This window comes from Azolla caroliniana, unplaced genomic scaffold (assembly GCF_043228905.1).
Source record: "Azolla caroliniana isolate FFs.n. ecotype wild unplaced genomic scaffold, voAzoCaro1.0.p SCAF_8, whole genome shotgun sequence".
In the NCBI taxonomy this organism is placed as follows: Eukaryota; Viridiplantae; Streptophyta; class Polypodiopsida; order Salviniales; family Salviniaceae; genus Azolla; species Azolla caroliniana.
Genome location: NW_028230443.1, coordinates 21,818,768 through 21,944,380, shown reverse-complemented (window position 1 = coordinate 21,944,380; position 125,613 = coordinate 21,818,768). Strand labels below are relative to the sequence as shown.

The following is a 125,613-nucleotide window of genomic DNA, read 5'->3' as shown; positions in this document are numbered from 1 at the left end:
ACTGGCTATGAATGAAGAGTTTCATGGTAGAAATAAAACATATGGAGGTTGGCTAAGCCTAGGGGGTGGAAGAGAATTAGATCTAAACGAAGTTTGCCATGCTAGCACCTCCTCCGCTATCATACATACACGTAATAACACGACAATGAACACAACCATTTTCTAGCATGATTAGTTAGGAATCCTCGAAGAATGTTAGGCAACAAAGAAATAGAAATAAAATTGCACAGTTGAATTCTTCGAGGGAACTAGGTAGGACGCCATGACCCAAGAAAAAGGGGCACTAGTACAAAAATGCAAATTAGCACGAGACATGCTTCTCGAGCGGCTTGGCCCCATTGAACGTGAATTTTTTTAAAAGATACTAAAGAGGAAAACTCTACCTCGACTCATTTAGAATGTGAGGAAGTTCTTGATAAGCACCACTCTAAGCAAAGTCTAGGTGATAACATTGATCCAACCCTACAACATAATTCAAATCTATCTATAGCTTTGAAAACAACAAAAATGCTTGTATCCTTGATGTAGAGGGAGATGTAAATAGTGACCCACATCGAGAGCACTACTAATGGTAATACTGCTCAACTTAGAAAATTAGTCCTGCGATTTATGGGTTATGAAGATGCATACAACCATGCAGAGTGTTTCAATTATGGGCTCCCTTCGACTTTGGGGATCTTTGAAGTCCAAGGATTGTTAAGCTTTGGAGAACCTTCGACTCCAACGAGTAGGTGCATTCGAGTCAACTTACATCTGCACCTTCCAAGTTCTTGCATCCTCTTTGGTTCAAGTTCCCGTGGTCCCTTTCGAATAGCACATGCATACGTATCAAAGTATGATCCTCATACTTTCGAACTTGTTTTGAGCAACTTGTGCATAGTCAACTACTCCAATCACTTTTGTCCCAACACCTTGCCTCGCATCGCTATGCATTTGAGCTAATTCATACGGAAGCAATGGTTTGAACAACAAATAATGGGATGGGCTCTAACATGTATCCCCGTTCAGCAAAGAATATGGTGTTATAGTTAGGGGGGGCAACATATGTTGTATAATGTGTGAAGCATGAACCTCCACATTTTTCCCATGTTATGATACATTGATATTGCAAAAAGGCTTTATTCAAAGAGGAATCTAGTGATGCATCATCAACCAAGTGTGCTATGTCCCATCTTGGAGACCATTTTCCATATCTTGCATCCAACCGGAACACAACTTTTTTCTTTTATGTGTTTTTTGAATCTCTTTACTTGCTTTGCATTTGATTCTGAGAAGTCAATGCGAGTGACTTTTTTGAACCTTAAGCATGTACCCGACAACCCATGCCATGACAATGTTCTCAATGGGAAGTGATCCAATCACAAGTACTAGGAGGGTGTATGACATTTAAATTCTTGACTTGGAGAAACATTCTAAGAAAATGCTTTCGGACATTTTTCAAAACTCTTTCACAATAGAAATAGGGATGCTCCCATATTCCACCCCATAAAGAAGCACCGGTGTTACGAAAGTGTTGAAAAGGTACTTCTCTAGAACCCAACACTTATTTCCTCCACGATTGCATATTAAGGTCTCGAATGAATGATATACTCTCTTTCTTGCCTCTACACGACAAGTAGCACATTCAATCCATCTATGATTTGAAGGAACTTGAAGGCCAAGGTTTTTGAAGCTTTACACACTTTCAAGTGGCTCATTATTGTACAAAATGCATGGTTTATTTAAGTTTTGGCTCTTCACATGCAAAATTCTTCCAATGCCCTCATAAACATTTGCAAATCTCCTAAAGTATTTCCAAAAGACACAACATCATTTTCATACAATAAAAATATGATGGTTATATTTCCAATGACAATTTCTGTCAAGATTCGAACTCTTGACACGACCATGTTATAATCTAGTATTATGAGTTAACCAAGATATCTAGTACATAGTTATGTATATAATTGGTCCTTATTATTTTGCTAGCATCATGTGCATAGTTGCTCCCTTGTAGTATTTACACTTGGCACATGCATGCATACCTACATGCTCTATTGTAGATTCACATGCGTGCAACAAGTATGCATGCCATGTAGTATAAATAGAGGAGTTCACCTTGAAGGAATTCAAGGTGAACAACACCAGTTATGGAGTCTTTCCTTTAATACTATCTTCTTTCTTGTCCATTTGGTTATCTTCTTGCTTGTCTCTTGAGCTTATGATCCGTGACAATTTCTTCAACACCTTCATTCTTTACAAACTTGTCAACCATTTGTTCTAATTCATCATTCTAATTCAGTGACGATGAGAGTGGTCATCATTGCTTAACTCCAATAGTGCTATTGAAAAAGTCTGAACTTCTATCGCCCATACACACACAACATATAACCTTCTCATAAATTCGAGAAATCGAATGCATATATTCATATGGCATCTTGAGTTCTTCCATTCGCCACCAAAGATGCTCATGAGGTAGCATATCAAAACTTTCTTGAAGTCTACAAAGCAACAATAATATAAACTCTTACCTCTCAAGTAATGTTTCTCCATTAATACTTGAAGGGTAACAAGGTGATCGATGATGCTATGGTGTTTTTGAAAGCCATATTGTCCATAAGTTCTATTACCATTTTTTTCAGCCCATGTGCTTACCTTTGATTCTATTATACTATCTCTCTATCCCTCTATTAATACTGAAAGGGTGACGAGGTGATTAATGGTGCTATGGTGTTTTCGAAAGCCAGCTTGTCCATAAGCTCTCTTCAAGTGTTCTCTTTGAATCCCGATATACAATAGAGGTCTTGGTAATTGTGGAAAGACAAAGGGGAAATTTGATTGAGAGGTGTTTTAATGAGGCGTAGGTCTAGGGGTATTTTGTAAATTTCTAAAACCTAAGAACTTAAAACCCAGAAGCTTCTTCTGTCTATAGGGTGCTTCCGAAAGCCAGCTTGTCCATAAGCTCTCTTCAAGTGTTCTATCCGAATCCCGATATACAAGAGAGAGAGAGAGAGAGAGAGAGGTCTTGGTAATTGTGGAAAGACAAAGGGGTAAATTGATCGAGAGGTGTTTTTGTGGGACTTGGGCCTAGGGGTATTTTGGTAATTTCCAAAACTTAGGAACTTAAAAACAGAAGCTTCTTCTTCTTCTTCTTCTTCTTCAAAGGTCAACATTTTCTTCAGACCTTACCAGAGAGATATATGGCTATGGCGTTCCTCGAGCTTTTCAGGGTTCAGTTCAGAAATTGGATGTCGCAGTCTCGCTTCAATTGATCTCACCAGGTATGCATCACTTCCTTTCCCTGTTTCTCTCTCTCTCTCTCTCTCTCTCTCCCGCCTGTCTCATCTGCCTTTTCTTCTTCTAGGAATTTGACAAAGGATTTCTAGGTTTTGTTTTCCCTCCTCGGACGTCATGAATCGAAAATTTCCAGGCCTTCTTTTTCTTTTCTTTTGGTTTCTTTTAGAAATCATAAAGAAACCATATCTTGGTTTCGTTTCTCGTCTCTCTCTCTGTTCGGTATGAATAGACTAGATTTAGGGTTTCTGTTTTTGACTGTCAGAAATAAAGAGGACTTGGTTTATTAGACAAGAAAACAAACCCTATCTCCTGTTATTTCTGTTATTTCCCCAGACGTAACCAAACCATATCTAGTTTTATTTTGTTTCGTTTTCTGCAGACATAAACATCCAGGTTTAGGTTAATAATTTCCAGCATTTCATTTTTTCTAGAGACGTAAACAGATTATTGAGTAATTTACGTTTTTGTTACAGAAATAAGGAAGCCATTTCTAATGTTTTTTTCTGCATATTTAAGCATTTGTTTTCTCGCCTTTATTCTTCTTCAAACATAACTGTTTCAAGTTTTTTCCCTTTTGCAGAGACATAGACGAGAACTATAGGTAGAGTTTTCTGCCAATTAGACGGATATTTTTTCATCCTCAGACAAACAAATATTTTTTAGTTTTTTTACTCAAGACGAACACACTATTTTTCTGCACATATAAGAACACTATTTCATGTCTTGAGAGACACGAACAAATGATATCTAGTGTTTTTTCTGTAGACATAAACATACCATTTCTAAGTTTTTCTTGTGCAGAAAAACACCAAACTACCACGGAGTTTTTCTTTATTTAACAAATGTTCCAAAGTTTTTGTCCCTGAATGCCCTTGAGCAATTATGGGATCAAATTATCCATATTCTCTCTTTCAAGGGTTGACCAGGGTTATTTGGAAAATTAAGAAAGATTCAATGGGTGTTTTTTCTTCATGCATAACAAAACATATCAAGGGTTTTTGTACTAACAGAAGACACCATATCAAGGAGTTTTTTGTCATCCTAGTTCATACATTAAGAAATCATATCTAAGGCTTTCTGCAAACACAAAACGACAATTTCATTGCAAAATACCATATATAGGGCATTTCTCATTTTAAGATATAAAGAAGTGATATATTATGTTTTCTTCTTCAAGTGTAAGGACATCATGTCTAGGGTCTGTTGTTTTAAGAATAAGCAAATCATATGTAGGGGTTTTTCATCTGTTCAATGTTTTGTCAAATACACACAAACCAACCACATCTGTCTTGTTCCATTTTGCTCAGATTTTGTATCTTGGTAATGATGCATTTGGATGATTTCAATGTCTCTCTTTTTCATCATTTACTTTCTAGCTTTTTCTGCCAGAATATTATTGCGCATATAGCAGTGTAAATAACAAATACAAATGCATATTTCTCATGAGTGAAGTTTGGTATTTTAAACTACTTGTAATAATGACATTAAGCTGCTAGTATTAACATGTAGTTTTTCTTAACTTAATGCTGTGTTTCCATTTGATTTGGACTACCTTTACGATGGCATGTATATTTTTGCAAAGGAGAATCAGTTTGGTGTATTTTTTCACTGTTAACTTCCTCCCTGCTATGCTGCAGTGTTTGGGTAGGATTCATACACATCCCAGAAAGACATGCTATCAGCATCAATAAGGTAATAATAGACTGGATAACAATGTCTTGGAGCCAAGGATACAGGTTACTTTATCGGCCATGGACTGTACACCCGCAAAGATCAATTAATAGCTAACAAGTTGCTGTTTCGGCTGAACTATCTATCTACACTTATTTGGCAAATTCTTGGAACTTGCTTTGCGTTATGTCCTTTCTGGTGAGCTAACCGCATAATTTTGCTAACTATGGAAACATGATGTATAATTTTCCACATGTATCCTATCTGCGATGGAATTTTCTAGATTTCTTTTAATGATTGGTGATATTTTCTTTTCTCAGTTTGTCTCCCTTGTCATCTGTCAAGCTATGTTGCTAAAATGTTGATTGTGTCAATTGGCTGAATCAAATAATTAAACCCATGATTTATTACCATGTAGAGGCTGCTATAAATAAATAGATCTATCATTATGATTGATGATGAATATAAGTTTTAAGAGAGAATTCCTATGATCATGGGATTGGTAAAGGCATAGGAGTAATTTTTTGCTGGTTACTTGAGCCAATTATTTAGGCATGTGCAAGAAGAACCTCCTGAATTTGAAGTCTTTGCTGGATAGTAACCTTTTGTTGGAATTTGCTCGAGGGACAACCAAGAGGGCAGTAAAACAGCTATTGAGCCACCTATATAGCGATAAATTCATTGCTAAATAAACGTTACATAAATGAGATTCATACAGAGTTCATTTCACATCCAGAAAGCTAGTCTGCTCATTAACAATGGAGTTGATGTTGTGTTGGCCCCAAAGGTTGGTGCTACTTTCAGCATTTCTGTACTGATAATGCTAGATAAGGATATAATAAGATAGAGGCCAAACCATAAAATCACAGACAACATTTTAAATCTATTTCAACACAAAAAAGACAGCTTAATTTGCTCATCATTGGGCATAGTAGAAAAGACAGCAAATCAACCATTGAACTTTCAGATTGCAGCACGCTAAAGTGATTCTTAATTAGCGCTAAAGCTGAATGTCCAGTTCTTGATTAAAAAAGGTTTGTCTAAGGAAGACATGTTGTTCGCATGCCTGCTTAAAAGAAGAAATCTTAGCGCACTCACTTATCCACTCACATAACTTTTGAGTGGCTTTATTTAGGGCCTAATCTGAAGTGTTTTTAAAATCTGGTTGAGCAAGTAAGAAACAATATTTGATAATATCATGAGAAAATAACAATAATAACACCTTCTAGTGATAGTTAAGGTTGCAGGTTATTACCTACAAAGCTGGGGGATAAAACATATGCATATCTTAAATAAACTGAAATACAAGCTTGCTCTATCTTTCGTTCATCACTGCCATAATAGCCTTTTCAAGGATAGGTTTTGATGCAATTTTATTATGGCTCCCATGCCAAAGGTTCGAATTTTGAACTAGATGATAGTTTTAAGTATGATGTCATACCCTTCCTTACTATATCAGGTTCTGCAAATTTAGTTGTTCTATATCTGACTATTGTTATGTTGCAGCAATATTGTATTGTTTTGAGACCAGAATGGATTTATGGGTTTTGACAACAAACAATGCTTTTGCTTTCATAACCTTCTTTTCTACATTTTCATGTATCATAGTTCTTCAAGACACCAGGAACCTTTCTAAGAAAGGAGGCAGTGAGTACTCCTGACAAGGTAATCTGCAAGGAGCAAAGCATAATAGGAGCACCCAAGGAGGATTTGGATACATCATCAGAGGTGAAAAATAAGGTCGAATTGTGTATGGTGAGTGAGCATGACATTGTCCCATTGCACTATGAGGGTCTCGTTTAATTGTACTAGATCTAATTTAAATCCAACTAATTTTACACTACTCTTTGTAATATGAGCAGCAACTTGCTTGGGAAGAATTTCATAAACCAAGTGAATGTGGTCAGAGGGGTGGCATTGATGTTATTGGTTCGGGTTACTCAACTGTATGGAAGGAACCTCCCATTGATGAGCTAGTTTCCAAGCTAGTCGCACGGATTTCTCTTCTTCCTGAAGTTGATGGAGATACTGATTCAAACCAATGTGTTGAAGTTTATGATGCAGAAAGTGAGGATTTTGTGAGCATTAAACCTGGCCTCAGTAATAAATTGGTTGAACAAAGTCTTTCTAGTCAGGAAACTTGGCCATCAGATGCCAATGAAAATGCGAAGGTGTTTGAGCCTCCTGCACATTTAGAAACACATTGCACGGATGGTGATGTCAAGGTATCTTTCCAAGATCTTGACTTCACAGTTTTACTTTTCAGAAAATGTATTGTATTGTTACATCATTTTATGATCACTATCAAAACATGAGAGACACCGCATTGACAACTCTTACATTATATGATAGCTCCTCTTTGATTGTGGAATTACATGTTGCCCACACAATCAAATGGAGGAGAGCTGTGATAACTTTAAAGTGCAACATACATATGGGTTATCATAATGTGTGGAATATGTTAAATGTTTATCTTCCTTTCTTCTTTTTGTAGTTAAAGTCTGTATTTCGTGGTGGCTATGAGAAATTCGGAAAGGGGCCACGCCCCAAGTTGCATGTGACTTGGGCCCCGGATGTTTATGATCCACCTTGTACAAGTTCTTCACATACAGTGTCCCAAAGTAGCCGAAAACACCATTATCCAAAGCATGATAAGAAGAGTCATAAATCAAAAAGTAGCAACAGTAATCATAACAAATTAAAAGGTGGCATCCGTGGGGATTCTCACAAGAAGTTGGAGAAAAAGCTCAGTAGGAAACTGAGACAAGCAGATGAAGCTTCTGTGTTAAGGTATGAAAGTGAAGAGTTTCAATCTACCAGTAAAATTAAAGTACTGCAGATTATATTTGTTGGTAGAAAAGGAACTCTATTACTTAATAAATGACCAAAAGAAATGTACTACTTCATAGATGATCCTATTTGTTGGTAAAAAAGAAGATTTTTCAATCTTGTTATAAAAAGTAAATACTTAGCAGACTGTATTTGTTTGGTGTTCACTTTCCTTTGTGTGCAACAGTCAGACTATTGCTGCTCAAAGAATAAGACATAGTACGCATCATGTATTGGCTTGGGCCCTTGATAATGTTTTGTTGGAGGAGTCATGGGCAAGAGGTACAACATTCAAAGATTTTGTGTCACCAGATAAACGTCCGGTGCCTTTCTTTACTGAAGGAGATTTCAAAAGTATAGATTCGAGGAATTCTGATTTCAATGTGGCTTCAGAAACATAATCTTTGTCAGGCTGCCATTTAAGATGTGTCACGAGTAGGTAGAAAACCATGTGCATAGAACATGAATGTGAGTCTCATTTATGTAAATGCTTGTAGTTGGCTTTCCATGAAATGGTATGATGCTTAGGTGACTTGAATTTTCAGTTTTATTGAAGTTTTTCATATAGGTCCTTGGGCTTCAACAACAGTATGATTTAAATAATGTTTTTGTTTGAATTTTGTGACAAATTTACATATCTTGGGTTAAATAAAGTTTTTCTTATACTTATTTACTTTGTTTAGATTGATTTATAGAACCGTTGTCACAATTCTAAATATCGTTGCTATTATTTTTATATTTGATTTGTTTGCTTACAGTCCTTTATATATAGCTGTCATATGAAGGAAATTTTATCCCTCGACTCTTTTAATTGTATTTTGCCTTCTGTGATTAAGATGGATAGTGATATATCTTCATTATGAAGTAGAACTTAATTTGGCTGGAAAAGAGGTGGTAGTCTTCGGTCATGCTACTCACGCAGCTTCAATTACTAAAATATGCATTACAGAAATGGAAATTAGTGTTAGGTGTTCAGGTATGTATTGCATGCAACAATTTAGATCTGTATCTAATTGATTCTGACCTAGAGAACTATTTACATCAGTTTGTCTTTTCCAATAAGGAGAAGATCCATGATAGAAACATTGACTATTCATACAGATTGCTGAAGGATAAATGCTTGGTTTCGACCCACTGAATCAGCAATAAACCTGTTGTACGGATACTATTTTCACATTTAATGTACTTTGAAAAATCACTGGATTTGTTAAACTCAAGAATTGTAATATGATGTTTAATATCTTGTAATGTCAAATCACCATTCTTGAGAACTTGATTCAAGATGACAGTAGACTCCGTCAAGTTGAATGAGAGGTTGTGGCATTAGCTTAAACCCCCAAACCCTTCAAGTTTATACGAAGTAATGAAGGTGAAGATGGCTGAGGATGAAGAGGGTGAAAATTAACCTTTAAAATGAGAGCATAAAAGTCAAGTTAGAAAAAAAGGTAGGTTGGGGCTGTTAAAGCAAAGTAAAACTAGGACTTACCTGACCGTAATTGAAGAGACTTTTAGTCTAAGTGAGTGCTTGGATCGAAACAATCCCAATAATCATTCACGTATTATTCCCAAATGTACTGGAGGTTGGCACTTCTATGATAAAAACAACTTGCAAAAATAGAGATATCGTTTTTGATATATTGATTGCCCAATTCAACATGACCAAAGTGGAAAAGAATAAAGTGATTTGAACCAATATAATCAAATTGGATATACTAGAAGAACGTCAATCAACCCAATATCTCTGGTAGGAAGATGACACACTATAAGGCACACTTTTATACACATTGAAGGATGGATTCATCATCAAACCCTCTTATATGGACATACATCCATTTCATGCGTTGTGCCCCTTTTCATATTAGATAGAGATGGAGCTAGGAAAATATACACACCTCTCTGTAAGAATGAATGTGCTAATTGGGCTATTAGGGAGTGGAATTAAAGGAGTATTATGTTTACCATTATTTAGTTTTTGTATTAAATAAGTGGGAGTTGCTATATAGTTTTGTATGAAATAAGGGAGAGCTACAATATTATTTATTTTTATGAAATAAGAGTGAGATACCATTGCCTCTTTAATGAAGGCTTTAGCCTATTCCGCACAATAATGGAATGAGGACCAACGGTGCTTGAGATTGTTCTCATTAGATCAGGTGTTGTTGAAGGAAAACGATGCAACCATACAAGCTAATCAACAAAGAACAATCACAACTTTCTTTAGCCCCATTGCTCCTATGAATGCTACAAGTCAATCAATGGCTACAAATTTTGCGAAAGGATAACAAGATGGGGCAATAATAAAATTTCATGCAAGTGGACTGTTATATTTTGCCGTTATTGTCATCAATAGATAATGTTTACACGTTCTTGTGCCATCACAAGTTCTTCCCTCACTTTTGAAGATAGAAATTACAATCTAACTTGAGAATATTGCATGCATAATTTCTTGTGTGGTCTTAATAGGCCATTTTGGCTTCTAAACGATGTTAATATGTCTTTCGTTCTCGCTCTTTGATATAACTTGTGCCCCATGATATAATTTGGACAAAAATGGGAGCAAACCCAATAGTCATTGAGGCATTATTTAGATTAGTAACCAAGATCCAATGGTCTTGGGAGCTCCCTACACGAAGTTAATCAAGGTAGGCAGTTTAAATCATCAAAATAACTTGTTGATTAGAAGATATTCATTGTTGGTATGATAAAACCCAACAATGGTTCAAGTCACATGGCATAAACATAAATTCGCTACCCCACTCCAATATAGCTTGGATTGTCCCCAACTAAACACATTCAAAGTGGAAATGGTAGAGTTTTTGAATTGATATTATCAACTTGGAAAACAAAATACCATAGATCAACACTACAACTCTTGGTAGGAAGATGGGCCACTATAAGACACTTTTTACACACATAGGAGGATGCATTCATCAACCTAATGTGTTGTGTGGTGTGATAGGGAAACCATGAACTTCCACACATCAATTAGAGAAGAAAGGAGGTAGATATGCACAAATACCTCGAGGAAACAACTTGGTAATTGTGTCATTAGCGAGTGAAATATGAAGAACACTACGTTTGTCATTTGTACTATTTTTTATGAAATAAAAAGGAGACACCATTGCATCTTTACACAAGGCTTTGGTTCACTACACAAGGTAATGGCGTATGAGGACCAACAATGGTTGGGGCTTTTCTTGCTAGAACCCCAGAGACATAGGGAAAAGTTAAAGGACAACAACACAACCACACAAATTAACCAACAAAGAACAATCATAACTTTCTTTAGCTCCATTACTCCTAATACTACAAGTTAATCAAGAGCTACACAAATGGACTCTCGAGCAAGACATTGTAAGGAGGTTAAAATAGATTGGGCAATAGCAATTTGTGGTACATGTGGGCCTCGGCCTCGTAGACAACACATTCATCATCCTTTTCATCTGGTAGATAAAGGCGCATCTGCTTTCGTCACTTTAGAGACCTCTTTATTTTGGATCGACCTATGGTAGAGATATCATTTGCGAAACATATCATACGCACGTAGCAAGGGTTTCTATCTCTAACCATCTCTTACTTTTGTACTAGCATATGCAAATTATTTAATATAGGTATGTCTACATGCTTGAAACAAAAAAGAATATATATCAATTCTTCATTGAAAGAATGTAAACGAGTATTAACTACTCGCGCGATTATACAAATGCGATTAGATGAATCAAACCACCTATAAAAGCGCCAAACTGCCGATCAAGAATGGAACTCTCAGTACAAGAAAGATGAACAATTTTAATGAAGCTATTAATGATAACTATTAGTCTTACAAATTTACAGCCCATCAAGAGAAAACACTCCATCAGATATCAGCATCCATGTATCCTTTCAAAACTGCATTCCTATCTGGTTGCTTTAACTTCCTCATCGCCTTTGATTCAATTTGACGAACTCGCTCTCTCGTCACCCCAAATACCCTCCCAATCTCCTCTAAAGTCCTCATCCTCCCATCTTCAAGTCCATAACGTAGCTTCATGACCCCAATCTCTCTATCATTCAAAGTTTTTAATACCTTGTTTAGGTCAGCCTTTAAAAGCTGCCTTGCAATTCTCAACTCTGGATCCTCCAGTGTGTCATCAGCAATAAGTTCCTAATGCATAAGAAAAACGAAAAATGAAGAAGTTTTATACCTATTGATCAGCAGAATTGCTCCTTATTAAAAGCCTATTCATACTTACCTGGTTTACAGTTAGGGTTTTAGAGTTTACAGTTCAGAGTTAAGCACAAAAAATGTGACACATTTTAATTGTAGTACTAAAAACATGTTTTGGTTAGCTGATTTAGGTTTAGGATTGCAGGAGACTTATGTAAGTTGGCATTAAAAGACAAGGTTGCACATGCTTGATTAACGTAACCCATACTAAAAGGTTTGAGAATTAAAGATTTAGGGTTTTATGAGTTTAGGTTGCCATATAAAAAACTCACCCCTAAGGTTGAGCTCTGGTCTTTACCAACTGGTTTTTCCAAAGATCTGCAAGCCTTTGTCGATCTTACAATTGATCTTAGCTTCTCTACAGTCATTCCCATTATCTCGGCAACATCACTTTCACGAGCTGGTCGCTGATATTCCTGGTAAAGTATCCTTTTTGCTTTTCGGATGCGTGACATAACCTCATGCAGGTGAGCCTAAACGTTAAACAAATGGTTGAGGATTAAAATAATGCATGAAAATAACACACAAGAATAACAAATGGTTTGGTTAGAATATATATATCCTACCGGTAGACGAACAGTCCGAGACTGCACAGATATTGCTCTCGTAACCGCTTGCCTTATCCACCAATGCGCATAAGTTGAGAATTTAAAACCCTTCTCGGGGTCAAATTTTTCACATCCTCGAATTAGGCCCATGCTCCCCTCCTACATAACAGAGGCAAAAAAATAAAACAAAAACGCTGCATTAGAGAATGTTGCTAATAGCTTCAAATAACAGCGCACTTAAATGGTGGTTTGGGTTCTCGCCCTGCAAGTCCCTCAATCTTCCAAAGAGACAGAAAAGTATTTTTAAAGCATGAATAAACTAAAACTGCTACAGGCATTCCCTTCCCCACTAAGAATAAAAATCTACTAACCAACTGAAACAAAAACATGGTATCTGATTCATGATACTTACATATCTAACATAGAATAAGAAAACTTTCCCATAGCAAAGACTCATTAAAAGAAAATAGAAAAAAATGTCACATCTGAAAGAGAAAAAATAAACTATGCACAATAAAACAGGTAGTTATTGTCACATAACCCATTCGACGTTTGCTAGCATTAAGTGAAATAAGCTCACTCTTCATTTTTGCTTAACTAGCAGATTCATAAACTCTCCATTAGCACAAGATTCTGTAAACTCATAATAGAACCAGAAAGCTGGGCTCCTATCACATCTATTCCAGATCCAGCCAGCTAGGACAAGATACTTAATGTGTGCAAGTAGCAATTCTTCAAAGATATATTGGAGAATACAACATGGAAAATATGCCGTACGTTGGATCTTAGAACACTTTCCATGAATTTAATGCGTTGGAAAAGGTTTAGTCAAACATTTTGATCATAGGTTTTTTAAAAGTACCAATTCACATTCCCCTGCATAAATATACTATTCATATTTATACATTCCTCAAGCAATATGCGAAGAACATAATGATGGGCATTGCATCCAATGATAATTAAGTGATGTATTATCCTATCGTATTTATACATTCTTCAAATAACATATGAAAAACATAAGATGAACGTTGTCTCCAATGGTATCAAATAAACAAAACAGAAATTAGACATTGGCCCATCGTTAACTTCATACCTAGGTACAATATATAAATTTATATAAGTGCATTACGTGCTTGTGTATGCATATGTAAGTATGCACGGGTGTGTATATCTCACTAATATTTAATATCAAATAGCATGTGTATGTTAGTTAATATAACTCATACATATGAGATATAATTACATAAGAAAGAGAGAGAGATAAATGAATGTCAACAGTTTAGGTTAACTCGTTAATGTGAGCAACAAATGAAATTTGTTTTACTCAATTTTCCTAAAACTAAACGGCTTCAAATGTAATTATGAAAGCCAACAACGTTGGTAATCTTACCATTGAACTAAATTTGCTGCCATCGGAAATATCCATCATGGGGTGATGTAATATGGAATGATTGTAGGGATGAGGAAAGTCTCTGAGGTCATGTGATGATGGTTTTGATCTTATGGAGATATGCACATCAGGGTGGTGGCCCTGCCTAGTTTAGTCAACATCCTTGACAAAGAGCAATGAATCTAGCTATAGTGACTGCACTTTGGCCAGTCTGTTTGTTTATACATCATGAGAACTGTCCCTAATAGTAGTCTTGTGAAAGAAATTCGTCAAAGCTATTTGCTAATGTGGATCAATGAGTGTCAAATTCTCCCCCAAGATACCATGTCTATGTCTCCTTATCTCTAGAACACAGAGAACAAATCATCTTTGATTCTTGTACTCCACTTTTGGAGAGGATTACATCCTTCTCTAGGTAAACAATGATATATTCCTCTGATATCATAATAGTCTGGGAATGTCATCTGTAATACTCGGATTAAATTCCTTCATCACAACTCTGGCAAATGCAGATCCCTTCAGCTATATTTGTATATCATCGGGTCTCTATCCTCAGTTGATGGGATGATGCCTAAACCTGCCTCATTACAGGGAATAATAATTAGTCATTATTGTGCCTAGTTGGGCTTTTCACACCATCCAAGCTGTTTTTCTGTCCACTTTGGTAATATCTGACCATATCATATTATTTTTCTCTTAGTCATATCCAGAAATGGTCACTCAAGGCAATAATCAAATGGTACCAGCTTCCAATGTCATGTACTTGAAAGTAATATTTCATTTGTGAAGACCAACATTTGTTTCACCTTCCTCTGCTAGTTGTATAAATGAGGCAAGAGCCAACCGTAGATAGCAATGCCTTGGTAATTTTCACATTGAATCTATACAAACCAAAGCTTCGAAAAGTGCCTCCACAATATTGGGCCTATTCGCAACTCAGCTCTAGTGATCTCATGTGAAATTATGTTTTGCTCCTTATCATACGGAAATGCCTTTCAATGTTTCTACAATCTTTCACATCACAGAGGTTTGATCTCCATATCTTTCTCAACGAAAGAAGGCAGGTGTGATCAATGTCTTGAGCAACCATTCTTTGAACTGTCCATGCACACATTGACTCTCAAATGTCCCAAAGCTGCCCTCCTCTAGAGTCTGTCTGTGAATGCATCTTTCCTATGAAAGAGATTCACAAACAATGCCACTCTCAAACTCTGTGTACTGCACTAGTTGTCCATTAAATGTCCAGCCTATTCATCCATACCTGAGTTGTGTTACGTATCATATTCTTGGTCTTACCCATCCCAAAGAGATTATTTTCTTCCAAAAATGCATGTAGGGCATCTGAACTTTTTTCAAACCTCTGAAGAGTTCAATGTAAAGATAATATCATCGGTGACTTCCAATACAGATCTAATTTTGTGGACTCTACTGGCTGCACACTAAGAGTTTCCTTCATCAAATGCAGGTAGAACATCTAGATATTTTGTGAGTCTTCTAGGAAATATGAGATCAAACTAATATCATATGCATATAGAAATATCGGTAGGAGTACTCTGGCAAGAGATGCACTGGGTCCACCCAACTCATCTATGTAAGTGTGGATGGCTAGGACATCATTGTTTTATCCCAATGGTGCTGACCACCTTGTCTGGTACTCCTCTTGAGATCTAAACCTTTCCTTATGCCAACTCATACAATGCATAGCTCCCTACTGTATATTCTTTGGTCCACGATTGTTTGCATCAGTGTACCTCATGGCACTGTGCCAAAGGATTCTGAGAAACCGACAAAGCAGAAATATATCCTCTTTCACGAAGCTCTACCCTCCACCACAAGAACTCTTACAATCAGCACTTGGTCTATGAATAGTGCGCACCATCCTAAAACCTGCTCGATTTTGTGCTCAATGTACATGTTCTTTGGCCCATTCGCTCCAGTTTACCTTTAAACTTGAGCCACACAACTTGGTCAATAAATCGCCTATCATGATTGTTCCGTAGTTATCCAGCATCAGGGCATAAGAAAATTGTGACTGGGGTAATGAAATTTTGTTTCAGAGATAAATTTGAAAAATAGCATATTAATATGTTTTACAGAAATAACCATTGAGAGAAAACAAGTTGCAGGCTGAAGGTTGCACATACTAAGATACGAACCAAATGCAAAAGGTTATGAGTTATGTGTAATGTTATGACCATCGCATGTAATATGTAAGAGTCAAACTTGTCCCCACGGATTCATTAAAAAGACTCAAATCAAACTATTAGACTTACTGTTTTCTTTATTGAAGAGTATTTCAAACTATTGCAGATCATTTGTTTCAGACCACATTCTAGAAATGGATTGACTAGGGTAGGAGCATGTTCCTGTTTTAAGTTTTTGGTGAGTCCTTTTTTGTTAGCAGTGACTGGATCTCAAAGGTGAAACTTGGAGAATCTTGACATCATTATTTTCCTCCATCATATACATAATAGCATTAACTAGCCAGCATTTCTTATCATGCAGCATAAACAACTTTCGAAATTGTGCTAACCTGTATAAGGTCTTGCACAGTCATTCCTTTCCCTTGATACTTCTTCGCAACAGAGACTACAAGTCTAAGATTACATTGTATCATCCTGTCCTTTGCCTGTCTACCCTCATTCAGCCGAATTGAAAAAGCTCCAACGTCCATGTCTAGAGCCTTCGCCCATTCAGCTAATGTAGGATCCCTTCCTATCTGCTCTACTAGACTTGTCTTTACTGCCTCCATTTTCAATAGGTCCTGCCTCCTCAAACCATCAAGAAGAACTAACAATTTAGTATCTCTGTATTAATCCTATACAAACATGAGACAAGAAGCTCTGAGATGCAAAATGTGTTATCACCTGAACTTTACGAGAAAATTCAATTTCCTCAGTAGCTGTTAGAAGCTTAGATCTCCTTGAGCCATTTGATGCTAGGAAGGACCGAATTGGATCAGTTGAAACTTGATTAATTGCTTTCCTGGACCTACCCTGTTTGGAAGCTGAAATCGCAGCTGCTTCAACAGCTGCAGCAGTAGCATCGGCTGCCTTTCCAGATTTTACTTTTGCACGTCTTCGTTTCTCTAACCTTTCTCCGCGTCGCTTAGATTTTGCTGCAACTGGACCTTTCCTTTTAGGGGAAGCAACCATTTCATTTTGAAGTGACGTTTCTCCATTCAGATCATGGAAAGTATCCAGTTGCAAAGCATGAGAAAAGTCCATTATAGAAGTATCTCCTTCATCATTCAAGCCAGTCCCTTCCTGGGAAATGTTGTTTGGCGGTTCTAATGATGTGGGAGCTATATCAGAAACCTCAAATATATCATTCTCCATTTCACTCAGCCTTGCACGTTCTAACAGTAAAAGGTCTTTCTCTGAAGGAAAATCCTCCAAGAATTCATTCCGGCGACTTGAATTTGCAAGTGCTGCAGCATCTTTCGCCGCTTGAGCGGCGGCTCTTGCCAAGGCAACTGCAGCAGCCGCTTCTGCGGCCCTTGCTCGTGCTAAAGCTTCTGTTGCTAGAGCTATTGTCTCATCAGCAGTTACTACTCTAGTCTCCACAGCTAGAGTTGCTTCAATCCTGGTTGCATCCTTTGGTTGCCATGGTACACAGGATCTATGACCAATTATACTAAACCCCTTAGACTGAGGTCGAAATGACTCATCCCTGTGCCAATATGATGAAAACTATGTGAAAACCAACATGAAACACAACAGAATACAGCGTTAGCTTTTGGTTATATGTATGTTTACCTGGCCGATGCTTCAATACTCGCCACATTCTTTGGCTGCCTAGGTATACAAGATCCATGAACAATTATCTGAAATCCTTTAGACTGTGATCTAAAGGACTCGACCCTGTGCCAAGGTGACCAAGATGAGGAAAGACACCCTCAGGATGAAAATTATAGTGAAATCGTGTGAAAACAAATAGATAACCATATTTTCTTTTGGTTAGAGATATAGATGCTTACCTGACCAGTGTTGACTTGTCAATCTTGGTCACATTCTTCGGCTGCCATGGCAGACAATATGTATGACCGACTATACTAAACCCTTTAGATTGTGATCTAAGTGACTCAAGCCTGTAAGAAATATAGATTCATAAGGATAACTATGGAAATGATGTGAAAACCAATAAGAATGCATGTTCTCTTTTAGCCAGGAGGTATGTATGCTTACTTAATTACTGGTTTAATCCAATCAAATTCTTCAGTTTCCTGTAACCAATTATCCTAAACCCTTTACACTGAGCCCTAAACAACTAAACCCTGTGTGGATATGAAGAAGAAAACAATCATGATTTAATCTAAGTGAACCTTGTAGGCTGTGCTTCGATGAGGACCCTCATTGCGAAATCTACGCGAAATCACGTGAAAATCAACAAGAAACCATGTTTTCTATATCTACTGACTCAGTCTGATGTCAAGAGACCCTCACAGGTTAAACCAAGTGAACTAAAAGAAAACAAACAAGAAAGCATGTTTTCCATATCCTAGTGACAAAATCCTATAACTACATGAAGAAAATAAACCACATAAGAAAAGCTACAACAGAAATAATGTGAAAACCATCAAGAATTGCTGTTTTCTGTCAACAAATGAGCACCCTATGCCAACCCTCATAAGAAAAACCAAGTAAAATGAGGAGAAAAACAATAAAAAATCATGCTTTATTTTGGTAGACACGATACAAAATGCTTACCTGACCGATTCCGGAGTAGTTGCTGGGCGTAGTATAATGTGACAAGAACAATGTTGAAGTGAAATGGGCACAGGCACCATTATCCTACATAATATTTCACAGTTTCAAAAACCTCCAAAATGTATGTGGAGAAAACACCTGGGTCGGATTGAAAGCACACAGAAAATGGACCCCCCGTGGCTCTGATTTCAAATCCAAGTTATGTATGTCAAAAGATGGAGAAAATTTCCAAATTTGTGCGAAAGCCCATGTTTTTATTTTTTTATTTTATTTTATCTCTGGATGCTTGTGAAGCATACATCAATAGTGTGCATATATAACTGAAGATTGGCCATAAAACCCGAGCTTTCCAGCAACAGTTCAGAAGAAAGGGAGGGGGAAGGGGAAACTGTGTTTAGGTTTAGGTTAGGAGAGAGAGAGAACCCACTTCAATATCTGCAGTATCAATGGTGGGTTCGAGTGAAGAGGGAAGTAGGAAGCAATGGAAGTTCCCTTATCCATGAAGGAGAAGAGGAGGAATCTGACCGCTAGCATCGGAGCCGGTTGGGCAGATGTGAGCCGTCGGATGGTGGGATCGGACGTCTCTGAGGCATGCCACGTCCTCAGATTCCTCCCTCTCCACAAAAACCCCTCTTCTGTCTCATTCACACTTCTTCCTCCTCTTGGCGTCTTCTTTTCTTCTTTAGAATTCATGTGGTACTTACTGTCTCTCATTCTTTAGAATTCATCTCCTCCTATGAGATGTCCGGACTCGCAACCATTTTCATGTGGATATGTCGCCTGATAGTAATGGCAGGATCACATGTCCGGACTTGAACCATTTTCATGCGGATATGTCGCCTGATAGTAATGGCAAGATCATATATGTCCGGACTCGCAACCATTTTCATGTGGATATGTCGCCTGATAGTAATGGCAGGATCACATGTCCGGACTCGCAACCATTTTCATGTGGTTATATCGCCTGATAGTAATGGCAGGATCACATGTCCGGACTCGCAACCATTTTCATGTGGATATGTCGCCTGATAGTAATGGCAGGATCAATTATGTCCGGACTCGCAACCACTTTCATGTGGATATGTCGCCTGATAGTAATGGCAAGATCAAATATGTCCGAACTCGCAACCATTTTCATGTGGATATGTCGCCTGATAGTAATGGTAGGATCACATGTCCAGACTTGCAACAATTTTCATGTGGATATGTCGCCTGATAGTAATGGCAAACCGCCAACATGGTGAATCGCCTATTGATGTTTGATCTGTTTGGGAACAAATACTTAAAAAAGCATGGAATTCAAATGGACGAAGCAAGTTTAGCGTGCCCGTTTGTTGGTCTAATGACTATGTCACTCTACAATAAAGAGAGACAGTGCACAATGGAAAGAGTTTTCCGAGATTCACAAGTGGACTATGCATTTTTACTATAGTGATGGACTACCATTTGGGTGAAGAACGTCCAAAGAATATATTTCTATGCAACAAAATGGATTAAGTAAGATGTGTGTGTGTGTGTGTGTGTGTGTGTGTGTCATAGAGAGAGACGAGATCCCACACTTTCGTTGTCATAGGTAGCCTATACCTCTTCATAAACCTGCCTCCTCCCATTGAGGGTCATGAGCCACTTTTGCAAAGCTTTCGAGCTCGAGGATGGCCATTATTTTCATCATCATACACACTTGTAAGAGGTATGGTTAGCAACATTAGGTCAAGCTTGACTGTTTTGGCAACTTCAAGTGAAATTGGAACTATTGTTGATGGAACGACTACATGATTTCTTGTGCCCACTTCGGTCAAGTCAATGGACCTCACTTATTACCTCCATAAGCTCATGGTGCTCTTGGTCAATATATTCCCTCGTCTCAATCATTGTTTCTATGTCAAAAAAGTAGACCTCATTTTAAATTTGGGTTGTCAAAGCACGACAAATATCTTCATTTGGATGGGTCACACTACATAGATGTGCTTCAAATGGGCAACTTTAGATGCATTTAACATTGAAGAGTATTCCTAGATAGCACAATGTGGGTTTCGCAACGAGCTCCAAACGCTTACCAAAATATAATGGTGCTTGAAGCATCCCTTGAATACAACATAAATTCAATTAGTTGCTTGTGAGGGATGAAGCAATGCTCATACTTGACTAAGTGGTGATATTCCTTCAATCCATTGACTCAAGCAATTGCAAAGGATTTAGGCATTTTGTTTGATGACATGATTGCCAAATTTGGGCTTGTGGCAACATGTACGACAATGATAGTTGTCAACTGGTATGCCACGAGAAATCATCAACACAACTTAGCTTTCATTCATCCACACTTTCGATAATTACAAGCTTTGCTTATGTTTATAATTACGGAAATGATTGAGAGATAGATAGATTCTATTATCATCTTCAGAGGTCAAATATGACCTATGAGACAAAAAATATTACATTTCACGTGATACGTGTGAAAGTGATTAGCAACTCTCGATGTTCAAGAACTTTACCAATGAATATTGCAATCGAGAGTGCACATTCTGGTTGTGAGAGAAATTTGTGCAAGGATTGGGCTTGGTCGAAGATGTGTGGAAAGCATGGTCAAATATGATCAAAAGTGTGATACTCAAACTCTCAAACTTGTTTAGGGCAAAGTGTGCATAGTCGACCACTCTCATCACTTGTGCCCCAACGCCTTGTCTCACATCACAATGCATGTGAGTTAAGTTGCATGGAAGCAATGGTTCGAATGCCAAACAAATGGGATGGGCTCTAACATGTATTGATGTGTACAGTTTCCCCGTTCCGCAAAGAACATGGTTTTGTAGCTAGGTACAACATGTGTAGTATAATGTGTGAAGCGTGAGCCTCCACATTTGTCCCATGTCATGATACATTGGCGTTGCAAAAAAGCCTCATTTAAAGAGGAATCTAGTGATGCATCATGAGGCAAATGTGTTGCATCCCATCTACCATATCACTTTTTTATATCTTGCATCCAACCAAAACACAAAAAAGAATATGAGGAGTTAATGGGGGTAGCAGAGATGCAAGGGTGAGGTGGGACTGTGGACAAAGGATATGAGGAGGAAGTGTGGGTAGGTTGGGTGGAGGGGGACATTGGAGATAATGAATTTCATAGGAACATAAGAAGTCTTCGATCTAGTTTGACTAACATGTTATGGTGCAGGCATGGGTGAGGTAGAGCTAAGAGGAAGGCAAACAAAGGAAGTGGAACTTCTAAAACCTTAGTCACGATTAAGAGAAATCAGGGCATCACCAACATGCCATGAGAGCATAATCTAACATGAGCAGAGAATTGGTGGTACACATACTAAAGTTGTTGAGATAACAAGCTCAACTAGATTTAGTTAGTTAGCCAACACACGTAACTTAGTAGTTACCTAGATAGAATCTAGTTAGTGTGTTGACCTTAAAGCCTTAAATAGGATTTTGTACTTGAGTGGGATACATCGTAGATCCTCCACTCCCATAGGACTTACACGTTTGTACCTATATTCTACTCACACATGTGCACCTTTGCCCATGAGATGTATATATACCTCATTGTGATACTTTTTAATATACACTCTCGTTAATCATTCCCCCATTTATATTATTTTTCATAAGTGTATCTTCCTCTCACACACGTATTACATAACCTTCCGTTGCTTAACTACTCACATAATTAGACACTAATTAACCCTAGTTAATTACCTGACTATTAACAAAAGTAAATGACGGAAGCGAGGTTTTGGGAAGGCCAAATAATTGAATAGAAGGAATGCGCACACATGTCGACAATTGTGGAAGTCAAACTAGCCCAAATTTAGGGAAAAGGAAGAAGGTTGGATGAGTCTACTTCTTTTGTCCATATCATTGCTAACTAGCTAAGTTCATAGTTAAAGATAACAAATATATATGCAAGGAAGAGGGTATGCTTAGGTAATGGGGGATTGCATCCAAAATAAATACTTAATCGAAAGTACATTGAAGTAGACATAATCATTAACATGGATTGCCTCCCCATTCTAGGATGATAACATGTTGCATTATACCAAATTTAGCAATACTCTGTTGGATTTCATACATCAAGTCTCTTGATCTAGACAAAGTTGACACATATTGAGCCACACAACAACAATGTTGTGAATATGTTGTCAAGAAAATAAGAGAATCTACAAGAAAATGAGGAGGTAGCCCATGATTTCCACTCCTACTTTCTACATGAAGCATGTGTTCAAGTTGATTTTAGGGAGGAAAATTATCATGGTGTACTTCTCAAGATCGGAAGGATAATATAGACTCTGCATGAAGGTAGGGGACAAATTGCCTCAATTAGGAGAAGGGCTAGTAAGATGTGAATCTCCCAAAGACGAAGGCACGTATCAAAGGATTTGCATGTTTAGCCTGGCCAAGTGTCATATTGCCATTGGCACATGGTGTTAAACCGCCTAGACACGTTCCCATTGCAAAAGAGTGTATTGATATATTTAAAAGTAATCAAGGTTGCACACACAAATTATTATTTTTGAGAGTATAAGATTCAGCCTTACAACTTCACATAATGTAGCAATAGTGTAGCAACTAATGTTCACTCATAGGAATTTAGATAGAGGTAAATTATGTTAAACATTAACCTTCTTGAAAATTTTGCAAACTTCAAGACAAAGTATCTCAATCCACCCAAAAACACATACCTTAATATATCAATGGTATGCATAATTACGTTCCTAATACATGACATTCACAAATAATGAGCAATCTGAATTATTGCAGTATCCAATAGCTATTACATATGGTAAATGCATTTGTCGGCAATTTAATTAAAGAAATCTTGACATGTGACTGTTCTCCCATATGAATACTATCTACATCTACATCAAAATTTTCAAAGATAAGACCTATGGTAGAAAGACTATCTCTTACACTAATCTACACACAATTATGGTCCACTTGTGCAATCCCATACACAAATATAAAGGCATTAGCTTAAGACGTCAATCAATATCTTGGTGAAAATGTAACATTCAAATTTGAGTCAATGTCTTGGTGAAAGGTCACATTCAAATCTAAGATCATTCTACCCACATTGCCAAGGTTTCCAAGGTCTATCATACTTGGAATGTTTAGTTTTTGGAAGTATCTACACTGCATACTCACATCATGCTCTAATCCTTGTAAAACAACATTCTCACGATGCTTCCAAGCCTGATTATTTGTACATCAACTAAAGTCTAATATAGTTCCCATCACATACCCCAGATTGCTCCATCCCCACATAAATGGTTAGTAATAAAATTCCTAGCTTTTGGAACACAATGAGTTAACCTTAATCTTCGTTGAAAGTATAAATGAAACCAAGACATATTTCAAAGATCCTCAAATAGAAATTTAGAACATGTGCATCACTCATTCCTAATCACATTACTATCCTGTTCTAGTCACTTTCATGATTTTACACGAACGTTACTAATGAAGTGTTTAAGTCAAATGAATCCATGTATACCATTACACATAAACGTAACAAATCCATTACCATGACATAAAGTAAACGCATTACTACATTCTATAAGAATCCAATCAGTTTCCCTCAAAGAAGAAAGAGCAGTTAATATAAGATTTATATACCGATTCCCCATAGCTTCTTGCAACACACAATGTTAGTAGAACTAACGAAGTAACTTAAAGAATATTGCATTGCAAGTCAAAACGTTTTTTCCTACATTTTTCCTTGGACAGCTTCTCAATATTGCTCACATCTTTACATGCGGTACTTTTGCTGGCACATTCTAATTGATACAATCTCTCTTGTAGATTTACACTTGAATTTGTTAGCTCCTTTGGCCATCCTGCCAAACAAAATGATTCAAGTGTAAAAACAGTTTTTATAAAGAAGACATGAAAAGACAAAAAACATTAACATGACATTTCCAAATACCAAATGCAAAAGTAGAAAAGGACATGAAAAGACAAAACATTAACTTTATATTTCGATAAGGCACATGCAAAAGTAGAGAGATAGATAGGTTATTAACGTCCAGGATAGACTAATGCAAGCAAAAGGCCCATGCTGAAGATCAAGTAAGGGACCATCAACATTAGCTTACAATATATTAGTGATAAAACAAATTGACTTTCTGTTCTCTCTTCTAGCAACCCTTGTTCAACTACCACAACTACTACTTTGTCCTTGCTATGTATCCTTTGATGGTTATGGAAAACACTCTTCACTATCACACACTCAAAATTTCATCATGAGGATTGACATATTGTATTTCACCTTTTTCAGAATTAAACACGACAACGCACATCTGTAGGTGTGTGTGTATGAATATATATCAATGATACAACTATTTTGCCTTTTTACGATGCATTGGATTCAAAAACCTCACGATGGAAGCGCAAAGTGAGACGAGAGAAGAATAGTTCAATGTAGATTCACATTAAACTGATGTGTGAATTAGGATGTGCATGTGAATCATGGAGGCCAAGAAATACTGACAGTCTGAACCCACATATGGAAAGGTGAGAACATGTATCAGAGAGATAGAAGCTTTCCTCTAGTAGGAAGAGAGGGTGAAGAGCTTACGTCTATGAGAAACAATATCTAATACAAATTTTTTTGGATAACTTAAGGCTCTTCCCTTTTCTTACTCACTCTTGCAATTGGTCATACATTGTAGTCGGTCACCCATGGATGTCAAAACGATATCTATCTTGCTAGTTGACGATGTACCCTCCAAAGTAATGTTCTTCCTAATATTGTCTTCATACTAATGCATACATCCAGACGTCTTTTAATACACTTAAAAAAGAGCTAATGTTCCTAGGATGATGGCTTTTACTATAATATTGGAGCTGCCTTGCATAGAGGGTTTTCGCATGAGAGCTTATTCTCCACATTAAAAATCGCCTTCTTCGTACAGTTATGTTATTTCTACATAATTCTATCATGGTCTTAAACTAAGGAAGCATATGACATGTACTTTTATTTTTTACCAAATGAAATTAACGCCTCTCAATGTTTTTGAAAATTTGCACAATTTCTTACCAATGACAATCCTTGGAGTTTGCATTATTGCTTGCGAATCCCATTGTAGATAAAGTTCCGCTAAATATTCAAACACTAGACATCCAAAACATAAATAATATGATTATGTGAGCATATGCAATTGCATACTATGAATATAGTCATTACTAAAAACTAGAGGCTTGAACAAATGATTACCTTCTTCAACATAAAGATTTTGTTTCACACAAATACGATAAAAGCGTAACCCCAATGTTTCTGCAAGAGCTTCACTCTCATGTCTGCATTGATGTTACCTAGTTCAAACAAGTGAAGGCAAGAAAGCAAATGCACCCTATTCACTCATATATATAGCAATATTGAATTTCCATATTCATGAGTCTCTCCAAAATTTTAAGCTAAGCCCCAGGGTTATTACTTTAGTGTTAATCACCTAGAACATACAATCTATTAAACAATGTCCAAATGCTTTTTAATGGAGTCTTCTCACTTTACAAATAGGAAACTTTACACAATCATGTCATTATTGAAAGTAAATCAGAAACAAATGTTTGCCCATCTTCTGTTTATGCTGATTATAAACACCAAATGAAGTCATTTATCAGATCCATCCACAAACCCAAAACCCAATATTTGATCCACATAAAACGATTGCGGATGCAACCAAATAGCCAGAAAACCTTGTTGAATTTATTTATACGAAAAAGTAGATATACATGACAGCTAATAACCCACCACAACTTCATTATTATGACCTATGATTTTATTTAAGTGTTTATTTCATTTAAGTGACAAGAAATTTTACATGATCATAGCCTTTATATGACCACATAGACAAGACATAGGCACTATTATTCAACTCCAACACTTCAAATGGTTTTCCAAATTGTATATGAATCGTAAAAATGGGTTTTTATTTTGGGAGTTATTTTTGCTCCAGCAAATTAAAGCTTGATTCATACATGGTTCAAAAACAACATGAATACTTTTATATATCTCCACTTTGCTAATATATTAGCTTCATTTTATCCATAAGTATATATTACTTGGGAAAAATAAGTGAAATGCATACCTTTCTACAGCAACTTGGTCTAGAAGGTCAAGTTTGTTTTGTACAAGGACCATAGGTATGTTCCTGCATTGCTCCTCCACCTAGTACCACACAAAATCTTGTTCCTAAAGTTTCTTGAATCAACAACTTCCATTTAAAATATGAAAGCATTTTACCTTCTTTTTCCAACTTCTTATTGCTTCAAAGGATTTTCTATCCGTTGTGGAGAAGCAAATGATAGCCGCCTTGGCTCCTGAAATTAATTGACTATAAGAAAGAATTTAAATCTCTTGAGGTGGGAGAATGACAAGGTGACAATTCTCTCCTGGAAGCATAACATAAATTGATTTGACTCCAAACCTCGATAATAAGATTGGGTCATGGAGTCAAATTCTTCTTGGCCAGCTGTATCCCATAACATTAATTTAACGTCCTCATTCATGCTCTTCACATATCTTCCAGTGATCCAAGAAAAAATGAAACAGAATTTTAATAACCTCCTTGCATATGTGGCATGTTATGTATATTGTATAATGCCGAAGTAGAGGATTGTTCGTTGAATTATTCATGGTATTCAAACTCAAAATTAGTGTGAGTGTGTATTATGACTCCCAAATCTCAACTATTTGTGACCGAGATGCCTTTCTCCAACTCTCAGCCATTTATGAGTACCTTGAACACAACAAAGAAGCAAGAAATTTACCTTACCTGGTAGACATCCACTTTTCTATGATACTCTGATCATAGTCACCAAGGATATAGGAGCAGGCCGTAAACTGTCATTGCAAATATTGCATGGGACGGGTAATATTCTTCAATGGTTTCTTATCCTTCCTTTTTTGCCATTTTGTGTGTGTTTCTATACGTCTATTATCTTCTAGTGTGCCTCTTCTGGATAAGGGAATGATATTCTAAATATCGTGATACTTAACGCGTATTGGAGTCCCACATTAGGTTGGATATATACCATAGCACCAACCACTTTCGTGAGGTCAATGGATCCTAATTTCCTATATGTAATTTTTATGTTCTGCATTCTTCTTAAGTAAGAATGGAAGTAATATTGAGAGGCAAAAGTCAGCATAATAGACAATTCAGAACAAAAATTGTGTACCTTTCTACCCTCCCACATATATTGTCACCCTTTCTTCCCTTTACAGCCTCTCTACACTCTATGCCCACATTTCTATGTGTTCAACTTGACCTCTTCCATATTTTTAGGTTTTTGGAACTTAGCTCAGATCAGATATGCCAAGGGATATATAGACATAAATAGACCTCCCTCTGTGTAGCAAACCAGGACATAAAGGACCTTTTCATACACAAATTACAGACTTCTACTCATGCAGTACAAGGAAGGCCCTAGTTACAGATTTGAACACAGTAGACAAGCACTACTCAGGAAGTCTTAGTGACAACTCATGCGGGTGAAATACTTGATAGAGCAGACTAGTTGGACACTTCAAACATTCACAGTTTTGTGGCTAACTTTTGAGGATTCATGGCATCATTGCGTGTTATTCTGCTCAATGGGGCGTTACATACATCCCTTCCTGTCCCATAAAGTATGATATAAATTCCTGCAAAGACATTGTGTATTTTTCTCCTATCCAGACACACATAAATTCATGGAAAGCTTTTCTACAGTTAAAAACAAATTATGGACCACTACAATTCTCCACAGAAACTAAGCCCTATATAAACACTACCCACTATATGTCTCAATTTATTGAATGACTCCTTACTTCTTTAGAAATTAAACAAATTTGAAAACTAGGGTTACAAGATCCTCTAATTTGCAACCTTAATTTCCACAGAAACCCATTCTAAGATGCTGTGGGAATTCATTCAAGAAAGATGGAAAAACAAAACTGAAAACCCTATCCAAATCCAGATATTTGTATAAGTTCACTCAGTGCTTTTCAGAAAAATGAAAGAAAAAGGGAATGGAGAACTACGATTTTTCTCTGTATAGATTCAACAAATTCATTTCTAGGAAGATATATGATAAAATATGTGGACAAATATATAATTAAACCCTTAATTTCACAGAAAAGCCCGAAACATTATTAGTGAATAGGTAAATAAAGGCTAGGTTTAACTTTTAAGAGAAGAAAAAGACTCACTGGTGTCTCTCAAGGAAATCGACACCGATTGTCTTCTTGTAATCCTCAGGAAAGCATCCTTTACAATACTGTCGAATCATGCTTGTCTTTCCCACTCCTCCATTGCCCACAATCACAACCTTTGCCTCCCCTGTATATACGTATATAAAAGTTAAATACATATTTATATATATCCATATATATAAACACTGATTGGATTAAAAGAATTCATCATCTATCTAATTTATTTCTCACGGTCAAGAAATAAATAAAAAATGGTAAGTTCGATTCTTTCATGCGTTTATTCACAGAATGCATTTATGGGTAAGTCTGAAATTGGTTTCCATTTTACTTTGGAAGTCTTCTTCTCGCATAGAAATCATTTTTCTGACGCTTTCTGCAGAAAGAAGAAGAAGAAGAAGAAGAAGCAACTGTGTCTTTTCTTCTGTTGTATTGTTCTCAGCAATAAGCTTGGTTTTGTTTGTTCGGATTTCATGTGAACAAGATATGGTTTGATGGGCATTTACAACTCTTTTCTGCATTTTGAAAACGTAGAGGGGCATTTCGTGTAATTATACAAAAATCCTTCTTATGAATCAAGCTTTCTTGTATGTGTGTAAAGATCGAGGGGGGTGTACCGTGTAATTATACAAAACTCTTCTTATGTGTGAATCAAGCTTTCATGTCTATGTGTGAAAACCTGAGAGGGGCATTTCTCGTAAGCATACAAAACCCTTCTTATGAAACAAGCTTTCATGTCTGTGTATGAAAATCGAGAGGGGTATTCCTTGTAATTATACAAAATCCTCCTTATCAATCAAGCGTTCATGTTTGAATGTGTGAAAATTGAGTGGAGTATTTGTTGTAATTATCAAGGTTTCGTGTGTGTGTGTGATGAGGGGTATTTCTCGTAATTATACAAAACCCTTCTTATGAATCTAGCTTTCACATCTACGGTGCATCTTGTACTTGTACTTTTTATGCATCGGTTGTTCATAGACAATATTGAGCCTTAACAAGACTCCACGAGGAATATCTAAGATTATGTTAGATGTCACATAAATGTTCCACACATGCAATGACCCTTGAGGCTTATATGCCTAGTTTGATACTCACTAGTGCGGTTTCATCTATATTTGCCGCAACTAGCTACTATGACACAAATTCTTGAAATAGTTCTTGGAAGTTGTTGAGATAGCATGACAAAATCTCCTTTATGACTCTACCAATCCAAAAGTTTTTAGAAGTTCTTGAGATAGCATTATAGAATCTCCTTTTCAATTATATTGATCAATGTGCAATCAAATCTTCATTGAATCTTTGGCAATAATCACTACTAATTCACAAGTAGTAATCTGATTAGTTCCAAGTTTATGATTACATTTCGGCCCTCCAATCGAAGCCGTAAACACACCATTTCATCTATTTTGTTGACTTTGACATATTTTTCAAGTGGGGAACCAAAATTCTATTCATTTGCTTCAAAAGTGACAAGGATTTAGAGCTTTTACATTAATCCTAATTTAATTGCTTTAGAAATTTGCATAAAACCACCAACAAATGAACGTAGTGATCACACAAAAAACAAAGAGCAAAAAAAGAATCTAGCATCATAAACATATTGCTCACCGTTGTCTTTCATTGAATAACTAGTAGCAAAAATGTAACGACGGATTACTTTCTTATTGATATGACATTTGGATCTCGGAGGCTTGCCACTTATAATTATGTACCTTTTCAATGGGTAACTTCCGATACAAAAATCAAAATGATCACAATTTAAATACATACATACATATAGCTTACAATAAAACGATATGAATGTTAGTACCAAGGTTTGGCAACCTTGTCAAACATTGTTTTGGTTATTGGTGTATGCTACAAAAGACAAATGAAAACATGATGGAAGTATAGAAATCCAATATGCAAAGATATTTACGAGTACGACATTTTCTACCACCCTTCAAAGGCCACGATATTGTGTTTGGTGGATCAAGATCATGATGCACTTTGAAGTCAGCCATACCCATGGTAATTGAGGCCATCAACGCCAATAGCAATACTGGACCAAGGATAACACCCTCCTACTTCATAAGATGGAATTACTTCTCATTGCTATCATGGCCATGGAAAGGGTGGTCGAATACATGCGTAAGGTTCAAAAAAGTCTCTCGCATAGACTTCCTAGACTCGCATGGGAAGCAATAAAAAAGAACCAACAGACACATAAACGCAAAATTATGTGTTTATATTAGATGTAAGACAAGGAAATGGTTTGGAAGATGGTACGATAAATCAAACAAGATCGTGAAATCTCCCCCCTTTATGGATCGATGAAACTACTCATTTTGGGTGCATGCCATAAAATTGTGTTCGGAAAACAAGAGGCTTGAGTTGGAATAATCGACACATCTAGCCACATCTACTTGGCAAACTATCTAGCATTATGAGAATAAAAAGGTTTTTACATGTTTGAGAATAAGACGTTCCTCCAATAGGTGACCTCAACCTATAAATTTATAATGATGAAGACCCTCCCTCCTTATAACGAACACAAAATCAAGACTTCCACCTATAGGCATAAGTTGTGTCACGTGTGCACGAACTTTTACCATTGCACCATCATATTTGCAGTAATAAATTTCAAATGTAGCTTTCTATTTAGGGTTCAGCTAGGCTCATGTTGAGATATCTGTAACTCTCATATAACGTATAATGGCAATGCTTTCACATTGTCACCTCCTGCTTTTTGCTGTATTAATCAATTGTCACATATAATCATTTGAAAAAAGACACCAGGAACACTAAGCATAGGCATGTTTCCCATTCTACACCCTAAATAAAGGGTTTTCGATATTCATAATTTTGCCGCCATGGCTCTTTTGGGCGCTATACTATGTATACATTTAACCGTAAACACAAACGCATGCATCTACATCAAGATGAAATGTTATTGTTCACAAAAATCAAGCAACCCTCTTAACATATATCACACCTTGCGATCGAATTTACAGCCAAAATCATCACCTTCTATACTGACATGCACTATCACAGTATAAAACAAAAAATTCATTAGCTTCATCACTTGTAGATGATTAGTAGTAGTAGCAGATCATTGACAAGTAACAAGTCTCCTTTCTGGTAACCAAAAGGGCAGTCATTGTTGAGCATCCTGCTTATGTAGTTTCCCATTCCCAACATTTACAACAGTGTTTTCAATGAAGATGTTTAAAAACAGACAAGCGACACCCTTCCAGGCTGATCCTTCAAGCATCCAACATACCTTAATATTCCTCAAGGAAAGACACTAAAAGACTAGTAACATCATTTTCCCAAGCTGCAAAAGGTAACCTATATAAATTTGTCGATAAAAGTACACATGTAAAGAAAGCAGTTTGGTAGCTTCAAACAAATGAGTTTTGTTGTATCATGAATCAGCAATGAAGATAACGGTATTCACATGCATAACTCTCCATTCATGAAAATACAAAGCATAAAAGAGAGAAAACTACCAGGGTAACCTTTGAAGGCTTGGAAAACCATAGATAAAACGACACATAGCCGTTAATGGTTTCCCAACATTTTAAATCGTATAATCTTTCATTACAATACACTGAAATGAACAAACTCTTCTGAAATAAACTCCTGAATCTTCTCAAAATAGTGTCCAAAAATTTAATGTCAAAACTTTTAGGGGTAGCCTACTCCTGATGAACCGCATCCATAGTATAGATCTTAATAAAACTCTGTCCAGCAAACCTAACAAAGGGCAAAAAAGACTGAATTTCCTGAATTGTCAAAACAATGAAGAGGATGAGTGAATAAAAAAAATGCATACCCATTAATTTGACCACAATAGTTGGAGATCTGGTTGGTTATCAGGTAACTATCCAAACGTGATGGCTCAACCAGAGGTTTGAAAATCGGATTGTTTGGATCTTCCTCAGGCAATGGTTCTTCACCAATTGCTCTCCTCGCCATATTTTCAGTTCTACCGCAAATAACCCATGAAGAGTAAGTACAATCATAATGTGGAAAAAAAACTAAGAAAACATAATATCATCTAGCATATACCTCCTTTTCTGCAACCAAGCTTGTTGCTGAGCTTGTTGCCTTGACAGATTGCGATAGTAATATTGGAACTATTAAAAACAACAGTTCTCCAGAATTAGGAGAAGTTTAACAAGATCAATCAGGAAACCAAATAGTGAAATTTCAGTACCCGTTGTTGTTCCATTGAGAGGTCGTCCATGCATTCAATCAGAAACTCAAGATTCCTTTCCATGAATGGATTGGAAGATAGGACTAGCCTATCAAAGTCTGACTGTTGAATACAAAAGCCAATATGAGTTCCAAATTATTATTGAAATTTACAGACCCGCCTTACAGTTGAAATCTTTTAATACCTGTGTCGCAGGAGTATCTGTCTCAAGTTCTGTCATGATAGCGCTTACTAATGCAGAGTTTGATATTTTTACCTGCAGAAATGGAGGACGTGATGCAATATCTAACTGTATTTATTCTCTGTGAATATACTAGAGACCATGTAATATTTCCCTGAATGTGGATAGGTTGTTTACATGATTCCATGTTCTTATCTCCTAGTAATTGCTTAGAATCACAAACCACCTACCGGAATTTCTTGGAAAATATCTTGCCATGTAAGCTTTTTCTCCCTCAACCTGCCAAATTCACAAATTTAATTAGTTGTCTTCATAAGGCAACAGTACAATCAGAACACTCCAGGTGCAACATTGTTCAAAATTCTTCAAACACATACTTCTCGCCAGTAAAGTTTTGATTGCGATATAGTTCCATAAAAGGGTCTGTCAGCTTCAATGCCTTTAAGGCCAATACACCCTGTCCTGACCGTTGGGGATCATAGATGATACAAACACAGCGTTTAATATTTTCCTGCAAAATCATTTAATACAAAAACTAGGTTGAATGATAAAACTTTGAGAATACATGTTCGTCATTGGGAATAAACATTTGCGAGATGATGCATACATCTGCATATGCACCCAACAATATCACAAAAAAGTTGATGATGAATGTTAATATATTGAAATACACAGAAAATATTTACATTTACACATGTATCGCATGACACATGCTTCACACATTGGCATATGCATGCAATGCAACAAAAAATCAAATGTGCACGTGATTCAAGCAGGAAAGATGCCTTTAAAATCATATAATACAAAACCTCTTGAAGTTGCTATCCGGATAGAGCAAGTAAGGCTAGGTGAAAGTGCACAAAAACATGCCCTTAGTTCTAACATGAAAAATTTCTATGAATCCATCAATATATACACACGCACAAACATGTTTTGCACATCCCATAGAATATTGAAGAGACACACCTGATAATTCAAAAAAGTTTCTATAAGCTCTACTGTCTGATAAGATCCCATGAATGTAGATTGATACCTACAAAAACACAATTAGCAATTTAAGTTTAAAAGTGACATCAAATACCTTACAATTAGTAATCATAACCACTCTGGTAATCTAGCACAATTTCTAAAAATCAAAATTAATGTGAACATTCCATTTCTAGCCAAAATAATTCAAACAAACAAAAGCCAAAATTATATACATAATCACATATTGATTGAACGAAAATGTACCAGCCAACAGTATTATTGTCCACATTCACTTCTCTCAGACAACGCATCATTTCCAATTGATAGTTTGCACCATCTGCCTCAACCTCTTCTTCTTCTTCTCCACCTCGACTCTAAAATGTGAACATAAATTTAACTGCAACTATGGAATTGCAAATATCAGTAGAAAACTAAAACTGTTTCTTACCGGGAAGGGAAAGCAGTTTGTGACCTCCAGCACACTGCCGATATCCAGACCAAGGAGTTGACCTGTCACAAGTGCTGGCATGAAGTCTTTGCAGTGCTTTATAATCTTCAACACCACCTGTTTCACAAATTAAATATTTTCTTAATAAAAATGTATCCAAGAAGAGTCTGGCGTATCAAGCAGGTGAAAATAGGTTATACAAGCACAGAGGAATAAATATGGCTTCCTATTTCCATATGGAAAGTGGTCGGTAAAAGGCTCTTCCTATGATGGGATTTCACAGCATGAGGAAATATAATATATTACAAAGGCGCATGTTTCTCTATTGCATATGATGTCTTGACTAGTACTACATGTAATCAGATGACATAAGATAATATTTTAAGGTATCATGTGCATGACTGTATTATGAATTCTTGATGACTTGCAATATTATGAGATTTACAAATGGTTTTCAGCCAGCCAGACTGTGCAAGCACCAGATATAGTAGCTACTACTCAACAGTCTCTTTCTTCTGATTGTGAACTCGTCACTAACCTTTTCTATGTTTAGGTTTCAATAACTCAAACCTCAAGCCTCAAGCCTCAAGCCTCACTAACTTAACCTCAAGTCTCAAGCCTCAAGCCTCACTAACTTAGTGATGCATCTCACTAAGTTACTGCGATTACTCTGAACTTTTCTGCTTGTTTACAACTCAAGCCTCAAGCCTCAAGCCTCACTAACTTAGTGATGCATCTCACTAAGTTACTGCGATTACTCTGAACTTTTCTGCTTGTTTACAACTCAAGCCTCAAGCCTCAAGCCTCAAGCCTCACTAACTTAGTGATGCAATCTCACTAAGTTACTGCGATTCCTCTGAACTTTTCTGCTTGTTTACAACTCAAGCCTCAAGCCTCAAGCCTCAAGCCTCACTAACTTAGTGATGCATCTCACTAAGTTACTGCGATTACTCTGAACTTTTCTGCTTGTTTACAACTCAAGCCTCAAGCCTCAAGCCTCAAGCCTCAAGCCTCACTAACTTAGTGATGCATCTCACTAAGTTACTGCGATTACTCTGAACTTTTCTGCTTGTTTACAACTCAAGCCTCAAGCCTCAAGCCTCACTAACTTAGTGATGCAATCTCACTAAGTTACTGCGATTCCTCTGAACTTTTCTGCTTGTTTACAACTCAAGCCTCAAGCCTCAAGCCTCAAGCCTCAAGCCTCACTAACTTAGTGATGCATCTCACTAAGTTACTGCGATTACTCTGAACTTTTCTGCTTGTTTACAACTCAAGCCTCAAGCCTCAAGCCTCAAGCCTCACTAACTTAGTGATGCATCTCACTAAGTTACTGCGATTACTCTGAACTTTTCTGCTTGTTTACAACTCAAGCCTCAAGCCTCAAGCCTCACTAACTTAGTGATGCAATCTCACTAAGTTACTGCGATTACTCTGAACTTTTCTGCTTGTTTACAACTCAAGCCTCAAGCCTCAAGCCTCAAGCCTCACTAACTTAGTGATGCATCTCACTAAGTTACTGCGATTACTCTGAACTTTTCTGCTTGTTTACAACTCAAGCCTCAAGCCTCAAGCCTCAAGCCTCAAGCCTCACTAACTTAGTGATGCATCTCACTAGGTTACTGCGATTACTCTGAACTTTTCTGCTTGTTTACAACTCAAGCCTCAAGCCTCAAGCCTCAAGCCTCAAGCCTCACTAACTTAGTGATGCATCTCACTAAGTTACTGCGATTACTCTGAACTTTTCTGCTTGTTTACAACTCAAGCCTCAAGCCTCAAGCCTCACTAACTTAGTGATGCATCTCACTAAGTTACAGCTATTACTCTGAACTTTTCTGCTTGTTTAAAACTAAACTATTATTGTTCTCACATCGTAAAACTTCCCAAGGTTATATTTTTTTCATACAGTATTTGAAATGGCAAAATCATTGTGTCAGGATTATATAATTTAAAAAATATTTCAAAGCTTAATTTAAAATAAGTGCAGATTTATCTCAGCATATTTTATCTGTCTTAAAATGTCAAAATTTCGGACAATTTGTACAATGCAAAGATATTCCTTTCTTCAAGTGCATAAGGAAAGTGCAGATGAATCTGGTCATATTCCAACTCCTCTTGGGATGTCAAACCTTAACATGAACACCTAATACCACACTGAAGTTTCTCATGCTTATAGAATGCTTTACAAGACATCAAAGTTTCTCATGATTGTACAGTGCCTAAGGTCACTGAAGCTCTGCATCTGCACAGAGACATTCACTCCAAACAATGCTCAGACCATCCATGGTGAAAAACCACGAGATGATTGAAGTTCCATAAATCAGTGCTCTGGTGTGTCATGGATCCTTTTCATAATAAACAGTTATAGATCCTTTTAACGGTTGCAAAGCATAATAATGCCTTAAATCTGGCTAGTATGGAGGAACAACTCCTTACAATCTGAAGACTATGAAGAAATAATGCATTGAATCTGACGATTATGAAGGAAAATATCCATGAAAAACTTATAGCTCCTCTATTAAAAAGAGGATTAGCAGACAAACTAGCTAAAGGGTGCATTCTTTGCATAAATTCAGTAAGGCCTTAAATTCGGATAATTGGAACGAAAACATTCATCCAAGGAACTAGAGATTTCTGAAGGAAAAAACGAACATTTTTCAAGTACAACATTTTCAACATCTAGATATTTATGAGGAAAAGCAGAGATGAGAAAATCCTCACCAGGCCATCAATTTGCACAACACGGAGGGGTGTGGCGACTTCCTCAGTGGCAGCGATTTGAGCAAATGAGAGCGGAGCTGAGGAACAAAAAACAACAGATAAGAAAACGGAAATTATCAGAGCACAGAAAAGGAAGAAGACAGAAAGATCGAGAAGAAGACGGAAGAGGCAGAAGAAGAAGACGAAGAAAGATTTGTACTTACCTGGAGAATCCACGCCGGCAGAGAAGAAGATAGAATGAATGAATGAGCAAAGAAGAAGAGACGAAGAGTTGTGCTTACCTGGAGACGCCATACCCGCGGCGAACAAGCAAAAGGGAGGGGGATGCAGAAGAAGCAGGGAAGGTTTAGGTTTAGGTTTAGGTTTAGGTTTAGGTCACGCAGACGCGAAGCTGTTCCTTTTCACTCGCTCTCTCTCGGGAGGGAGGGAAGGAGCGAAGAAGAAGAAGAAAGGAGGTGAACTTTTGTGTTGTTAAACTTTTATCTACGTTGCTTTTTTGCGTTTTTCTTCTTGCTTTCGGAGGCAATTTACAAAACTAGCCCAATTGTATGTATGTATGTATGTATGTGTATGTGTATGTGTATGTGTATGTGTATGTGTATGTGTATGTGTATGTGTATGTGTATGTGCATGTGCATGTGCATGTGTATGTGTATGTATGTATGTATGTGTATATATGTTTGTCTGTTTGGGACGTGTATGCATATGTATTTATGTTTGTGCTAGCCCAATTGTATGTATGTATGTATGTATGTGTATGTGTATGTGTATGTGTATGTGTATGTGTATGTGTATGTGTATGTGTATGTGTATGTGTATGTGTATGTGTATGTGTATCTGCATGTGCATGTGCATGTGTATGTGTATGTATGTATGTATGTGTATATATGTTTGTCTGTTTGGGACGTGTATGCATATGTATTTATGTTTGTGTATGAATATGTATGGATGTACATGCATATGTATATGTACATGTACATATATGTGTATGTATGTGGATATATGTTTGTTTATTTGCGATGTGTATGCATATGTATGTATGTATGCATGTATGTTTGTTTGTGTATGTGTATGTGTACATGTAGATATATGTGTATGTGTATGTGTATGTGTATGTGTATGTATGTTTGTTTGCAACGTGTATGCATATGTATGTATGCATGTATGTATGTTTGTGTATGAACATGTATGGATAGAATCATATATGATATAAGTATGCATGCATGCATGTATGTATGTCTTTGGAGTCCCTCCAGAACACCCTCTTTGGCAATTGAACAAAAAATGGTCGCAATCCATCCATGGGAAACTGAATAAAATATCTTCCAATTGAGAGCCCATCCTCCTCCAACTTCCTCAAGGAACGAATGAGTTCAAGCCACACAAAGCACTTTGTGAGTAGTAAACTTGACACCACAAAGTTTCAATTTGTGGAAAATCCTCACATCATCGCAAATCAAATATATAAACAAAGGTGAAGTCATACTAGTGCACCAAATCGGCCACTTCATAGTCCTAGACCATAACCGAGCTTCATGACCTCTCATGCCAAAGCATTAAGTGCTCTTCCACTTCATTAATGTGTCTTTAGCTCACAACCTCATTGTATGTGAAGCATTAACCATTTAAACTATGAATCTCAATGATATTTGTTTCACTTGAAACAACCTTACCAATGGACAATATCAAGAGGACCCACCCACAATATTGAGTCCTCTTACAACAACTCACATAGCATGCTACCTCTCACTTGATTTGATGCCACATTCTATGGAGGAGATTTTATGTACAATGTTATTTAGGCACATTCAACATCCATCTCCACTCTCCATGAGCATATATCTCTTGAATTAAGGAACTCTACACATCAACATGTACTCATCTAGTTTTGGCCATGTAGGAAGAAACATATTTTAACAACCTTATCCTAGCTCCTTTGGTTCCAACACTACTATATCTAGTTTCATATGCATCATTTACTGTCACATACACTTTCCTTGCTCTACAGTCCTACACTCTATCACAACAACCTCAACATCTAATACACATCCCATATATGATGCACACTATGATCATGCCACCTTTTGGATACCCTTTATAGCACAATTCATCATCTTCTTAATAATCTCTTAGACGTACAAAACCTGATGCGATTAGCTGGAAAAACATTTCGAGCTTTTCACAATGTATGATACAAAATTTTGTATGAAGTCTTTTATGTGCATTATTTGACCTTTTACAAGAATTTAAGAGAACCAATTATTAGCTTTTGGGGCTGCCTATCAAAGTATTAAGCATCCTTACGATTATGGAGGTATTTAGATCATTCCAATGCAGTGAGACATTTATAATGGCTTTCATAATAAACCGGAACAACAATCCTACCAATATGCACTGAAGATAAACGATCCAATAGATACTCATAAAGCTAAATATGTATTTGTTTAATGTCCACCATAATCTGTGACACCCTGGCTATTAATATATGAATGATTTAATGAGAAAAATGTATGAAAACCCAATTGCATATTGAATATATTTGTCTATAATTATATACCACATTCCAATGTGAAGGATATTCTAAATATATTGGATTGATATACAGAAGTTAAAGGATAATCAGTTAGCCCAATACCAATCTCTACTCTGTATACATTTGCCGCCGCTTTAGCTTCCATCCCATGAGCTGAAAAAATCCATATTCCAAGACATTGCATCAAACACAACTCTGTCCGCCAAAAATGTCTTTCAACTCTCATATCTTGCTGAATATATACATTTTGATTGCATAGGCATCTACTTGGGCTTCAAAGGTTTCAGTCCACTCTCCTTGAAGATCAATATGCTACAAATCCAATTCGAAAACAAAGAAACATGTGAACCTTGAATCGATAGAACACAGAACAATCAGCATGTACTAGTTAACCTTATGATTTCAAAGTACTTGATACCTAAACGGTGATTCAGAAACTAACTCAAATACAGCTCAAAGTGAAAAACAATACTAGTTGTCGACTTGTGTTCATATACTATCATATAACTTCTGTAAGAATAAACTCTATGGTGAATACAACATTAGAGAAGAATGTAGCTCTAGCTTACCTCCCACAAATCACGGACTTTATATTTTCTGTTGTCTAGTTGAAGGTCCTTCCAGTCCACTTTGATTACATCACGCTTATGTCTTCTATTCCATAGCAGCACAGCTAATCTTTCACCCGAAAGGGGGCCCGCCCATACCTTAAGGAAAACAAGCAAACAAGAAATGAAAGAATGAAAGTTTCTATATCATGTCTAAATATAGGTATCTGTAGCTAAAGACAAACCTCTAGTTTCTTGGAAGGCCCATACTGGTACAATTTCTTTCCCTGAACTCCTAAAGGGTCTACAATAAAAAAACACCATCATAATTGAGCACTAAAACATTGCCGTGACAACCTCTGAGCACAAACTATTTACCTTGATTTACTGCAATAACCTCTGGATTGCTCAATATCTCATAAGTATCACCATCCATACTGATGATATCACACCCAATAAGAAGAGGGGCCTACATGGACAACATTTCAACATCAACAACACACTGGGTCAAGCTTTCAATAGATAATGTGATTTACATTGTTTCTTTAGTCATTGCAACATTTCCAACCTCTCTGCTAGGATCTTATGAGCTTCCATCACATAGCCTATAATATATATATATATATATATATATATATATATATATTATAAGAGCACCCCACTGCATCCCATATCACCTATTCTCATATTGGAAAGCTTCATGCTTCCACAATTATAATTAGATTGCTTGTATTCGTTTCTATGTCTCTTTGTATCTTTACACTTGTAGACACCATGAATGGATTATTGTGATACCATCCATGGTCCCAACATAGACTATTTGTCATACACCCTCTACATACCTTCATCAGGGCCCAAACACTGAAATGGGATCGATATTGCTCTTTTGTCATTCCACCATTTCCAACCTCTAGCATGTCGGGATCTGTGAGATAGGCCTTACAATGTTCACTTCACGTATAATATACAGTATGACTGACATAAAATCATTATGCTTGCTTCGGCCTACCATTCCAGCCTCCAGGACCAGCATAAGCTGCCCATATGTTATTCTGATCAGCACGAACCTTCATACTACCATTATAAAACAAAAGGAACCTTACTATGGATAAAACAACAAGCACTCTATCTAGCCATATAGCACTACCTTAGGATAATCATGTTTTGCCAGTTTTATCCAATCAATTTGCCATACAATAGAAAAGAAAAGGGAAAAAGATAGCCATCTCCACAACCTGCTCCAACTGTCCTTTATATCCTGTGTTGTACGCCAACTATTCCCAAGTTTTCCAGCCCATGTTGCAGGATTTTCTCGACCCCTTTATATTAGAAGAATGTATCATCAGAGAGCAAATACTTTTTATTGCACTCAACAAGGGAGGTCATGCATCAATACATTAAAATTACACTAAAAAACAGAAATTTTTCTTCAAACACTAGGAAGCCACCATGAGAAATCCATGCAAAGAACTGGAGAGATCCCCTAAGTTGTGTGTATCAAGCATAAATACCGTTGACAACCAATAAAGTTGGTCTACCAAATATTCCAAATGAGATCAATATTCTTAGTTACCAACGTTCCACTTATAAAAGGGATAGCAAGAAATAAAATCTTAAATAAAAATATACATTTACCTATCTTTCAACCTCATGACCCACCATTGAAGTATTGAAAAGAAGACAGGTTGTTCCGTGTTAATGAGAGACACAGACTCAAATACTAGCAATCCACAATGAGAATTGGAATAGAAATAAGGATTTTTTTTATGAGAAAACATACATTTCACCTAACCTCCATTTTCATTGCTCATCATTCACATACTCAAAAGAAATTAGGTCACCTTTTTAGAATGCACCACTCTCAAATACAAGCAATTCGTGGTTACAAATGCAATAGCAAACATAGGTTCCACCACAACGTCACAACTCTTGAAATATTATCAACACACAACCATGAATGCAATAGCATGACTGAATAATTTTCAGCTACAAAATTTACTTTTTGCTAAACCTTCAAGTTTTTACTCACCACTCGCATATTGAAAAGAAAATAGACCGTCCAGTGTTCAGGAGAGCTTCACTCATCCATTTGAACCTGACCATATGATGGAAAGGTTACAAAATATTGCAATCCAGAAAACTGACAAAGGAAATCTAGCTACAGAATACAATGATTAGTTTACGAAGATGGTACCTTGTTTGAACAGGTAATTTCTTATTATAACAATTGTCATATTTGAGGTAGTCAATACCCTGCAAATCATACATGATGATAATTTCTCTCTCATATGAATTGAAAACATTCTCCGGAAGAAAGAAGATATTTCTCTCTCTTTGCACCAAACTATAGCTGTTGTTTAAGATACTTGTGTGAAAACAAATTACGTTTGCACATGAAAATGATCCTGTATGCCTTTGTAGTATTCCATGGAAGTAAATATGATTTTCTTTCTGTTTTTAATTATTTTTGCAAATTGCTGAGACTCTTTAACCTGGTCAGAGAAACCAAGGTCACCACATCACATTGTACCCAAAAGGTGAAATGAAATTTTCCCTTGCAAAGGGAAAGGGGAAAATAGGGGCTTTAGGGTAACATCCTAACTATTTCTTCTTAATTCGATTTCCACCACAAGGATTGTAAGATCCTAACTATTTCTTACATTTTATCCTAGTCTGATACAAAACGTGCGCGCACGCGCACAAAAACAAATATGAAATATAATGAAAAAGATATTCATGATTTAAACTTCCAGTTATACAGTTCTTTTCAGATCGAAGAGCTCGTTATTTATCTGCTTCATATAAAGCAATTAGTATTCTAGTTCTAAAAAAGTAACCTTTCAAAGACGACTACTTTTTTTCTTTCACTTCTCAAAAGAAATAATGAACTTTGGATTATGCTTTCTAAGAATCCATTAAAACTAGCAGATAAGCTCTTTGTTGGCAATAATAAATATCACACTATGTCCCATATCATCCAACCAGTTGATGGGATCCTCTTGTGGACTAATAAACCTTGGACCATATCATATATAGATATATAGATATATAGATATATAGATATATAGATATATTGATATATTGATATATTGATATATAGATATATAGATATAAGGATCCACAAAAACTAGTCGATTGGCCCTGTTGAGGAAGATAAATAGCATCATGATACATCACTATCTTTCTTTAAGGATCCACCAAAACTAGTTGAATTTCTACCATGTGGTCAAAACTAGTCAATTTGGCCCGTGGATGACATAAACATCATATAATATCATCTCAATCTATTGAACACCCCACGCTGAAACTAATTAATTGGCCTGCCTGTGGACGATAATAAGCGTCATATCAGCCAACTCTCAAGAAAAAACCCTCAAAACTAGTTGATTGACCCTCCGTGGATGATAATAACTATCATAGCATAGTATCTCTCTCTCACTCTCTTCTTGAGAGTAGGGATAACTTACCCAGGAAGCAAAGGTGGAAGCATCTTGCTGCTCGTAGTGAAGAGATCCAGGCTGTCCTTGGCACGTTTTCGTCCTGATCAGAGACGAAGAAGACAGCAAAAAAAAACAAGGAATGAAATTCATCATTCAAGAACATCAACAAATGGAATAACAGATGATAAAAGAAGGGGGAGAAAGAGAGAGAAGAACATCCTTAGATCATCTCCTTACCCTGCATCAGAGTATAGACCGAGCTTGAGACCTCGAGAATGAGCATAATCTGACAGAGACTTAATTCCAGATGGGAAGGTGGAACGGCGAGCTTCAAGCAAACCCTAAACAAAGAAAAGCACAGAAACCATTTCCTCAGCAAAATCCCTTAAAATATAAAGAGAGCTTCAAGAACTTACTTTAGGGTTTGATAATGATGATTTTCAGTGACCAACTTGTGTGAGTGATGGCTAGTTCATGAAAAAAATTGGATTGGATCTCAAGGCCTGACACCGATACTGATCTCAAAAACCTAAACCCTAAACCTCGCATAAAACCATTTCCTCAGCAAAGAGAGCTTCAAGAACTTAGTTAGGAATTGATGATGATGATTATTTTCAGTGACCAACTTTGTGTAAGTATTGGCTGGTCCATGAAAAAAACCCAGATTTGATATTAAGACCCGACTCCGATTCTAATTCCAAAACCCTAAACTTCACATAAAACCATTTCGATAGCTTCAAGAGCATATTTAGGGTTTAATGATGATGATTTTCAGTGACCAAATTTAGCTGAGTGGTGGTTAGTCCATGAAAAAACTCAGGTTCGACCTCAAGACCCTAAACCCTAAACCTCAAAATCCCTAAAAATTCAAAGAGAGCTTCGAGAACTTACTTAGGATTTGATGATGATGATTTTCAGTGACCAAATTTGTGTGAGTGTTGACTGCTGCTCCATGAAAGAACTCGGATTCGATCTGGAGACTCGACTAAGATTACAATCCCAAAACCCTAAATCCTAAACCTCATAGCAAAATCCCTGAAAAATCAAAGAAAGCTTCAAGAACTTACTCAGGGTTTGATGATGATGATGATTTTCAGTGACCAAATTTATGTGAGTGTTGGCTGCTGGTTCATGTAAAAACTAGGATTCGATCTCAGGACCCACCTCCGAATTATAACCCCAAAAACCCTAAACCCTAAAACCTCACCTTCGATGATGTCTCGATCTCATTTTCAGTACCCGACTAAGATTACAATCCCAAAACCCTAAATCCTAAACCTCATATAAAGCCATTTCCTGAGCAAAATCCCTGAAAAATCAAAGAAAGCTTCAAGAACTTACTCAGGGTTTGATGATGATGATGATTTTCAGTGACCAAATTTATGTGAGTGTTGGCTGCTGGTCCATGTAAAAACTAGGATTCGATCTCGGGACCCACCTCCGAATTATAACCCCAAAAACCCTAAACCTCACCTTCGATGATGTCTCGATCTCATTTTCATTACCCGACCGACCATGTATCTCTTCAATCACATACATAATTCGGTCCTCTCGTCTTCGTATGACCCTGATTTCGTTTCGATACCTTGGTTTCGGGTTTGATATGACATATATATATATATATATATATATTGTCGTGTGTTTTGTTTCTTGGTTCTCTACATGTGAAGCATATTGATGCTTTGTGAGAAGCTTTTGTTGAGTGCGAGGGACCAAGATGTAGCTGAACTGGTAAGGTTGTCTGGCAACACGATGGCATCTAGTTAAAGAAAAAGATATGCATGGAGTAATAATAGAGAGGTTTGAGAGTTTGATCTCAAACTCCAAGGGCTAGGACTAGGGCTAATAATAGAGAGAGAGAGAGAGAGAGAGAGAGAGAGAGAGTGTGTGTGTGTGTGTGTGTGTGTGTGTGTGAGTGTGTGCGCGCGCACCCATGGTGTAGCTAAGTTGATAAGGTTGTCTAACACAAATCGACATCTAGTTATGTAATTAAGAGTAATGGAGAGGTGGGAAAGTTTGGTCTCAAGCCCCGAAACCTAGGGCTCGTGATAGAGATTGTGTGTGTGCCCAAGATGTACTTCACTTGGTAATGTTGTGTGGCGACACAATGGCATCTAGTTAATTAAGAGAAATATGCATGGAGTAATAGAGAGGCGTGAAAGTTTGGTCTCGAACCCAATGCCTAGGTCTAATAATGTAGCATCTTATCTAGGGAGTAAGGGGTTGTCTAGCATCACGATGGCATCTAGTTAATTAAGAAAACATGTATGTGGTAATAAAGAGGTGTGAAAGATTGGTTTGGAACCCAAGGCATAGGGTTAATAATAATGTCACAATTGTAAGCTAACTACCACTAGTATAATATAATGCAAGATTTGTAATCCTATTCTTATATTTCAAAAATTTGGCTATTTGATTCCATTTGACTCGGGAACAAGCTTAAGATTTGCCATTGGATTATATAGAATTGTTTAAATTTTGTAAGAAGTTTAACTTCTCTTTGTATAGAAACTAAGCCCGACATTACGAATATTGAATGTTAATGTTTAACATGACTCCATTTGCCTTTATGATTGTCGAGTGAGACAAAAAACATGCGACGTTTGACGACTTGAGAAAATTCCCTTAAATAGAGAGCAAGGGGATTCAATGCATTTATAATGGGTCAACGACAAGTGGGTTCACGTCACTCAAAAGGTCATATTTATTGCCAACTTAATGCTCAGATTATCAGCCCCATGTGAAAAACCAATTCAAATTCAATGTATTCTTTCATAGGATCACCGTATGGAACGTGAAACAAGATACTGTAAGTCTTCATCCTAGTAATTTATTATTACAGTGATGATGTAAAAAAGTGAACAATTTGAGTAGAACTCAAGTTTGATCGGATACTCTCCCCCTATATGGAATATGAATTTTGTTTGATGACAACATCATTGAAAAAGTTTACCTTATTGTTTTGGTGTCTATTTCATCTTTGATACTTGCAAGTAACAAAGATGGGTTTCATTCGTTTCTTTAAGAAAAATAGTTGCTCATAATTGATGAGAGTGATTGCCAACAAATAAAACTTGCAATGTCTACCTAGGGCAAATCTCATTATCAAGCCATCTAGAAGCCTTAAAGTAGCATCGTTATCATTCTTGAAATAGATATTTCAGTTCAAATGATCACTTGAAACCTTCATTTTTTGTAAAGCAACAAAAGTGAAACTTGAAAGAAGAATATATACGCAATAGAAATTATGCATAAACAAATATATTACATGTATCCTCTCCTTTAATACATATATGTAGTGGGTGGACCATCGTTTGCCTCCCAAAATAGGCAATCAAGCATTTTGAGAAACCTTGTTAGGAAAGTTAACGTGAAGCGACGAGCCTATATGTTTGAGGATGAAAATTTCGCTACCATTTATTATTATTATGAAGAACTTGATTGTTCGTTGTGGTTTTTATAAAGAGATGGACTAATAATGTCACACATTGTGCAATGCACGTAATGTCTTGTTGGTTCTCGATAACACAAATGTGTACTTGTTCCTTTAAAGAAAAGATTATAGCTCACACAAAGGCATGTCTAACATCATAGCTTGTCGAGAGTTTAAGGCAAAGCTCACATGAATTGCGGTCTTTGAAAACAATCGATCAGTATGCCGAGATTTTTTAATTTCACCTCGAAATGTACTAAGTTTTGTGGTTTCACAAGCCCTACGTTTGCCATACATAACATGATGAAATTACGCGGAAATAAGTAGTAAATATCTTTGTCTAATGTTAAGCGTTACTATAATCCATCACATATTGAGATAATGGGTTCAAGAAAGAGCTTACATGTTCATCTCGCTCCATCTCAGCCCAACAATCATCTAAAATCAACATAATTTCCGAGTTAAAACTTGAAGTAAGAAACACATTACTCGACGAACCAACAACCTCAATTGAGATACTAACATCGAGTTTGTAAATACATTTATACAGCACCAATAAACTCCAACCTATAAATGAAATCGTTCTTAAAATACTAAATTCTAATCGACTCAATGGAAAAATGGCGGGCTTCAAACTTTTGTTGTGTGGGGTCTATGTTGATGCCAAATGTGTTATCATAACTCCCAATACATAGGTCTTACAAGAACAAGGGTTATGTTTGAATGATGCAATAATCGATTTTCAAGCCTCGGATTGGGGTATGATTCTACCCTAATCCTATCAAGAGATAGGGATGAACCCAAGATCCAAGTCTCCAAATATGTATCATTTTAAGGCCATTACAATTGGGAATCAAAAGTATAGGACATCATAGCCATCCATTTCTGACATATTTGATGTTTTATCGATTCATGTCATCAAGTCCAAGGATCATTGTATTTGTTTTCAATATGTGAGTGGGGAGGACAAAAAAACATCAAAGCTTTTGAACCCAAGAGGTCTACTCTACTTACACAACATACCAATAAGCCTAGGAGGATTGCCCAAATGTCCATCCTACCATGCAATATGCATGGTCTACCATGATGAATCGTCATGGCTTAAATTGCCTCCACACATATCAACAATGTTTATGGACTTTTCTATCACCTCATACATTCACACCTCACACCCATCGATACATCTTGGCCACGCCAATATACTGTGTATTTTAAGTGGCATTCCGACTATATGATATGATAGCCATGTTTTATGACAAATGGTCGTAACATCATCTTTGCATACCTTACTCTAGCATGGATGCATTTGACCTCTTGGTGTTATTAAGGGTAGCCAAATTAAAACTAATGAATGCCTCCCATCATTTTGCCCCTCCCATTGTCACTCGAAATCTATACAAAAGCTAATTAAAGCAAACAAATATAATCTATCGGGGGAGGATTATATAATTGACAACCTTTAGCGAGGATCGGGAATAGAGATGAGAGATGAGTGTGGCAATCATAAGTGTTTATGAATCGATGAAAGGATTTGGTGATAATTAGAAACTCTTACCAATGTTAATGTAAGTGTAGCCCAACGAAGCCAAGCCACTCGACACCATTGCATCCACTGCAAGAGATGATCGAACACATTCCAAGTCTCATTGATGTCAATGTTAGTGAAAGACATATGAACCCATGATTAAATCTTCTTAAACCACCGTACTTAATTCATGGTTAACATTAAGCAAAGAATAATAGAATGCATATAATCAATACAACATTCATGGGCATTAAGTGGACTGACTAATTCACAATTATGTATGATGTGCAATTACCATACCTGTGCTTCTAACGATGCTTTCATTGATTTTGCAACCATAATGATTCCAGCTATTCCACCTGGAAATCAACCTTACTTAACCTTAATTAACCTTAATGAAGCTCAATTATCATTCATCAACTTCCATCAACTTTTCTCAAGCTCACTTAAATTTAATCAAGCTTAACCAACCTCTCTCTACCTCACTTAACCTTGATCAAGCTTAACCAACTTTTCTCTAGCTCACTTGACTTTGATCAACTAGGGCAATCAACCTATGATAGTTAGCATCAATCATAAACTATAATTAACCTTAAACAGGCTTACTAACCTTTATCAATCTTAATTATCATTAATCAACCTTAACCAACTTTTCTCAAGCTCAGTTAACCATGATCAACCTTAACCAACTTTTCTCAAGCTCGCTTAACCTTGATCAACCTTCGGTAATTAGACTTAATCAACCCATGAAAGTTAGCATCAATCATCAACTATAATTAACCTTAAACAGGTTTACTTAACCTTTATCAATCTTAGTTATCACTAATCAACCTTAACCAACTTTTCTCAAGCTCACTTAACCTTAATGAACATAGGGTAATTAGGCTTAATGAACCTATGATAGTTAGCATCAATCATCAGCTTTAATTAACCTTAAACAGCCTACAATATTTGGCATTGATCATCGACCTTAATCAGCCTACAATAATTAGTCTCGATCATCAATCTTAATTGACCTTAGTCAATCCAGGACAAATTGCTTCAATCATCAGCTATAATTAACCTTGATCAAACTGAGACAATTGGTCTTAATCACCAACCTTATTTAACCTTAATCAGCCCGAGATAATGATCCGTAATTATCAAACTTAATTGGCCTAATAATCAATCTTGATAACCTTAATCAACCTAGGATAATGAGTCTTGATCATGAACCTTTATCGACCTAGGAAATTCAGCCTTAAGATCCAACCTTAATTAACGTTAACCAGGATCATTAAGCTTAATATTCGACTTTAATTAACCTCAATCCATTAAAATAACCAGACTTAATTATCTACCTTAATTAACCTATAATACATAGCCGTAATCAAACCTAGGGTAACTAGGCTGAACTATCAACCCCAATTAGCGTTGATCAGCTTAGAATAATTTGCTTTAACCTTGCTTGGTGCCAATTGCAGAGAATAGGTGCCATAACCATCACGCTAATCACCAGAGCTTAAGCTTTTCATCTTCTCAGTTAAATGAGACAATATTCATGGTTTTATGGATGGAAATCAACCGTAAGAAGAGTATATATCAATACAAATTGAGCCATAAGACATCAATTTTAACGCAATTGAGAGGGTAATCTTACCCCATGGGAGGCGTCCTTCCGAGCCCATTTTCAATTAAATTACGATGTATTGACGAAATCCCATGAACTGAATCGGCGGAGAAAAGCCATAAAATCAACAAAATCGCAATAGATAGCGACAAATTGGGAGGAATTGGACTCATTATTGTTGAGCTGTTATTAGCTTACAGATGAATAGTGAGATGAGTGATGCGATTAAGCCACTGACTTCAATGTAATTAAAGAATGATTAAGGAAGGTTAAGGATGAGATTAATAAAATCGAATAGAGAGGGGATAAACTGAGACGGATTGGTCTACGCTCCAGCTGTTCATTGGTATGGTGTTAACACCTGAGAATCATCATGAACATGAGAGAATTGGGAAGAGGAAAAGAGGAAGGCGATTGTCCGGTTTCACACTTGTCCGGACATCTCATATTCCGGTGCATCAAGTGTGAAACGGACCTGGCCCAAAAAGACCATTCATTGCCCCGCGATATGATGTTGATCTCGTGCGCTCCCGGGCGCCTCTTTGATTTGGTCACAACTAACACCGAGATAGGATCGGATATTGCCCGATTCATATTGCAAAACTAGGTCGGTCCCACATACACGTCGGGGCTCGTGAAACTGGCAATGCACATGTGAGGGGCGGGCACGTGATGCCACCTTACAATTAAAGGACCCTTGTCCCGTGTTGCCTGTGCAAGCCCTAGAAATGCCTGGATCTAGAAACTACCAATCATGGGCGAGGGATGTGCCATGGTTCGATGAAGGGACCCACCCCGTATCGCCTAGAATGTCCGACCGAGACATCGTACGACTACGCTACAGATATCTTATCTTCGTTCTATGCCACAAACGTGATTGTATTTGTAGGTCGTGTGAATCTGATGATCGCAAAGTATGGGCCTAGTTGGCCTCGCATGATCCGGAACTTTTGCGTAGATTTCTAGGAAGCGGGACAAACTGCACCATATCTTGAACCATACTTGATTAGAAGGGTCGGAGATAAGATATCATTGTTTTTCTGTTTCGATTTTATCTCTTGCATTTATTACAGTTCATAATGAACTCGAACTCTTGTTACTCTTGTCGATAATGGTCATCAACTCGTACCTCCTCCGTTCTCTTTATTTTTAGTTCACAATTAAAAAAGACAATCATTCCCTTCATCCTAGTAGCTCTTCATTATCCCATATCCTTTTTATAATGGCCCGCATCATCAATATGTGGACCACAATGCCCATGTGGTACTAGTTGAGGGATGTGAAACATTTTCATCTCCCAACCATCCAATACATATCCTATATCCAATGTATGTGGGTACCCAACTCAAAGGTAGCATTGACATTTATACGCTTGCTATGGGAATGAATGCTTACAAATGCGGTGATATTTGTACATCCATGATCCATGTCACTGTGGTCCTCACATTGTTGTCGTTGAATATATCTTTACGCTTCCATGGCCCAATATATTTGGAAACATAATATGATGCCTTCCCTACAACTTTGAAATGGACATGTTTTGGCTCTACACATATTGCTTTACCTAGAGAATCAATATATGATGTTAATGTGTGTGTGTGTGTATGCATATGTCATTCTTTCTAGCAAGCATACTTATACTTCCCTTACATGTGCTTGTGTGCTAGCCAACACCTAATCCACATGTATGGATCTTACAATACTCACATATTCAAGAAATCACACCTCTCACACCACGCTAACACAATTTCAAGTGGAAACTAGTTGTTGGAAAGTTATAGTAATATTATCTCCCACTATGTTTGATGTGGTCTCTTTGCTTTATTTGGGAATGAATTTCTTTGCTTGCGTTTTAAATGTACGTGGCTCATTGAGCCTTGACCAATACTCAATGCTCCTACTATGAGTAAGGAAACTGTTTTTGCAAGATTATTGGGTTCTAATCAAGAGGCAATGTTCATGTCGTGGGTCATGCAATTCAAATAAGAAGCTTAGCATGTCTCATCCCAGTATGGTACCCAATGTTGAAAGTCCATGTAGGGCATGCATATCACTACATCACTACCACAAGGTTCAAACAAGTATAGTAATGATATGTTCTTCCCCTCGATGACATTGGTCATTGCCACCCTTGTTCAATATTGAGTTATACGAACTTTTTGGACATTCCTTAAAGAGTTAGGCAAATCCATAAACTCAGTGACCAATGTCTCGCCTTCCAAATTGGAAGATTTGTAGGGTGAAACATTTGGCACACCCACTTCAAAGCTTGCAAAACTAATGACTAAGCTCTATTTGCATCAATTGGATAAACATGTGACCCTCACTCCCACATGATTGACAAAAAATGGATGTGTCTTATTTTATGGATTATTCAGAATTTCCATTGTTAAAACACATGATGTCATGTGAATAACTTATTTATCTCATGGGAATGTCCAATAAACAATTGTGTGTTGAAACAAAAGATTACCTTTCTCAGTGATATAATTCCTCATATCATAAGTGTTCATTGTTGTGTTATTATAAGTAAGTTCACGTGATACCAAATAGAGGAGATGATTAATTAGAATGAGCATATTGTTAACTTGAATCACATGTTTTTAATCTAGTGGATATCAATAGTGCATTAAAGTTAATTCCCTCTACAAATTATATTGTTTCAACTTTCAACATGAGCAGATAACTAGATGAGCTTCACTGATATTATCTTGTATCTTGCCTTTATCTTTATCTAGAAAGATTGGCTACACATTATTCATTGTAATGTTGGATTATTTTGTATCTTGCCTTTGGCTATTTTAATCTTAATACTAATGGAGGATAATTTTTATGGGAAAAAAATAAATAACTAGATGAGCTATTTCTATTATCTACATTATTAATCATGTTTGATTGTGGCTTATCTATTTGTTAAATACACATTACATACATTTAATGTAATTATTTTCACGTGTAAATTGTGGTTGGTTTTCCTTTGAAGGAACTTCAAACGGGGCTCAAAAATGCATAGGTAATTAATCAACATGAATTACTCGAGTAGGTGCTTTTCACATGTGGGACCTACAATGTATGATATGTTATTATCTAACTATCGGCCTCATTTTTTAAAAATTAGAATGAAGAACAAAGAAGTAAGGCGCCCTTGGTGCAACATCAACGTGTTCATTTGATTTTTGAGATTAACAAATTGTGGGCATTAAAATTATAGTTCTTTTACTTTGTAAGCTTGTGTCTAAATGGCGATCTTAATTCAGTGATATAAGGATTTGATGCTTTAAACCATCTTCGTATCCATGTTTATTCACTAAGGAGAACATAAGCTCATTTTATCCTCTTTATATTGTAATCTCTAGTATTGGATGTTACCACACAAGATGTATGGAGAGTTGAGTGTGATGAGTGAGGGCGAAGAGACTTAATGTTGTTGTATGTATGTGTATGTATACGATTATGAGTGTGAGTGGACAGATAATAAGAGGTATGAGTGAGTGATTAGTGTGAAATTTGAATGGCCAAGGGGGCTCTTGTAACTATTTAACCCCCTTATGGGGAATGAATGAAACAATGAATAAGTTCTCTCTCTCTTTGACACCTTTTTCTCTTCTCTCTCCCTCTCTCATGTTAAACCCCCTTGCGAGGAGGGTGAAGCGATTGTAGGCACCACCCCCACCCCGCAATGCTTATAAATCTCACCATCACATTGTTCACCCCACTAGCATCATCATCGCTAACCCAATTCCTATCGTTATCACCATTATCATCAACCCTAAACCTAAACCTACATCCCCACCTCGCAATGCTTATCAATATCGCCATCACAACCCTATTCCGCCATTACAGCTTCATCATCGTCATCAACCCTAACCCCTTAACATTGGAGGTACCAACCCTAAAAAGGTAGAAGTGATAGTGTAATTGATTGCAACCAAGACATTGCACAATAATCAAGAACCAAAAAATATGTTGAGATATGTAGACAACAACCATAAAACATAAATATATGCAAAGAGTGCATTTGATATATTGTGACTAAGATGATGATCTTAATGATATATATGTACATCTATAGTGGGCCAATGTGACAATTTGAACCAAATGTTGCTCTTTTTTGCCTTGCAAGTGTAGCAATTTTACATTGGCATAATAACTAGGGAGAGTAAAACTAAAGTGAATAAGCAAGCTTGTTTCAAAATTTCACTATTTGGGCATTCCATAAGTTTGTTTCCATCATTTAATACAAAGGTTGTACTCTAACCCCTACATAATAGCATATATGTTGTGTCTACAATTTCCTCTATTTTGTTGCACCGTCTTGCTGAATTATTGAACTTGAATATGCAATTACATAAAACAGAGTTTGCTCACAAATATTGTACTTATCTCCTGTTTTATTAGGGATTGTTCAGATGGCACATGTCCTCAAACTCAAGAGATGATGATATATTGAATACATGGGAGGCAACGGCCTGTAATGTGCGAGTCCTACCCATGCACACTTTAATATTTTTTATCATCAAAGGAAGAATAGAGAAAAACAATGGCATTGTATGAAGTGTTAGTATCCGTTGTTGAGATGCAAGTTCGAGGATATTGTTTGTAGTAGCATGTAGGGAATGCGTGCTTAGTTTGGTCTAAGCATTTACGTGACATGATTCAATGTTTGCACAAGGGAGGCACAATGTATTTAGAAGTGGCATTCCACACGAAAAAAGGGCAATTGTCAGAAGAAGACTCCTCGTTTTCTTCATCTTCATAGAGAGAAAAACTTAATGGTGCATCCATTATGATTTTTTCAATTGCTTGAAATCATTACAAAGCAAAATTTCATCCCTCACATGTACTCGAATTACATTAAGTAGTAAATGTAATACAAATCGAGCTCATTGGGAAATGCTCACCGTAGGAAAGAAAATAGTAACACTCTCATAGTTTCCACTACTTACACTATAATTACAAAGCTCATTACGAAAACTAGGTTGAGACAATCATTATGGAGAGGCTCCTCTTGTAATTCTTTGAAGAGAACACAATAGGAATGAGTGCGATGAACTAATTTTGATTAAATGACATTTTATAGCGCGTTCGAGGTTTCATGATTAATATCGAGCTTCCTCGCAAGGAACATGGAAACTTCTAGAAATTTTAAGTTTGTAAATACGAGGAATGGAGTTCTTTGTTTTGTGTACCCCTTAAAGAATTGCGTTGTTGGACAAGTATGTTGCACCTAAAGCATCCAAACTAGATATTGGAAACCACTAAATTTGCATTTCCATAGAAGTATAGCATTCTACATTTTAACACAATGTGAGCAATTCACCAACATGTCCCCCATGACATGTAGTGTAAAACTGGGTTGCTTTTGTGTTAGGGGGACCTGATCGACATTTAATCGTGGAAATTTGTAGTGCAATCAAGAGCAAGCTACAATTCATTGTTGAGATGCACCACTAGTGGATCTCTTTTTGCCACCAATGAGTGAGTGATTTTGGTCTTCATCACGCCTCGCCTTTTAGGACTTTCCATGTAAGGACCTCAAGATTCTATGAATACATATCTATCTCTTCATGCTTCGTTTTACAAAACAAGATTAGATGTTGATGATTTATACAATCCTTAGGGGGTTTCATATCTTGGGGAATATATTTCGGTTTTCCACCTTCACATGTGCTTGAGCCGTAGGTGGTTTGTTAATTTGCAATAGTTATTAACTATATAGGTGACTTGCAAAAGGTTTAGTGCATTTCTAAATTTACTAAAGGTTTAGTGCAATTTCTTTTGGATTGGCCCCATTGCTTGTTTTAGCAGGAAGATGCTAAACTCAGCAATGGGGGGCTATCCAAAACAAGAGCTAGTGTGTGTGTGTGTGTGAATAAGCAAAGGAAGGGATTCACGTGACAAAACCTTAGGTTTGTCTGGTTTTGGCCCCCACCCCTTAGAAACCACTCACTCAATTGACCAGTGTTCCACATTGGCTCTCGTGTCTTTGTCCGGACAAAGGCAGGTGCACTCCTTCCAACTGGCCGCCCAACACGGAAACATCTCCCGCCCAAATTCCCACGAACAAAAAAAAAAACACATAACACAGACAGACAGACAGACAGCCCCACTCGCCTCTTCTTCTTCTTCTTCATTTCCAAAGCCCCCAGGCCCAGGCGGCTGTCAATGCATCGCAGCCGTCCACGCGGCGGCGCTGGCGCCTCATCTCCACCGTTCCTTTTTTCTGTCTGCACCCCGACGAATTCTTCAGCCCCCGCGATCCAATCTCAGCCGTCCGATCGGATGGATGCCCCCCATCTCGTGATTCCACAGCCCTCCATCTCGTGGCGTGCGTACCGTCATGTCTCTTGCGAACCGTCCGATCACGTGGGCCCGAGAACGAATCTGGGCCGTCGATGGAGATGTGGAGCGGTCTTTCAGAATTGGGCCACGTGGCTGGGACGGCTACCGTCGGATTTCGGGAATCGGACGGGCGGAGCGCGATGGGCGGGATGCGGGGAGGGTACGGACCGATTGTGAGCAGAAAGAAGGAGGGGGGCTTCTGAACCGTTGGTTGCCGGCGCAATGATCTGACGGCAATGGAAGCATCCACGTCATCGTCTTCCCGAACAGGAAGTTTCTCTCGTCTTTTTTCGAGAATGCAGGAGACAGGGCAACAGACTGTGCTTTCACTCCGACACACGCCATAGCCATAGCTCTAGCTCAAGTTCTCTCTCTCTCTCAATCTCTCTGTCTCTCTCTTCGCAGAACTCCGTGTATAGCCTGCAGATCACCATCGCCATAGCTGGCGTTTCTGTGGCGCTTCGATTTTCTAGCTTCTTTTTTCTTTCCGCTCCTCCCCTTTGTTTTTATTTTTTTGCTGCTTCTTCTGATTTCGATCCCATCACTTCCACACGTCTCCTGTTGCGCTCTGCAGAGCCATCAGTCCTTTCTTTTTATAAATGGACAATCAGTCTCCTCTCTCTCTCCTCCCTCGTTATCGTAGCCATTCTCAGATCATCAGACGTCGAATTATCCTCCCTTTTTCATCCACTGCGAAGCTCAATATTGAATAATAGTTCAGCTCACCTTTCCACCCTATCGTCAAGCTACAGTACTACACCTCGTTTCGCAGACCAACACTAGCGGCTATGGCGTAAGGTCTATCTATAATCATGCCTGTTGGTAAAAAAAATCCATATGATTCTATGAACCAAAGAATGGCTTTTTTGCACTCCAATTTCAGTTCATCTCCATGTCTACCGCTAAGTTACCTCAGTAAATTCGATTGTTTTATATGAAATTATATAGCCCAAGTGCATCTCCTCTCTCGACAATAAATTCTGATTCTACTGAAAGGAGCCCGGATAACGCCAAATGCTAGCCCCGGTAGGTTTCTGCACTCAGTGCTTTCTTCTCCTCATTTAATTTGTCGCTATCTTCCCTATGGAAAAGCTTAGTAGGAATATGCCAAGTTGTCTCCTATGATCCGATCACTAATTTGTCTCATTCCCTAGCATTGAAAACCTTGGCACACATCTCTGCTCATAGAGCTCAGTAATTTGTTCGCCGAGGCGCAGGGAAGTAAAGGTTAAAAATTATCATCTAATTCTTGAGCTCAAAAGGAAAAAAGTAGAAGAGAAATCAGTTGTAGCGAATGGAATGCTTATTCACAGAGCCTTCCTTAACAGCATGTATTCAGAAACGGTACGTGTCTGCTCTACACACAGGTGTAATGGAAAGTTAATATTTAGCAGGTTTGGGAGCCAGTGATTTTCTATTTGAAGTGTTCCGTTGCGGATTAGGTCGTCTTCTTTGAGGGAGACGCGGAATGGCAGCAGACCTGCTTTTTGTTTTCAATACACAGCTTTAATGGCGACCTTATATGTAATACTTTCAGTTGTAAGTTGCCAAATTTAAGTCAGCAGTATATATATATATCGTTATCAGAATTTGTGAGTCAGACGTTTCCCTCCCTCCCTTTCCCTTTCCCTTTCCCTTTCCCTCCATTTCTGTATCTCTGTGTCTGTCTCTTACTTACTATTTATGAATTAGTAGTTAATTATGAGGATAAATTCGTTTTAATCAGCAGCGATTTCTTTCTTCTCCGTCGAAGCAGTCGGTTAATGTGTCTTGGATGATTGTGAACGTTGCAGAATGCAAACGAAGTAAAGCTTTTGACTCGCAGTGGCTATGGTGACTACCTTTGACATGTATCAGTAGACAGGGAAAACAGAAAACCCTAACACGCAGATAGGTATAAGATGGAAAAGAGCACAGTTTGCTAATAGTAAGTAGCTCGGCTTCTCCGTCTGCTACAATGGGGAAATACATGAGGAATGGTAAAGGTGTAGAGAAGATGCAAGAAGTATCACATTTCTGCCATGGACATGGAAGCTCGCTTGGCGTCAGAACTCGAGCCCGAGCTGCCCTTGCTGCTCTTCATGAGAAGGAGAACGCCATTGCGCACGCCATGGTTACTGATTCTTCTGGAACTCCGAGGTCTTCCTCAGCTAATTCTTCGATTAATCTTCATCATGCTCGGAGAGCAGAGAATAGCCACAAAAATACAGCGAGTGCCATGGCGGCTTCGTCTTCTTCTCCTCGTCTTAATAATGATGATGATGATGATGACCCTCGGAACCAGACGTGCGTCCATCGAATGGAGCTTCGCAGCTGCAGAAAGCTTCGTGTGCAGAAAGCTAATTCTAACCTAATCCGTCCAAAATGCGTGAGAAGCAACGGCGACGATGGTGGTGCAGAAGTATCGCGTGATGAAACTAGAACAGACATTTCTCAGGCGCAGAAAATTGTCAAGCGCAGCAGTAATATTCGTGGCGGTTCATTGAAGTGTTCGCATGATGTTTCAAGCTCCATTGACGGTTCTGCTGCAGAAGCGAATCATGGCCGATCCTTCAGAGTCTTGCGACAGATGAGAAGTAGTAGTGCTAACTCTGCTGCAGGATTTCCCAGCGATGGCAGAGCTTCTCTAGGTCGCAAAACGAGGGGGCAGGAACTCGACTTACACATCCATGTGCCTGGAAACCTATGTTCTACTCCTCGTGACAAAAAAGCCAATTTGGAATCTAATCTTTCTGTAATTAATCCTCCACCTCCACCTTCTCCTTCTCCCTCGATCCAATGCTCTGTCGTTTCTTCTCCAGACCGTAGGTTTGGTAATCTCAGAAGGCCATTAGGTGTTCTAACCAGATACCGGAGACAGGTTCTCTCTTCCAATATCGCTGGGCAAGAAGAAGCAGATAATCACGCTGCTATCATTAGTCCTGTCAATGCTATTCATCTTCATCCTGATCTTGGTAGATCATTAATTCGTGCTCCAGTCGATCAGATTGAGGTGAGTGGTAGTGAACGCAAGTCTCCATCATGAGTCTGCCTCTGAGTAAGGAGAATTAAAACCTAAATTGATGATGCAGATTGAACCTTGCTGTGGAGAGAGTCCATCCATGGTTGCTGTTGGATCTGTGGCCGCCATAGCTCGGTATGAACTAATGAGTCCATGTCAGAGAATTAGCCAGTTAATCACAGTGATTAAAATGCAAAACACACTAATATAAACCTATTTGATGTCAGATATGTTGTAAGTTAGGTGTATCCATGGGGATATCTAAGACTCTTAATCTGCTGTTTTTTGCGTTGATCACAGGCCACGTCGCCACGCCATCAATAAAAATATTCAGACTAGGGATCATTTGAGAATTACTGCAGAAAATTCCAATTCGGTGCAAAAAAGAAGTGATCGTGAAGAAGAATACAGTTGCTCCATCGCGGAAGCTCCTGATATTATGGACCCTTCCATTCCTGAAGCTCCAGGATCAACGTCGAAGAAGACGCTGTATGAGAGTAATATTCGTAATAACTGCTTTAATCATGCATATACTTCGCCATCGCCATCGCCATCGCCAGTTTCATCTACATGCTTTGCAGCCAATAATAATAATAATAATGACAGTAATAGTAACGGCAGACCCCGTAGTGCCCCTCCTTTCAGTAGAACGTCCAATAGCAACTATTGTAATGTTCGCGAGTGTCCATCATCAGGCGAAATTGAAGCTTTTCTAGCCAACGCCGAGCAACAGCAACGGAGAAGGTTTATGGACAGGTACTTAATTGGTCAGATACTTAATTTAATCGCGCTGCTTGGGTAGGGGGTAGGCTTTAATAATCTGTTTCGTTTTAATCCTTAACCTTCTGTTTAGTTTTCATCATTCTTTCAAATTCTTAGCCCTCTTCAATCTATGATCTTCTGTTGAATCCTCATGCTTTTGTTCTGTTTAGTCCTCAGCCTAGTTAATCCTCTGATAAATCCTTAATCTTCTTTTGAAATATCTGTCTCTACCTAATCCGTAATCTGCACTTCGCCATGTAGTTAGGGATGTGATGGTGCATAAAGCAGTGTAAATTAAGAATCTGTCTGCCATGGCTAATTCTATACTAAGCAATGGCCTGACGAGAGTGGTTAGTCCTCAGCCTACTTAATCCTGTGATAAATCCTTAATCTTCTGTTGAAATCTCTGTCTCTACTTAATCAGTAATCTGCACTTGGCCATGTAGTGAGGGATGTGATGGTGCATAAAGCAGTGTAAGTTAGGAATCTGGCTGCCATGGTTAATTCTATATACTAAGCAATGGCCTGACGAGAGTGGTTAGTCCTCAGCCTACTTAATTCCTCTGATAAATCCTTAATCTTCTGTTGAAATCTCTGTCTCTACTTAATCAGTAATCTGCACTTAGCCATGTAGTGAGGGATGTGATGGTGCATAAAGCAGTGTAAGTTAGGAATCTGGCTGCCATGGTTAATTCTATATACTAAGCAATGGCCTGACGAGAGTTGTTACGCGTCTTTAACCATCTGTCAATTAGATTACAATTCGTTTGGGATAGACCGATTAGCCACGAGCGAGTGCGGAATTGTTTAAGTTTGCTTTTAGGGTAGAGTTGGGAATATGATGATACTGATTCATAAATTGATCGGAACCTGATGATTGTGTTCTGCAGAATTAATTAAGGTTTATCTCATTTGCTGAAGCAGCAGCCATTATTGTAATTAGTCCGTAATTAGAAAACTTATCTACATATTTAATGAAAGTAATCAAGTCAATTTGGTGGGCTTCTCATAATTATTTTCTGATTATTCAGAATCCATGGATTCTGTAATAATTCTGAAAATCTTACTGGGAATTAGTTGCAAAACCATCTGCAGAAATGCGGTAGCCAGAATTCGTTGGATTATTAGACTGCATCAATAGAATTTATGAAGGAATCAAGTAAATATTAGTTACCTGCGAAATAAATTGATGTATGACCATAAAATTAAGTGGTTAGAAAAAAAATACAGTAATGAATCCACTTGAGGTGGGGGGGGGGGCTATATGTTTCCAAATTAATTAATTAATTCACGAATAGATACGAGTGAATTAATTACTCTCCTTTAAGAGTATTTTAAGTAGAGATGGAAGCATTCATTCAATACATTCAAGAATATATAGATATAGATATAGATATAGATATAAATATATAATATATATGTAGATGTAATAATAATGTGTGTGGTATATGGATGGACAGGTACAATTTCGACCCGCTGAGGGAGAAGGCATTCAGAGGGAGATACGAATGGCAGAAATTAATCGACTAAACGAAATAAAAAATATAGGCCCCTCCCCCCTCCCCCCCCTAAAAAACTGTCTGTCTATCTTCCTTCCTTCTCCCCCTCCCCCCCTTTCTCTCTCTCCTACAAAATCACCATCGCTACTGCTACTACTCTCTCCTGCAGATGATAATAATAACAACAAGAAGATAATTCTCATCATGAATCGAAACATTTGATCCCTCATCTATATATATACATATACATATATAGAGAGAGCGATAGATAGAGAAATTGAGGTGTGTGTGTGTGTTCGTCCGAATCAAATCGTACGTCGTGAGATCGAATCCGAATCAGTTCGTCCCGTCCTGCCTGCCTGCCTGAGCTTCTTCGCATCCTTCGTTTCCTTCCTTCCTACGCTGCAGCTCCTCCTTCGATCAGAGATGTGCCTACTATCTATGTCTATCTATGTATCTCATCTCATCAAAATCAAGTGATGTATGTGTAAAGGAAAGGAAGGACGATGATTTGCAGATTTTTCTAGAATAAAAGAATTCGCAGATTAAATATAAATCTAAATGCAATGGATATATATACATATATATAATATACACACTATATATTGATCGATCTTTGCCTCCCTCTTTTTCTCCCTCCCCCTCTTTGAAAACTTGGAATTCCTTTGTTTTTTCCTCCTTGCCAAGGAAGGAACCAAAGAGTCGCTGTTCCTGTCTCAATAAATAATAAACCCATTCCCCATCGCCATTATCATCATCATGATTATCATTAGACATATGTCTGTCTGTATGCCTAGTTTTATTTTTTGGGTTCCTCTTCTGCGTTGTTTTCTCTTAATAATTACAGCATGAAAAATCTTGATATGTATGTATGGGGGGTGGGTATCATTGCACACATGTACGTCTCTCCATATACATACATACATACATACATACATACTACATCATTGCACAAATGTACGTCTCTTTCTCGCCCTATACCCATCTCTCTACATACTAATGATGTATTGTAATTGAGTGTGTCCACTATCATCCATGCATGCATGCCTCCTACTAAAACCCCCACCCATACCATATCATCATTTAAATGATAATGCTATTTAGACATGACTCATGGAGTTGGCTTGTCTGCGTGGCTGAGTCTCTTTGAGTCTTCACTTGTATGTTGGGAATATGGGTTTAGGAAGAAGTCTTCTTGTAGGTAGCTAGCTGCAATCTCTAGTTGTTTGAGCATGGCGGGTTCTACATGGCTCTAAGTCTTGTCATTTATAGCTAGCCATCTCTATGGTTTCAACAATGGTTCTACATGGCTCTAAGTCTTGTAATTTGTAGCTAGCCATCTCTATGGTTTCAACAATGGTTCTACATGGCTCTAAGTCTTGTAATTTGTAGCTAGCCATCTCTATGGTTTCAACAATGGTCGGCTATATATATGCTTTTGGTCTAGTCCTTTGTAGCAAGCCATTTCTGGGGTTTTGACAATGGCTGGGTATACGAGTTCTAAGTCTAGCCATAAATCCCTTTGGAGTTTTAGGAGTTAGGCATTTGCATTTATGGATTAGGTTTGGGGTTTAGCCAATTTAAGTGCTTGTTTGGCATTATGAAGGATCGTATGAGAGTGCGGGGAGTACTTGACAAACACACATGACGGTGAGGGCAAGACAACCAAGGGCATGAATTAAAATGAGAGTTCATGCTTATTCACAAATTCCGTCTTGGTCCATAGATAGAGCCTTTGTTTATTTGCACTTGTATGATAGGGTGAAAGATATCTCCCATCTCCCATCAGGGCTCACGATAAGTTGCAAGGTCTATAGATAATAGAACCTAAGGTTACAAGATAGAGAATGTGAACTATTTGGAAGGGACATCCAACATGTACATATGTATTTAAATATAGTATCAGTTCCTTTTTCTTTATCCTTGCATCTCGTTATTTGAATCATACTCTCATTGATGCCAATAGTGGATTGATGGATTATTCTAATTTTATTGTTGTCTCCTCTCATTCTCGGTAGTTGGTTGAATCTACATTGGGGATGGTGGCATTACGTATGCTAGACGTTTTTCACCCTCACGAATCCCATTATATTTATTCATCATCGTATATCTATAATCTAAAAATGCAATTGAGTCCTTGTCTAGTATGAAAATGTGTCTCACTTGTTTCCCCCCTCTTAATTAGCTTACCCTAGTAGTAAGCTATTATTCATCTATCAACATGAGGCCTTGGCTATAATGCCTTGCTTGCACATATTGTTTTTTCTTGATATATGTACTTTGACGCCATTGTGAAATATTAGGGTTGAACACACCATTGGTAGCTTATTGATTGAATTACAATTGTCTACTTGTTTTATGCACAAGGAATCCGGCTTGTAAAGAAAGAAGGGGAGAACGATGATTTAATGATTAGAAAAGTAGAGTTGTGACATAAAGCCCAATGGTGTCAAGGGTGTTATTTGGTTGGGTCAATTGTGCATGGAAAGGACATAATCCGGAGCATGAAATTGCATGAACGAATAAGATGAAGATGTGTATGCTTAGGTATGAGTCAACATCATGCAAAGTAATGTGAAAAATGTCTATTATATCAAGCATTGGTTTGTTGTATCTTTACTCGTGTCATTGTATCTTGCTTTAAATTATGGTTGTACAAGACTATGCTGCAATATTATAAGAGATTGGTTTCTTTGATAGGGGATTGGCACACGAAAATAACGAATCCCATTACATTGTTTGTTTGTTTGTTTGTCTCTATCCCATGTCACTCGTGTTGGTCATGATGTGTCGGATATGTTCAATTTGGGCATCAAATAGATTATGGAATTTTACTTTTAGTCCATGTAGATTTTAAAGTTTTAATGTTGTCCCCTTGTGTTTACTTCATAAATGTGCATGTCTATTTCATTCATTGCATTTCATGAGCATTGACATTTATTGCCGAAGCATATAAATGCACTTCTATTGTACCACGAACATGGCTTGCCCATGCATACATACATACATACATACATACATAAATACATACATAAAACACACACACACACACACACACACACACACACACACACACACATGTATGTATGAATAATGTGTGTGTAGTATATACAATATTTCTGCAATTATGAGCAATTCACTCTCCCTCTATACCCACATTTTGCCTTTTTAGCATGGGAGTGGAAATGCAACCTTTTATTTTAAAGATTTGCAAATTCAAAGCCAAAAATGGCTGAATATTAATTTGTAATGACAAATGTCTTGGTTTCGATGAAATGGATTTCTTCCCTGGTCCGTGGTTAAAACCAATATTATCACAGTAACTTTTACACGCTATTTCCCCAAGCGCATGATGAAATCATGGACGCGAGATTATGAAAGGAAAATGAAATTCTTCTAAGAGTAAAGATGATAAAATAATATGAGTGTAATAAGTACATCGTCATTCGTGGGGGGGATATCCAAAAATGATACGAATATGACTAGACCAACATTTGAACGAACTAGCATGTAATTTAAGTTATTCGAACCATGAAGTAAGAATATACCCTTAGTTTGAATTATGAATTCTAATAAGAGATTGTACATTTTGACGGCAAAGTGGACATGTTGCCATGTTATGTTTATATCTAAAGTTGGCGGCACAAGCATTGCACAAACACTGCAAACATAATGGAACACAATTAGTTTCAATAATCAATCACTCCCTCTCTATTTAGACAAGAAAAAAGACGCTAAGTGCACACATGATGGATAAAGGGAGAAATAGGGAAGAAGTATACTAATGGCACTATAGAGGCCTAAGATAGATATACACCTTTTACAGTTGGATTGTTTACATATTTGAGAAATGAAAATAAATTAAACTTGAGTATAAAGAGAGTATGCAACATGGCCATTTCACTTATCCCAAAGTGATGTGTGATGCTTTATCTCAATTCTACTTGGTTAGTAAGATTGTCATCTAGAGAGCACTTCATCACACTTTCAAGTGTATGAGATGTGGATGTAGTTGGGGATCAATGCTACTTTAGCTCTATAAATACATTCGTAATGCCAGAAGTGGAACAAGATTTCACGAAGTGAAATAAATCTAGTTACCTCTCTTCTAGCTAGCCAATTTCTAGAGGACTTTAATGTTCAACTCCCTAGTTTAATACTGGTAACCTTGCTAGGGGGCAGCAAAATGGGACATTGTATGATGTTAGTTTCTTTTCCCTTATCCAAAGGAGGATGATACAGAGAACCAGAAAAGTACCTATAAGTTTCTTCCTTCTTTTGTTCTGAAGTGTTTCTGACATTGGAAGTTACGTATATCCTTTTGTTAGAGTCACCACTTCATACTTTTAAGTCTAAATTCTGTTAGTGCATGCCCTTGCCATGTGAAGGTATGATGTATCCAAGGATCTTCCATTTTCTTTTTAAGGGCCAAAAGTTTCCTACAACTTTTCAAGGTATCTACGTTTTATACCCTAAATCCAACAACAATAATTGAGTCCGTAATTACACAATATAAATATCATGTTATGATTTTGCATTTGGTCTACATGTGCACAACACCACATTAGGTATGATTCTACTTATTTGGAGCAACCACAAAGCTTTCATTGTCTACCTATAAACTTCCCATTTAAGATTGACATCTTCATTGTCATTCTTTAGATATACTCAACAATATATGACGAGCCACCCTAAGAAATCTCAACAAATCAATATTCCATAACTAGAGGGCATTTCCAAGTGTTTTATTGTTTACCGAAGATTTACCTTATGACATTTTAAGATGAGGATTCAATTGGTTGTGATTTTCTCTCTTCGTTGCAATCATAAGTTATGTTGATTACATTCTAGGTTTAACAAAAGTGAACATTTTATTGATTATAGTTGACAATATATTGTTCAAAATGTGGTCTAGTATAACAACAATTGGATCAATATCCTTTTTGATATGCTCATTGATACTACATGTCATCAAAGAATCCCTCTTTGGAAACTAGATTAATGATTGCAAAGGAGAGATCCTTCCTCTAATGTTTTGTCCAAAGAATGATCCAACACTTTTCTCTTTGTCCTAGGAATTTCACACTAGGTTGTAGTTAAAGCAACCTTAAGGTTAAAGTATGCCTAGATAAATGGTTCACTAGTTATAACTTATTATTGTGTTGGTAGTAAATTTCACTAGTGAACACATTTTAACAATGATTGTTGGGGCTTGCATGTAAATTTTATTAGGTTGTGGAAGCTACTCATGGTGAACTTTTAACTTTTGTGTACCCTATATGGGTAGAACTTCTCATCTAAGGTAACTTCTCACGTATGTACCAAATGATTATACCTCCTCCACATGCTACTTATTGTAATCATACGAATTCCTCACATTTATTTGGAAAAAGGTTGATAACATGAATATGCTACTTGAATATATATATATAGTATAATGTCTACACAATGCAGGTAGCAAGTCTTCTAACCAACACAACTCTTTCCAACATGAAATTGATCCACATGCTAAAAAAAGGAACAAAATTTGATCTATGTCCTAATAATGGGAGACTAGAAACATGACATCCAAAAGCCTGATTAAAAAACTTACGTGATAGAATCCTAGTTGTTCACGAGGGATTATCTTTGGTCGAAGACTAAGTAAAGGTACCATAGATGGTAAGGTTTTCAATCGTTTATTGCAACATGTTGCATTGCGTGATTATCAAGGGGGGGGGGTGCCGAGGAGGGGTTATCTTTATGTTGACATACATGTTCCCATCCTTGGTCCCATGGCCTTTGACATGCTTTGCAAGTATAATGTCATCCATACCTAGACCAATGACTACATCACACGGTCAATGGCTAGTTGGCTCGGTGGTTTATGTTGTAGCGTCATTGAAGCCATAGTTTGGGGAGAACCGAAGTTCGCTCCTCACCATAGTGTCTGACCATTTACATAGAACATAGATCACCTACAACCAATCGATTCCCTACAAAAAGCCAATGTCTGATATCGTCCTCTGCTATATCGAACAATGAGTGCAAAAGCACAAAGTGCTCTCTGGTTCATCTCTCTCTCTCTCTGTCTTTGTCTTTGTCTTTGTCTCTCTTTGTCTCTCTTTGTCTCAAACATCGAGAGTTGCTACTCACTTTCACATGTATTATGTGAAATGCAATATTTTTGGTCTCATATATGTCAGATTTGACCTCCGAAGGGAATAATTGAATCTCTCTCCCTCTCTTTCTCTCTCACGACTCCTAATCGTCCCACCCGATTCGATCATGCATGCGTGTGTTGCCCCGAATGCCCTATGCTGTGCACTGAACTAAACCATAAACCCTAAACCTCTCTCTCTCTCTCTCTCTCTCTCTCCATGACCCATGATCGGCCGGCCTGATACAATCCATATGCATATATGGCCCAAATGTCCCATGGGTGTGGACAGAACTAAACCCTAAACCCTAAACCCTAAACGTCTCTCTCTCTCTCTCTCTCTCTCTCTCTCTCTCTCTCTCTCTCTAGGTCAGAGCAGAAAGATGCGCGATTTAGGGTTACCATGTGCCTGCAGGGTAAGAGCAGCGTGTCACGTGGCTCCCCCAAGCATACCACGCAGCAACCATCGCCATCGCCATCGCCATCGCCATCGCCATCGCTGTCACGTGACTCTGCACCTCTTGGCTTCTTGAGATTGCCACCACCACCACCACCACCACCACCGTAGATCTCATGCACCTCGTACACCATCCCTTCGTTCTCATCATCGCACCCTGCCTCCGCGACAATCATCTGCCTCTCCACTACTGCATCCAGGACAAGGTCCTGCTTGTGAATCGGACCGTCCTCCACTTGAAACTGGCCATGCCGTTTATTTTCCTGACCATCATGTATGTCCATCTTGATCTGACCATGGTTCATCGGAATCGGATCCCTATTCACGGGAATCTGACCATTTCCCTTGGGAATCTGGCCACGATTCTTGGGAATCTGGCCATTATCCTTGGGAATCTGGCCATGGTCCTTGATGTGCGTGGCTATGGTCAGTCCAACATGGGTAATCTGTGCAATTGCATGAGAATCTGGTCCTTTTGCTGAACCAGAACCACTGCGTAAGTTCTGCAACTCTGTTGCATCGATCTCAGCCTTCACTACCATCATCATTTTCTTCTTCGCTAATGATATCGATCCTTCTTCCTCAAAGTTAGCATTATCCAGAGCAAGGTCATTGTCTAGGAATTCTTGTACAAATCCTGCAGGAAATGTCGATTCTCGTAGTTTAATCTGCTTAGATTTACTGTTACATCGATTGTCTCGCCGCAGCGATTCCTCATCCGTTACTAAGTAGATTTTGAATCTGCCATTGTACTGATGGATGGATCAGAAACATATACAGAGAAACGAAAAGAAATAAAGCTAAATGAAATGAGATTAAAATGAAAATTTGACATTAGAAAACTGGAACTCCAATGTGTTCTTTCTTACTTTCCAGGGACGTTTGCATCGAAAGCGAAGGATAACTTGAATACAAAGCCAGATTTCTGTTTCTCTGCAACCAATTTCAAGCTTGCTTTATGTATGTTCACATGGTTCTTTATGGTTTTAACATTTGAGTGGTGATTCTGAGGCTGCCTCCCATGGTTTCCAGTGATGGAAAGATTGCGGTGTAATTGTGTTCTGATTGTTGATCGGTGATAATCATGGTGAGGCTGCAAGTAATATTGATTGCTGTTAATAATGGAATACAAGAGATAATATCTTGCATGCATAATTGAGATGGTGTGGGGGAGAGTATAATACTGCACAATCATATAATGCGGTATTAATAAAAAGGGTGAATGAAAATGATTGGCAATGTAGGCTACAATATGATCGGAATTAGGATGAACGATTTGCTGCAAATTCTGCATATTAATGGATAGCTATTAAGTACGGTGGATGACTAATTTACAAATCCCTCTCACCTTTTCTTTCATCAATAATATGCAATCCATGTTGTTAACTGAAATCTCAAGATTCCTCCTTGCTTCTGATCTCATTCTTTCAAATTGATTCTAAGTCTGAATGTCGGTGGGCCAGGAATCAGAACTGGAATTAGAATCAGAGTTGGAATGATTTATCCTTCTGATTCCTCCCTTCCATCCTCAATCTTAGAATTGATGCCAAACTGCTATTAATAACAAAAAGAATACAGCATAATGTCATGGATTTTAGGCATATCTCTAAGATCTCCTTTCTCAACCTCGGAATTGATTCTAAGGCCGATAGAGCGGAGCTCAATTTTGGAACCTGAATCACAATTGGCATTCAGTTTGGATCTTGGATCTTGAATATTCCTCCTTACATTATCAATCTTGTAGCTCATTTTGAGGCTTTCTTATTTAAATTGATGTTTCAAGTGATTCTTAAAAAAAGAATCATTGGATAAATTAGTGGCGCTCATGCAGTTATATGTATAAGATGCACTATCCTTGCTTTATTTTGTTACTCTTGTACAAAAGAATTAACAAATAACTTATGAGACACATATTCCTTGGTCAACAAATTCTACACCCATACACATGCACACGGACAATGCCCATGCACATGCAATGCATGCATACACATTCTATTATCATCTTAGAATATCAAATATAATGCATGATACCAAAGACATTACATTTTTTCACATAATACATGGGAAAGCAAGTAGTGACTTTCAATGTTCAAGAGCTTTACCAATGAATGTTAGAATGGAGAGTGCACATTGTGATTGTGAGCAAAAATCTTGCAAGGATTGGGTTTGATCAAAGATGTGTGGAAAACAAATATTGCAAGGATCGGGTTTGATTGAAGATGTGTGGAAAACATAGTCAAATATGATCAAAGGCAAAGCATTATATTCAAAGTGTCATATACTCAAAAACACTTGAACTTGTTTTGAGAAAGTGTGCATAGTTGACTTATCATCACCAGTGCCCCAATGCCCCGTCTCACATGGCAATGCGTGTCAGGTCGATCACATGGAAACAATGGTCTAGATGGCAAACAACGAGATGGGATCTAACATGTATTGATTTTGACCTACAAAACCAACTCACATATCATTCTTCGTAGAAATTTGAGTATAACACTCATATTATTAACATCAATTGCAGGCCAAAATCCACCTATGAAACTAATTATGATTACAAATATGAGTATTTTCATGTCATGCTCAATGAAACAAAAAAAACCTCAAAATGATAGTTTGTTGTTGAGATAGTCTGGTTTTACAAAAACATTGCATATATATATATATATATATATTAAGAGTTTGGAATAGCATGTCAAAATCAGTAGTTTAGAAGATGAAACCATAAATCCTTGGTGATTCTGTTGGTTCTAAAAACCCAAAATGATCATTTGTGGCCAGATAGGCTCATTTTACAAAGACATTACAAATGCATTAAGAGTTTTCGAATAACATGACAAAAAACCGGTACTTTGGAAAATAAGACCCTAAATCCTAGTGATTCAGTTGAAATTCCTATTTTCAACAGCATCACCAAGAATTTAGGTTTTCCTTTGTCCCACACATACACTTGTCCTTACGAGGAGCTGCAGGCCTGTAGGACGTGAACTTGGTACCACTTGTTTGCACACATCTAAATTAATCCTGTGTATTACACATGATGGGTTATGGATAGTGGCCTCCAAAAATGAAATTTAAAAGCTAGTGGACCTTGAAAGATGTTTGGCATCACCTTGTTCTAGTACTGCCCTGTTGTGAAAACATGTATCTTTTGCAAACTGCAATAGCACCCCTTGGTTGATGTTTAACTAGAATATGGATATAATTCATTTGTAAATCATATCTCTGATTCAAGACGTTTTTGGGATCTTTCTACAATCTGTCTTCATCCAACCCAACCGGTGGTTCTCATTATCATATACCACTAAGGTCCCTTGCATTGAAATATCTGAAATATTTCACTCATGGATGTTAAGTGTGATGGGGGTAAGCATTACCAAACAAAAGCCTGAGAATAATTACCTCCGATGATGTTTGAAGCATCTTTACCCATAATGCTTGCATCTAACAGTCCAAGGCAGACATTTCCTCGAGACTATCAATAGAAAAAGACAAATTTTTATCAAACTATATATATATCTATCTATATATCTATCTATATATATATATGCTATGATGAAAAATGGATTTCTTAGAGCTTTGTCAAACTCTTGCATTATTTATAAGATAGCCTTCTCCAAACAACTGCATTCTACTTGTCTTGCCAATCTTGTTGCCATTGAATTCCAAGATTATCGGTTTAAAAACATGTAGTACATCTTTCAATGACCTATATTCACAAAACAGGATTCAAGGAGCAGAATTTACTATACTCAACAATGATGCATACAGTGCATGACAGAAGCTTCTTGCTTTTACACCTCTAGAAAATGACATTGATGAATCTAATAATGCACCAACTCTTACCTGATAGGCGTGTTGCCTCGCCAACAAAAAGGTAGGCTGTTATCTGATTTATCAAGTTGAAGATCACTGCCAATAAGGTGTTCCTGGATCTGTATCAGAAGCATTCAAAATCTATATAACAAAAAAATACAAACCTGCTTATATAGCAAGCAAGTGAAACACAATGAAAATGTGGAGGCGTTAGTGGAATATAAACAGAATATGCTAAACATACAGTTGCCACAATTGCAGAGTATAGCGAAGGGATCAGATATGTATAAGATGATCCACTGTCAAAAATGGCAGTTTTAACAGCATTTGAATTCACATCTACTTGTACATCACCGTAAAAGACAGCCGCCATTGATAATGCATAATTCTTCCTGCCATTTATACAGATGAGTCTAGGTTCATATAGGAATTTGAAATACGCATATTAAACTTTGGTCTTACATTGCAGGTTTGCCAACAAAGGATGCCCATGTCATGCCCCAAGCGGGAAGAAGTTTGTCACCCATCAACAGATAGCCACCACCAGAACCATCTCCAGAGATACAATGTGCAATCACGTTTTTCATGAGGCCCTTTTGTGACAATTGAGAAGGAAGAGAGATGGATGAAGAACTGAGACCCAAGACACCATCTGTTGCAGATGGAGAATGCGCAAGAGACCCTTGCTGATTATATGCACACCTAGTCATATAACCAACTTTGTTTGCACTCATGCTCCAATCTAACACACATTAAGTCTTCATTCATTCAAATTAGATCAAATAACTTAAAATCCAAAAATTGATCAAATAAAAAAGTCAATGAATAACACAAAAACTTGCATTACTTCAAGATACAATAGATCCAGATAGATACAATGAGCAAACCATGGTTGTGGGCTGAAGAGACTCTGGTAAACAGAGAATTTGGTGGAAACTATGGCTGCATGAGGAGTATGGATTTGGGGGTTGAGATGATCAACAACAATTACATTGGAAAATTGGAGCCCATCACTTAATGATCTCTCTTCAACAAAGCACACCAAAACCATCAAAATCACTCTAATAAAAATCATGAAAAATAGTTCCAAAAAGCAGAAGTTAAATAAAAGGTTACTAGCAGCAGCTGTTTTCTAGGGGGTGTCTCCCCCTAAGACATGACCACTCCACATTACTGTGTTAAACATTCGTTTCACGTGATTCATCTAGTTTTTAGAGTTAAGAACTAGGGGTGGACTGATTCCTCAGAATTCATTCGTGCATACTTAATCAAACACCATGTGAGCACTTAAGGGCTGCCTGCAGCTTGGATTTCATAAATCCTCTTGTACACACATTTCCCCGTCAATCTTATCTCCTTACAGGACCGGCCAATGGATTGCAGAGGAGTTCACACCTAGCTAACTCAAATCAAGGAACTATGACATTAGAGGAATTTATTTTGTCACCCCACAGGCCATATTTAGCCTCCAGAGCCACTAATAAATCTATCCATTCCTTCTTAGGGATTTACTGTAACGTTAAGCCATATTTTACAAACCCATCTTGTTTTGGGTTCAAATCTCACCAACTTACTACAATTTACTGTATAACTGTGCAGGATGTAGGGGTTGAAAACATGATCTTCAGGTCTCTGCCAGAAACCTTCCAAATGAGCTACATTCTTTGGACATATCTGTCTATTATGTATCTCCTAATCCGTTATTTTTCAACAACCTGGGAGGATCAATACATGATCCATTAATTTCTACTCTAACCATTGGCATGTCATTCACTATATCTTGTCTATTTCAGTTACATGCATTCGTATTGATTAGTCACATGGGCAAGGACTTGGAACATCCAGAAAATGACATTTTAAGTTTCAATTGAGTAAACATTATATTTCAAATAAACTAAAGTTACCCAATGATGGCCTGTGTGCGACCCCAAGTGCCATTGCTTAATATTAGTGCCAAACGGTCACGAATAAGAACACCCAATGAAGTGCCTCCATCTGCATACTTGATGTCATAATCACATTGCCCAAACCCTTTGTCACAACCAAATCTACTTCCGACTTGGATTGTTGAACAGCTTGCTTCACTACAGTCCACAAGGTTAGCTTGCCTTGGTTTGTACAAAGGATGAGGGCCCTTCACAATGAAAAAAAGATTGGGTCTTTTAATTCTCTTTTGGAAGGAAAACCAATAGATTGACTGGGTAAGATATCCTTTGTTACGCAATGCCTTTTCGTGTTGATGATTTTGATTGATAGGCACTGGACAACTTTCTAATCTAACCTTGACAATTTGGTAAGGGGGATGCATTTTTGTTTGATGATGTGGACCTTGCACTTCTTGAGTTGGAGCATTCACAAGGACACTGCATGCTTCTATGTGTGTATATTTTAATTTTTAACGCTTTTTTATTATTATTCCCTTTTCAAGTTATTTTGTTTTTGGCGCTTATTAATATTATATGTGTAAATTCAAACTCTTGCTTCGTTCTTATGAAGGTATGCATTTTCTATTGGGTACCAATGTATCAGTAAAATGCTAATGTGGTGGAAGACATGTCAAATCTTTCCAAGCAGAAAGAGAGAAAAAAGTCGATTATTTTTACACCAAGGAAGTGTGAAGGCAACCTTACTCTTCCAATTTCTGTTTTACTTGGAATGGTACACATTCCTAATGGTCGATGTTTGAGGCATTCTTCCCACTATTTTATGTGTACTCTAATGCTCGCCATGTATGTGCAATCGTACCACCCCTTCTTAAATTTCAGTTTTTAATGTGTAAGATAAATCAATTACGAATCATAATATATAGATTTTCAAACACAAAATATCATACTCTCCTTACACAAACCATTAACGTAGACAAGGTGAAATGAGGTTGAATTACACACCTTTGCACAACGTACACATGGTGCATCACATTGTAGCCATGTGAGATCACTCCCGGTGTCCATATCTAGAAAATATTCTTGCAAAGGGTTACCAAACCTCATGGAAACGAAGTATAGTCTGCAAATTTTAAATTTGTTCAGGAAAAAGTTCCATATAGTTATCTTATAAATTGAAAATGACTAGAAAGAACTAATAGATTTGTTTGATATATGATCAGGGATTTGTATGTTCGGGTATCAATAATGAAGTAAAGCACAACAGATCAAACAAATTTTGTGATACACTTGAAGTTTCACAATAATTTAGAGAGTGAGAAAAGGAACAAACATCAATTTAAATCTGCCTGTGCAAAGGTGGAAAGGAGAGGAACGCATAAATGTCAGTCGATCTAAACTAATGCCATGTGAAATATTGAAACAAAAGTCACGTTGGTCGGCCAATGGTGAGGATCTGATGGCTGATGGGTTCTGTGGGATTCTTTCTCACATCCCTGAAACCCTATCTGCCCAGAGCCCTGCTTCTCTCTCCCATGAAAATCCACTGTACAACACTATTTCGGTTCTCTCTTTACTTAATTTTCCATAAAGACTATATTTAAGCCTTTCCAAACCCTCCAAGGAAGGAATAACGTAAAAAAAGAAGCTGATGAACTCCTTTACATTCTCCTATACTTGAAACAAACAAAGACAGATTACACCAACATGATCTTCCTTTATGACTTGCAATGGGTCATATGGCCATACCTTGGAATGGATATAAATTACCATGACAACAGGCATCCCCCAAGTTAATGTCACATCACTTGCAAGTTGTTGTACATAATATAAAGCCATAATCGTCAAAATTGCTGCTTAGTTTTACTTAATTGACATCACAACCTTGATTTTGAAGTTTCATTTCACAAAAAATTCTCATGGAGAATTATAGATAGCCTTTTATCATAACGAAGTAGCAAATCATACTACATTCCTACTGACCTTCTTTGGACTCTACATTAACAAGGCAGGTGTCCCATAAACTTTGTCTCAGAAATCCAATGAAATTCTCACATAACATCTTAAAACCCTAGATGACTTTGGTCAAAACAAGGTTTCACAATGAGGCTAGGGAAGATCAAGTTCCATTTTTCATGTACTGTTAAAGGCAATTGCACGAAACTTATCTATCTCCACCTTCCTCATTTGCCGACATACATCTTCAGCTGTTTCAATGCCGCTTGCTCCTTATCGATTTATCCAAGAACATTTCAGAACCTTTCTTCTATGTCCTTTCTAAACTTCTTAAAGTATGTCTCGTTAAATTTCCATTGCAAAATTTGGAGCTCTCTAGCTCCTTGCAATATTAGCCAAGAAAATTTCATAATCTTTCTTCTATGTACCTTCCACAAAGGAATCCCAACCCAAGTCTGATTCATACAAATAAAGCACCTAAATTATATCCTATTTTCACCAGGCAAAATGTAACAGTACAAAAGAATCTCAATCCAATGATAAAAGGATTCAAGCGCTTCTTCTTACCCCGAAGGATAGACATTTCCATAAATAGGAAAGACAGCAGCCAAGGTATTGATAGAATCATCTGAAGAGTATGTATTTGTTGACCTTGAATTTCTGATTACATCGTCTCTGCTGCCAAGGTTCAGCATAGATGTTAACAGAGAGTTGATCGGATAGGCGGGAACTGAGTCTGACACGGAAGAGTCTGAGGTCGAAGAAACCATGGCAAGTTTAGATCGAAGTCCAAACATCAGGTTTTCTTCTTCCTTATTGTCATGCTGGTACATTCGTCCTTCTGCTGCTACTCCGAATGCCGAAGAGGCATAAAGCCAGAAGAAGGAAGCAGCTATGAAAGATGGAAACAGTGAAGATGCGATACATGGTGAACGAAGGAAGGAAGAAACGCGCATTCTTCTTCTCCGATCGGTCTGCTTAGATACTAGAACAGGGTTTACGGCTATGCAGAGACTGATCATTCCTTTCTTCTTCTTCTTCTTCTTCTTCGTTCTTCAGTTCTTCTGAGGTGTCTCTGACAGAATTAGGGTTTTGCCAGGCTGGCCCTAGGTGGGGTGGGGGGGGGGGGCTTCTTGCCAGCGTGGCGGCGGAAATCCACGTGGCAGCCGCCCCCGCCTCGTGCCCGAGCCCGAGCCCGAGCCCGAAGCCCGGGCTTTCTTTCGCTTGGACCAATTCAACATATGTATACGCGAGCCTTTTCTCTGCCCACGGTAACCAAATTTTCCGGACTTTTTTTTCTTCTAATCACCCGTCGATCGAGCTCGCTCGTTATGGTAGATACTCGCAAATAGCAACCTAAACCATCAAACCGTTAAGCCGTTAAGTTGTGGTTTTCGCGGCTCGGTTTGAACCGAACCGAACCATTACCGATTCCCCATGTGTTCACCCAAATCACCGCTTAGCGATTGTGAAATTCTAATGCCACCTACTTCCGTGACTCGTAGCGATGGGCCCGGTTCCGGCTCGAACCGGACCGAACCGTTAAGCCATGGTTTAAAGGTTTATAAGTTCCAAAATAATTAAATGGTTTGGTTTGATTTTAATTATTAATAAACAATTCAGTTTAGTTCTAAAACTAGGGTTTATCGATTTCTAGGTTTAAGTGGTTTGGTTTAACGGTTTATAGGTTTTTGGGCTAACTTTTTTTATCTCTTAAATGTTTATGTAATTTAATGGTTTAATTAATGTTTTTTTATTGATTTAATTCACTTAAATTAAATGTTTATTTAATCTAATGGCTTAACTATTTCTTATTTATTTATTTCATTAATTAAACATAAATGTTTATTTAATTTAGTGTATTTTTATTTATTTAATTTTTAATTAATTTGGCTTAAATGTGGTTCCAAGAAGAGAAATGGACAAAGGAATGGCTAGCTTGCTTCCGACAGAGAAGCTCGACAGAAGCAACTACGCATCTTGGTCGTAAAAGATGCACCAGTACCTGCTTGGACATGGATATTAGAGTTATGTCGACGGAGCTAATGATGCAGCACCAGATGCGACACACAAGGACTTTTCGGCTTGGGAACAAGCAGCAAGCAAGGTAATGTACTGCTTCGCGTCTAGTGTTGGTGATCAATTGCTTAGCCATATCCATGACGCCAAGACGCCAAAGGAAGCGTGGACGAACCTGAAAAGGGTATTCGCCGCAAGCACCACGGTTTAGAAGTTGCAACTCAGACAAGAGTTGAGCAATGTCCGACAGAAGGACATGTCTGTGGCCGATTATATAGCCCAGATCAAGGAGATCTGTGATTGCCTTGCCTCCATCAACATGACAGTCACAAGGAGGATGAGATGGTACAAGTCTGCCTCGGGGGCTTGGCGTCAAAGTTCGGAACATTTCGAACGACGGTCTACACAAGGGAGAATATGCCTTTATTTTTTGACTTACAATCAATGCTCCTTGTAGAGGAGAACCATGTGGGTGTGTCGACAAGTACACACACCGACAACAAGATGTTGTACGTGAACGAAGATAGGCCCCATGGTCGTGATGGATGAGGTAGGTCGGCACGCAATGGAGGCGGCCGACAAGAGAAAAACAGAAGGCATAATCGAAATGCCAATAGCAATTCTGGATCCTCCGGAAACAAGGGGAGTCAAGGGGGCGCAAAAAACCGGCAAGCAAAGGCTGAACCGGAATGCTGGTATTGTGGCCGAAAGGGCCACAAAGAGAGCAAGTGCTGGAAGAAACGCTCTCATTTGGACAAACCCGGATTGAGCAGGGGTGACACCGACAAGATGAAGGATGAAGGACGAGGCGAGCTAGATCTAGAAGAATACATATACGTTCTTCCTACGAGACAGGAATATCGGGCGGCATCCGAAGAAGCGGACCGACACACCACTCTAAGTGATGACGAAGGAGGACGACCATACGGTGCTAATGTCGAAGTTCCACAAGAGTTCCTGGTCCGGACATTGGGGAACATGGGCCACGCTTAAAAAGTTGAAGGAGAGGTACTGGTGGCCCGAGATGTACAAGGACATGCATCTCTTCATGACGACATGCGAGAGCTGCCAAGTGCATTCCAGAGTCCAGCACCGAAATGAGTTACACCCGACCTACCCGCCGGCCATTCACTTTAACTGCATGGTCGACCTGGTCACGATGTCAATCGGGGTAGGCCAAATGCGGTACCTTGTGCTTGCGCGAGAAGACCTGACGAACCAGGTGGAGGGTCGGGCATTGACGAACCAGACGACTGTAGCGGTATGCTGATTCCTGATCAAGGATGTGATTTGTCGGTATGGGTGTGTGGGAAAGATCGTGGCCAGCTGAGGGGAGCTGGATGTGCAAGAAGCCGAAGAGCTATTCGACCGACTAGGGGTCAAGCTTTCCCTCACAACGACGTACAATCTGGAAGCAAATGGGAAGGTTGAAAGAAGGCATGGATTGATCGTCAAAGAGATATTGTGGGCATGCGACGGACGAGTCAACAACTGGCCGAGACAACCTTATGCGCTATGGGCGGACTAGACTATGCACAGTTCGGTAACCAAGTATATGCTCGTCGAACTCATGTTCGGGCAGAAACCCATCATGTTAGTAGAGCGAACAATAGCCTCATGGATGTCAGATGAGATGAGTCGGGAGGAGATGCTGGCACGCAGATCCGACAACTTGAGCAAAGGCCGGAGGACGTGGAACGGGCGATGCCGAGGGTAGAAGAGGCAAGGAAGAAGAAGAAGGATTGGTTTGACCAACGCACCAACTCCGGTTGAAAAAGATCGAGGAAGGTGATTGGGTGTTGGTCTATGACACCAGCCTTGACAATCAACACCGGTCGACTCGGAAGTTCCCGAGACGATGGTTCAGACCTTATGTGGTGACAAGTGCAAACGACAATGCAACCGACCACCTTACGGAGCTTGACGAAACGAGGATCTTGATACCGGTTGCGGGGAAGCATATCAAGGCATTCAAGAAGCGACATGAAGCGGAACCGGATCCAGAGGTAGGGGCCCAAAGCGCGGACGAGGACAAGGAGCCGGATGAGGATTGGATCGGCGATCGTTCGGATGAGGACGAGTAAGGAACGACCCGGAACCCCTACTGTTTCCCTAGATCGACGCATACCAGAGGATGTGTGGTTTGGTGGGGGTGGATGTCATGGGGAATTCCGGCTACTAGGAGAAAATTTGTCGGATGTGTGTGAACCGGGGCAGGGGGGGTGCAAAGATGAACGTGAAATTTGTCTTTATGTACAAAAATGTGTAAATAACATAGGACTAATAGGTATGAGAGAGTGTGATTTTGATGGGTACTTTAATGTCCCAAAGAAAAAGAGGAATGAAAAGATATGATGTGAGATATTAAAGTACCCATCAAAATCACACTCTCTAGTACCTATTAGTCTCATGTTATTTGCACATTTTTTTACATAAAGACAAATTTCGCATGCATCTTTGCAACCCTTGCTATCTCCAATGGACCACTACTTCATTAGTAGTGATATGGCAAGGTAAACCCTCTCAAGTGTTGTAATACCAAATGATAGGACACCGTCCCCATACAACATAGTTGCGAAAATTTCCAAATCAACTTCCTTTCATCCTACAGAGTTGTTGTGTTACCCATTTCTCATGGTTCAGTTTAACCACAAATCCCAATACCTAAGGTAGTCAAACATTGCCTGATATGATGGCATGGGTAGAGCTTTAGTACCATCAATGAAAACCCACTTAAAAGATGAAAAAATACTTGATGTTACTGATGCCCAAATTTAAGATGTAACCTCCCAAATGGCTTTAGCAATTGAACATGTAATGAACGTATGTCTGGCATCTTCGTCAACCACTGTACAAAAAATACATGTCCCATTCGAAATATCTTCATTTTAAAGTCATCGACAAAGGTAACCCAATGACCATTGCGCGAAAGAATCATCTTTGCGCGAAATGGAAGATGAGACTATCATCCCTGCATCCAAAATTGAAAGCCACCACTTTACATGTCCAATAATGTGCCATGTATCCAAAACCTTATTTGCTAGCCAAGCTCTATCTTCAACCAACTTATGGTATACATCATTAGTGTGCACCACCACGAATATCGATTTTCCAATACCAAATGACCAATTATATGGTTCCTCGACCACCAACTCTAGAATTGGGAAAACTAGACTAGGCAATGCTAATATTGATTGTCAAATATACTCATATCCATGTGGTATATGAAACTTATTTTGGAGTGTCCGAAAGGCCATCATTTTCCTACATGACTCTAAGATAACATCTTCCACAATTACCAATCCTAGCCTTGCCATTCAATTGAAATGTGAGTTGAGACTTTCTTTTCCATCCCAATGCAATATCCTTGAGGTTGCCAACACTTCTAGTGCTAAAGAATTACTACCTTTTCTGCATTCAATGGGTCTCCAATTAAACAATTTCAAACAGTGTTGCCAAGAAAGCACTCATTGTTGAACCATAGTAGATTCTGAACATTTAAATGCACGAGTACTTTTAACAACATGCCACCACGAGGCTGTAATTCTCATTTTCCCATGGTATATACAACCTTTTCCACAAAATGACCAATTATTTCTACCCAAGGTTGGATACCACAAAATAAGCAATCCTAAATTGGCGCTAGAGCTAATCCTAAATGGGTCCTAGCTAAGATTGATGTCGGCATTGAAGCCAATGAGTAGCAAGCATATGCTCAACGAGGGAATGAGTTGATAACGCGCCTACTCCCTATCAATGCAAGAGTTGTAACTTCTCCACAATGTTGACTAAAGTATGACATCAAAAACCTGCTCCCCCAATTACCCCAACCCCACCATAGAGGTCATGGGTTCAAATCCCCCTCCCACTTTCTACGATGATTATGATATTTTACATATATACTTATGATATTTTGTATAGATGTCTATGACACTTGGGCAACCCTAAATCATCCCTAGGTTCTCCTTTTTGAAACGCTTCACACTTATTGCCTACTTCCCTCCCCCCCCCGCCCCCCCCATTTTTCCTAAGGTCCCCATCCCCCCACACCCTAAGGGAAACCCTTATATGCCCAAAAATATCCCCATAAGTCATGATTTTTAAACTACCATCCCCCCCCCACCCTCCTAAATATCTAACAATCAAAATGTATACACACACATGTATACATAAAAACAAATATTTACACCTACATACCCATATTATCCATTCACACACAATCATTTCATGCATGCACATATAGGAACATTCACACAAATGTTTCGTGTCAAGCGTGCTCCCATGATAGTAGAAACACACACGTGAGCACATCAAGAAAACTTCTAGATTAATACATACACATGTAATTCGATACAAAACACACATTTGCACATGCAATAGCACTCAAATAAATTCACAAGCCCACACACATGTTAATTCACGCTCACATTTATAACAAATACATCGGAAAATTTGTGCACACACAAACACTGCACCAAGTCACTTCCACGTAAACACACATGACAGTAATCGATGCTCAGCCACAACTGCATCTCTAAGGTACAATGGAAGAACTCAAGTAGAAAACAAATATTTTGAGGCACACTTACACATGAAATAAGTCAACATAGAATGTTAACATGGAAAACCTCAAAACAAGGCAAAACCACGGGAGCCCACAGACTCCAATAATCATTATCTGAAAGGAGAGATACATCAATGAGGAGCTCAAAGGCAACGACCTCGAGCCCTCTGTCTTCACCAACAGGCGGTTATAGCAGAATGACTACCTTCTGTTCTCTCTCAATACAACTTGCATACAATGACCACACACACAATACATGATGATTGCCCTACGTTATATTTATACTTACATAACTTATGGGCTATTTACAAATGTGGCCTCAACGCCCCATGAGAAACATATTTACAAATCCGTCTCACTTCACGGTTCATACCGGATCCGCCGGACTCCTTCCAGGTTCATCCGATCCGGTTTCCGGATATCCTTCCGGATCACCCCGATCCGGCTCGTTCTTCTTCGACTTCTTCGATCTGATTGGACTGGTCCCCATCCAGAGAGACCTATATCTCAACAATCATATCGCACAAATCAAGAGTCAAGTCAATAACCTCAATCTAAAGAAGTTTTCTAGTTACTACAATCCTTCATCAACAAAGCCAACTTCCCTAATTCAAGTCTTGGTTGTCTCGATCCACATTTCACATGCGTTGAGCGAGCAAGCTCAACCGGATCCAGATAGACTGAATAAGCTAGAGCCGGATCGGTGTCTGGATGATATCTGGAACCAGGAGTCGGATCGGATTGAAACCGGTAGGCCGTTAGAGGCCTACGGATCCAGCCTAGTACGTAGGCATATTTTTGGGAGTTAGTGTCAATTGCTCATATGAGCATTGAAGTACCTGTCGGTACTTCTGTCAGTCCTTTATGGACTTGTATAAAAGTGCTCTCTGAGCATATTCTATGTACAAAATATCAAGAGTATTTTTTAATAGATTTTATGCTCTCTCTCTCTCTCTCTCTCTGTCCTATGTATGCGTACTCTCTGTGTGTGTTAACTTTTCTTCTCATTTTCTGTTGCTATCCGGCTGAGCCGGTTTGTCGAATGCTTCCGCACGTTTACTTTGTAATGGTATCAAAGCGCGAGGGTTGAGAACCTCTTCAATCGACAAACGCTTCGAAGACAAACCCTAATACCTGGCAACATCAGACAAAGAACCGAAATGGACAGAGGTATGGCAAGTTCGCTTCCCACATAAAAGCTCGACCGGAGCAACTATGCATCCTGGTCATATAAAATGCAGCAATACCCGTTGGGGCATGGATATTGGAACTATGTGGAAGGAACCAATGAGGTCGCACCAGAGCCGGCACACAAGGACTTCCCGGCATGGGAGAAGGAGCAAGCCAAGTATTGTACTGCCTCGTATCCGGTGTGCACGATCAGATGCTCAGCTAGTAGATGCAAAAACGCCAAAGGAGGCCTGGGAAAATCTCTGGAAGATTTTCGCCACTAGTACCACGGCACGGAAGTTGCAGCTCCGACAAGAGCTCAACAATATCCGACAGAGGATATATCCGTGACCGACCACACCACCAAGATAAAGGAGATTTGCGACACGCTCGGGTCCATCAACGTGACGGTGGATGAAGAGGAGATGATTCAAATCTGCCTCGATGGTCTAGCACAACGGTACGGGCGAATCCGGATGGCGATCTGCACGCGAGAGAAGCCACCGTCCTTCTTCGACTTACAATCCATGTTGATGGTCGAAGAAAACCACGCGAGTGGGTCGAGGACCACTCAATCAGACAGTCGGATGTTGTACACGGAGGTGGATCGACCTCGTGGGCGTGGAGGACGAGGTGGGTCGATGCGCAATGGAGGCGGCCGTCAAGAGCAGAATCGAAAGCACAGAGACGGTGCCAACAACAATTCTGAACCCTCCACAAGTAGGGGGAGTCAAGTCGGAGCCAAAAACCGGCAATCAAAGGCCGACACGGAATGTTGGTACTATGGCAAGAAAGGCCACCAAGAAAGCGAGTGTTGGAAGAAGCGCGCCGATTCAGATGAATCCGGATCCGGCAAGGCCGGACAAGGGAACCAGCAAAGCTCGCACTATGCTGAAGCATCGGAAGGATTCGGAACTGGGAAAACCAGAAAGGGGCCAACCTTTGTGATGAAGCACAAGGGGCCAGTTCCAGATCGGAGGAAGTGTGGTATGTTGATTCCGAAGCATCTAACCATATGACGAGCCATGAAGAGTAGTTCTCAATTTTAGAGAAACCGGAACAACTGGGGATTGGCGAAACAAGAGACGACACCCCTCACCTGATTGTGCATGTCGGAGAAGTCCCTTTAAGCCATGTAGGACAAAAGGGGAAGCTGATGAACCTACTACACGTTCCGACTATCACAAAGAACCTGGTGTCAGTTGGACAAATCGTCGACCAGGCGATGCAGGTGCGGTTTACACACCTCGAGTGCTTCATCGAGGAAGAAGGCCGGATAATTGTGAAAGGACGCAGAGAAGGGACGATGTTCATCCTCAACATTAATGACGTCGACACCGCTATGTTTTCCAAAGGACAGAAGATTGAATCGGACATCGATCTTTGGCATCAGCGAATCGGCCACGTTAATTACCAGAGGCTTCAGGATTGTCACAAACATGACAACAATCATGTCAAGATTTGAACTCTTGACCTCTTATATATAGTCAAGTGTTGTGTTCTAACCAACACGTCCAAATATATGCTCATGTTATGTATATCTTAGTAGATTATTAGTAGATTATCTATTTCAAGTAATGCATGTACTTCAACTCAGCATATAAATACTTGTAACTTCCTTGGTCCCTTTCAAGGGATTCAACACTAGTCATTGACACATCAATCTAGTATTCTTGTTTAGCCCCATCTTCTCTCCTTGATTTACATCTTTGTCTTTATGCTATTGTATTGGTTCCTAGTTGTCGAATACGAGTGTATAATGGCCGTATTCACATCGTCCCATTGTAAATAGCATAAAGGGCAGTTGCCCTAGGATAGTCACTATATAAAGTGACTTTGTAACCTTTAGTGAGGATTGGTTGTCATTTGTAACTGTTGCTATTGGAATATAACGGTTCCTTTGTGCCTCACTCTCTCTCTCTCTCTCCCTCTGTATCTATCTTGCTCGTGCATACACAAGTTCTTCTTCATCATGAATGTTGCTTGCACTTCCGCATTGACGGCCTTGTCCCCAACATTTGGTATCAGAGCATTGGAGGTTCTTCAACCCACTGCCGACCGTCATCGCACAACACAACATTCTGTTTTCGGTTTCTTTGAAGAACAGAGAAGGGAGAAGAAAAACAAAAGCTCGCATCTCACTGTGTTAAATCACAAATTGGAGTAAGCTAGTCGGTTGTACTTTGTTCCTATGATTGTAACCGCTTGAGGGGAGCTCCTTGAGCAACAACCACTTCGTGCTTCACTCGGCTGATCGACATTCGGGAGGATCAGTTGGATCTATCCCTCTCATCGTTGCAGTCGTCTGAAGCAAAATCGGCCCAAACTATCGGTTTCGCGTAATCGGTATTCGGCATACAATCGGAAGCTAACCGGGCTCACTCCGACTCAGCAACATTTGGGAAGACCAGCTGGTTCTGTCCCTCAAGTTACCGGAGTCACTCCGAGCAAGTTCAACAACAAGTATCTGAAACCAAACCGTCTCAGGTTCAAAACCGACTAGAACGATATCGGGTGAGTCGACCGACTGCACCCCACTAAGGTTCGTAGTCAACTCCGAACCAAGTCTTATCAACCGAAACCGAAGCAGATGGCATCAACATCCAACTCATCGGAGATGATTCTAAGGAGTTTTGATGGTTCGAACTTCAACTTCTGGAAGGAACAAATGCAGGACTATCTCATAGTCAAGGATCAGATAGACCTGATTGAGAATGAAAATCCTCCAGAAGCATACAAGGCAAATGAGTGGCTAAAGCTGGACAGAATCGTTCGTGCCACGATTCGGATGCACATGTCAGAGTTAGTGTACTTCACAGTGCAATCATGCACGATAGCGTTTGAACTTTGGAAAACACTATCGGAAACTTATGAAAAGAAGGTTGCCGCAACGAGGATGTATCTGATCCGGCACATCTACAACCTGCAGATGAAAGAATTTGATTCGGTTCAGGCACACCTCAACGATTACGAAAGCATAAGCTCCCAAATCTCGTCTCAGGGGACGGAAATCGAGGATGAACTCAGAGCAATGATACTCATGAGTAGTCTCCCCTCTTCATGGGAAACTTTCGTTACAACCGTGTGCAATGCTTCAACAACTACTGTTAAGTACTCCGAAGTCACGAGCGCAATCCTGACTGAAGCAGCTCGGAGAAAGTCTTTCGCCAAAGACTCGGCAAATGAAGCTTATGTAGTACAAGGCTCGACCAACCGATCGAACAACCGGGGAAGAAGCTTTTCCCGACCACCGAACAGTAAGCGAAGCTGGAGCAAGTCTCGGGACAACTGAATCTGCAACTATTGCAAGAAACCGAGACACATCAAAGCCGACTGTCGGGCACTCAAAGCAAAAACCGACAAAGCTCAAAGAGCGGATCATAAGAGTAGCCGGCATGAGGAGGTCAACTACGTCGGCTCTTCAGCCGAAATCTTGACGACCGACCCGAACATATTGTCCATAGAGAACTCAGTCGAATCAGAAGTTCTGCTTACGACTGAGGAATCTAGCACATGGCTCCTGGACTCAAGCGCATCGTATCATGTGACACCTCACCGATCTCAGTTTCAGCAATACTCGGACCGGCACTCTGACTCAGTTCGAGTTGGAAACTCCCAGCACTGTGCTATAATCGGAATCGGCACCGTAGAGCTCAATCTTCCAGGAGGCTCTATACTCGTACTACACAACGTCTGACACGTTCCTGAGTTCTCAAGTCCCTTGATCTTAGTCAGACAACATGACGAAGCCGACATCCGTGCTGGATTCTCATCAGGAGGGTGGACACTCCACAAAGGGAACCTCCTGCTTGCTCGAGGACCAAAGGTACATTGCTTGTATCCTTTATATGTCACACTCAAAGAGGGTGACTTATTTTTGGTTGATATCCCCGTGTCATTGTTATGGCACGGACGACTTGGACACCTCAGCAAGGCCGGCATAACGCACCTATCCAGAGCCGATTACATCCCCAAACTCTCCTTCTCAGATCACCAATTCTACGAGCATTGCCAGTACGGCAAACAGGTAGCCAAACCACATCCGACATCAGCACCAAGAGAATCGAGTCCCCTCGATTTGGTCCATTCGGACGTCTGTGGCCCGATGCCACATCAGTCTCTCGACGGTGCTTCGTACTTCGTCAGTTTTATTGATGACTCGAGTCGGAAGGTGTGGGCATACCCCATCAGAACAAAAGATCGGGTGTTCTCGATCTTCTCTTAATGGCTTGCAGTGGTCGAAAATCAGACCGGTCGGCAACTGAAATGTCTCCAAACCGACAATGGAGGAGAATTCAAGTCTGAAGAATTCATCAAATTCGGTCGGGAAGGCGGCATTCGACGTGAATATACGGCACCCTATACTCCGGAGCAGAACGGAATTGTTGAACGCATGAATCGGACGATTCAAGAACGCGTAGTATCCATGCTCCAACACTCTGGACTATCGAATGGCTTCTGGGCGGAGGCTCTACTTACGGCAGTACACATAATCAATATGTCGCCAAGTAGACCTCTAGGACTTCAAATACCTCAGGAAATATGGACCGGCAGTAAGCCGAATTATGATAAATTGAGGATCTTCGGTTGCCGGAAACTCGAACCAAGGTCAAGGAAATGTGTTTTTCTTGGATATGGACCCGATGGCGAGATTGGATACCAACTCTGGCACCCCAAACACAGACAAATCGTCCGAAGTTCAGACGTTGTGTTCAACGAGTCGACTATGCATAAAACGGCCGAAAGGCCTATTGAAGTCTGAAGGGTAATATTTTCCGAAGTGCCAACCCTTCCTGACGGCCCAACCCACAACACGAGATCGGTTTCACGGGTAACCGACAACTCTCGCACCGAATCCACCGATTCGACACAGCCGAATGGCTCTGTTCCCGACCATCCGACATCGACACCCGGTGCAACTAGTCCAGTCATACCTCGCAGATCCGAGAGACTGTCGCAACCTCCGGAGAGGTACTCTCCCGGAATTTTCTTTACCGACGCCGGCGAACCGACGTCTTATGAAGAAGCATCGGCATTTGCCGATTCAACCACATGGCATCTGGCGATGGAGTCGGAAATGCACTCCATTCGGGCAAACAAGACTTGGGACTTGGTCGAATTACCGAAGAATCGACCTGTTCTTCCGTGTAAGTGGGTCAATCGACTAAAAGAGACGTCCAACTCTACCACCCCAAAGTACAAGGCCAGATTAGTTGCGAAGGGATTTCGACAAGAATATGGCGTCGACTTTGACGAAATCTTTTCACCAGTGGTGAAAATGACGGAAATGCCTCCATTCGGGCAAACAAGACTTGGGACTTGGTCGAATTACCGAAGAATCGACGTGCTCTTCCGTGTAAGTGCGTCTTATCGACTAAAAGAGATGTCCAACTCGACCACCCCAAAGTACAAGGCCAGATTAGTTGCGAAGGGATTTCGACAAGAATATGGCGTCAACTTCGACGAAATCTTTTCACCAGTGGTGAAAATGACGACCCTTCGTTTCATGCTCGGCGTCGTGGCCGCCAACAACTTGGAGCTGATTCAGCTAGATGTAAAACAGCATTCCTCCACGGTGACCTACAGGAGGAAATCTATATGGAGCAGCCGAAAGGCTTTGTGGCATCCGGCCAGGAACATCTAGTCTGCCGACTCAAGAAGAGTCTCTACGGCCTAAAACAGGCACCCCGACAGTGGTACAAGAAGTTCGACGACTTGATCCAATCAGTCAGCTTCTCAAAGAGCGATGAGGACCACTGTCTCTTCACCAAAACAGCTCAAGACGGGTCTCCCGTCTTCCTCATCATCTACATGGACGACATGCTACTCTCCGGTCGGCATGCCGGAGAGCTCACCGAACTCGTTCGGCAACTGCGGTTGAAGTTTTCCATGAAGGACCTCGGTCCGGCAAGACACATACTTGGTATGAAGATTAGTCGGTATCGCGATACACAACAACTTTTCTTGTCTCAAACCGACTACATCGGATGTGTCTTAGAACGCTTCAACATGCAATCGGCCAAGTCTGCTTCGACCGTGCTCCCCATTAACCTTTGGTTGTCTCAGCGAGATTGTCCGACATCCGGTCCAGCGGGAGAAGATATGAAGTTGGTACCGTATGCACTGGCAGTCGGCTCCCTCATGTACGCGATGGTTGCGACACGGCCTGATATTTCTCACGCCGTAGGAGTCATTAGCAGATTCATGCACAACCCTGGCCGATCTCACTAGAACACAGTCAAGCATGTGTTCAGATATCTAGTTGGCACAAAAGACCACGGCATTCTTTTCAGGCCGAACTCAACCTCAAGCGTAGTCGGTTACATCGACTCGAACTTCGTCGGTTGTGTGGACAATCAGAAATCAACAACCGAATACTGTTTCAAATTTGACAATAGAGCAATCTCGTGGAAGTCAAAACTTCAAGAGTGCACAGCCACCTCAAAGACCAAAGCGGAATATGTAGTTGTGTCTGACATGGCAAAAGAAGCTTTATGGCTCAGTCAGTTGGCGCACACGTTTCGATAGGTCGACTCCGACTCGGCCCCAGATGTCTACAGCGACAGTCAAGGTTTTGTTGCTTTGTCAAAAAATCTGGTTCACCACAACGCCTCTAAGCATATCAACGTTCGATATCACTTTGTTCGGGACTACGTCATTTCAGGGAAAATCGGTCTAGAGAAGATATCCACAACCGATAATGTCACAGATGGAATGACCAAGTGTCTTTCAGCGGATCGTTTCCGGTCCCTTCGGCACCGGATGGGCGTAACGAAAAATCGGTCCGATTAAAGTCGGACACACAGCACATGATGGTTTCGGACCACCGACATCGGTTCTCTAAGGATCGACTTTAGCTCTTCCGACCCGACCGGTTCGGTCCTCTGTCTTCGGATCTTGCCGACTCTGACAAAACTGATATGTCCGATAAACCTTGTATATATACCTGTAATTCTTTAGATAACCCATGTATACGCCCATTACAGGGGAGTGTTGAATACGAGTGTATAATGGCCGTATTCACATTGTCCCTTTGGACAGCCCAAGTTCGGGCTATTTCTGTAAATAGCATAAAGAGCAGTTGCCCTAGGATAGTCACTATATAAAGTGACTTTTTAACCTTTAGTGAGGGTTGGTTGTCATTTGTAACTGTTGCTATTGGAATAAAACAGTTCCTTTGTGCCTCTCTCTCTCTCTCTCTCTCTCTCTCTCTCTCCCCCCTCTGTGTCTATCTTGCTCGTGCATACATAGGTTCTTCTTCATCACGAATGTTGCTTGCACTTCCGCATTGACGGTCGTGTCCCCAACACTAGCGTCTTAAGTTCCTCATCTCATTGTTCCCGAGTTTCTAGCCTCATCACGTCAAGTTCCACATTCGTAACCTTATCGGTCGTAGCCTTGTCATCTGTGATTTATCGTAGTCTAGCATTGGTGTCTCTGTGATAGTTTGAATCCCTTCCAATTGGAAGCATCACCCATCTTCGTCATTGCCCTTGCTTTTAGAGTTACCATCGTCACTGTCCTTGCTTCCAGAGTTACCATCATCAACATCCCTTCGTTTCCTATCTTCCTCGCCATCTCTATCTCCTAGTTTCTTCTCGTCGTCGTCTCTGTCTTTTTAGTTTCTCCTCATCATCGTCTTTGTTTTTTAGTTCATATCTATCTCCGCATTTCTTATCATTATCCCTATCTTTGCACTTCTTATCATCTTCCACATTCCTATCTCTAGCAATGGGCCAGGTTTCGGCTCAAACCGAACCGAACCGAAAAACCGTGGCTTAACGGTTTATAGGTTCAAAGATAACTAAACAGTTTGGTTTGGTTTCAAATGTTACTAATCGGTTTCGGTTTCGGTTCGGTTCGGTTTTGAATTGACCGGTTTAGCAGTTTAGCGGCTTATCGGTCTTTGTTTATGTGGTTCGGTTTAAAGGTTTAAAGGTTTATAGGTTTATAGGTTAAAAAATACTCATAAATATTTTCTATAAGTTATAACTTTCAACTTTTAATTTTAAACTCTTGTTTTAACTTATTAGATTTTATATGTATTATATGTAGAGTCTCTTTTTCATTTATGATGTTCAAGTATGATAAGTATGATGATCAAATTTATGATTAGTATGATGATCAAATTTATGATTAGTATGATGACCAAAATTATGATAAGTATGATGACAAATTTTATAATAAGTATGATGAATAAATTTACGATGATTTTCTCACACAAATTTATAATAAGTATAATGATTAATATCAATAAAAAATGGTTTGGTTTGGTTTTAAATTTTTCGTAAACGGTTTGGTTTCTCCTATGCTTTAAACTGTTTGGTTTAACGGTTTGGTTTAAATGGCTTCATAAATTTTAAAACAGTTTGGTTCGGTTTTTTTTATTAATAAATGGTTTGGTTTGGTTTGAAGGCCAAGAAACCGAACCGAACCGAAACCGAACCAGGCCCATTGCTACCTATCTCTGCGTTTTTTGTCATTGTCATCCTTCTCCATGTGTTTCCTATCATTTTCATCTCTATCTATGTGTTTCTTATCATCATCATCCCTATCTATGTGTTTCTTATCATCTTTGTCCCTATCACTGTGTTTTCTATCATCCTCTATATCTCTATCTTTGTGTTTCTTTTTATCCTCAACGTCTCAATCTCTGTGTTTCTTATCCTCTTCATCTATTTCTCTATTTCCATCATTGCCATAGTCACAGTCATTGCTTTTAGAGTCAACATCATTGTTTTCATTGCTTCATCTTCGACATCATCATCTGCAACACCTATTGGTGTCGTTATCAACACTACTTTGCCTAGCATTCATCGTCGTCAAGTGTTCCAGATCCCGATGAGGACCATACAGGGTCGCTCACCTCCATTGGTGTTCATGTCTCCGGTGAGGACTGCACATGGTCGTTCACGTCCGTTGGTGTTTGCATCTCAGGTAAGGACCATACATGGTCTCTCACGCTCGGTGTTCCAGTTCCTGGTGAGAACCGCACATGGTCGCTCACGTCCGTTGTTCGCGTCTCCGGTGAGGACCACACATGGTCACTCATGCCCATTGGTGTTCTAGTTCCCAGGGAGGACCGCACATGGTTGCTCATTTCCGTTCGTGTTTGTGTCTCCGGTGAGACCTATACATGGTCTCTCACGCCCGTTGGTGTTCCAATTCCCGGTGAGGACCGTACATGGTCGCTCACGTCCGTTGGTGTTCCAATTCTCGGAGAGGACCGCACATGATCGCTCATGTCCTTTGTTGTTCCAGTTCCCGATGAGGACCGCACCTGGTCGCTCACTCACGTTGGTGTTCCAGTCTTCGGTGAGGACCATACATGATCGCTCATGCCCGTTGGTGTTCCAGTTCCCGGTGAGGACCGTGCATGGTCGCTCACACTCCCGTTGGTGTTCCAATTCCCAGTGAGGACCGAACATGGTCGCTCACGCTCACATTGGTGCTCCAGTCTCCGGTGAGGACCATACATGTTCGCTCACGCCCGTTGGTGTTACAATATCTAGTGAGGACCACACATGGTCACTCGAGTTCATCCGTGCTCTTATTTCTGGTGAGGACTACTCATGGTCACTCACTCCTCAATGTACTTTGGTTTTCTATTTTAGCTCACCCCTACACCACACTTTCGAAAACGCGGCCATAAAGGGGAGGAGAATGTCACAATACAATGACATTAAATATATATGAAGATAATAGCGCGGAATATTGCTCGGCCACAACCGAGTCTTGAATCACTTTGATTAGAATGAAACACAGAAATAGAAATAGAGATGAATACAAAGGAGAGTACACAGGATGTTTACGTGGAAAACCCAAATAGGGAAAAACCACGGGAGCCCACAGACTCCAAACTCTCACTATATGAGAAAGGTACAATTAGAGACTCGGAGGCAACGACCTCATGCTCAGTATCTTCGCCAACCGGCGGTTACAATAGAGTATAACTCTGTGTCTCCTCTCTCTCTGTACAACAATTATCTCTACAACAACAATGTAACAACAATACTCTCTATCAGCATCTACCAAAGTGATTGCCCTAAGTCATATTTATACTTATATGAACTTAAGTCTATTTACAAATATGGCCTCAATAGGCTTACCCAAAACATATTTACAAATATGTCTTTTCTTCCGGTTCTCACCGGGTCCTCTTCATTCATCACCGGATCCCATCCGGAGGGACCGATTTCCCAGCAATATAGTGGGTGAGGATTGAACTCACAACCTCACATGATCAATACATCATGCTCAACCATCTTCATATGAGCATTGTATCAAATATATTTGATCTACATATCATTGTATAAGATGTACATGATCTAGGTATACTCTCTAGACATCTACAAAGTTCTAGAAAGTTCCAAGGTTCTAGAATATTCTTCAAAATATTCTAGTGCATGTACTTCAACTTACAGTATAAATACTTGTAACCTTCTTGGTCCCTTTCAAGGGATTCAACGGGCCCAGTCATTGACACATCAATCTAGTATTCTTGTTTAGCCTCATCTTCTCTCATTGATTTACATCTTTTTCTTTATGCTCTTGTATTTGTCCCTAGCGTCTTAAGTTCCTCATCTCATCGTTCCCAACTTCCCGAGTTTCTAGCCTCATCACGTCGAGTTCCATGTTCGTAACCTTATTGATCATAGCCTTGTCATTTGTGCTTTGTCGTAGTCTAGCATTGGTGTGTCCATGACAAGACCTGGGGGACCTTCATTATTTCCTTGGGATCGAGGTGATCCGGACCCCCAATGGCATATTACTCTCACAACGTCATTATGTGTTGAATATGTTGTACAAGTTCGGCATGACAGAATGCAGACCAATCTCTACACCCTTGGACCGGAACCTGAAGCTACATCCTAACTCCAAACCGGCCTATGATGAGAAACGGTTCCGCCAAATTGTCAGAAGCCTTATATACTTGATGATCACCCGACCCGGCATCAGTTATCCAATCAAGGTGATCAACCAGTTCATGCAGAAGCCGACCGTCGAGCACCTTCAATGAGCACACCGGATACTCCGGTATGTTAGCGGCACAAAGGACCGAGGACTGTTATACCGACACGGTATAACTGCAGAGCTAGTTGGATATACCAATGCCGATTGGGCTGGTGATGCATCAGATCGTTGATCCACCTCCGGTTACATGTTTTCTCTAGGTAGCGTGGTTGTTGCGTGGAGTAGCAAAAAGCAGCTGACAATGGCTCTGTCGAGCACTAAGGCTAAGTATCGGGGCGCTACCAATGCCACCTGTGAACCCATTTGGCTTCGGCGACTGTTGCGTGACCTCCGGATCGAGGTACCGACCCCGATCCTGATCTACTGTGACAACATGAGCAGCATTCAGCTCACCAAGAACCCTGTATTCCATGCTTAGACAAAGCACATAGAAGTGCATTATCACTTCGTGTGTGAGCGGGTCCTGAGCGATGAAGTTGAACTTCGATATGTTCAGACGGATCAGTAGATTGCCAATATCTTCACCAAACTACTCGAATCGGACAAGTTGCAACACTTCACCGAAATGCTCGGTGTTCAGCATCTCGACGTGCCGCACTTGAGGGGGAGAATAGGAATGGGAATAGATGGCACCAAATGGCACCGGACAAGGAACCAGAGAGGAAGAAAGAACAAAGTGGGGAGATAAGCAGAAAAAGGAAGCCGCATTGACCGAAGGAGTCGGCACATCTGAACAAGTCAGAGTAAACAACAGCAGCGGTAGAGTCAAGAAGGACAAAGCCGACCGGAAGAAGGCCAAGACCTCGGACGTGGTCCGATGTGGTGAAGGGCCTAAAAACGGAAGACGAGTTGGAGACTACCAACTCAGACAAGAGCTGGAACGAATCAGAGACAACCGATTTGGTTCAACAGATGGATTCGGAAGAGCTAGATCTACTAAAGGCCAAGCGAACACGAACGCAACGAAAGTCGACGCCAACACGGAGGAGCCAACAGGTTGACAAGCACCGGAGTCATAACAGCGAGGAAGTTGAAATGGGCATGTTGAGCAGACAAGCCGACCGACAAGGTCGAGGTGTGCGGAACCAGACGGGTCGCAGGAAGCGGAACAAGACCGGGCGAGGAGCGCAAGCAAGGCAGGAGGACGCCAGAAGGAATCGGACGGAAGAACTGGTTACCATAGAAACTGACACCACGATCTGACCTCAAGTTGAGCTTGAGGGGGACTGTTGAGCGAGCAAGCTCAACCGGATCTGGATCGGCTGAATAAGCCAGAGCCGGATCAGTATCCGGAACGGAGAACTGGATCGGTGTCCGGATGATATCCCAAACCAGGAGCCGATCGGATTGAAACCGGTAGGCCGTTAGAGGCCTACGGATCCAGCCTAGTACGTAGGCATATTTTTGGGAGTTAGTGTCAGTCGCTCGTATGAGCATTGAAGTACCTATTAGTCCTTTATGGACTTGTATAAAAGTGCTCTCTGAGCACATTCTATGTACAGAATATCAAGAGTATTTTTTAATAGAGTTTACGTTCTCTCCCTTTGTCTCTGTCCTATGTACGCGTACTCTCTATGTGTGTTAACTTTTCTTCTCATCTTCTGTTGCTATCCGGCTGAGCCGGTTTGTCGAACACTTCCGCACGTTTACTTTGACAACATGCATATGCAAATTCTCACAACAAGGTTATCGTATCATATCATGTGTAATAATTATGTAGGTAATTAGAATGATGATAAGCTCATTAGCTCCATGTACAACCATAGTGTGAAAATAGACCTAAACATAGGTGATACTCTCTTTACCATAATTATACATCTTTCATGCAAAGAGAACAAACAATTATATCCCAATGTACAAAAATGAACAACTACTTCCCAAATCTGCACATATTATCTTCCATAGTATGGGACATGCAAAGGTTTAGCCAATCCATATGGACTAGATTCATATATCATACTAGAATTGTATATGAGGACTACCATTTCTTATATTCATATGGCTTTGATATTTATTAATTCATAATAATAATCTAGTTGCAACTTCTCTTGTATTACTTAACAATATCTTTCAAATTTTCTCATTGATTGGTCCTAACAATAAATCATGATACCATCTACATCTAGATATGAAAAAAAAAAGACTTCAAAGTTCAAACCCCATATGGAGATGTCCATGTAATTGCATAAAGAATTTTACCAAAACAATTGTCTTTGATCCTTAAATACAAATCATTGAGATTATAATACAAAATTGGTGATAGAAAGAAAGCTATAGCTTGTCTATGTCTATAGGGAACAACTACTTTTTTGTTGAGAAAATGAATACAAGAAGAAATTTAAGCATGATGGGATTTGCCCTTTTTCAAGTTTAATAAGTGACAAACTATTGGATGTATTGTCTTCTCAACTTGGTTTCAAGATATATGTCCATGTAGGTAACAAGCATGCAAGCGTTTGTTGATTGTTCAAATGTTCACCTTATGTATTTGCATCAAAATCAAGGATGGTTGTGCATTTGCTATCATCCCACCATTCTATGAGAATTGATTTTATATCATGAGATCCTTTACATATAGTCCATACGTGTCATGAATCACAAATTTAATAAATAAAGAGGCAATGAAATAAAAAGTTTGAGTAACATTAATGGGGAAACAACTTAATTTTAGTAAAAGAGCAATGTGTTATGCCCTATTGAAACCTTTTGATAAAGAAGTCGTCAATTGAACTCCACTAAAGTTGTTTAATAAAAAATACTTAGAAGGAATTTGTGTTACTTGTCCATTTTGAGGTGTCCAACATCTAAAGTGGTGCAGGCCACAATAGACAAGTAATGTTCATTTCTATACCAATATTTGATAGTGCCATATTGTTTCATCTCAAGAATAAGTGCATACAAGTGAGCGTGATGTTCATTTCTAAACTGTTATTTGATAGTGGCGGATTGTTTCATGTCAATTGAAGTCATCTCAATTTTGCCAGCATGTACTACTCATTATATGAACCCAAAGATGATCTCTTCTAATTGATTTGTGTTACAGACAAAACTAAAGCAACAAGTGCCTATATGTTAATACGTGTAAGTTTCAAAGACCTTGTGTCTTATTTTGAGAGCAAATAATTAAATATGAAAGTTTTCAATTTTGATTATTCAAATTGTGTATATGTCAACATCCAGCTAAAAGCTCGACTATTAAAATTAAAGTCAATGATATGGAAATATCGTAATTGCGCCTACAAAGACATGTTACTTGAACCTATGGTCGAGATTAGTCTTTTATTGAGTGTGACTTGAGGCTAAAGGCAATTGCCAATTCATGAAACTAAACATGAGCATGTTAATGCTAAGGACTTCTTCCAAGATTGAAGTAGCCCACCAATCAATGATGCATTTTTAGAGTTGATATCTAACAACATAAACTAAAAGTTTCATTATTAACTGCGATGTTTCCAAGTTTATAACACTTTAAATACATCAACAATTGAAGTTTGGAGATGAAAGACCACTAATAGAACAATGCATGTGTTGCAATGTGATTTGAAGTATTATAATACTACATCATGTTTCTAAGGAATCTTGTGGGCTTGAAAATCTAATAAAGTCTAATTTCACTTTGTGTGACAATGACTCATGATGAAAAAGCCATAGAGTAAAGCAGGTCAATGAGAAATAAGCGAGCATTGAATCATATTGATATATATGCACAACCTAACTCTTTGAAGCATTTTATAATACATCAAACTCTCTTTGAATGATATAGTTTTTGCATGTAATCAATCTTGTGTTGTGTTAGTCAAACGTTTGTCCTCTCCTCCTCAACCTAGTTGGATTTCCATAATTCATACCGTACTATTTATGTCATTCAGAGCAAGAAGAAAAACTTTTGTTTTTATTTAAATTTCATGATTGCATTATCATGTGTGTAATCTCATCACAAAACAAATATAGCTAAGTATTTTCGTAAAAAGATAAGAATAGATATCTACAAGTAGAAAGTTTGGCCATAACCACTCCATAAAAACAAGTACATATGAAGCATGACGCATATATAAATATATATAGATTGACATATTCACATTCTTAGGGCCTCTCCCACGAATGCATACAAATACGAATATGAATACATGTAAAAGTATTCCTTTTTTTTTCACTTACCTAATGACCGAACAAACAACGAACAACGAAGAAGCCTCCCCTTGCATCATTTTCTCGACATGCAAATTAGGGTTTCGGCTGAATAACTAATTTCGGCTGATGAACATTGATTGAATCGACCTTATCGATGAAATCTTTCGAACCTTTGGTAGTAATTTTGGGAAAGAGGAGCTACCTAAACATTCAATATTTCAAACATATTTACTACAATTTATCGTATTTCAAACATTCAAAATATCTCTTCCAAACCATTCACTAGTAGCTTGCCTCTTGAAGACTATATATTGATCATACAATTGTCATTATCAATAACAAGAGAATATGTTTTCCATGTATTATTCTCACCGGTCCACAAAAATTATAAGTTCTTTTAATTCATTCAATACATGGTCTTTTGTGTTACATTACTTGTAGAACCTATAAACATATTTATAAGAGATACCACATTCATAGAAGAAAGAGTCATCGGGTTTTGAAGTCTTTTCTTTCTAGTCCCTATCACTCCTTGACAAATAAATTTTGAAACCTAATTTTGTTTGTTAGATCTTTACCATTGATAATGCTTTGATACATAATATACCTTTTACTACACTTCACAAAGCTGCATGCATTCCTTTTTATTCACATAGTCAAGAATAATTGGATAATTATTACTAACCCTGTCAAATTAACTAACATCAATTAGAAAATGATGTAAAAACTTCTCGTTTATATCCCAAATAACTACCATAGTTGTTTACAATCACATTCCCAAAATCCTTTTGAAATTCTAAACTCAATAAGGATGTAATCTTAAGTATATTTACAAGAAAATGAAGCATAGAAACAACCTTGAAGCTCCGTTGCTTTAAAATATGTGATAAGCATCACTCTATGAGGGCAAAGTCTTCGTAGCTAGCTCATACAAATTACATCACCCCACAACTAAACCATGATGACTTAGCCATCATATCCTCATGATTCCAAGAACATGTAAATGCATGTTGTTGTTGTTGTCTCTTTTTTTTTGAGAAAATATCTTCCATTGGTATTGAAATTAAAGTGGCCAGAGGCAATATACAAAAACAGTCCAATAGTCCCTTCTTTCTAGGTAACGATAATTACATTTTGCACACCCTTAACTTGCATTCTCTCATAAAGCTTGAGAGCTTCATCTCCATTTCCATGCTCAACATATCATATCCAGTAAATTAGTGTAGGAGAACTATCATCTCTAATTCAGCTTCAATCTTGAACTTATTATCCAACAAAAGTAATCATGTGTAGGAGAGCTATCATCTCTGATTCAGTTTCAATCTTGCCCTTATTTTACATACATGTGTAGGAGAACTATCGTATCTTATTCAGCTTCAATATGTGTAAATACATGTATTACGATGCATCTTGCATCTTCGCCTATTCACCCTGTAGGCACATTGAGTTCCTTGGTAAACAATCCAACTCAAACTACATTTAGTTATTATGTTTGTTGTGCGATTCTCCATTTTCAGCATCCATAAATAACAAGGTTTTACTTGCCTTCTTTTAACGAAGGTGACATAGAAGACACATATAAATGGATTCATCAACCATAAGTCCAAACCAAGGGTTTTCCCTTATCACAAATTTCAGCTTTAAGAGGCTTGCTAACATTGACAACAAAGTTCACAATAGCCTTCTACCACACTCCCTTAATAATCTCAATAGGCTTTTCAACATTTCAAAATGCTAAAGTCTCCTTTGCTATATGATATGCTATATATTATGATGCATATTACGTCTTTGCCTATTCACCTTGTAGGCACATTGAGTTCCTCAGTAAACAAGAATTCTCCAACTCAAACTACATTTAGTTATTGTGTTTGTTGTGCGATTCGCCACTTTCAACATCCATAAATAACAAGGTTTTACTTGCCTTCTTTCAATGAAGTTGACATAGAAGGCACATATAAATGGATTCATAAACCACAAGTCCAAACCAAGGGTTTCCCTTATCATAATTTCAACTTTAAGAGCCTTGCTAATATTGACAACAAAGTTCACAACAACCTTATACCAAACTCCCTAAGTAATCTCAATAGGCTTTTCAACCTTTCAAAATGCTAAATTCCCACTTGCTATATGAGTCGAACAATTTTTGCATTCTCATCTTATTTATGTAACAAAATAACATGTTGATAGGGCGCATTTTTGCATGACCTTCGAGTGCAAAACGCTTGAATTACCTAGAAACGTTTTACCAATTGATGACTTCAACATCACTCTTACAATTACAACAACCAAACCAAAGAAAACCCATTTCCAAATCCTCTCAACTCTCCATCAATTTCGTGGGTCAATCTTCTTAAAATTTATGATTGGCTTTACTAACTCCCTTCATTTCATCAATTAGCTCCTTCGCATATTCTTTTAACACAATATAAGTGTGCCCTCTCCTATAGCTTGTTGTAGAACCTCTCCTAATGACCACATCTTCGTTAAAAATGGTGAATTCTTCCAGAATTTAGGCATTGTAAAAAGGTTTACTTGGTTTCCTTTCCCTTTGTTTTCTTGATGGGAGCCATGTTGTACCAAGAAACAAAGGGAGAGGGAAGGCATATTAATGCTTAGACTTTATGATGAAGAGTCACTGATTGCATAAACAAAGTTTAATGATTACGTAGGGAAGTTTAATTCTAGTCAATATAAATTGCGAGGTTCCTTTTCAATATGTCTTCAATGGAACAACTATTGATGTTCATGTATAATATAACAAGTAAATAAAAAAAAGAGGGGTTTATATAAGATCGAGTGGTTTCTAGGTTCAAGTTTAGATTAATATAAGGATAGATATTTGTTTATGAGATCATGTTGTCTCTTGTGGATCCTCCATAATATTCTAATTGGCATTGACGCTTAATTGTTGGGTTTTCTAGAGATAACTAGATTATCGAATTTGATGCTCCCTACATCCCAATGTTATGTGGGATCAATCATGTGTTTAATGAAATGACTGAGTTTATTTGAAGTAAAAACAATGGTATCTAGTAAATTAAGAGACACCTATGAAGTGATAGAGAGGTAAGAAAATTGGGTTTCGCAAGAGGAAAAGATTCGGATACAAGTATAAAAGTATTAACTACAACAAAAGTCATTTGGGAAAATACTTATGGAGTAAATTCCAAAATTTTCATATTTTCAAGTAGTATAATTCATACTCTTTCCAACACAATCCAAACCTGGATGACATGGTGATTGGAAACTTTGATTAACTTTGTTCTCAAATTCTTTTGTTGAACCTTGTTTTAAAATGCACTTCTAGTTCCCTAAAGGTCATAACCATGTGTAGATGCGGATAGTGACGATGTATCATCACACATGTACAAGTTCTTACATCTCATAAGTGTCCACCATTATATAGATCATTGCAACATTATTCAAATTTCTAAGAGCATAGATCTACATAACAATATTTACAAATGTTGTGTTACGGACCACTACTTACTTACATTCATTCCTTACTTTCGCTATTGGTTAAAGTGTAGCGTTGTGGATCAACTTGTTGTTTTGGTTATTACCATTGTTTTAATACAAGACATCATCATTGCATGAAAGAAGACATCCCATTTGACTGTCAAGAATCATATATTTGTTTGGGTGTAGGTTTTACCCGTCATAAATATTTGGTGTGATTAAGATAAATTTAATGCTTGCAAATTTCCCAACGCACCATAATGCGATTGAATGTTATCTTTGTGTAGAGTCACTTGTATTTAAAACTATTTAGTGTTATGTTCATGACGCTCATATTTCTAGTTTGGATAATCTACACTAGCACTTGATAAAAGGCTTCATGGTTCAGAAAAATAGATTCTTTAATGGAAAACTTCATATATTTGTTAATTTACCTATTTCAATGGAAGACCAACAATATTTATGTTCTTAAATGAACTTAGAAAAAGGTGAAAAACGTACATTTATAAAGTGTGCACAAGCCAATTCTCAAGGGAAAATAGCTCGGCAAGGACAACCCACATTGCAGAGGTGGGGACACAACTGAACAAGGGGTGACACATGGCATGTGTGATGCACATGGACCCTGCCAATATACAATACATAGGTCGGAACTTGGTTCTCCACCTTTAGAAAAGACACCAAAATGTGCAATGGATAAAATGGGTCTTAGGGAACTTGCCCACCTTAGTCTTCCCTTAGGTGTTGTCCCTTACTCTTAAAGTTGTTAATCTCTCTTTGTCAAGGGTGGCTCATGGATTTTCTGGAAAGCACCGAATATTCTTAAAAAGGATCAACATGTCACATAAACTCCAGAGACATCCTCCAATCTTATACCACCATGGCTTATGAGTATTTAACGTGATATTACATGTTTAAGTGAAATGTGAAAACAAGATACTTTAGAATTTTCCTAAACATTATTGCTTATAGATTCCAAATTCAAACCACTTCATGCTATTTAACTTTAACTTGTGGATCCAAGTCTTCGAGCAACGGATTTGGTGTCAAAAACACTTCCTAATTTTTGGTCTAATGCCAACAACAAATGGAAACCCCCTTTGATCTTTGAACAATAAGGAAATGATGATAGAGCATTCAACAACTCCATCACGTGTGAAGCAACAAATGTTGGTTGAATGTTGAGCCAAATACTGAATAACAACCATAAGTCTGGAAGGGCTAAATACGAAAACTTGATTGATGCAAGAAAACCTCATATCCAATAATAATTGCTATATTTTAGTTTGGTATGTATATAGCATAAGAATGCAGCAACTTATAGACTACACAAGCTTCCAAGTTTCATCATTCATAATCTAAAGTGAACATCTACTTTCTCATTGAAGAAGAAAGTTCTACTCATGAGGGATGCCTAAACATCTTTGAAATATATGGAAATGAAACATTATCTATTGATTTGAATGTGGACGATGAAAACTTTGCATTTAGTTAGTGTAATTTTCAACGTTGAAGCTATTCATCGAAAGCTTGTATTTGTCTAATCTTTGAATTTTGTAATCATGTTATCCAAAATTGACTCAATGAAGACCTTGAAACAGAATATCTATGTAGATATTTGCTCATTGTAAAAGTTGTGATAATGAGGCATCTTTTACTCGTATTAGTTTTGGCCCAAAATATTGGTTTGAGCGTAAGACATTTGCTTCAAGTAACTCCTAGAAGTCTTTTGGATTCCACACGATATTATTACTACCGAGATCATAATCGATTAATAAGTTGTCCACAAACTAATGGCATATTTATACTCCTTAGAGTATTGCTACGCAAGATACAATAGTTTTCAAGGATGTCCAATTATAAATGTCATAAGTTAACATTTGCATGATTTAGGTTGCTTTCATGCATTTTTATTTGTTTGTGGAGAGAAACTGTTTTCCAATGCCCAATACGGAAGAATAGTAAATGTCTTCTCTCTTTTTATTTTTATTTCCAAAAACTTCTCTCTTTTTATTTGACCTCTTCTTTCTCCAAATTGCCAACAAATCAAAGCTAATGTTACGTTTAACCTACGCATAATGTTTTTCTATCAAGGGGATCCCAAGGCACGAGCTGGTGGGACTAGAGGTAGAAAAGAAAACAATCATTGAGCAAATGTTCTAATTCATGTGACTCCAAATACGCCGTCGTGAATAGGTAGTAACTTAGACAACGTGACATGTGAATGATAACGGAACTTATATGTGGACATACGTACATAAAACATACATACATGTGCCTATCCATACATGGAAATCCACAATCTACTTATAGATGATTTGTGTAGGTTTAACAATTTTAGTTATGGTCATTGGTTTAGTAAAGTAGTCGACCACAATGTTTGAATATTGAAATAACAAATCTATTATTGGTTGAAATCTCTTTCACATATTTTTAGGTGTGTTCTTATGCTTGAGAGTATGCAAACTAATGGTATATCCTTGGTGATTGGGCTTGCAATTTGGTTTCCACAACGCAAAAGTTGAAAGTCGTTATTGCATTCATAACAATGTTGGCTATGATTTAAAAATATACAAAAACCTTAAAGCAAAGGTAGATATTTGCATAACGTAACCCAACTCAAAAACCCTTGGTACACCATGATTACTACTTTTTCATTGATGATATTCCAATATTCGTTTTTTTTTTTCAAAGCGCATATTGCTACTTGGATGCCATGTTGACAAGTCATCCTTTATTTTTATTCTTCATTTAGAGGGAGATTGAGATTCTAGACACTCATTAATCTATTTTGATAGAGGGAGAAAATGTGTGATTCGGAAAGAAACATACAAATGTTTGCTTGTTTCTTATGCATGGTCCTAAAAAACAAATATGATTTCTTTGTGCATGGTGCGTTCATCGATAAGAGACATGACAATTCACCGTTATTGATATGCTAAAAGAAGAACTTTCACATTTCTCCTGCCTTAACGTGTGTCAAGCTTTTGATCCAAGGTCATAGAAACATGAACATATTTGTTGTTGGGAGACTACCAAGTCATATGAGACTTGCCTCCCACACAGAATTGATCGAGTCATGTTTTTGTTTTTTGTTTACATTTGATTCTAAGGGGGACAACGTAATTCTTAATGATAGAAACACCTTCATTTCTTCATTAGAATTATGAAATTGACGAGTCAACCAATTGAATATGTGCGTGAGACCATGATTGGTCTTAATTTATGTACGTTAGTTTAAACTCCATATTGCTTTTTGATGTTTTCATTTGTTTTCTAGACTTTTATGCTTCTTCACATTTTCAACTTCCTCTAACGAGCATGTGCCTTAGGTTTTTGACGTTCATCATAGATTCCCACGAGACTCTCTCACTTTCCAAAGCATTTTCACTTTAGGTGCACCGCGTGTGCTCCGGGTCGAGGAGTGTTTGATCAGTTCCAAAGTGTAGCCGACTCTTTGATAAAGTCAAAACAAAGAGGAGTTTATTATAAATCTAATGCAATTGGGATAGATTTGGGAGTTGTCACATGGGAGTTTTAAAGGTGAAGCGAGAAGTGACTTCATGTGGGAAAAAGTGTGTGTAACATAAAGAAAGAAGTGGTAGAGGGCTATGAAACAAGGAAGATAAACGTCCAGGGTTCTTACTAAAACATATATAATATTTATTAGGAGGCTACTTACTTGTGCCATGCTGACTATTGCATCAAAAACACATGAGCTTGAACCTATGGGGTATTTGCGACAAATATGCAAAATTTCAAATCATTAATCAATGCCTCCCATGGGGCAAGATTAAAGACGCTTTATTAGGATCACCTTCTCATGAGCAATGTCATGGTAGGAATTGCAAATACTTGTATCGAACTAGCTGTATAGACTTGCATAAACCAAAATGTCTACAAGGGGTGACACCTCTTTACTAGAATGTACGAAGACATCATGAACGCATGCCACATTGATGGATTGATTTTGAGAAAATAAGGAGGAAATGAGAGTTTTCCAGCTGTAAGGCTCGTCGTGTGACTCTATAAGAAACCTTACCAGATTTACATGACTTTTCCTTCTAGACCCCTGCACACTACTTGCATGACATCATGCGTCCATGCCATTGATGCACCTAATGCGTCTCGTCAATACTCCATCATGTGAAGCAGAAAAGCCACATTTTTGTGTGATTGTTGCCATGACATATACTGATCTCCTCGTTCAAGAGCGCCAATGAAAATCAAAGTAGTAACTGAATCCTATGCCCATGGGTCAAACTAATAAGCACAAAATTGTGCTCCATCAAGTATGCGCGAGAGAATGTGGCAATAACGAAGCCTTCTAGTCCATTTGCAAAACAAGAAGGAAAGTGATGTTGTAAGTTGAAACTTGTAACACACACACACACACACACACACACACACCCCTACATGCCTACATCCATCCATCCATCCATATATACATACATACATACATACATATGTCACCCTAGCCTTGATCGACAACAATGTTGGGCCATATATTACGACAATTGTCCCCGATGAATGGCAATGAAATCCTAATGCCTTATGGTTAATCGGTCCTAGAGTAACATAATTAAAAGGGAAAAGAAGTAGGAAAATCAAGTCTCAGTCATGTCGCGCATATAATTGTCCCACCATCATCAGTAAGCACATCTATGAAGCCGTAGTAGCTTCTTACATTGAATCCAACTCGATGTCAAACAGGGGAAGATTACCATACATGTCACCACATGCACACTCGACGGATTGCTTGTCTATCTAAAGCAAAGGTGGAAAGAAAATGTGCTAACAAATGTCTCTCTCTCTCTCTCTCTCTCATACCACCCCCCCCCCCCCCCCCCCCCCAAAACACACACACACGCACATTTGCCTTAAGAAAGGTCTTTTTGGACATTTTGCCAACGCATCTTAAACACATGGAAAGTGCAAAATAAAAAACAAGAAGAGGGGGAAGGGGAAGAAAAAAACAGCAAAACCCAAGTTAATGTAAATTAAACAGGAAAAATTTAAAAAGAAATAATAAAAAACATTTGGAAAAGCAAAGGATTGAAAAGGGCAACAAAAAAAAAAAAAAGATAAAAGAAGGAGAAGAAATACAATATTTTGGGATTTTAATTTTTTATATATGTATGTATAGAAAAAAAAAGACGAAGAAAGTTGGGAAAAAGAAAAGAAAAGAAAACAAAAAAGGCGAGGTGGCGATGGTGGCCCACGTGGAGATGATGTGGCAGAAGGTGGTTGGGGCCACGTGGAGAAGACGTGGCAGCGGGGGGGGCCGAACGTGGCAGGCGGTGATTGGGCCGAGAGGATGGGAGATATTTGGCCCCAAAGTTTCGCGAATTTACGGATGTGGCCGTCGGCGTGTCTGGACGCGCTCCCCCCCTCCTTCTCTCTCTAGAAGTGTCGCTTTCAACCCCTCTCTCTCTTCTCTTCTCCCCTCTCTCTGTCTCTGTCTCTCTCCTCTCTCTCTCTCTCTCTTCTCTTCTCTTCTCTCCTCTCTCTCTCTCTTCTCTGACTCTGTCTCTCTCTTCTCTCCTCTCTCTCTCTCTCTTCTCTGACTCTGTCTCTCTCCTGTCTCTCTCTTTTCTGACTCTGTCTCTCTCTTCTCTCCTCTCCTCTCTCTCTCTCTCTCTCTCTCTTCTCTGTGTCTATGTCTGTCTCTCTCTTTCTCTCTCGGTCTCTCTCTTTCTTCTCTCTCTTCTCTCTCTCTCTGTGCAGCTGTCATCGCCATAAAAGCTTCACCTCGACCTCTGCTTCCATCGCCATAGTACCTCTCTTCTCTCTTCTCTCTCTCTCTCTCTCTCTCTCTCTGTGTTTCTGTCTGTCTGTGGGTTTTTTTTTTTCTTTCTCTTCGCTCCCCTGCATCTCTGTTGGTTCCAATGTAATGGGCGAGAATTTGAAGCCTTCCATAGCTTCTTCTTGAAGCTCCTCCAGCCTTCATTATCCATAGCCATATCAGTCTTCTTCTTCCTTCTTCCTTCTTCCTTCTTCTTCTTGTCTCTCCCCAGAAGATCCTTTGCTTCTGATCGCCGACATCATCTCTCCCTTGTCAGAAGCTAGCGCCATCGCCATAGCTTGAAAAAGTTCTTTTTCCTCTCCTTTTTTTTTTGTATTTTCTTCTTCTTCTTCTTCTTCTTCTTCTTCTTCTATTTGTCGCTTTAGATCCAAGGGAAAGACAATCGAGAAAAAGGAAGAAACACATTTGAGAAAAAGAAAAAGAAAGAAAAAGGAAGGAAAGAAGAATATTTTCCTTAAATGGCGCCTGTTTAACCCCCCCCCCCCCTCAGTCGACAGATCATCGATCTGATTTGGTCTGTTCCATCCAAAATCGTCTGCTTTCCCTATCGAAACCAAAAATCCCCTTCCTCAGACAGATAATCCCACCCCTTCCTTCTCCTTCAACCAATCTATTGCTCTGCTCATCTTCTGCCTAATCCAATCCATTTCAAGCTCGATCTTCTGGTTCGACCTCGATCTTTGCTCGCCGCCTGTACTATAGATCTCACGAGTAGCAGAGAGCAGGTCTGATTATTCTACTCAATCCTCTGCGCAAATCGATCTTCTCACAACAGTCTTTAGCTATATTGAGATCGACCTTCTCTGGTGAAGGCATAATACAAGGTTTGACTCGAGTTACATTTCAGCTTCTCAGAGGCCGAAGGAGGAGGAGGATACATATTGATCTCAGATTCAAGATCATTAAGCCTCCTGTCTTCTCAGATTTCAGAGTTTTGAAGGCCTCGGATTGCTTTGGCCACGGATCTGTTGATCTACTCATGTGTATATCAGTCACTGCGGATCGCGATTCGGTCCTGCCATAGCCAGAGAATTAGTGAAGGAAGATAAGAAAGACATCATCGGATTGATTAACTGTCAGATACTGTGTCAGATACAATATGCCGCCTCCAAGCTCAGACCTGTCATGGCCAAAGGAGACTCGGATGGACGCCACATCTGTGGTGGTAAAGATGGAGAAACCTCAGAACTGGTCGACCGGGGGTGCACTTTCCAACGGCTCCTCTGCGGGGGAGTCGAAGGTCCCATTAAACCTGGGGTCTGCAGAGAAGGAAGGGAAAGGGAAGAACTCGAAGCAGATCAGGTGGATAATGTTCCTAAGAGCTCACCAGGCAGCAGGTTGCGTGGCGTGGTCTGCGCAGACCTTCCTCGGCATGCTCTCCACCATTAACAGACGTCTCATCTTACGCCAAGGCGTGGAGATTGAAGATCAAAGGCAGAGAGGTAAGCTCTACACCATCCTCAGAGTTCTTCTCGCATCCACAGTGTTGATGCTAGGGTTTGAGCTTGTGGCCCACGTTAAGGGATGGCATTTCCAACCCAATATCTACATACCCGGCTCCGAAGACGTGCGTGGGATCCTGCAGTCCACCTATGTGGGGTGGATTTATATCCGAGAGAACTATCTTGGGCCCCCATTGCAGTCCTTAGCCAATGTTTGCATCGTCCTCTTCCTCATCCAATCCCTCGATCGTGTCACGCAGTGCCTTGGCTGTGTCTACATCAAGCTCAAGGGAATCCGTCCGGTGCCGAAAGTGCTATCTCTGGACACCGGCGATGCAGAACAGCCTTATGCGGGATACCCTATGGTCCTTGTGCAGATTCCCATGTGTAACGAGAAAGAGGTAGATGATGATGGCTCCACTCTTTTCTGTATTTCTGTTCAGGTTTTTCATGTGTGTAGTTTGTGTGTGTTAGATACTATTATGGTCGTGGTTGATTGGGATTGAGTGATCGGCTTTTTAGAGTCTTTATTTTTTTGCTTGGATATTATTATTAGATTGGCTGCGTGTATGATTGAGATAGGGTTGGATTAAAATGAACAATGGGTTTCTGTCTCATAAGAGAAGATATGTTGTCGATCCATATCCAAGAGAGATATGTTGTACATCCATCCGAGAAAGAGAAATACGTTAGAGATGCATACATTTGTAGCACATTTGTTATGTGATATGCTACGTATCTGAAATTTAATGCACTATCCCACTCTCAATTGCTGTAGAGGGATGCTAGATCTTGTACATATCATCTCTCTATCTATGAGAGAGATATATTATATATCTCGGGTGATGCAGTACATCTCAGACATTTCATGTCTCTGTCTGGAAGTGAGAGATGTGTTATATGCCAGAGAGGTGGATTTTCAAGAATTCATTTTTCTTATGTTATGGTTTATCATCTATTTGGCAGGTGTATCAGCAATCTATAGGTGCTGTTGCTCAGCTAGATTGGCCAAGAGACAAGATGCTGGTGCAGATATTGGACGATTCCGATGACAAAGAAACACAGATGCTTATCAGAGCTGAAGTCCAGAAATGGCATCAGAAAGGTCTGAATATTGTGTATAGACATCGGTTACTCAGGACGGGATACAAGGCCGGAAACCTTAAGTCGGCTATGAGCTGTGATTATGTTAGGGATTATGAATTTGTAGCGATTTTTGATGCTGATTTCCAACCACAATCTGATTTTCTGAAACGAACCATTATTCACTTCAAGGTAGACATATCATTTCAACTTTTTCAGTGATGCGTCACACCTTAAAGTTGTTATAGAATTCTCTGTATTTCATTTTGTAGCCTAGTAGAGATGTTATGATCTAGAAAGTTGTTTATGCATTCCATTTCCTAGAATAATTGAGAAAGTGGGGTTCTGATTTGTAAAGGTTTATTGTCTGTGCTCTGTTTTGTAGATTGTAATTGAGATAGTGAGCGGGTTCTGTAGATTGTTTTCCCTGTTCTATTTTGTAGTGTTGTGAAGATATTGGGTTCTATAGATTTTTTTCTCTGTTCAATTTTGTAGCATATGAAGATATTTATTGGCTTATATAGATTGTATGATAATCGAGATATTGGGCTCTATAAATAACCTTCTGGCACAATTTTGTAGGACAATGAAGATATTGGGTTGGTGCAAGCTCGATGGTCGTTTGTTAACAAAGATGAAAATCTTTTGACCCGGCTGCAATACATCAATTTATGTTATCATTTCGAGGTTGAGCAGCAAGTGAATGGCGCAATGTTGAACTTCTTTGGGTTCAATGGCACAGCTGGTGTGTGGAGAATAAAGGCACTTGAAGAGTCGGGAGGATGGCTCGAGCGAACCACTGTGGAGGATATGGATATCGCTGTTCGAGCCCATCTCAATGGCTGGAAATTTGTCTTCCTTAACGATGTCCAGGTAATGCATAATACATGTGATTGTTTTTGAAAGTAATACATAGTACATGTGAATGTTTGGAAACTAATGGATAGTACATATGAATGATTTTCAAAGGAATGCATAATAGTTTTTTTTTTTTTTGGACACTTATATGCATGCTTCATTCAGTCTCCAAATGTGTATAACATGGTTGATAGATCACATATTGTTTTGCATATTTATATACTTGATTCAGTTTCTGTATATGTGCAAGAAGATTAAGTTATTTTGATGGTTTTTATGAACTCTTAATCATATGTGTAATTTGGGGCTAATGAATATCTGAATGTCTATACAAGTTTTTACTCTATCCTAATATCAATTAACTCTTCTTATGTGCAGTGTCTCTGTGAAGTTCCTGAGAGCTATGAGGCATATAGAAAGCAGCAGCATCGCTGGCACTCGGGCCCGATGCAGCTGTTTCGATTGTGTCTGCCTGACATAATTACTTCAAAGGTAAGAAGTGAAGTCATTATGAAGAGGGAAAAACTTCTTTTTATTTATGGTTGTCTTCCGTCTATAATCACGTCAAAGTTAAAATCATGTCTAAGATGGTAAATTGGATTTCTTGAGGGGGTTCTTACGGTATAATTACTCCTGCGATAAGAACATGCTTTTACCTTTTAAAAGGGTTTGAATGATGTTTGTTTTGGAATGTGTCTGCCTGGTATATAGTAGAGCATATCGTGTATGAGTTAATGTTGGATACTGATCAAATGTCTCTCTTTTAATTGCCAGATTTCGATTTGGAAGAAGTCGAACTTGATATTCCTGTTCTTTTTACTAAGGAAGCTCATCCTTCCGTTTTATTCGTTCACGCTCTTTTGCATTATTCTTCCATTGACGATGTTCATCCCTGAGGCACAACTACCCGCATGGGTGATTTGTTATGTTCCTGCCATTATGTCACTAATGAATATTGCTCCGGCACCGAAATCATTTCCTTTCATAGTTCCATATCTTCTCTTTGAGAACACCATGTCGGTGACCAAGTTCCATGCAATGGTATCAGGGCTATTTCAGCTGGGAAGTGCATATGAATGGGTAGTTACAAAGAAAGTGGGTCGAGCTTCAGAGACTGATCTAGTCGCTCTTGTCGAGAGAGAAGCTCAAGCCGAACTAGAGCAAACTAAGATTCTTCATCGTGGGTTATCTGAATCGGGTCTCGATGCTTTATCTAGTTCGGCTTTGGCGAAACCAATCAAGAAAAAGAAGCTCAATCGGATATATAGGAAAGAACTCTTTCTTGCTTTCCTATTACTGGTTGCCGCGCTACGAAGCTTGCTTTCAGTCCAAGGTATACATTTCTATTTTCTTCTATTCCAAGGAATTTCATTTCTCTTAGTTGGATTGGATCTCATCGGCGAGCAAGTGAGCTGAAAAAGATGATGAATAATTAATTACCACTTCATCGGGACAACAAAATCTTGTTTTCTTCTTCCTCGCGGCTACAAAATCTCTAAATTAAGGGTTAATGTTTGATTAGCAATAAAGTGGGTCACAAATACATGGTTTAGCAAAGCTTCATCCATTGAAGCTCCATCAGGGGGAGCATGAAGATGCTTCATATCGTATACAGTGCCGATGTTGTTGTGTTTTTTTTCTTTCCTTTTCGTAAGGTCCGAGATGTGCCTCTCTTCAGTAATTATTGTTTTATTCATCAGGCAGCCTGTATGTATGGATCAACCTGCCAAAAACCTATCTATCTCAATATATTCTTTTGGTCTGAAGCATTATTTAGGCCACTAATTCTATGTAGATTTGCTCTTTTATTATATTCTCAGGGTAATGTCATTCCAACTGTTCAGAGGAAATTGTTGAGTGAACTCTCGTGCAAATCATATTTTCTGAAATGATTGTGGAAAAATAAATGATTCTAATCATGTTGTTTTATCTCCAATATTGTCGAAATCTATATCTTTAAAGAATAATTGATGCTAGTAATGATATTTTTTTAAGTAGTGGTTTTAAGTGCTATGTATCAAACCCATTGTGCAATATATAGGGCAAAATGGCTGCATAATATCGGACTTCAGGAGCTTTATTTGTCATTTCTACAAGAATAAGTGATTCTAATCATGTTCTACCTCCGATATTGTCCAAATCTGTATCTTTAATAAAGAATAATTGCTGGTAGTAATGATGTTTTAATTAATGGTTGAAGTGCTATGTATCAAACATATTGTGTAATATATAGGGCAAAATGGGGGCGTTTTTTGTCATTTCTACAAGAATAAGTGATTCTAATCATGTTCTATCGCTGATATTGTCCAAATCTGTATCTTTAAAGAATAATTGCTGCTAGAAATGATGTTTTAAGTGCTATGTATCAAACCTGTTGCGCAATATATAGGGCAAAATGGCTGCTTAATATTGGACTTTGGGAGCTTTTTTTGTCATTTCTATGTTGGTAGCGAATTTGTGTCTTTAGCATGGGAATGTAGCTTTGTTGAACTGCTTTTCCAATCGTTAAATGAATTGTTGATGTGAACAAACCAAGGTACGAGGTACTAGTAGCATGTCATTGTTAATGTGATAACAATTGAAGGATATTTTAAACTGTGGTTAGAGATTGTGTATTTGGACCGTTTGCGCATGTGAATGTGCTGAGATTGTTGGGTATTTCTAATATTTGGTCAAAAGTCATGAGGTGGTATGCTGCCACACTGTATAGTTCATTGAACCGAAGAGAAAGGATGCATGCATCTATGTATATATACACAAATTTGCACGTAGCTGGATATGTGGATATGTATTTGTATATGGTGCACATGTAAGAGATGTCAGACACGTTCGAATACTTGCGAGAAGAATCATTATGAGAATGCATGGGTAATGTCGATATTTTTCGATACCTTGTGGTCACCCTTACAGACCAGTGATAAAAGAATGATTTTGGGAAACGTATAACATGTTTATTTATTTTGTAAAGAAATGGTTGACCCTTTGTTTCTTGGAGTTTTATATGAATACAAAAGGTTGGACAAAAGGAGACCCTAAATCTCGTTTTTTTGAGAAGGATATATTTCAAGTCCCTTGAATGGTTCCTTGTCCTTCCTATGTTGAGAAAAAAGTGAGCCTATAGGATTAGCAATTAAAATAGGTGGAAATAGTTGTAATGATAGGATGAATCTAATTAATGATAATTTGTACAAGCAATTAACAAATAATTTAAGGGTGACAAGAAGGAGAAGCGAAAGATAAAACTCTCACCTAGCTGTATACACCCTCAAAACATATAATTTCAGAAGAATTCTTGCAAGGTCCATAATTTGGCATGAGATTCTCTTAGTCCCTCAACATACTAGAAACAACATGATGGTATATTGGGAGTCAATGTCGTAAGTTGACATGAAGTTCTTGGAGTCCCATATCATTTGAGAAGTAAAATGCTTGTATATTGGGACTCCACTTCATAAATTGGCACAAGATTTTAGTCTCACGCAACATTAGAAGTCGCAAACTCATATATGGGGATTGGGTGATGCATCATTACAGATTGTAAAGATTGCCAAAAATGATTAGAAAGTTCATTAACTTCACAAAAAGTGAAAATGTCGTTTCGGGGAGTTGGCAGTTTGCTTTTGCACAATAAAAAAATCAATTTCTCTTATTAATATCTTTAGGCTTACGACATTTGGCAACATACATTAGTGGTAAGTCTTACATGGATACAAATCGTTTTCTAGTACCTCAATGACTTCAAGATTAGAATTGGTGAGTAGGGGGATTTGTATAAATTATGTCAAACTTTACATGAGAAACGTTATTTCCAAGAAATAATTCTAGCCACCCAAATCTTTCATCCCAAACCCTACGTTCTTGACATGTGAGGCTTATATGACCATCTAGCTTTCTTTCAGTGCAAGTGGCACTTACAGATCAAATGTCTTGTCGTAACATCAACCAACCACCTTTGATATTGACCTTGCTTTACATGTTTCCATGTTACATAAACCCATACTAGCTTTTCAATAGTTTTGCTACTTTACAATATCTCACGTGCCATTGTTCAGGAGTTTGTTTTCTTCTCAAATGCCTTTAGCTCACATCTTCCAACATGTTATAGATTGAACCATGTCAATGCATTTATTGAATGCTCAAGTTATCATGCACGGAAAGATATCGTTAAAAGAAATGTAAATGCGTACGGTAAGTAAAATTCTAACTAAATCCCATAGTTTCGATGGTGGTGATCCGAAAATTAGTCTCCCTCAAAATCAATCCAAATTCATACAAGTAGCTTCAATAATAAACTAGATCTAGAAATTCTTTGGAAATAGTAAGGGAAGTTTGTTGACGTGTGATGGTTTTCAAGATGGTTGAGTGAGATGTGATGAAAATGGCCAAGGTTGATATTCTAAAGAATAAGCCTCTTGGTGTGATGAAAGTAGACATTGATTCGAGACAAAGGACATCATGTAGGGTGAGAAGAAATGATTGCACTAGGGGATGAAAAATCTATTGTTTGCATTTCAATACAATGAATGTTGAACTAATATATATTGCGCAAACGATTGACACCTACCATGAGGAGACATTTTAGTAGGTTGCAACTATGGCAATCATAAACATAATGGTAAGAAGGATGGTGATATATCACATCAATGTAGAAAATTTGATCTTGTGCGTGTGTGATATATAAGAAGGGCTTTATGTGGACCATTATATACCACTATAAATAGAATTGTATATGGCGATTCCTAAGTTTTTCTAATGTCATACCGTGTCTCCTTATTGGAGAATAATGATACACAAAAGGATATAGCGGGCATTGTCTCTGTAAAGTTTTTCTCATGACATGGGGCAATGTCCCACAACCCTAGATGTATGCCCACTTGTAATATATCAATTGATAAAGTAGAAGTGCTACAATCAAACCCACATGGTAGTGTATGATACATGTATCATAAACCTCTTTGTTAGAGAAAAAGAAGAAGAAACACAAGTTTAATGAGAACTTCAAATTGCCCCAAAATCTCTCCTTGTGTCAACATGCAAACATTGTATGATTTTTGGGATTGAGAGGATTAACTTGGTGATTGTGAGGAAGGTTGAGATTGTGATATCGCAAGTGTGATTGGGATATGATGGGCCAAGATCTTGAAAAAGATGAGGACACATTGTAAATTTAGAGTGCATTAACCTCAAATGTCTCTTTAACGTTGTACTAAATCATATATTTTATGATTATGTTCTAAGTGCAATTTGTACATCCTAGTCATTTTCTAAACCTTTTCCACCTCCAAGTGCTAATTTCGTTTTTTTTATGTAACGGTGATGGCAATGATATCTACGTCCTGTGCGTGCAAGGCTCGTTCCGTTTCTAGGAGAATACCATTCTACAAACATTGATGTTTGACTTGGAGGTATGTTCGTCTTGGGCTAATAATCCATTCATCTTGTGAGCATACAACCATAAAGGGAAGAAGAGGGCAAAAGTCACCTTTTTTTTTTTTCCTTTTATGGGCAAAGGAACCTTCGGGTTGTGGTTGATTTAAGCCTTTACAAGATTCGATTCTTTACATTTTCCTTACTTCTTGTCTCTCTATTTTGGTACCGTGTCTTCTGTGATGTACTTAGGGATTTTATGTATTGCGCATGACCCTCTTTCGTTATTTTCTTTTAATCTAGGTTAGCGAGCCTTCTTTTCAATCCTTGGATCAAGCTCTTAGGTGTATATATATATATATATATATCTTTCTCTAAAGACAAGCTGCTACCTCAGCAATGAGATTATAGATCCTTTTTAGTTCACATGGGTTGTTTGGGTATTTTTTGGGAGTAATAAAAAATATGATGTATTATGGAAACTCTTATCGCCTCTCGAAAGTTTGAAATTCAAGACGCAAGAAATCCGTCGCCAAGATTTAATTGTTTTCTTCTTCTTCTCAAGTTTTTCAAGGTGGCACGCTATATTATACTATATAGGTTATTGTTGATTGATCAATCTCACTTTATGGGCTTCTAAACGTTTATTCATCACTATATTTGCAATGAAGGGCCAATGCAACAAACTTGCCATTGAACTTTGTATAATTGATGTTTCTCTCTTTTTCTACAACAACAAACAATTGCTTTTCTTGCAAGATTTTGTTGTCTTCCCAAAATGTGCGGAAACCCTAAATCATTGGTTGTAAAAAGTGGTCTAATGATTTTGTTCACGACTTATCAAGTTCTACAATATACAATATAGTGCTTGACAAAATGAGGTTCTTAGGGAGGGAAACATCCACACATGATGAGAGAGAGAGAGAGAGAGAGAGAGAGAGAGAGAGAGAGCCTAATCATAATGTACGATGGAAGCTTCAAGGATTAATTACACAACACAAATCGAAGCTAGTGTCATGTGGGATGCATTAATAAAATGTAGCGTATCAATTTGTTATATATCTACTTTCACTAAAGTTGACCACCATGTAAGCCACCTTAATCATTGTTGTATGTTCTCTTCCTTTTTGATAGTTTTTACGTGCAATTTATATTTTCCAAACATTGGGATGTGGAAAGAGAAATTGTTTAAGCATTATTTTAAATGTGAATTGTCAAGATTTGTCATCCCAACTATTGCTTTGTATAACCCATTGTTATATCTCTATTTTGATGTCTTCTAAGCATAGATAGGAATATAGAAAAAGAGAAGCAATTTTGATGTCTTGGTATTCATGCCTTAAAAAATGTGTTCTTGGGTTTGTTGATTATTAATTCCTTTGCTAGCTAATTTTTGAGTGCCCACATATCCACAAGATTGCTCAACCATATTTAGTGCCTAATCTCTTCTTTGTTTTTTGGGTGGCAAATTAGGCATGTCGACATTAGTTTAATATTCTCCTATGCTTTTGAGAAGTAAAAAAATGTGTTTCTTGTATGATTTATTTGCAAAAGGGTGTGCAATGGAGATGAATGGAAATGTATTGTAGATAGAGCTCAAAGAAGGAGAGTATTTCAAAGTACAAGGAGGGAAGAGTACATGTTGTCCCCACCACATTGATCGTGTGCACAGTAATGAGATCAATACCACATTGTACTATCATGTACTTATTCTTTAAGAATTAAAAACATATTAATAGAAGAACTTGTACATTGATAATATTCCAAAAACACAGAAAGGAAAGTACTATTAGAAATTATTGTTGTTTCCATACATGCTTTCCATAGTTAGTGAGCTTATAATATGGCGCTCAAGGCACATGTTGGATGGATTTGACTGAATGAAGTAATGAGGTTAGTACCACAAATCAATATAGCATATATGCTTTCTAAGGTTCTAGGATGCTCGATGAGTATAACATATACATATACTTTCTAAGGTTCTAGGATTCTCAATTAGTGATGCATTATAATGATGCAAATAGAACATGAATAGACAAGAGTGAATGTGGTTTGTCCGTTTAATCTACACACTCACACCCTATATTACCTAAGGTCTAGTTCCTAGATTGTATTGTTTCATATACGAATATCCCTACTAATTAAATCGGGCACCAATATTGCAATGTTTGACATCAATTTAGCTATTGTGCATTATTTGCTCAAAATGTTGATGCATGGATGGTTGATAGGCAAGAATAATGGAGTATATGTGTTTGCGCTAACATCTTTTCCTATTGATATTGATTTTAGGGAACAAATGATCATATTGAAAACTACTTTTTAAGCAAGATTTTTGGTGACTGTTAGTAAGATAGTACACCGAATATATTCTAGCTAGAGAGTATTATGCTATTCTTTATTTCTTTGGTTTCACCAAAAATAAAGTATAACATATAACTAAAGTTTTCAACCCCATGTTCACGTTGCATCAGATGATTAGTTATAGAGATTGGACCTTGTAAAATGATGCATCGATTCTTCAAGAGATGGGTAAAGTAATTGAATAAAAAGTCAACATTATTATTGAGTTTTAACCTTCAACATTCACAAAGTCTACAACATGGCACTAAAGACAATCTCTCGCTTAGCTAGACTCCTAAACTGGTTCATTTTGGTGGAGTGAGAGTTTGTTGATGGTTGTGTGATTGTGCAAGTCATTGTGTAGTTATTAACATGTCAAGATTTCTTACCATACTTGTGGTTGAACTGATGATGTTGATTTTGAGTGGTGTTTTTCTTGGTTGAAATATGCTTCGACCAATTCTTTCGCGCTAGTTGTGCCAACCTTAGGTAGAGTCAAGTGATTACTCTTCTCGTCATGGGAGGATTGATTTAATGTCTTCGAGTTGCAAAGACATTGATTTTTGGAAGAAGAAGAGTTGATGTTGCCAACAGTTGGTACTTCACTAACTAAGTTTCCAACTCCAACGACGACATTTATGGAAAAGTATTTGTAATAAGCGATAGGATCAACTTTATAAGGATGAGTACTAGTATTCTGGGGACATGTGGTCCACCAACTTGGGGGAGCATATAAAAATGTATTGTGATTATCAATCTTGTATAAAGATTCTGTAAATCCCAAACTCACATATCAAAAGAAACATATAAAGGCTAGGCATCACGTCATAACGAGATCTTGTTGAAATGAAAGAGCTCAAGCTCTAGTTTACTTTTGACAATCACTACGTGGGTTGATTTTCTTACTAAACCATTACCACAGCAAAGACATTGGCACTATAGGACAACGTTTGAACTCAAGCTTGTCCACAAAGAGTATTTAGATATTTATATTATTTGGGGGTAAAGTGTTATTTTAGCATACTCTCTCTCTCCATCCTCTTGTGTTTCTTACCCCTTCAAGCTCTCATGTACTAGTGATTTATCAATTCAATACTCTCTAGGTAGCTCTCCATTACAACAATGCTCAATCACTCTTTCCTCGATCCATACTACTTACAATACATAGTATCACTTGAAGACTCATAAGGACAAACCTATGCAACATTGCAAGCAAGAATGAGTAGCCAAGTAAGTTGCACCTTGGCCATAGTAAGCATCTCCTTACATTTTCCAAATTTATCGAGATAAGAAAGAATCCAATTAAGATCGAACATAATCGTTAAAATTATTCCTTCAAATTTAATGTCTCGAATATAATTATATCATAAAAAACGATATATTATCATTTATTATCAGCCATTCTGGCACAAGAACCTCTCAATGGCAATCATATATTATTATGGAATAAGTGATAATGCAAAATTATGGACAACAATCAGCAACGGTTCGGTTCGGTTTGAGAGTGTCAAAACTGAACCGTTAAATTATTTTGAAACTTGAACCGAACCGAACCACAAAACCGTTAAACCGAACAGTTAAAAAAAATTCAAATCGTTAAACCATTAGAACCACGGTTTTGGTTTCCAACTTAGGTCAAAATTCCAATTCTAAATTTTAAAAATTTAAAATTTCAAAAATTTAAAGATTTTCCTAAAAATGTGAGAATAAGGCTTGAAAATGAAAAGTTTGTTTATTTTTTTTTAAAATTTTTTAAATTGAAAAAAAATTGAAAAAAAAATAAAGTTAAAAAAAATCGTTAAACCTTTTAAACTATTGAAACTGAACCGAAACCAAACTGAACCGTTAAAAAACACTTGAACTTGAACCAAACCGTTTAAACCTTTAAGCCACAGTTTCACGTTTGGTTCGATTCAAACAAACCATTGCCAATTGTTAATTATTGATCCTGTATGACCATCAAGATGATCATGACCATGACCATAGTTCTCCACTTCTTGGGGCGGGACATGGACAACCACAAACGAGGATTTATGCTCTGGAACTCAGACGTTAATTGTAGGCTAGATGAACGTCGGCCTCCCTTCCTCCTCCATTGTCAAGTATGTCTCCTCGGTTTGGGATTAGGGTTTATGGTTAACACAAACACAAACACATGCACATACACATACACATGTATAGAAAATTAAATTGATAAATACACACATACACATACACATACACATACACATACACATACACATACACATACACATACACATACACATTTAGTATTAGCATTAGTATTAGGGTTTATCATATTGTGGTGTGCATGTGTTCCTTTGTGCCACCCGTTTTAGGATGCTTGTACCTAAGCCAACCCACCCTTTTAGCACACCTTTTTAGCTAAGCCAACCCAAATGGGTACCTTTGTATGAACTATAAATTGAGTAAGAAGTAAGAAGCTAACTAGGCTGGTTTTGATCTCTTATGTGTATTTCACATATTGGTGGAGAAGCGGGCACCAGTCCCCCACATTCAAGAATCTACCTCTTCCCCCTCACCTTAGGTTGCCCACTAACTTATTGTCCCACGAGTTTCTGCGATCCCCTTCCTACACGATAACCCTCTTGTCCCGCACCTCAGCCAAGTCCAGGTTGCCCTCAGTCCACAGGAGTGATTGATCTCTATCCGTCTATAGCCCTCCCATCCCCCACCCCAACCAAGTCCAAGTGGCCCTCAGTCCACAAGAGCGATTGATCTTTCTCCGCCAATTGATCTTTCCCCGATCCCCCTCCGACATGATAGACCTCCTGTCCCCCACCTTAGCCAAGTCCAGGTGGTCCTCAGTCCACAGGAGCGATTGATATCTATCCACCTATAGCCCTCCCATCCCCCACCCCAGCCAAGTCCAAGTGGCCCTCAGTCCACACGAGGGATTGATCTTTCTCCGCCAATTGATCTTTCCCCGATCCCCCTCTGACACGCTAGCCTTCCTGTCCCCCACCTCAGCCAAGTCCAGGTGGTCCTCCGTCCACACGAGGGAATGATCTTTCTCCGCCAATTGATCTTTCCCCGATCCCCCTATGACACGACAACCCTCATGTCCCCCACCTCAGCCAAGTCCAGGTGGCCTTCAGTCCGCATGAGCGATTGATCTCTATTTGCCAATTGCTAGCTCGTTTTCCGTCACTAGCCTCGTCCAACTATTATTTGATCAAGGCCACTAGTTCCACGAGGATGTCCTCAACGTCGTTGCAGCTCAACTAGGTGTCCAACAAGTGTTTACCTCCCCTTACCATCCTCAGACAAATGGCCTCACTGGACGCCTCAACAAGATCCTCAAGAAGGAGATTGCCGCTTACATCAATCCATGCCACAAAATCTGGGATCAAATCTTGCCTTTTGTCACCCAAATTGACAATACATCCGTACATGTGTCGACACAGATAAACCCTTTTTGAGCACTCTATGGGCATAACCCTCGCCTCCCACTAGAATAGTCCATTGATGTCCATTCGAAACCTGCCAACATGGATAGTGCCACTTGGGAACTCTATCTCCAACAGATGCTCCCCCTCCTTCAACAAGCCACTGCTCGTGTTCTTGTTCATGTTCTCGCTCCTTAGTCTCTTGTTTCTCTCAAGGGTGAAATGTGGTGTGCACGTTGTCGTGTTATTCTGCACGCGCAGGAGAAACCAAGGCGGGACCGCGGGGGCCACGAACCGGGGAATAACTGGATGGAGGGAGGAGCGACACGAAACCACGACTGAGCCGTGCACACAGACACGCAGAGAACTCACAATCAAGATCGAACGACGAATAAGGAAATATATATGTATAATCAAGATTATAGCCAGCTAACCGGTAAGCATCAACGCGCTGACACCAACTCACACAATGCACACGGACAACGCGAGATGGAGCCTCTGTCGGAAGCACTCGGGCTTTCCACGAATCAGAGGCAGCCTCCCAAAACCTGCAGGGAACGATGAAAATACAGAGGAGAAGAGCTCGGTCCCAGCCCAACAGCACTTTGTCTTCGACAACGCGATCCCTCTCTTAGCCTTCTCCCCTCCCTTTTATAGACCCCTGGAGACCGACCGTTATACCCTGGTTACATCATCTTTATTTTCTGTCACTTCAGACAAAGATACGCTACGATTTCCTAAACAATAAATGCGCACTACCTAGTATCCTCACATAAACCGAATCGCTCCTAAGTATGCACAAGTTATCAAATAACGTGCCCACACGTAAGGGCCAATTCATGCGCATATTTCCCTGATTCCTCCTAGGGGCGGTTTTCTCCACGACAACGTGTTCCTTTGTGTCACCCTTTTAGCTAAGCCAACCCAAATGAGTACCTTTGTATGAACTATAAATTGAGTAAGACGCGCACGCATATCCATATGCTCTCATGATATGGCAAGATTTGAACCCATGACCTTGTGTTACATGGGTCAAGACCTTGCCATTAGACTATATAGTGTAATACGAAGGATATTATTTTCATTTATTATTTCACTATAGAAAATTGATGTATATTTCCACATTTCTCTGGAACATTCTAGAAACTTCAGGAGTACTCCTAAAAACACTATAAAAGGAGGCACAAGGCATTATTTCGAACCAAATCTTTTCAACACCAGTCTTAAGCCTCATAGCTATTCTTGTACTTACTCTTCATATAATATAATATATCTTTTGTTATCATCATTCTCTCTCTCTCTCTCTCTCTCTCTCCTTCTCTCGTCAGTTCTACACCCTTTTCTCTCTCTTAGTACTAATTAACATCTTTTAGTACTAATTCCCTCTCTGTCTTAGTACTGTTCTTGACAATTTGAACCAATTTTCTTCCTCATCCTCTTACCCCTCCTTCCTTTCATACTAATCCTCTTATCCTCGCTAGTAAAATGACAACTATTAGCCCTCAGGAATACCAATTTGTTTTCTTGGAGCTTCAGTGCTTAAAAGAGAAGTTTGTAGCACTAGAACAAGAAAATCACTGTCTGTTGGGGGATCTTCAACAAATAGCTTTAGAAAAACAACAACACGGGGAGCTGACGTTACGTGTACAACAACTTGAAGCGACTATTGTATCACTACAACAACAAGGATCAAGCACTCACGGGGACTCACAAAGAACCCGAGATCGGACTTCCTATGAAATTTGATGGGACCCGATCACAGTTCATAGGTTTTCTTAATCAGGTATGCTTAGTGATTCAAATGCATCCTTCTCGATATCCCACCGATGCATCACGAGTGGGACTAGTAGGCACGCTACTTAGTGGCATGACTTTGGCATGGTTCGCCCCCTTGTTAGAAAAAAACTCTCCCTTGTTAAATAATTTCGAAGAGTTTATTAGCGAGTTTAAAGCATGTTTTGGAGATACTGACAGTGTTAGGATGACAATCAACAAAATCCGAAGAATGCGCCAAGGTGAGCGGCCGGCCTCGGCTTATGCTGTGGATTTCCGTCTTCTCGCCACAGATATTCCCTGGGATGACTAGGCATTAATGGAGCAATTTCATTTTGGCTTACGTAATGATGTCAATGATTTACTCTTAACTTTCCCTGAAGAGCCAAAGTCATCGACAGAAGCAATCAATTGTGCTGTGCGATGTAATAACCACCTTTTCGAACAACATTCGAAATGTCAGTTCTAGATGCCAAGGACAAGATTAGAGCCCACCTACGCCTCAGTTGTAGCAAAACCTTTTTCAAGGGAGTCATATAATGTGTCTCCAGCAATACTCCAACTCCGATGGAAATCGACACCACACGTCGTCGCGGACCATTATCGGAAGAGGAAATGCAGCGACGTTGAACAAATAGACTATGTCTCTATTGCGGTGGACCAGGGCATATTGCGGTGAACTGTCCCCATAGGCCAAGAAGACAAGTAAACCAAATAGTCGCTAGTTCTAATTGTACTAAATCCGAGTCTATTTCAGTAGGAATATCTGATAGTCCTAATAGTACTAATAACCCAAGCCTTTCAAACAAATTTGAAATCCTTAGTCAACTAGAAGAAGAGTTAAACGATTAAGTCAAGCCAAAATAGGAGCCGTTTGGTTGGACATCCCTAGATCTGTGCAACCCATTAGTGGTTCCATTTCCTCTTAGCAA

At 38.7% G+C, this 125,613-nt stretch overlaps 9 protein-coding genes across 17 annotated transcripts; 3 read left to right on the top strand and 6 right to left on the bottom strand.

Moving 5' to 3' along the window:
- Positions 1-3,149: 3,149 nt before the first annotated feature.
- Positions 3,150-8,393, top strand: LOC147861353 (uncharacterized). 2 transcript variants are annotated; one of them, XM_087323611.1, is made up of 6 exons: positions 3,150-3,260; positions 4,914-5,145; positions 6,556-6,702; positions 6,810-7,172; positions 7,442-7,737; positions 7,964-8,393. In XM_087323611.1, the coding sequence occupies exons 2-6, from the start codon at positions 5,134-5,136 to the stop codon at positions 8,175-8,177; spliced, it is 1,032 nt and encodes a 343-aa protein (XP_087179737.1). In that variant the 5' UTR covers positions 3,150-3,260; positions 4,914-5,133; the 3' UTR covers positions 8,178-8,393. The 2 variants fall into 2 exon arrangements, with proteins under 2 accessions (XP_087179737.1, XP_087179738.1); XM_087323612.1 differs by lacking the exon at positions 4,914-5,145 and having other exon boundaries at positions 3,182-3,260.
- A 3,163-nt stretch (positions 8,394-11,556) lies between these two features.
- On the bottom strand, positions 11,557-19,253 carry LOC147861352 (uncharacterized). The gene is made up of 9 exons (XM_087323389.1): positions 19,156-19,253; positions 18,631-18,714; positions 17,901-18,011; positions 17,680-17,784; positions 16,789-17,593; positions 16,455-16,685; positions 12,550-12,690; positions 12,256-12,456; positions 11,557-11,920 (listed from the first exon to the last, which is right to left on the bottom strand). Exons 2-9 carry the CDS (start codon positions 18,708-18,710, stop codon positions 11,633-11,635), a joined length of 1,962 nt encoding a protein of 653 aa, XP_087179515.1. The 5' UTR covers positions 18,711-18,714; positions 19,156-19,253; the 3' UTR covers positions 11,557-11,632.
- Positions 19,254-24,209: 4,956 nt separating this feature from the next.
- On the bottom strand, positions 24,210-29,291 carry LOC147861351 (uncharacterized). 3 transcript variants are annotated; one of them, XM_087324040.1, is made up of 8 exons: positions 29,154-29,291; positions 28,823-28,952; positions 27,057-27,151; positions 26,873-26,949; positions 26,718-26,797; positions 25,844-25,926; positions 25,667-25,741; positions 24,210-24,464 (listed from the first exon to the last, which is right to left on the bottom strand). In XM_087324040.1, the coding sequence occupies exons 1-8, from the start codon at positions 29,182-29,184 to the stop codon at positions 24,298-24,300; spliced, it is 738 nt and encodes a 245-aa protein (XP_087180166.1). In that variant the 5' UTR covers positions 29,185-29,291; the 3' UTR covers positions 24,210-24,297. The 3 variants fall into 3 exon arrangements, with proteins under 3 accessions (XP_087180166.1, XP_087180167.1, XP_087180168.1); XM_087324041.1 differs by lacking the exon at positions 27,057-27,151 and having other exon boundaries at positions 26,873-26,963; XM_087324042.1 differs by lacking the exons at positions 28,823-28,952; positions 29,154-29,291 and adding an exon at positions 27,405-28,601.
- A 2,845-nt stretch (positions 29,292-32,136) lies between these two features.
- TIF3H1 (translation initiation factor 3 subunit H1) lies at positions 32,137-37,776 on the bottom strand. Its single transcript, XM_087323277.1, has 12 exons — positions 37,624-37,776; positions 37,343-37,419; positions 34,622-34,738; positions 34,438-34,547; positions 34,171-34,237; positions 33,582-33,715; positions 33,435-33,483; positions 33,208-33,279; positions 33,024-33,125; positions 32,876-32,943; positions 32,640-32,792; positions 32,137-32,560 (listed from the first exon to the last, which is right to left on the bottom strand). Exons 1-12 carry the CDS (start codon positions 37,634-37,636, stop codon positions 32,503-32,505), a joined length of 1,020 nt encoding a protein of 339 aa, XP_087179403.1. The 5' UTR covers positions 37,637-37,776; the 3' UTR covers positions 32,137-32,502.
- Positions 37,777-39,852: 2,076 nt separating this feature from the next.
- LOC147861349 (alpha-galactosidase-like) lies at positions 39,853-50,627 on the bottom strand. The gene is made up of 15 exons (XM_087323276.1): positions 50,461-50,627; positions 49,122-49,180; positions 48,852-48,908; positions 47,700-47,734; positions 44,101-44,204; positions 43,891-43,963; positions 42,618-42,676; positions 42,453-42,518; positions 41,659-41,742; positions 41,433-41,497; positions 41,266-41,348; positions 40,802-40,892; positions 40,669-40,727; positions 40,445-40,582; positions 39,853-40,187 (listed from the first exon to the last, which is right to left on the bottom strand). The coding sequence occupies exons 1-15, from the start codon at positions 50,601-50,603 to the stop codon at positions 40,098-40,100; spliced, it is 1,206 nt and encodes a 401-aa protein (XP_087179402.1). The 5' UTR covers positions 50,604-50,627; the 3' UTR covers positions 39,853-40,097.
- Positions 50,628-58,634: 8,007 nt separating this feature from the next.
- Positions 58,635-62,121, top strand: LOC147861348 (uncharacterized). The gene is made up of 4 exons (XM_087323817.1): positions 58,635-59,764; positions 59,844-59,908; positions 60,074-60,529; positions 61,996-62,121. The coding sequence occupies exons 1-4, from the start codon at positions 58,730-58,732 to the stop codon at positions 62,063-62,065; spliced, it is 1,626 nt and encodes a 541-aa protein (XP_087179943.1). The 5' UTR covers positions 58,635-58,729; the 3' UTR covers positions 62,066-62,121.
- A 3,128-nt stretch (positions 62,122-65,249) lies between these two features.
- LOC147861347 (putative E3 ubiquitin-protein ligase LUL2) lies at positions 65,250-70,267 on the bottom strand. Of its 3 annotated transcripts, none has more exons than XM_087323264.1 (4): positions 69,979-70,267; positions 69,500-69,723; positions 68,576-69,371; positions 65,250-65,695 (listed from the first exon to the last, which is right to left on the bottom strand). In XM_087323264.1, the coding sequence occupies exons 1-4, from the start codon at positions 70,051-70,053 to the stop codon at positions 65,585-65,587; spliced, it is 1,206 nt and encodes a 401-aa protein (XP_087179390.1). In that variant the 5' UTR covers positions 70,054-70,267; the 3' UTR covers positions 65,250-65,584. The 3 variants fall into 3 exon arrangements, with proteins under 3 accessions (XP_087179390.1, XP_087179389.1, XP_087179388.1); XM_087323263.1 differs by lacking the exon at positions 69,979-70,267 and having other exon boundaries at positions 68,576-69,267; positions 69,313-69,371; positions 69,500-69,942; XM_087323262.1 differs by lacking the exon at positions 69,979-70,267 and having other exon boundaries at positions 69,500-69,942.
- Positions 70,268-71,333: 1,066 nt separating this feature from the next.
- On the bottom strand, positions 71,334-77,325 carry LOC147861346 (aspartyl protease APCB1-like). 4 transcript variants are annotated; one of them, XR_015530131.1, is made up of 10 exons: positions 76,850-77,323; positions 75,332-75,449; positions 74,348-74,577; positions 72,906-73,145; positions 72,688-72,835; positions 72,474-72,562; positions 72,222-72,336; positions 72,030-72,102; positions 71,740-71,955; positions 71,337-71,651 (listed from the first exon to the last, which is right to left on the bottom strand). XR_015530131.1 is itself a non-coding variant. In XM_087323699.1 (9 exons), the coding sequence occupies exons 1-9, from the start codon at positions 77,302-77,304 to the stop codon at positions 71,858-71,860; spliced, it is 1,566 nt and encodes a 521-aa protein (XP_087179825.1). In that variant the 5' UTR covers positions 77,305-77,323; the 3' UTR covers positions 71,336-71,857. The 4 variants fall into 4 exon arrangements, 3 of the variants coding, with proteins under 3 accessions (XP_087179826.1, XP_087179825.1, XP_087179827.1); XM_087323699.1 differs by having other exon boundaries at positions 71,336-71,955; XM_087323701.1 differs by having other exon boundaries at positions 71,336-71,955; positions 74,348-74,527; positions 76,850-77,322.
- A 31,979-nt stretch (positions 77,326-109,304) lies between these two features.
- On the top strand, positions 109,305-113,650 carry LOC147861345 (putative xyloglucan glycosyltransferase 9). Its single transcript, XM_087323180.1, has 5 exons — positions 109,305-110,248; positions 110,814-111,122; positions 111,513-111,803; positions 112,167-112,280; positions 112,563-113,650. The coding sequence occupies exons 1-5, from the start codon at positions 109,505-109,507 to the stop codon at positions 113,202-113,204; spliced, it is 2,100 nt and encodes a 699-aa protein (XP_087179306.1). The 5' UTR covers positions 109,305-109,504; the 3' UTR covers positions 113,205-113,650.
- Positions 113,651-125,613: the final 11,963 nt, after the last annotated feature.

Bases quoted from the DNA above. Each gene is read 5' to 3' on its own strand.
- LOC147861353 (XM_087323611.1), top strand. The intron at 6,703-6,809 runs GTGAGTGAGCAT...TAATATGAGCAG, and splicing joins ATAAGGTCGAATTGTGTATG to CAACTTGCTTGGGAAGAATT. The intron at 7,738-7,963 runs GTATGAAAGTGA...TGTGTGCAACAG, and splicing joins GATGAAGCTTCTGTGTTAAG to TCAGACTATTGCTGCTCAAA.
- LOC147861352 (XM_087323389.1), bottom strand. From the start codon at position 18,710: ATGGTGCCTGTGCCCATTTCACTTCAACATTGTTCTTGTCACATTATA. The intron at 18,012-18,630 runs GTAAGCATTTTG...TATTTCTTACAG, and splicing joins ACTACTCCGGAATCGGTCAG to GCTTGAGTCACTTAGATCAC. The intron at 12,691-16,454 runs GTTAGCACAATT...TCTGTTATGTAG, and splicing joins CTGTGCAAGACCTTATACAG to GAGGGGAGCATGGGCCTAAT.
- LOC147861351 (XM_087324040.1), bottom strand. From the start codon at position 29,184: ATGATTTCTATGCGAGAAGAAGACTTCCAAA. The intron at 26,950-27,056 runs GTTTGGAGTCAA...AATTAATTTCAG, and splicing joins GACCCAATCTTATTATCGAG to GAGCCAAGGCGGCTATCATT. The intron at 25,927-26,717 runs GTATGCATTTCA...ACATCAATGCAG, and splicing joins GACCAAGTTGCTGTAGAAAG to ACATGAGAGTGAAGCTCTTG.
- TIF3H1 (XM_087323277.1), bottom strand. The intron at 33,484-33,581 runs GTATGTGTTTGA...TGAATTTGGCAG, and splicing joins CAAAACTTTACTGGCGAGAA to GTTGAGGGAGAAAAAGCTTA. The intron at 32,793-32,875 runs GTATATGCTAGA...TATTTGCGGTAG, and splicing joins GCTTGGTTGCAGAAAAGGAG to AACTGAAAATATGGCGAGGA.
- LOC147861349 (XM_087323276.1), bottom strand. From the start codon at position 50,603: ATGAGTCCAATTCCTCCCAATTTGTCGCTATCTATTGCGATTTTGTTG. The intron at 43,964-44,100 runs GTAAGGAGATGA...GTCTCTGATCAG, and splicing joins GGTCTATACTCTGATGCAGG to GACGAAAACGTGCCAAGGAC. The intron at 40,728-40,801 runs GTAAATAGTTTG...TTTTTATTGTAG, and splicing joins GGTTATTGCAGTAAATCAAG to ACCCTTTAGGAGTTCAGGGA.
- LOC147861348 (XM_087323817.1), top strand. From the start codon at position 58,730: ATGGGGAAATACATGAGGAATGGTAAAGGTGTAGAGAAGATGCAAGAA. The intron at 59,765-59,843 runs GTGAGTGGTAGT...TTGATGATGCAG, and splicing joins CTCCAGTCGATCAGATTGAG to ATTGAACCTTGCTGTGGAGA. The intron at 59,909-60,073 runs GTATGAACTAAT...CGTTGATCACAG, and splicing joins TCTGTGGCCGCCATAGCTCG to GCCACGTCGCCACGCCATCA.
- LOC147861347 (XM_087323262.1), bottom strand. From the start codon at position 69,924: ATGCAGAATTTGCAGCAAATCGTTCATCCTAATTCCGATCATATTGTA. The intron at 69,372-69,499 runs GTAAGAAAGAAC...GTACAATGGCAG, and splicing joins GATGCAAACGTCCCTGGAAA to ATTCAAAATCTACTTAGTAA. The intron at 65,696-68,575 runs GTAACCCTAAAT...TTATGTTTGCAG, and splicing joins TCTTACCCTGCAGGCACATG to TGTTTGTGCAATGCTTGTGC.
- LOC147861346 (XM_087323699.1), bottom strand. From the start codon at position 77,304: ATGATCAGTCTCTGCATAGCCGTAAACCCTGTTCTAGTATCTAAGCAG. The intron at 74,578-75,331 runs GTGTGTAATTCA...TTCATTGTGAAG, and splicing joins CATGTGTACGTTGTGCAAAG to GGCCCTCATCCTTTGTACAA. The intron at 72,337-72,473 runs GTAAGAGTTGGT...TTGTGAATATAG, and splicing joins CGAGGCAACACGCCTATCAG to GTCATTGAAAGATGTACTAC.
- LOC147861345 (XM_087323180.1), top strand. From the start codon at position 109,505: ATGCCGCCTCCAAGCTCAGACCTGTCATGGCCAAAGGAGACTCGGATG. The intron at 110,249-110,813 runs GTAGATGATGAT...TCTATTTGGCAG, and splicing joins CCATGTGTAACGAGAAAGAG to GTGTATCAGCAATCTATAGG. The intron at 112,281-112,562 runs GTAAGAAGTGAA...TTTAATTGCCAG, and splicing joins CTGACATAATTACTTCAAAG to ATTTCGATTTGGAAGAAGTC.